The sequence below is a fragment of the Sphaerodactylus townsendi genome, linkage group LG13, assembly GCF_021028975.2.
Source record: "Sphaerodactylus townsendi isolate TG3544 linkage group LG13, MPM_Stown_v2.3, whole genome shotgun sequence".
NCBI lineage: Eukaryota > Metazoa > Chordata > Lepidosauria > Squamata > Sphaerodactylidae > Sphaerodactylus > Sphaerodactylus townsendi.
The window spans coordinates 32,839,126-32,980,182 of NC_059437.1; the positions used below are offsets into that span (position 1 = coordinate 32,839,126).

A 141,057-nucleotide genomic window follows, 5' to 3' on the forward strand; every position below is an offset into this window, starting at 1 on the left:
AATTTATTCAGGCAGTTACTAGCCAGAAAGGAAAGGTGGGTTTAAACTGGCGGACAAGGATAGGGGAGATCGGAGTTCAGATTCCCATTCAGCCAATAAGTTCCACAAGTGACCCTGGGCAACTAACGTACCTCAGGATTGTTGTCAGAATGAACCCCGGGGGCGGGGGGATAATCACATACGCCACCCTTTCTGGGAGGAAAAGCAAGATGTAGACGTAATTAATGACGGCTAGGCAACACTTCCATTCATAGAGTTCTGAAAGCAATTTATAAATCAGAAAACACACCCACCGTAAAATAGCCTAAGGGAAAATAATCAACATTTTAGGAGGTTAAAATCTGGCTTAGAGGCTCTTCAAGCATCTCCCTGGCCGCTAAGTCGGCTTAGATGCACAGAGTGTATTAGAACTATGAGGTAGAAAAGAAAGACGGCCAGGGGCCAGGCGTGGGGAGAGGGCTTGTGTGAGAAATGTTGCCTGGATGAGGCAGGGGTCAAATGTCCTGAGTGGCCTCCCTGTGAATCCCAAGCTGTGTTTGTTTAGGAGCTGTGAGGAAGAGAAGGGACCTTCTGCCCATCCATACAGCTCCTCCTCCCTGTGCATCTGAATCTGAACCTGTTTGCTCAGAATTAAGTTCCATGCAGCAGACTGAGAGGGGGCTTATCTACCACCTCCCCACCAACCCCAGACATGCTCACTCCTCCCTTGCGAGGACTCAGCACACATCCACAGCAGGTCAGGGGATGGGAGGCAGGATCAGCCATTCGGAGTGTGCCCACAGCATGGCTGCTGGAAACTTTCCAGATCCTCTTGTGCTTCATTCTAGCTCACCCAGCTCCTGCCTAGGCATGGCCTAGAATGACAAAATGGCCCTGGAGCAACCCAGGCTGAGTGGTCTCTGTAGCACTAAGCTTGGCTCTGTTCCTGGGCTGCCAGAAATTCTCTAGGAAGGTCGCTGCTTACTAGGAACTTTCCCTGTAAATTAAATGGCTAGCCTGCCCCTTCATCTGCCCCATTGAGTCTTTATGAAGTGGAAGAGCTCTAATGGGAAAATGAAGAGAGAGGGAACAATATGAGTGGAATCCCAAAGAGGAATCTGGCAAAAAGAACAACCTTAGTATCTAGTTTTTAAACCTCTGGTGCTGTTTTTCAAGCATGCTGTGAATTGTGCAAGGGACTTGGTCTTCCGCAAGGAATCAAAAAGAGCAGTTTGGGGATATTGGGCCCAGTTATTGCAGTAAATGACTACATAGGGCTGCCCAACACAGCTGGGATGAGAAACCCCACAGCTCTGCTTACACACTCAACCAGATTATGGTGAGGCGCTTCCAAACACACAGGCAGGCATTACTATAGTGCTGCCTAAAGTGCATGATTGCTCTCTGAATTGCTCCCAATGGCTTCCCCCAACCCTCCCAGCACAAAGGCCAGACAATTATTAACACGACCCTGGGAAACAATAACCATCTTTTATTACTCAGCTGGAAGGCCAGGATGGGGGGGGTGGGAGAGCGTCCCTTTTGGTCATGAGGTTTCGTTTCTGTCCTTGGTTGGCCTTTGCTAGAAGCTATTTGACTTGGCTGTGAAGGCCAGAGAAGGGGGCTGGATTTGAATTAGAGACCAGCCCTGGAGCCCGATTTTAACACCAAAAGCTCACTCAGCACTTGGAAACAAAGCTTGCACTGCTGAGTCCTGCTTACAGTGACATTCAGGTTGAAATGTGGGGCCCAGCTAGGGCACGGTAGTGTTCGGAAAGACCCTGCTTTGCAGCAGGATCCTTTGCATGTTAATCTCTGGTTACAAGCTCTGAGCCATTGCACTTTTCAATCAGAGGAAGACAAAGGCTGGACTTTATTTCAGGATGCAGCACCCCCTACTGGATGCAACTGCATGTGCGCACATAGCAATCACCACTACTATTCGTGCATCAAGTTGCCCTTGCCATGGAAAGCTCCATCTGCAATAAACAAGTTGTGGCAGGGATCCTTTGCTCAAATGCAACTCACAGCTGCACAAAGTGTTGCAGAGTATGGCACCTTTGCACGCTTACTTTGTTGAATGCTAGCAAAGCCCTCTGGGGGGCCAGTGATCAATGGTAAAGCATCTCCGTGGCATGCAGAAGGTCCTAAGTTCAATTCCCAGCATCTCCAGTTTAAAAAATCAGGTGATGGGTGATGTGAAAAACCCTCCCCGAGGCCCTGGATCCACTACCAGCCTGACTAGACAGTCATGGACACTGATGGACCAATGCTGTGATTCGGTACAAGGAAGCTTCATGTATTCACACGGACTAGAGCAACTGCAGAAAGATCGGCAAATGCAGAAGCCTGGCATTCCAGCAGTGTGTCGCTGAGCCATGACATCCTTCTAAATCCATTAACTCCCATGGGTGAAGTATGTAATTGGTATAACTGTACTATAGGTCACCTATGCATTGAAAAGTGATTCAGTGTGAACTACCATATTGCCAAGTGAGCAGCGTGTGGGCAAAAACTTCAAGGATTATACATCCATAAAAATGTACAAAGCATCATTTGTGAGTTTTCTGGGCTGTGCAGCTGTGGTCTGGTAGTTTTCACTCATAATGTTTCACCCACATCTATAAATGCCACAGAGAGAAACTGGGCAGTGGCTCGCCTGGAGGCAGGTGCCCATCTATGTTGCTCAGTTGTACTTCTTTCTACTGACAGTGTCTTTCCTTCTGCCCTTTCATAGCTCCTGGCCCAAAGGCTGTCCAGGTTCAAAACAAAACCGAGGTCTAGTAACACCTTGAGGACTAACAACATAAGCTTCTGTGAGCCAGAGCTCACTCTGTCAGAGGCAATGTTCAATTGCTAGACTACAGCTGTCAATGACTTGGAGAAAAAGTGCCCTGCCCCTTTAACAGATGGTTAACAGGACTGCTATTTACCAGGTGATGTTACTTATCTCCATGCCATTAAAAGCTTTAACTGCCCATTCCCACGGATCGTGCTGCTGTTAAAGGGAGAATATTTCTTCTCCAGGTTCTTGGCAACTCTACTTGGAAGCCTGTACGGAAAGGGAGATGGGAAATATACTCTCTGCAGTTTTCCCCAGAGTTCGGCTTGTACGCAAATGCTTAAAGGGGGTGGTGGTGGTGGTCAGAGACTAACCATCTCCTGAAATGCTTTCTAAATTACCTGCCTTTGGCCACCCAACCCTGCCCTGATTCCTGTCTTTTCCCCTCTGCCCTCAACCATTCTGCTGGGACTTGTCTCATTCAACAACTGTCTGCTCCTTGTCTCAAAGCTCACCCACCTCATTACACAACAGCCCCTGTTCTTTTGCCAAAAGCTTTTCCCAGCGCCTGAAAAAGGGAGTGTCTCAGACTGACTCCCCCTTGGATCCCTATTTATAGCTGCCAAGTGCCTCCAGGTGGGAGATGCCTGCTTGGAAATTTTGAGACTGGTGCTGCAGTGAACACAGCTGCTGGCTGGGCAAACAGAGGGAAAGACCCATTCCTGAGGCTTGATGGCAAGATCATGGGGCCGGCAAAGGAGATCTGGATTTATACCCAGGCTATGGAAGTTTTAGGGTCCTTCCCTGGCTGATGAGAGCACAGCCAAAGGAGGGGGAATTGCCACTTAGGACCCACATCAAGGAGATGTTTGTAGAGTAAGGCCAGGAACTGACAGGTAATATATTGTTCACTTCAACCTCCATCTTAATTCATAATGAAGTTGTCCATCATTCAGTGTCCAAAGCATTGACATCCTCCGTCTGAGTCAGTCATTAACATTTTCTTTTACAGTTGAGGGGCTGAGAGGAACACAGAATCACTTGGCGAGAGAGATGTAAACAAATGCCCGCTGCAGGCCGCAGCCAAACCTGTAGTCAGTGAATTTGTCTGACTTTCAAGCATATTGATCTGTTGAGGGAAATACTTGCAAAATCAATCATCCCTTGCTCGGGGGAAGCCAACAAGGAGGGGCAACACCTACATCTGCTCTCCCGCACTGCACAGGCCCTGCAGCCAGCCCCCACCCAACTGGCCAGTCCCAATTGATCCTCACTCTGGAGCCTGCAAGTCCACCCCACTCCAGCCAGAGGCAGCCCCCTTGGAGAGAGCCTCCTTTATGTTGCCCTGCTGGAGCCAACTTGACTCCCTTTTCCGTCCTCCAAAGCAGGGCAGCCTCAGCCCGCAGCCTTTAGGCACGATGAAGCAGCAGTTCTGTGCTTGTGCGCTCAGCCCCCCCCCCCCCCCCCGATCCCTGAGCCAAGGGTAGAAGCAGAGACGCACTCCTCCCCACCAGAGAATGCAGAGCGGGCGCCAACAAAAGAAGCAGGCTAGAGGTGGTTGTCATCTGCAGCAGAAAAGCCAAAGAGAAGGGTTCGAGACCTCCCTGCCGTCTGGCTCAGCCCAGCCTGCCCCTACTGGTGCAAGGAAAACAGATCAAAGGGAAACAGACCAGTCACCATGGAATAAGCCAGGCGATGTGCCTCAGTCACAGCCAGGCCTTCTCTGCAGCAGCACTGCAGGCTCAGGGCTAGATTACCACCTTGTATTGAAAATAGCACAGAGCAAGCCCAGCTAACAAGGGCTAGGCTAGAGTTGGGGCTCCTAACCCCAGGTGCCTCCCTCCCCCCAAAAGCAGAGCACAGGTGCCTGCTTACCTCAGCACACAAGAGAGACACCTAGGCATCAGCTAAAGAAGCAATTCCCCAATGTGGCACCCCTTAGTCTGTTTCTAGTGCCCACTTTTTCCTTCTAAGCAAAAAGCCAACCTAACAGCCTATCAGAGAAATTTTGTGATGGTTCCTACTATGACTGCTAGTGTGGTACAATGGCTAAGAGTGCCGGACTAGTGTCTAGAAGACCCTGGTTTAAATCTCCACTCATGCCATGGAGGCTCACTGTGTGACCATCTCTCACAACCTAGCCTACCTCACAGGGTTGTTGTGAGGGTAAAATGGAGGCGAGAAGAACGATGTAAGCCTCTTGGGATCCCCACTGGGAAGGCAGAGTATCCATGAGTTAGATAATAAAGCAAATGCCTGTTCTCAGAATTCCAGAAGTGCTCAACAAGGTTGGGAGCTGAACTAGAAGGTTTGAAAGATGAGAAACTCAAAGACACAGGAAATCAGGGGGCTTTTGGCCTGTGCTAATGAAGGTTTCCAGCTCATGTCAGGATGGCCATGTCTGTGCCTGCTTCCCCCTCTCACCCCTATTTATTCTGCCATGCAGCCCCTTTCAAGCCTGCAGGCACAAATGAAAGTGTCAGGGGCCTGTGGCCAGGCAGCAGAAACAGCCCTGTCACCACGTGGCATGATGCAGTGGTTTCTTCTCGTTTCCCCCTGGGCCCTTTGCCGGCTTGGGGGAAACCATCACAAGACCTCACAGGTTTTTTGCCAGGCTAGGAATGGCGATGGTCAGAAGTGATTCATCTTTTCTAGCCTGTCTCTCCAACCCAAATGGCCTGGAGCCAGATGAACTGTCAAACACAGCTCAACCCTACTTAACTTCATGACTTCCAGCAAGACACCCCAACTCTCAATAAGCCTGCAACTAATTTGGCTCACCTGAGAAGGGCCCAGGTTAACAGTTTGCTCAGTCTGTCCCCTCGCTAGCTCAGAAACTCCAGTTGGGACTACTTGGGACTGATTGTAGCAATTTATGGCACGTTTAGAAAAATAATTGAATAAAGAGAAAATCATTGGACGATGCACATAGTCTCCCCCGACTAAATTTAGCAACAGCTCCGGATTCACATGTCTAATGACGAAGCTGACATTTATGAGAGAGTTCCCCTTTTGCCACTTAGATCCACTCCAAATTGTGCAGAATCCTTTGCAGGGAAGGGAAAACAAAGCAAAACAGAAAGATATTGGAGGGTCACTTGAAAATCACCAGATGCAAACAACTGGATCCAATATGTTACCTGGGGATAAGAAGAGTGGGACAGGCGGGGTTAGAGAGGCTGGGGCAGGAAAGGAAAGGAAAAGGTGAGCAGGATTTGCATTAGAACTAGAACAAAAGGGACACCCGCTTTTTCCCCTGGAGAATTCAGAATCCACACGGCAGACTCTACCTTGAAGGATCGCAGAAGCACTTCATGATAATTGGCCATGCTGGTAGGGGCTGATGGAAATTGTAGTTCCTGAACATCTGGAGAGCCGCAGGTTCCCTACCCCTATACTAGCCACTCACCACCACACTATCCACTAGAGGGCATCACAAAGCTGTAAATAGTTCTGTGTGGCATTACACGCCACTATTTGTTCTCTGGCTAGTTAATTTAAACACACACACACCTATTTTCCCAATGCATTGGCTGGCATGAATTTCGAAGGAAGAAAGCTGCGCAGCGGTGTGGGTGGGGACTTTGGAATGACAGGGGGCCATATTCCGTGGGAGTACTTTCCTGTAGGAAAACGATGGGGAACGATTAAAGAGTCCCCCCCTTCTCCTGTGTCTTCCTCCTCCAGTAGCTGCATTTGGAAGACCGGGGGTGGGGGGTGGGGTGTTAGAATCTTCTGGCATGATCAGGGAACCAAATATAACCTGCAGTTTACCTTGTGGACTCCACAACAAATCCATTCACTTTCCTGATGCTGCAAGATTTCTGGTTGCTTTTGCTGCACGCCTACAGCAGACTGCTAAGGAGACCCCTCCAGAAACTATTTGGGTTTCCACAGGGTTGAGGCCAGCTCAGCAGATTAAGGAGGAGGCCTGTGGTAGATAGAATGGGGTTCCTGTGGTAGATAGAAAGGCCTGTGGTAGAGAAGGCCTGTGGTAGATAGAAAAGGGCCCTCCGGTCCCTTTAAATTCCATTTGAAGGTGTGCCTTTAAGATTGAGCAGGCAGCCCAATTCCTTTCCCACCCCTGCAGGCCTAGGGAAGCAAGGGCCTGTGGTTCAATTAGCTCGCAAGGGCTAAGGCCTGAATGTGAGTCTGTTTTGTTGGCAGTTTTGGAAGGGGTTGCTGCTTGATGTGCCTCTTGACAAGGTCATGGGGATGTAAATTGAGTTGGAGGCTCCCCCGTGTTACAGGAATCCCAGCATGGGGCCATAGTGGGAGGGTGGAAGCGGGACCCCGGCTTCCTTTAGGGAGGTGACTTGCTGTGAGGCGCCATAGTTCCTGCCCTGTGAGCATCGGCCCCTAACCGGAGTGCTATCATGGCCACCCTAGCTGCCTTATGTTCTTGTGGAACTTTATTTCTCATGATGATGCTGTTTCCGCTAGAGCATGGCTTGGAGGGGGGCCAGGATGCTGCTGCTACTGCTACTGCTGCTGCTGCTGTGGGGGCTCTCTCTGGAGCCCCCTCTCTTCCACTCATTCAGGTGCTTCTGGGCCAGGCCCCACCCAAGACCAGCCCCAGGGGCCGAAACAAGCATCTAGCCAGAGGGCAGCCCCTGCGCTACATGCTGAACTTGTATCGGAGCGTTGCCGACAGGCATGGTCGCCCGCGTAGGAACCGGCAGCTGGCCACCAATACCATTCGCCTGGTCAGGCCTTTTGCCAAGACCCGCCGGCCTGGGGCAGGTGAGTCGGGAGGGGCTGAAGTGAGGTTGCCAGCTCCAGGCTGAGAAAGACTTGGACATTTGGGGGGTGAAGTCTGAAGGGTTTGGGAAGGGGAGGAACTTCAGTGGGGTAAATTCCACAGAGTCCACCTTCCAAAATGCCATTTTCTCTAAGTGAAGTGATCTCTGTCACTTGAAGATCAGTTGTAATAAGGGGAGATCTCAGGCCATCACCTGGAGGTTGGCAATCCTAGGCTAAGGGCTCTGTAGAGGAGAGAGCTGTGAGGGAGGGGGTTTGTTCTCTAGGTTGGTGGTTTCCCGTTCCATGGGCGATCTGCAAAATTTGATCTGTTGCATTGGAAGCTCAGAGGGTTGATGAAATCTTAAAATTCAACCAGCATGGCTGCCAGCTTTGACGCAGGACAGACCTTTAAGAGCTGATAAGAAAGGGTCCCTTATTTGTTAATGTGGATAGTTGTGCCCTGCTTGTCTGTATAGTGGAGACTGAAAGTGGGCCACAGCGTTCTATTCTTCCTCCTCCCTCTCCACCTTTCCTCTCATGTAATTCGGTTTGGCCAGAGGGCCACTTGGCACTGGGAAGGTGGGGGCTCTGTTTGAAGGTTGCTATCTTTGTCCTCTGTGGAAGGGTGTTGGGCAAGAGTTGTTAGTTTTGTTCACGTCTGTGAGCTGGCTTTCTTTCTGTGCCTGGAAACCCACAGGGTTCTTTCTCTATTGCCTCTGTCTACTGTTGTCTGAAGGTTCACAGGCCACAGCTATTCAGTGTTACTTCCAGAGAGCAGGTGGCAGCTGCTATCTCATGGTCTGCAGCTTTCTGTGATAACTCAGGACAAGGGGAGGAGAGCCAGGTACAGAATAAGACACCTACATGTTACCTAGACTTTTGGGCTAGCCCTGGGCAGATCTAGATCAGAACCTCTCTTTCCATGAAACTCCTTGGCTAACCTTGGACAAGTTCTCTCCAGCCTAATCTACCTCACAAGCTTGTTGTAAAGGTAAAGTGGAAGAGTGGATTGCGTATATTGCCTTGGAAGGCCATGATAAAAATGTAACTGAATATAAGGATGTACCTTCTGCTACAGTTCCAAAGCATGACTTTGAAGTGTAGCGTTTCTAGGAAGGAAGGTGATGGGAATGTAATGGTTAATGGAGTAAATGTCTGAGAACCTTTGCACCATTAACCCCTCCCCTTAGAAGAAAAGTTTTGGGTTTTGGGTTGAACTTTGCAACTTTGCCATTTGGGTTGAACTTTGCAAGCTGAGTAACTGAATACCTTTAGGATGATGGCGTAATAACTTGGGTGGGGGGAGGTCCTTTCCCAAAAATCCCTGTGCCCAAGAGTTTGCCTTGGTCTGGCAAATGGGAAATGTCAGTTCACTGGTGGATTCCACACAGCTTAAATATAATGGCTTTAGGATGTCCTACAAAGATCCATTTTGGCATGTTGTGTTTCCACAGAACACAAGCATTGCCAGCCAAAATGGATCTTTTTTTCCCCTGCCTGCTGCATAGAGCTCTTGTCAGTTTCACAATGGCGCCCACCATTTTGTGTGCTGCAGCAGATGATGAATAGAGTTTGTCTTGCCCAGTGATCCTGTGCCCATGGCTTTGACCCACTCCTTTGATCCTGCAGGTCCCTGGTTGGTCTGGAATCTCGACTACCGCCTGGAAATCCAGCCACAAGTGGAGCACCTGGTGAGGGCCACTCTGGTCTATTCTAGGACTATGTCCTTGGCTCAAGGCCAGTTCTTGTGCACAGCTGAGCTGCTGTCTAGCAAAGATGTCCTGCTGAGGACCACCCTGAGCCTCACTTTGCCACAGGTTAGCAAGAGAAATGCTACCACCTTTTCGGGCAAAGACAGCTGGGTGGAGATGGATCTTTCTACGTACCTTCAGCCGTGGGTCTGGGCTGCCCAGAACAGCCAAGTTCTCCATGTGAGTCATGCATGTACCTTTGTGGGGCAGCCTTGGGGCTCCACCCCTGATCCTGCCTGGGAGGACACAGTGTCCCTAAATGACCCCTTCTTGTTACTTTACCTCAATGACACATTGAGTGGACTTTGGACCAGGCTAGGGGGCTCAGGCTCAGGGGAGGGGCCCTTTGAAGAGAAGCACCTCAAAGGGCCTGTTCAGATGCGCAGAGCCCGCCAGGCGGGCAATCTTGCCCTCGACCTCCCCAGCTACCTTCGAACGAACCGCGCTAAGAAGAGGGACTGTTCCCTCCACCGCTTCCGTGTCAGCTTTCAGCAGCTGGGCTGGGACCACTGGATCATCGCGCCACATTCCTACCAGCCCCAGTACTGCAAGGGCAATTGTCCCCGTGTCCTGCACTTTGGCTACCACTCCCCAAATCATGCCATCATTCAGAACTTCATTAACGAGCTGGTAGACAAGAGTGTCCCGCCTCCCTCCTGCGTCCCTTACGAGTACAGTCCAATCAGCATCCTCATGATGGAACAGAATGGAACCATCCTTTACAAAGTGTACGAGGACATGATTGCAAAATCCTGCACTTGTCGGTAAATCTCTCTGGAGGAAGCAGGTTGTGTAGGTGATGCTGGTCCCCCTTGTGTGGCATTCCTGGAGACTCTCTGCCTCCAATCTGTGTGCAAGGATGACTTGACATGGTTTCTAGCTGGATTGCACTGCATACATTTAAATATCTATTTATTGACTCTTGCATTTTCTGACAGCTGCATCAAGAGAGGGTGCTAGTTTTTAATAAATGTGGTTACTTTTTTCATCTGGATCCCAACACCCTCCTTTCCCAGTGATATGATGAGCATGCAGTTTCACTGGACTGTTTTACAAATTGATTTTTATACACATGTGGGCAAACTATTGTCTTTTTTTTCTTTTTAAAGAAAGAGCCGAGTTGTGGACTACATAAATTCCTTAATCCTGCCAGCAGTCTGAAGAAAGCATGGCCAGCTTTGCCATGGGGATGGGGAGGATGCTGCAGATAGGTGACTGTCTGCCTGGTCTCTGGAGATTTGTTTGCTGCCCCTTGAATGTCCTAAAAGCAAACTTCTCTGCCTTTTGAGTGCACTGAATGAATCATGCCTTCTTTCTTCCTGGGAAGCTGTGTATTTCTCTCCTTTGGAACTGGGGACAGGAAATCACTGCTTGCTTGTGGGTCTAGAATGTTTGGATTTGTGTTACCTCTTTTGCCCCAGGAGTGCTTTGGAAGCAGCTGGTCTGTTCGGAAGGGAAACAAAACACCACTTTTGCAAACACTGTCTGGAACGGGTTGGGTGGGTAAGGAATGAACTCTCCTTGGGGAATTCCCACGAGCTGTCCCACTATCTTCTTATGTCCTATGATGCTAGTGTCTTTAGACTAATTCTTGATGTCACTGCTGTATCACTTCCTTCATGCTTCTCCCCCTTCTTCCTCTTGGACTGACTGCCAGTCACAGCCGGTGTCCTCACTGTATGAATAAAGTCACACTAATGTCCTCTGCAAAACTTGAACAGTGTCAACCAGGGGAGTGCTGAAGGCTTTTTTTTTTTAAGTATCTCTGGGGAGAAGAGGGAAAAGGTTGTTGAGCAAATCCTTTCTCTCTGGAACTGGAAAGTTTGAAGTCTCTTCCTAGAGAATAAAAAACAGAATGTCTGAATATTTTAAGTGGAAATTGGATGTGGCCCGAGGGATGGCTGCCAAGTGGTCCATGGGCTGGCAAAAAATCTCTTTAGTTCCTAGCTAGCTCTGCCTAAGAAGAGCAGCCACTTCAGCTGTCCCTGGTAGATGTGAGTGGAAGCTGCTGTTTAGAATCTATTGTACCCCTGTTTTAAAGCACCTTGCTGACATTTGCATTTCTGTTGGCACAATGCTGGGGGATCTGGGATTCCCTCTAACACAGCCTCTGAAACACTTCTTTTTTTCCCTGTAGGCTGCCTGGGACATCTTGTTTGGCCTCAAACCCTTTAACCTTCCTCCTCCTCCTGAAAAACACTGTAGCCTGCCCTGATCTGAATCAATAGTCAATAAGCTGGGAGTATCTTTCTCTTTACTGCCTGGTCTATTTAAAATGAGATTATGTAAATAAATTTGGTTTCTTTTGCTAAAGTGGATTGTAGTGTATTCTTATTCCTTAGCCCGATTGCAGTGAGGAAAGAAACCATAGCTGGGAGTGGAGAGGAAGAAGATAGAAAAGCTGGGTTCAATCTTGTCACCTTATGAAACAGCTGAATAAATCTAACTAGCAAGACACTGGCTACTGGTGTATTACTCCTGATTGAAAGTGGGGCGGGGGTGGGGGGGGGGAAGGACTGGGGTTGGACTGTTTGGCCACTTTCTGCAGGCTGCAGTTGAAACTGTGGGGATAACTCCAGGGTTTTGTGTGTATGTATTAAGTGCTGTCAAGTCACAAGGATCAGACGAAAAGAAGAGGTGGAAGTGTGTTTGGACTATTGTGTGATCGTGTGAATATGTGCATGAATGTGCAGAAACCCGGAAGGTCTGTTTACTGAAGCATCAGATTCTAAGCTGTGGTTGTGAAGGTACAGGAAGGGTACTTCCATACACAAGGTTGCAGGCAGTTGTGCTTGTAATGATCTTAAAATGCATTGGCCAGAATGCTTACTTGCATTGCAAATGGCCCTTCAAGCTTTCTTGGTCTGAACCACCTTCTGTCTGAAATGTTTGGACTGAACCCCAAATGTTGTATAAAAGAGGGAGTTCATTCCTGGCATTAGAGGCTGGAGGACCTATTGCAGTTTGCCAGCAAAGGGCTCACAGGCATGCTACTTGGCTGGATGCAGGGCTGTCTTCCTAGAAAAGGTCCAGCATGGCCAGTGTCCTGGGCAAAGTTTTCCCAGGCCAGGATGGAATGTCAACAGGCCTCAGCCCTGACCTGGGCAGACCTCCAGCTCTGATGTACTTGCACAGCACAAGGTCTCAAGCCTGGACAGGCAGCGTCACATGAGTGTCAAACCATCGTTCCTGCTTAGCGCTCTTAGAATGCTACAGCAGCGCAAAGAGTTTGTTTATATAGGCATGCACACCGGTTGCTAGGTGAACTTCCCCTACAGAGGCTAGGTAATCTACCTGCTGCTTGTTTATGGCCTCCTTTCACGTGGAATGTTCCTCTAGACATCACATAGAGTTGGTTGGATTTAGTAGGAGGAAGTGGTGAAGTAGCTTCCTTCCTTCCTTCCCTCCCTCCCTCCCTCCCTCCCTCCCTCTGCTGTTTGTCCTGTTAACCTGTTAGGATCAATTTGCAGAACTGGGTGGGGAGAAGTGCTCAATTGTGCATTTTGTTCGTGAATGGCCTCTTGTCCTAAGATTTCTGGTCCAGAAAGGCTGTTGGAGAAATGTGAAGGGAACCATTAGAGCAGGGGTGTCCAACTCTGGCGCTTCAGATGCTCATGGACTACAATTTCCATCAGCCCCTGCTGGCATGGAATTGTAGTCCATGAACAGCTGAAGCGCCATAGTTGGACACCCCTGCATTAGAGGGATTCTGAAAGTGCTGTTCATCAGGCCCCAATATATTTTAAACTGCCTGCCACTTTCTTAATGAGCTCATTTCCTCTCCCTGCCCCACACCTCTAATGGAGTTTAATTAGCTGCTCAGATGGGCATTAAGCTTCTGTTTCACTTAGATGGGAGAAGTGACAATTACTCCACTTTTCCTGATTTCCAATATATCCCAAAGCATTCACATTAAGATTGCCAGCTAAATTCCTGGAGGTTGGGGGTAGGGGTCTCCGTGTGTTGTAATGCCCTAGAATCCACTCTCCAAAGCAGCTGTTTTCTCCAGGTGAACCGATCTCTACAGCCTAGAGATCAGTTACAATTCTTGGACATCTCTAGGCCCCACTTCGAATTTGGTAACCCTAATTCACATTGGCGGGGCAGAGGTTGCAGCGTTGGTCATAACTCAGGCCATAACTTCTGGCTCTATGTGCTTGGCATCAAGAGAATCATGCTGGGGAAAGCGCTTACCATTCCCAGAGCCTTTGATCGCTCCTCATGGGTGGTTCTGCCTGGGAATTGGGGGAAGAGTGGGAGGGATGAGTAAATAGACCAGCCTGCAGAATTAGATGGCTGGGCACATACTAGTTAATCATTCAGCCGAGTTCACTGACTCATTTAGAACAGAGATGATGCAATGCAAGACCAGCTCCAGAGGGATGGCAAAGACTCTGTTGCCCCAATAACCTCTCTTGCTGTGCTTGGGATGCTCAACAAGGCTGCAGGTGACACAAAAGAAGAGTTTTCACACCCTGAGGAGTCCTCACTTTTTGAGTTGCCTCTTTGGCAATTACCATTGAGAACCAGTGTGGGGTAGTGGCTAAGAGCAGGTGCACTCTAATCTGGAGAACCAGGTTTGATTCCCTGCTCTGTCACCTGAGCTGTGGAGGCTTATCTGGTGAACCAGATCAGCTTATGCACTCCAACACATGCCAGCTGGTTGACCTTGGGCTAGTCGCAGTTCTTCGGGCTCTCTTAGCCCCACCCACCTCACAGGTGTTTGTTGGGGGCGGGGGGAAGGGAAAGGAGATTGTAAAACCCTTTGAGTCTCCTTACAGGAGAGAAAGGGGGGATATAAATCCAAACTCTTTTTCTTACATAGCCAACACTGGATGGAAAATTCCTTGGATTTAGGGATGAAGCCTTGGGAGGGTTTTGGGAGAAGAGGAACCACAGTCAATTCTCCAAAGCAGTCATTTTTTTTCCACAGGAAGGTTGTCTTCTAGAGTCTCCTAGCTCTGGTGTTCAGGGGTTTACTGCTCCTGGATATGAAGGTTCCCTGTCATCATTATGACTAGTAGCCACTGAGAAACCTATTCTCTGTGACTCTGACTAGTCCTCTTTGGAAGCTATCTGTGCTAGTGGCCAGCACGGAGCCCACTGGCAGTGAATTCCACAATTTAATGATTAACTGAGTGAAGAAGTACCTCCTTTTGTCTGCTGTGAATATATGCAACATGTCATGACAAACTGGCTAATGATCACTTGACTAATATGTATAATTTTTACAATAGGAAAGGAGGAAGGTCTGGTGCTTGAACTTTCTTCACTGATAGCTCATCTAGCCCAAACTTCTGGACCAAGTGAGTTGCCCTAAGCCAGGGGTAGGGAACCTGCGGCTCTCCAGATGTTCAGGAACTACAATTCCCATCAGCCTCTGTCAGCATGGCCAATTGGCCATGCTGGTAGGGGCTGATGGGAATTGTAGTTCCTGAACATCTGGAGAGCCGCAGGTTCCCTACCCCTGCCCTAAGCAGTGGTTCTCAACCTTCCTAATGCCGTGACCCTTTAATACAGTTCCTCATGTTGTGGTGACCCCCAACCCTAACATTTATCCATTTTACAGATGGAGAACACTGATGCAGAGAGTCTTAGAAGACCCCTGTGAAAGGGTCATTCGACCCCCAAAGGGGTCCTGAACCCCAGGTTGAGAACCACTGCCCTAGAGACTTTTGTTGCTGTTCATTCAGCAAGTTACTTTCTGATTTCAAGCCCTTGACTCAGATCAGACTGAATGGGGTCATTGTAAAGGTATGCATTAGGCTGAAGCATGAAAAGTGATTAACTTCTGGCTTGGAAAAGACTCCAGATCATTAGCAAGGAAATGTGACTGGAACAGCCTTATATGCACGGGAGCGAGGGCTGGGGGAGGGGGATTTGTATGTGTATGTTTAGCCAGGCTGTTTCAAGTTTAGTTCACATAAGCAAAAATGAGGGTGTAAACCTGACTTTGAGCTGAACCATAGTTGGAGGCTGATAGGAAAGGATATTTATTCCTACAAAACCAAATTTCCTTCACATAGAAAAGTAGCCTGTTGAGAAAGGTTCGAGTTTATCCCTGGTAGACCTGCAGCTACAGTCTGAGATGCTGTAGGCCAGACCGGATGTCCATCTTTATCTGCCATTTTTGAAAACTGGTCACATAGACAGCTGGAAGTCCTGATCATATGAACAAGTCTCTGAGCAACAACCAAAATCTGAAGACATGCATAATATTACTTGTCACTTCCACTGTTCAAGGTACTTTACATATATCACATATGCAGTGGCCCTTTCCAAAGATTTATTCCAGCATAGCTTTCATGGGTCAGAGCTCATTTAATCAGGAGCATTCAAGTATTCAGTCATATTAGGCAGAGGTATTTATTTCAGCACAGTGGATTTCCTCTTCATATGACTACATTTCCAATGGGCAGCTATAATCCTTACAATGGCCCTGTTATTGGACCTGTATTGCAGATGGGAAACAGGCTATGAGTGACTTGCTAATTAAGGCTACCACACAAATTGGTGGAAGAGGTGTGACTGAAACCCATTACTTTTCAGATCCCAGCTTATTCCCATATTTACTATTCTACACCTGCTCCCAGATCTGCTTTTACCAATGTGGGCCTCAATAACCGCTGAGATATTCCTTTTTAACTCTGCAAACCTTTAATTCTTGAATATGACACTTGCTACCAGAATGGTTATTGCTCAACAGGAATTTATCCGTCTGTACCACAAACATGACTGCTTGCAAGAGGACCATGCAGAGCCCTACAACAAGTGTGCAGAATGACAGACTGAGAGTCTTGCCATGCTGGAGACCAGGCAGAGCATGATAGAGCAAGCTGTGTTCGCTGAGGAAAAAGAGGCAACTTGCAGGAAAGATACCCGAAGCACAGTTTCATCTTAGCGCCTCTCAGCTGTCCACTTGGAGCCTTGTGGATTTTACTGGGGGAGGAGAAGGGAGGCAAGTGGAGGTGGAGACAGCCCGAGATAAATAAAGGGCGGGCTAGAGGACTAGCAACTCAGAAAGATTTGACTGCTGTTTTGACTTTGGGGGGTTGTAGAACACAGACATCAAGGCCAGTGACTTCAGAGGCAGCGAAGAGACATGGCTTGTGTGCTTTCCTCTGGAGCTCGGACAGCCCTAATGCTTGGGGTGCTTTTGCTCCTCTTCCTCAGTTCCCAGCAGGTAAGTCATGTCATGTCAGAGGGGTGAATTGGGAGTGGGACAAGAAGGGGGCAAAGCCAGAGTAGTAGTAGCCTTTGGCAAGACAGGCTGCACTTTGGGAGCTTCCTCTGCACCCTCTGCAGCTGCAACAACCAACCTGTGCAGAAATGGAAAGAGCCTGGCTCTGACCCCGTCCCTCTTGACCTGCTGCTCAGCTCCTTCTGTGAAGCAAATAGTTTGGCCCCCATTATTGTGATTTGTATGGGAGAAGAAGGATGCTGTTCTGAGGATTCCTGTCAGATAAGGAGGATTTATTCCCAGGGCCAGATCTTAATTTGCTGATTGAGGCAGCTTCCACACGGTGAGGGGTTCCAGGACTTTGTTGCTACAAATGAAGTGGCATTTGCACTGGCAATGAAGTGTCTACATGAGAATTTTGTGCATGCTTTTCTCTGTTGGGCTTGCCATTTCCCCTGTATTTCCTCCCACTGCACCACTGGAAGTCTTTGGAAGGTTTTAAAAACTATTGCTATTAAGACATAGCACAGTGCCTTTATAAAAGTCCATTGGTGTAACCCACTAGTAACTAGTTCCTCAAAAAGGGCTAGAGATTTACCTTTAAAAGAGAGAAAGAGAGCTAAGAATTCAGCGGAGCCTTCTTGATTGTGGCAAAAGATTATAACGTTATTGTGCCCTAGTGCAAGAACAGTAACTCCCAACACCCTCTGGAGGAAGGGGAGAAAGGGTAGCCATTGGAACTGAGGCAAGGAAAATGATGCCAATATGTGTAGATCTTTCACCTTCCTGTCCAGGTGGCTTTCTTACACATTTGGACAGTGTTCTTTCTGCAAAGACTAAACCAAATGAGGTTTGAGAAGAAATATATTGAGCACAGGGAATGCCCAGAGAGGGGATGGTTAGAGAATGCCATTGTGTGGACGCTCCCCCCACCCCTTCCCCAATCCTGTGACTTAATTAAACAGTTGCTTATTTTAATTTCTAAAAAAAAGGTATAGATTCTTTCTTGGGGTCTTACTGGAGCTCAGTCCCAGGATCAATTTAAATAACAGGCCTAAGTTCAGGAGTATGGGAAATAATCACAAAGTGCTGTGGCTGTGTGTGTGTGTGTGTGTGTGTGTGTGTGTGAGAGAGAGAGAGAGAGAGAGAGAGAGAATGAATGAATGAATGAATCGGGGTGGGGGTTAATAGCAAGCTGTTGAGGCACAGTTCATACCAAGAAGTTGTCACCAAGTCCATCCCTCTCTTCTGCAGGTGCTGGCCACGCATGCCAGAGGCCAAGCCTTCACTGGGCTGAAGCTCCACATGGCATCTGCTTCCAAGATAGCTCCTTCCAGCTGGCGCCTGCTCTTGCGTCGAACCAAGCGTTCCACTCCCTTGTGGCGGACAATGGGCAGTAAACCCTTGGGCGCCTTCTGCAAGAGAGGGCTGGAGTGTAGTACCTACACATGCCAGTGAGTATGAGGTGCCCACTTGCAGGGAGGAAAAAAAAGGGCTCGACACTGTCCAGGGCCACAGGAAAAGGATGGCAACATGGCAGCATCTTGGCCTTCAAGTACTGTGGCAGAGATCAAAAGAAGACTCAGGGAGGGAGGACGAGTGGCTACTCCCCTGCTCACATCTGTGTTGTCTGCCTCTTTCCTAGGAATGGGCACTGTGCAGACCCCCAGGTCAAATCCTGAAGAGGGACGTTGCAGGTCCTGGCATCCTTTCTACAGTCTCTTGTCTCTCTCAAGCATTTCAGATGGGGTGGCTCTGAAGACTGGTATGCAAGGGGCACTGGGGGCCAGGCTTGGTACATTTGGCTCCAGGGAAGAGCTTTGAACCCCACTCCCCAAAGGCACAGAGACAGTAATCAGCTAGATGGCTTGACATACTTGCCAGCAGTCTGATGAAACAAGAGGGAGCCACTGAGCCCCTTTCTATTTCCAACTGTTCCCAGGCCTGTTGCCCAGCACCCCCTCCCAAGCAGCTCTGTCTCTTCACTGGGCCAAGGTATATTTGTAGGCATTTCTCTGGACGTTTACCCACTAGGGGCCCAGCCATAGCTTGGGAGCAGAGCACCTGCTTGCTATGTGCAATGTTTCCAGTTCGACCCCCAGCATCCTTAGGTAAAAGATGTTGGGAAGCAGGTGTAGGAAGTGACACATTTCTGTCTGACCTTTGCCAGTCAAGGGAGACAATACTTAGCTTAGAGATATCAGTGGCTTGATTTGGTAGAAGGCAACTCTGCATGTTAATAACCTTTGCTACAAGAGGCAGATCCTTTCAGTGGTAGCATACACAACTGGTACACTTGCACCTTGTAGGTTCTGAGTGCCACAGATGGGGCTAGAGAGCCAGCGTGGTTTAGAGGTTAAGAGCAGGTGGATTCTAATCTGGAGAACTGGGTTTGATTCCCCACTCCACCACCTGAGTGACAGAGGCTTATCTGGTGAACCAGATGTGTTTCCGCACTTCTACTGGGTGACCTTAGGCTAGTCACAGTTCTTTGGAACTCTCTCAGCCCCACCTGCCTCACAAGGTGCCTGTTGTGGGGAGAGGAAGGGAAAGGAGCTTGTAAACCACCTTGAGTCTCCTTACAGGAGAGAAAGGTGGGGTATAAATCCAAACTCTTCTTCAGTTGCCTGCCAGGACTTGGAAAGTGGGAAAGGGAACAACCCGCGAACAAGATAACCATTTTTTTCTGACACATGACTGAAGAGGAATCATTGCTTAGGCTTAAGACTCTGATCTCGCCATTGTATGGTGCCCCACCATTGCTAGGGTCCCAAAGTGAAACAGCGTAGGAATGGAAACCAAGAGCAGAAAGCCTTTGTTGGAAAGTTTGCTAAGGGAGATGATTCCAGAGAGTGACTCCAAAGGAAAAATGCCGCCAAGTGCAGAAAACCTCAGCCATGAATAGGTGAGTTCCCAAAATAGGAAGCCCTGTGGCCAGAGTCCCACATTTGTTCCCTGTAGAACAAATATAGCTGATTCCCAGGAGCCTGCTAGCAGAGGATCTGCTAGGTCAGTGCCCTGGAGAGATGACTCCAGTGATAGCCTCTCTGAGCCAGGGGTGAGAACACACTGTGCAACTGGGCCAAACCACTGTGTGTGTACACAACACAAGGTCTTGCTGTGCCAGAGTGGGATGGCCTTCACATGTTAGCAGGAGCCAGGCTAAGAAGGGTAATTCATTTCCCCAAACACACCTGCTAGTGTGACAAAAAACTGCTTAAGAGAGGTGATGCTCAGCTAGGCACTAAATAGTTGCGGTTCCGTGCTTGTGTCTTTGGGGTGGAGGCTGAAGCAGAGGCCATAGTGGTGCCATGTTAAACCAATATACTGTACAGGGTTGCCAACTCCAGATTGGGAAATTGCTGGCAATTTTGGGGTGGAAGGGCAAGGTTAGGGAGTGGTGGGACCTCTATAGGAGATAATGCAGGGGTGTCCACTTCTGGTGCCCCAGATGTTCATGGACTATGATTCCCATCAGCCCCTGCCAGCATGGCCAATTGGACACCCCTGGGATAATGGAAACAGCCCACCCTCCAGTGCTTCCATTTTCTCCAGGAAAACTGGCCTGTAATCTGGAGATGATTTGTAAACCCAAAAGATCTTCATGCCCCACCTGGAGTTTGGCAACAGTAAACATAAAACAGTAACCAAGTGGATTCTTCAGCATGTACAATATTTAAAATATTTTTTTAAAAAAACAGGTAACTTTAGCGAGAAATACAAACTTTTTGAAGTCTTGTTTTTGTATCCTGTGGATTTAATCTGTTTCGGCCTTGAACACAGTTTTTAAAAATGCAACTGTAAAACTTACCTTTAGACCTGTACGAGGCTGTTACTGATAGGATGTTTTGGAGGTCATTTATTCTTAAGGTTGCCATAAGTCAGAAAGGACTTGATGGCACTTAACATGCACGCAAATATGCTTGAGTTACACACACTGGCCATTTGAGGTCTCTTCTTCATGAAGTACATTCACTGATCAGTAGACTCTGAAAGGCACTTTTCAAGGTGAGACACCAAGGAGTCTGGTGGCACTTGAATGGAGATTTCAGTGCAATCCTAACCAGAGTTACTCCCTTCTAAGGCCCCTTCCACACATGCAGAATAATGCAATTTCGATCCACTTTCAATGCACTTTGCAGCTGTGTGGAATAGCAAAATCCACTTGCAAGTTGCAACCAATTGTGAAAGTGGATTGAAAGTGCATTATTCTGCATGTGCGGAAGGGGCCAATGAGCTTAGAAGCATGTCTGCTTCCATAGGCTAGCTAGACTGATCCTGTTTCCTAGATTTTGTTTCATGCACCTGAGAAAATAGGCTCCCATCCAAAAAAACTTCTGCCACAACAAGACTCCTGAACGGTTCTACTGCCACAGGCTCCCTCTGGCACTTTTTAGCCTGTGATGCCAAGCACAAGTGCAATGGCTTTTAGCGAGGCTTACTTTTGAGTGAACATGCTTAGGATTGTATTGCCTATGTGGAAACAGTTTTACAGCTCAGACTCAAAGGCTGCTTGGCTGATAAACTTGTTATTCCTTACAGTGCAAGTCACAAATGGGCACTAAGGTGCCACCTAGCGGCTACTTATATTAAGCCCTTCAGCAGATATTAGGACTCAAGTTTGCGTGTTTCTTTCTACAAGCCACCACTTTCATGGGCTAAGAAGTCCAGGCTGTGTAGATGTCTTTGGAGCTCCCAGAGCAATCTTGGCTGATCAGAGATATGCCTCGTTTTCAGAAGTGTCTTTAACAAGGACTTCATTATTTTATACTTGGTTAATCCAAATAGGAGGTATTGCATGGCTTTTGTATTGTGATTTTGCAATGGAAACTGCAACATCGAAAAGCAGCAACTGTGTTATCCCAGAGCATGACACAAACACTGCATTCCTGACTCAGTGGAGGTGCCAACAGCTTATACGTTTCATCTTTTACAGATGCTGATTTGATTCACTGTCTCATGTCATCCTGCATTAGATTTAATGTTTATTCTACTCTGTTGTTTTTTGTTGGAAGCATCTCACACCTATTTTAGGTGAACGAATGCCTCTTTTCATTGGATTTACTTTGATTGGATCTTGCTTCATAGCAGCCTTTCTTTGTAGCATCTCCTCCACCCCTTCTTTTGTGTATTTATCCCAGGCTGATGGATATCAATTTCTAACCATTCGAGGCAGTGAGCTCTGACTCACCAAAACACATGCTGAAATAAATTGTTTATGCAACCAGATTCCTGTGTAATTTTGTTATGACCAGTTTCTCTAGTTTTGAAATGGTTTAACTTTAAACAAAGACAAGGCATTTCTCGCACACCACAGCAGGAGTCCCCAGCAGTGGTAGGATTCAAATAATTTAACAACCGGTTCTGAAAGGACTCAGTGGTGGGATTACAACCATTCTCTGAACTAGACAAAAAATTAGCTACCAGTTCTACCGAATAGGTGCGAATAGGCTGAATCCCACCACTGGTCCCCAGTCTTTCTGAGCATGCTGCACAAAATTATCACACAAGGTGCTGAGGGCAACCACAAAATGGCTGCTGCAGGAGGTGGAGCCAACAAAAAATATCAGGGAGCGAGGTAGTGCATATTTCTAATAAAGTCTCTTCAACATTTCAGACAGAATTGATGCAACCATGTGGGTGAATGCTTCAGATAGGATGCTCTTCAAATGAACACATTGCTTAAAATATTTTCTTGCATACACGCAGCTTACTTTCAGTCATTTTCTGTATAATTTCATAAGAACTTTTAATAAGACAAACAAAAACAACAAGTAGAAGTATACACACAAACACTATACTATAAAGGGGGAAAAGGAGGGCTCCTGATTTCTTCTGCACTACTAGAACACGGCCCGGAAACCACACAAAACCCCAAATAAACTTCTGTTTAATCCATTTACACAACAGGGACGTCATTTTTGGAGGGTTTTGTGACAAACTAAATAAGCAGTGAAAACAAACTCGACACAGCCTTTCTAACAATTGCTTCCTCTCACTTCCCGGACCCTCTTTTTCTCCTCCCTTCGACACCACCGAGCAAAGTGCTCTTAACGCTTTGATTTCCATCTCACTCACCGGCGACTTAGAGCACCTCCGCCAGGGGGCGCGCGCGGACCCCCCAGGGCGCGTCACTCCCGGTCTTAAAAACTAACAACCCTAAAGAGTAAACTTCCGAAGAAGAACCCTTCGTGGGTCCTGGCAGATCAATAACACAGAAGGATGTAAGAATGCCGATCCGGCCCCTCACGCGTTCAGGAATCGCCTCGCTCCAAGGCGGATGTGAGTTTGTTTTGCCGGGCAAAGGAACCTTTTTTTTTCTTGCAAAAGAGTCGTTCGCTATGGAGCTGCTAGGACTGCCCAAGATACTTTGTTAACCCTTTCACGCCCGGGTTGCGGAGAAACGCGTTCCCTGTGTAAGACAAGCGGGTCGGGGGGCGGGAGTGGAGGCAATGGAGGGGTTAAAGGAGGCGGGCCCAGAGCGCGCGGGGGCGAGTTCTTCTCTTGTGTGTCCTTATTTCATCCCTGCAGGCGGAGGTATCAGAAGCCGGCTGCAGAATCCGGTTCAACCATGCGGAGCCGGAGCAACTCTGGCGTGCGGCTGGATGGCTATGCCCGGCTGGTGCAACAGACAATCCTGTGCCACCAGGTGGGCTAGTGCGCCACCGGTTGGATACCTGCCTGCCCTCGCGCGCGGGGGGTTATCTGGGGCAGCTGCCTGCTTGGGGTTTGGTCGGTACCCCCCTCTCCCGTCTGATTCTTTCCTCTTTGCAAAAGACGCGTCGGGCGGGAAAGGGCGGATCGGGACGTCCCTGGAACGGGCTCCTTCGCCTGCAAGTCCTGAGCGGCTTGGCGCTCCTTCCGCTTTGGTATCGGGGACGGCGGAGCGCAAAAGCCCGCAAGAAAAGCGCAGGGGCGGGGAGCTCCGCGAGAGCTCCAGGTTTCCCAGGGCCGTGGAGGCGACCTGCGTGGCAAATACTCGAAGGCGTCTCCGGACATGCCTCTCGGCGCGGAGCCTTGGCCTCGTAGACACTTGCAGGTGCCAGTCGCCCTCGCCAGACTCGGGCAAGATGCGGCTGTTGATGCATAACGTCGCAGGGAGATTAGTATCTTGCCCAGCTGGTGCACCAAGTTGCTATTAATATCTCGTAATAGCCCCTACAGTGGCCCTTCTCTGGCCTGGCTCGTTGAAAAAGCTGGGTTGTGTAACTCCCCCCCACTTCTGTCCCAACTGGATGCTCCGTGTGGGAAAGAGGAAGCGCGGGGTATTCTTGAAAGCTCATAAACCGAATCCCACGCGTTGCCCGAGCATGCATTCCGATTTCGTGACTGGACTCGCTGCAAGAGAAAACGAAAGGAGCACGTGTATATGGCAGAAATTTCGAGGATTGGGAGAGAAGAGAAACCCCTCTGGGATGCCCCAGCACGGACTTTGGTGCAGAGACCCCCAACTAAGGATGTTCAGGGGTGTCTAACTCTTGCGCTTCAGATGTTCATGGACTACAATTCCCATCAGCCCCTGCCGGCACAGCCAATTGGTCATGCTGGCAGGGGCTGATGGGAATTGTAGTCCATGAACATCTGAAGCGCAAGAGTTGGACACCTCTGCTATAGGGTGTTCTACAGCTGACCCTCCTTGGTCTTCTTCACAGCATTCGGTTCTTAAACTATTCAGCAGTCATGGAAGGCAACAGGCACTGGAGAGGGCTTCTTGTTAGCACCTGATATTCATGATTATTATTTCCAAAGAAAGTGCTTCCTTTGCTTCATTCGTGGCGTAGGTTGGCGGTAACATTCATACTGCACATCCTCTGCAGCTTTACTGAACTGTTTGTGGTTACTTAGCATTTCACAGTCAGAGATCACTTGAAAGTAATCAGTGAGTGCTGACCTGCGGTAGATTTGAAATTGTGCCTGTACAGCAGTTTGGCTATTTCACCAGAATTCTAAATTCCCTTCGGTATATGAACTGCATTTGACAATACTGAGCTAGGCAGACCAGTGGTCTGACTGGTATAAAGTAATTGTCTGTAAATGCTTTGCTTGAGTTCATTACCTTCCCTCCACTCTTCTACCACAGAAGTCAAATGGCATACTTTTGACAGGTTGAAGAAGTGAGCAACAAAAAACTGCTTTTGTCTCATTTTATCTTGTGCCCCCACTTCTACCATGACTCTCACTGTATGATTTTGGGCCAGTCTCACACGTTGTAGAGATCGCATGGAAACAGGAGAACTATGTATGTCAATTAGAACTCCTTGGAGCAACAGTGAGATAAAAAGATAAATGAATGAAGCAGCACACATCAGTTAACAATATAACAACCTGCAAAGTATGTGGGTCATTATTGTAATGATGAATTTTGACATTACTCCACAAGCTGCAGCAAGGCAAAGACTCCCTTTCTTGTTAAAAAAGATTCTGGTGCTTTCATCCTGCCCTCTGCAGGGGCTGTCTGTCACTTCTGGCCTCCTGTTTCCAAGTGCGGGAGGTCCCACCCTGTAGCTCTAGACTTCTGAATGGAAGCTCAAAGAAGGCTGAGTGAACAAAACAGCCCAGATTTATTGGTTTCTGGCAAGACCAAGGGAAAGGAGAGCCTGGCTTGGCCTTTGTGTAAGAAAAACCAAGGCTGCTGTTTACAGCTAAGTGGGTAGCATTCTCCCCAAGTTGGCACAGCACTCATGACTCAATGTCCTCCGCTTGCTGTCTGTTCCTCTGAGCAATGTTCGTGGGTTCCTCCTCCTGGCTGAACTCCAGGCAAAGTTCGTGATCCACCTCTGCATGGTTAAACGGTTTTACCGTTTAATTGTTTTAATTAACTTATACTGATGGCACGAAATTATTGTGTAAGTTTTAAACTGGTTGTCTTATTTTCTATTTTTGTTGATTGCTGTTTGGAAGGACAGCCGTGCTGTGAGCCGCCTCGAGCCCTTCGGGGATGAGGCGGCCTATAAGTAGAAATAAGAAAGAAAGAAAGAAAGAAAGAAAGAAAGAAAGAAAGAAAGAAAGAAAGAAAGAAAGAAAGAAAGAAAGAAAGAAAGAAAGAAAGAAAGTAGAGAGGGACTGTGGTAAAGGGTTGGTGTTTCAAAGCAGCCCACTGCTATTTGACAGGGCAGCCAAGAAGACAAATACAATGCTGGCATGATTTTAGATGTGATTTTTTTTCACCAATTTAGACGCATCTGCTGCTTGTCTAACTTTTATTGTCTGCTTGGCTTAAAATGAAAGAGATCTCTCCTTTGATAGAAATTGGTCCCCTGCTGACTGTGTAAACTCAAACTCTCAAGTATTTCTGGTACTTACAAAGCCACTAAAATCATTACAAAACCATTTATGTTGGATTAATGACTTGAAACTTGTAGGATTTTTTCCAATTGTGCAAGTTTTCAGATCCCCCCCCCCCATCTAGGATATATAACTCCCATCTCCCACCCCCATCTAGGATTATCTAGGAGATCGTCCCTGCTGCTATCAGTCTAGTGTGGACCACTGACATATCTTAAATTTGCAAAGATAGAGGGAATCCTTAGGATCTCTTATTGTTCATGAATAACTAATTTCAATTCCTAAACAATGTAAACAGCAATTTGTTTCGCTAGAAGGAACCAGAAGAGAAATCCTTGCTTTCGAACTCAGGAACTTCAAGCTAGCTTCTTTGCTTCAAAAGAGAAACCAGAAAATGGCATGAGGGGATCCCCCAGAAACTTGATGTAGAACTGTGCTGGCTGCTGTTCCTCCACTGGCTCGCCTCACTTGCCTGCTGCCTTAGCTTGACTGTGACCTGGAAGAGACTCCTCCACTGCCTTTGCTATGACATGTGACAGGCACATAACGGTATGCAGGGTAGCCCATCCATGCAGGGCACCCTGGCTCTTGTAAATGCCTCCATAGTCAAAGTGCTGCAGACAGTTTTTCTTTGTAATGCAAAATGAACATTCAGAGAAGGTGCCTGGAATATCATAGAATCATAGAGTTGACGAGACCACAAGGGCCACCAAGTCCAACCCCCTGCCATGCAGGAACAGACAGTCAAATTTTTTAAATATATTTGTGATAAAAAGATAATGTTGAAATGATACTCACCTAGTGAGTTGGAGTATGCATGGGTGTAATATTTGTGACAGTACTGTTGTACACCTGCCTTGATTATTATGGTGTAGTCTCTGGAGCAGCAGAAAACTGGGCCATCCCACTCTGGCACAGCAAGACCTTGTGTTGTGTACACACACTATCCTATCTTTTTTATTCCTTTTTCTACGGACATACCCCAAAAAGCCTTTTTTGTTATTTTTAACCTCTCTGGCGAGCCTGAGCTCATTGTGAGCTTTTGTCCTTGAGGGGGGAACAGTCCTGCTCCTGTAGTGGCAGCCCTGGTTGTAGGATGCTTTTAGAACTTCTATGACCATGTGAAAGTCTCAACTTCTTTGTTTTGCTGGCAGGCTGTGTGTGTGTGTAAGCCATTATATCTCTCATTCTCCCTCCCTGCAGAACCCAGTTACAGGATTGCTTCCAGCCAGCTGTGACCACAAGGATGCCTGGGTCCGGGATAATGTCTACAGCATCCTAGCAGTTTGGTCACTGGGTTTGGCGTATCGTAAGAATGCCGACCGTGATGAGGACAAGGCAAAGGCCTATGAACTGGAGCAGGTAGGGCCGGCATGGGTTTCTTGCCCTTCTACAAGAGATGGTAGAAATTCTGCAGAGGGAAGTGATGTTGTATTGATCGCCCTGTGTTTGTGTAGAACAGTGTCATTGTAAAGAAGTTCCTGATATTGAGAGATGTCAGCAACATTCCGGCAACTTTTTATTTTATTTTACACTTATACCCGCCTTTCCTCCTAGTGGGGACCCAAAGTGTTTTATTTCATTATCTTCACTGTTTTATCCTCACAAGAACTCTGTGAGGTAGGTCTCACATGTTTCTTTTTCCTGTGTCCTTTTTTGGGGGGTGGGGGTGGGGTTTGAGCTGGAATGTTATTGAGTCAGGAATGCTTATCTACTTAAGTTGCCCTGTGAAAATATTTTAACAGGCAGTCCTTCAGAAGAAGAAGGTATTTGCCTTAACTGCTTGATCACAGGAACTGCCAATTTGGAGTCCTTTTCTGCACACAAGTGTGTGCCCTGTCATGGTTTAAGACTGACTATGTGTGCTTAGGAGTAACTGTATGAGGCCAGCTCTGACAGGTGTCAAACTCTAGAAATTTTTTTTGTGAATAATTAGGTGAGAACCAAGCACCCCACTGGGTTAAAGAGATAGTTGGATAGTGAAATTTTGGCATTGCTGTTCCAGTGCCTCTATTGGAGTGAGGGAGGAAAAGTCCTCTCCCTTCCTCCCAGCCTGTTTTGGATTGTGGCTTTTTCTTTTAATGTTGCTGCTTGTTCCTGGGAAACAGTATATCGGGTGGAGGGCAGAGTCAGCAAGGCTTGTGTAGTTGGACGTGTATTGTGACAGGCAGGTGTGAAGCAGCATTAAAGGTGAGAACCAGCTTCTATAATGGCATTTGGAAGTCAACAGAACAGATGAAAAAGATACAAGTGCTGCTCATCCGTACCTGAGCTGTTGCATTTTTCACTAATGCAAGATTCCCAGTTGGCTTATTTATTTATTTAAAATGTGTTAATGTCATCCTTATTAGAAGGGGGGGGCAGTGATTGCTGTTAAGGTGATGAAAGACAGGTGAATCTCCCTGGAGAAGGAGTTCCAGAATTTTTTATCCAGTGTCCTCTGGTTCAGGGTAGGAAGGGGCTGCTGTGGCTGTCCTGAATGAAGGGTTGTGCAGGAGTGGCATTAATTGGTGTAATGACCTGATGTCACCCTAGTAATCTTATCTCTCCTGTTTTCAGGGACAAGAATGTACTTATGGTGTTCAGGCAGAAGGCCTTTAGCCGACTTGCAGCTGTGAGATGAAGCTAGCTTCATTTTACCCCACTGACCAGACACTCTGCCCCAGTGCAGGCCTTGAGGCCCTCAAATTGCTAGAATATCAAGCACCCTTGGGCATTACCCTTTCTTTCGCAACAGTTGCACCTGGCCTGGCCTAGGCTGTTGTAGCCCAACAAGTAAATGCCACTGAAAGGGTGAGCCTCGGCTCTGGTTACAGCCTGGGCCTTGCAAAAGGTCACCGGCAAGCTGCCTTTGCTGAGCAAGCGCTCCGGCCTTCTGGAATGTTTGTAAGAGGCTCTTCTCTCTTTCCTCTTTGCAGAGTGTGGTGAAACTGATGCGAGGTGTCTTGCAGTGTATGATGAGGCAGGTATGGTTTTGAAGCTCCACCTGTTTTCTTTTTTTAGAAATGATTTTTATTTTTCTCATTGTTGTTTTTCTGTTTGAATAGGTTTTCAAAAGGTATTCTGTAAAAGGTTTCCTATTTTCTAAAAGGGAGTCTATATTACTGTCCCTTAATAGTGACATCAGTTTTGCCATTTCTGAGTATTCTGTGTCTTTCAAAATCCAGTCTTCCTTTGTTGATAGAGCTGTACATTGGCTGATCTTCACAATGGTAACTGACACAAGAAGCAACTAATTGGGATCTGCCTCCTGATGCAGCTGTCTTGCGCCATTCTGTCCTTTCCCGCCCCCTTCTCCTACCTTGGGTCAACCTTGAAGGGAAAGTTCACAAGTATGTTTTGCAATGGGATCCTTCAGGTGGACAAAGTGGAGGCCTTCAAGTACACCCAGAGCACCAGGGACTGCTTGCATGCCAAGTACAACACCGGTACCTGTGCCACCGTGGTGGGTGATGACCAGTGGGGCCACCTGCAGCTGGATGCCACATCTCTGTACTTGCTCATGCTGGCTCAGATGACAGCCTCAGGTAAGGCTACCTTGGCAGCGAGTTCACAGTGCAGCTGAGACTAAGCTCGGTAGACCTGTTTACTTTTGGTCAGGTAGGGTTGCATCCCCCTGGGGCTAAAGAGATGCATTGCCATCATGGGTGGCTTTGTACATACTTCTGCGGGTTTTCTCTTCTTTCCTTCTCTTTCAGGGCTTCACATCATCCACAGCCTGGATGAAGTAAACTTCATACAGAACCTTGTCTTCTACATTGAAGCTGCTTATAAGACCGCTGTGAGTACCCTTTCATGCATGGCTTGGGTTGGCACAGGATTATCCACCCTTAAGACAATTAGTAACACGATGAAGGTTGTGTCTGGTGGTACTGTCCAGTTGCAAGGTGACTGTACAAATTGCATCCAGAGGACTTGAGTGTGTTGAGTTTCTGTCTGAAGGTTTGGCTGGGAAAATGCCCCAGATCTGTAAACTCCCCCAACCTCAGCTGCAAAGGGCATAGCCGCTGTGGACCAGCTCTGGGGGCAGCACCTTCTAAGGCACTGCTCCACGTGGGCTGATTCCACAGCAAATGTGGTGACAGATTAATTTAGCAGATAGGCAGTGAGGGGCCAAATGATTACTTGCAGTTGCTCACCCATTGCCTTTGCTTATTGCTATCATCAACGTGTTGTGCTGGTTCTTTAAATCTGGAACAGTTGCCTTTCCTTCTTTGCAACCAGAAAAGTAAAGAAGCGTGGCATTTTTGTGACTGCAGGCTCCAAAAAAGGCAGAAGGCATTGCTTTCATGCTGCTTTGTGCAGGCCTCCTTCAGCACTGGCCTTGCTGAGTTTGTGTGGGCCAAAATTCCTGTTGCACTGGAGGATCCATCACAGATCCTCAAAGTGGCCTTTGGGAAGCAGCCATGGAGCTTCTCTGATCAAGTGTTGGGGCTGTGGCACTGGGGAGGGAGGGGTTAACAACTCCCTGAAGAAATCCACCTCTTCTCCTCCAGCTGCTGTTGCCATTTATTTATTTATTTTGAAAATCTATATTTCACCTCTCCAGAGACCTTCTCTGTGGCTCATAGCTAAGATAATAGAACAAAGTAATTCAACTAGTGATTAAAAAAGAATATGCCATTGAGTTGCAACAGCCCCATCCACCAGACATTCCAGAAGGGAAAGTTGATTGCCGTTGACTTCCTCTGCATGGCAACCTCAGTTTTCCTGGGTGGTCTCCCATCCAAATACTGACTGTGGCTGGCCCTGCTTCTCTCCCAGGCTCTGATGAGTTCAGGCTGGACAGGCAAGCCACTTAAAGGAGAAACATGACAGGCATCTGCCTTTTTCTTAATTGCTGCCCAGAAAGAGGGGGAGCTTTTGATCTGGGGAATTTTACAGCAGGGGAAGAGTTTCCTGCTCTTCCGCTGCAGCCCATATTCAAAGGTGGTTCCTGCATCTGATTCTTTATCCCAGATTTCAAACATCATGGGGTCTGATTGCATCTGCCTTTTTCCAGTTGTGTTGTCTGACCGGTAGCCTCCCTGTCTGCTCCACTAATATCCATATATTTTTGGCAGGACTTTGGGATATGGGAGCGTGGTGACAAGACAAATCAAGGCATCACAGAACTGAATGCCAGCTCAGTAGGGATGGCAAAGGTGAGGGTGTCTTGTTGGTCTGATGTCTTTTTGTGTGTATGTGAGTGGCCGGGGGGGTGGGGGGAGGTCTGTGGTGAGTAGCAATGCTGAGGCTGCCCTGATGAGATTCATGCAGAGTTCTTCCTGATAAAAATAGTCTTTTTTTAGAGACCTGCCTAGTCTACTTTTCCACATTGGGCAACCAGATGCTTCTGGTTGCCCAATGTGGATCCTAGAGGCTCAACTGTATTATCTTGGCCAGCAGAAGTTCTGCTTTGGTACCATTGCTGATGAACACTCTTCCCTGTGCATTTGTACTAAAAAAAATTGATGGAGTTAATTGCCATCAACAGATTGGTCTTCCCTGAATGTGTCTGATTTCCGAAAAAGTTGTTTTTACTAGGACGGGGGCTAACAGTCTGCCCACTGGGGAAGGGGCTTCTTTCTCCTGCTGATCTGTGTCTCCTCTCTGACCACAGGCTGCCTTAGAAGCCTTAGATGAGCTAGATCTCTTTGGAGCCAAGGGGGGCCCCCAGTCGGTGATCCATGTGCTGTCAGATGAAGTGCAGCATTGCCAGGTAAGGGGAGGGGCTGTGCTTCAAGAGCCCGGAATCCTTCAAGTTTTCTGTCCTTTCCTGGGAGGAGCACGTTAAGTAGACCAGACAAACAGTTGGGAGACTTTGGCCGGGACAATATTTGGAGGGGGTGGGAGAGAAAATGAGGTTTGGATGAGCATTGTCTCCCCCACCACCCGAGTGATTGAGGAGGGGAGTTCCTGTAGAGTTATTGTGTCCTGTATAGGACAACTATATGATATGACCCTGTATATACTTTACACAAAATAAGTGCTTGTCTTAGTGTAGAGGTTTCTTACAACCTGATCCTTTTAACTGGAGATACCTGCTGGGGATTTAATCTAGGACTGTTTCTATACCAAGCTCATGCTCTATCACTGAGCCTCAGCCCCTCCCAAAGAATGGATAAAAACTGGCATCCCTCTCATGGCATTTTCTCCACCAGAAACAATGCTGGTTGGAACTGTTTACCCCCTTCCTTTGTGATGGACACATTCCAGAGGGAGAGGCAAAGGAATACTTGTTCTGGTGGCAAAAATGCTGTAGGAGGGAAGGCTGAAGCCCCTCCCCGGCTTTTTGAAGGTCAATCCCCTCTTGAACACAAAACCATGAGTTAGGTGGGGGATTTGTATTCTGACACATGGATTTCATACTGTGTATTTTGACCCTCAGAGTAGACAATACTGAGCTTCATGGACCAACTGTCTGACTCCATACAAAGCAGCTTCATGTGGTTTGATCTCCATATAGTCTGAGAAAGGGTTGTGAACCAGCTGAAGCCTATATTCCATTTGGCCCTGCTCTCTTTCCATCTCCCTCCACAGTCTATTCTCCATTCTATGTTGCCGCGGGCTTCAACTTCAAAGGAGATTGATGCCAGCCTCCTCTCAGTCATCTCTTACCCTGCTTTTGCTGTGGAGGACAGCCAACTGGTAGAGGTGACCAAACAGGAGATTATCTCCAAGCTACAAGTGAGTGTTCTCAAGAAGAGAAAGCCTTTGGGTTAGGATTTCAGCCTTGCACTTCCTCCTCTGTCATCTTTTGAGGAGGACGCATGTCTTAGGCTTTCTGAATCTTTCAGGAGATTCTTGCATTGTTCTTTACAAAATCCAATCAAAAAAGTCAAATGGTCTTCTTGCATATCTAATATAAAACCTTACTTCTCAGGGCCGTTATGGCTGCTGCCGGTTTCTCCGTGATGGCTACAGAACCCCCAAAGAAGTATGTACCAGAAAAGGGGCGGGGAGAGCTGGCTGACTGACTGGGTATTCCTCCTGGCATTCCAGGTTCACAGAAATTGATCTGCTATTTAGCAGGGTGCCTGTCGTGCAGGTCTGACTCCTGGACTTGGCGTGAGAGGGTGTGAACAGCCAGGCTTAAGCTCCAGCAGACTTTCTTAGAGAGCCTCCTGCTGGCTCGCTTCCTTTTCTGCCTATTGATGGAATTAATTATTCATTGAAAATCATTGTTTATTGACGGCCTCTATGCTCTCCGCAGGACCCTAACCGGCTCTATTATGAGCCTGCAGAACTGAAGCTCTTTGAGAATATTGAGTGTGAGTGGCCCCTGTTCTGGACTTACTTCATAATTGATGGTATCTTCACTGGCAGTGCGGAGCAGGTGAGTGCCTTAAGGGAGGTGGTGGGTGGTGTGAGGAGGAATGGGATTGCAGAGGCAGGTAAACTGTGCTTGAAAAGAAATTAGGTTCAGAAGTGAGGAATCTGCTTCCCTCAGGCATCTGTGCCCACTGGCCAAAACGAGCCCTCCCATGCTGGGTAGTGACTTCTTGGTTGCAGTGGTGTCATCCACCTTTGAGTCTGTATCTCCCAGAAAGCCAAAAGTCCAGGTTTCCTCCTCAAATTGTTTCTGAACCGCAGCAGAAAACAAGCTCGAAGCAAACTAGTGTCTGTCATATGATGAGCTTTTACTTATTTAGCAGCAGGTTTGCTAATCCTTCTTAATCTACTCAAAATAAGAGACGACTGTCTCCCCTCTGCTTTTGTAGATAGCTGCAGAGACAGATGGGAGTGGTTCTAGTGGTGTCTCCAAAAGCTCTTACCCAGTCCTGGCTAGAGGCAGTTGAGCAGGGATTGCAGAGGTAGTCAGACGGTGTAGTGATGGAGCCTCACCTCTTTGCCTGTGTATTGAGCTGCTGCAAAACGGTGACCGCTTGGCCTTTGACTCATGCACTCAGCCAGAGGTTCTACTGGAGACTCAAAGCTAGAAATCAGGACTTGCCTCTGGGTTCCTGAATAAGATGTCAAACTATCTGGCCGTTTCCGCACGGCCTCCCAAGTCAACCCACGCCGCCAAAGAGTTTCCCAGCGGCGAAGTAGTTCGCTTCGCGACGCTAAGCTCGGTCGCATAATGCGTCGCAGAGTATGTAAGCCGGAGGCTGCAGACGGCAGAAGCGGTTCGCGACGGGAGCTCATTCTTCCAGTTATTAAAGGTGTCTCGTCGTAAGCCTGCTGCGAGTTATACCGCTGAAATTAGCCCGCCCGCCTGCCTTAGCGGACTCGGCCCTGGAGGTCGGAGGAGGGACAGTGTGAAGCGCGGGCTGCTTTACTGCGCAGGCTTACCTACCAGACACCGCGGAGTACGTGAATGAAACTGACTGGAGACAAGCGTCTTTCCCGGTCGCGGTTCATTGCTTTTATCGGCGCCACCGGAAGATTTTCCCAACAACAACCCTTTAAAGGTTGTTGTTGTTTAGAAGCGAGCCTGACGCCGCCTCTGGGGAGGGAAGCCGAGTCAGGTCAGCGTGGCAGCAGCTGCTGCGCTTGCAGCAATATAACGCGAAGCGGCTGGGGCTGGGGCGCTTTTACCGCACCCCCAGGTCGTTTAATGGGCCGCGGCTTGGAAAGCGGCTCTCTGAGAGAACTTATTTCTTATAAGAGAAAATAAGTGGAGAGTGGGGTTGTCTATGGAATGAAGGACCCAAGATAATAAAAAAGAAGGCCAATTAAGCTAAGTTCTTACTCATGTGAAGAGTCAGGAGGCTGAGGCAGCTACAACAGGTTTGCACACCAACTCTCATGGATCTTTGACCATTTCTTTCTTTTTTTCAGGTTCAAGAGTACAGAGAGGCCTTGGAAGCGGTCCTCATCAAAGGGAAGAATGGAATTCGGCTGATTCCAGAACTGTACAGTGTCCCACTGGAAAAGGTGAGTGGTTCTGTGTATTGTTGAAGGCTTTCACGGCCAGATTCAACTGGTTGTGGTGGGTTTTCCAGGCTGTGTGGCCGTGGTCTGGTGAATCTTGTTTCACGGTCATCTGTGGCCGGCGTCTTCAGAGGTGTACACCTCTGAAGATGGCAGCCACAGAAGCAGGCGAAACATTAGGAACAAGATCCACCAGACTACAGCCACACAGCCCAGAAAACCCACCACAACCAGTGAGTGGTTCTGTTCTTCCCTGTAGCACCTTGTGATACTGAGAACCTTCTCTCCAGGATAAATATGAAGGAAAGCGATTCTCCTTAAGAGGCAGAATGGAAGGGTAGTTTTTAAAACCCTACAGATTTACAGAGCCAAAGGCTTGGCAGTTTGCTGCAAATCAATCTCCTTCAACCCAGCTCAGCCTCCTTGTTTCCTGGTCTCTTGACCCAATGCCTCAATTTGCTCCATTTCTTATGAAAGTTCAGGTAATATCTGATTGCCTTAAAACACAAGCTCCTAAAGCTTCCAAAAATAAGCCTTAGCGCTCTTAACCTTTAGAGCATTACCTTTTGTATGACATTCTGCTTTCCTATTTGAAAAGTATTTTGGATGATTTCCCATGATGGGCTTGAAAACACTGACATCTAGGGTGAAAAATTTAGATGGTTTAGCCTTTCTCCCTCTCTCTTGCTTTAAGAAGTGTTCACAGTTTTATTCCTGGTGTGGATTTGGCTGTGTTTAAGTCCATATAGCGAGTGAACTTGTAGTTTAATCCATGACACAGAATTTTGTATTGTATAGCAGTGCCCTTCAGGGAGGATTGCAGGAATTCACTGGTCGTGAGTGTCTAAAACCAGATTAAGATAAACATAACAGTTTCGTCTTCTTCTGAAGAAAAAAAGGGTGGAAATTCCTCCTGCTTTTGCTCCCCCTGATTTGCATCATGCTGCTGCTGGTAAACTGCTGCCCTTTCAGCTTCTCCTGGCCCTGACCCTCCCACTTTTCTCTCCCAGGTAGATGAAGAGTACTGCAACCCTCACACTGTTGACCGTGTCCCACTGGGCAAGCTGCCACTCATGTGGGGTCAATCCCTCTACATCGTGGGTTGCCTCATGGCTGAGGTGAGACTCTGTGGTCTGATCGTGTAGGATCCCTTTGTCCATTGGACCGCTTTCCTCGGTGGCTCACTTGCACGATTTGTTTGGGAGCTTTTTTTGTGCATCCTTTCTGTGTGATGGGATGGTCTACTGTGTGGGCTTGTTGTGTGGGATGGTCTGTGTGGGGCTTGGATCCTGTGATCAAGATGAGCTCAAGGTAGGCTTTGGTACTCCCAGGTGGTTTCTTGGTACAATCTCTCCCTGTGGCGGTCCACCTTAGTCCCTGGCTTCTGTGTCTATGATTGACAGTTTCACTGTGCTAGATCAAATCATCAGGATATTCCAAAACGTGATCTGCTTCTGCTTGCAGGGATTTCTGGCTCCTGGGGAAATTGACCCTCTGAACCGGAGGTTTTCAACTGTTGCAAAGCCAGATGTGGTGGTCCAAGGTAAGAGAAGCTGTGGATGGACTGAAGGTGTCTTATCCCCCACGCTTTCAATAAAAGTGCACAGTGAAGAGAGAGAAATTCTTTCTGCAGGGTGTATTGCTCTGTGGATATCCTTGGAAGGAGAGGTGTTCTGTTGGTGTAGCAACTTCCTTTGTCATTCACTGTGACACTAAATGCCAGCCACTATTGGCATAGCCAGGGTCTTTAGCAACCTTTCTTTAAATTCTGTGGCTGGATGGTCCTTGCAACCCTGCTCCATCCTTCTCGTTCTTCCTGGGGCAATGAGAGCTCCTGGTTTTCAATTTCTGCTGCCTGTTTACATTGGAAGGCATCTGGGAAATACATCCAGAGGTGTCCTTTTTCTTCCCTGAGTTGGTGACCAGGTTGGGATCCTAACAGTTGTACCAACTGACTAAGAACTTTGCAAGCGAGGAATGGGATGCTGGAAAACTCATGAGGAGGGGAGGTCTGGTTCCTTAGATTACCCCATCCGTCTGCTGAGCACTGTGTGTCTCTCCCTTAGTGTGCATCCTAGCTGAGACAGATGCCATTAAGGCCATCTTGCGGAAAGAGGACATTGAGGTGGAGACAGTGGCTGATGTCTACCCTATCCGAGTGCAGCCGGCAAGAATCCTCAGTCACATCTATGCTCGACTAGGTGAGCTGGGGGGAAGGGAAATTCAGGTGATGCAGGTGGGCAGTTGTCACAGTGAGGAGTCTGTCAAACTTTTGGGGGCCAGTTACTTTCTTGCATACAGACAGCCAAGCAGACCAAAGTCGCTCTACCAGGGACTGGGTTGGGGCACCTTCGGCCAGATAGATTTGTGAACTATATTGTGGGCTCTGTTGGATGAATGAGAAGATGTCGGCAGCCTGTCTGGCTCCGGGAGCTGTGAAGCTTCTCTGTTGCCTCCAGTGCTTAGCACTGTACCTCCTTTTCCCCCTCCAACATCAGCCCACTCCTCTTCATGAAATTCTGCAATTTGTGGACAGGAGACCCTGAGAAATGACTTGAAGGGGCTCTGCAATGGGAACGGGGAGTGAAAGAATTTGTAAATTTAGTGAGGGTTCATCTCCATGTCCGGCATGATCCTAGCTTGTGTGAAAGGTTTGTTCCTGTGTTCAGCCTGAATCCCACTTATCACATGTTCCTTCCTTGTTGGGGTAACCATAACTTTCCACTTCTGGTCTCTTGCAGGCCGTAACAAGCGGATGAACCTGAGTGGGCGGCCCTTCCGTCACATGGGTGTTCTTGGGACCTCCAAGTTCTATGACATCAGGAACAACATCTTTGCCTTCACTCCTCAGGTGGGAATAAGGGCTACTATTAGGCTGGAGCTCCTGGTGGTGCAAGGAGGAGCTAAGAATTGCATCCCCAAAGCTGCTGTTTATTTGGAGAAACAGCAGAAAATACTTCTGTGTTGGAAAAATTCCTATGAGCACCTGAGAGCCTCTTGGCTTGTGGGGGGAGTGTTTTTTTTTAGAGACAGGCTCCTTCTGCACATGCAGAACAATGCACTTTCAATCCACAATTGTTTGCAAGTGGATTTTGCTATTCTGCACAGCAAACTCCAGCTGCAAAGTTAATTGAAAGTGAATTGAAAGTCCATTATTCTGCATGTGCGGAAGGTTCCACAGAGTTTCTAATGAGCATGAAATATGTTAGCTAATTTGGCTTCACTGTGTTTATTTTCCTTCTTTGTACCCTGTTAAGTTCTGGGTTTCAAGGGATGCAGAACACGGACTGTATTAAGTTCACTGTGCAGAAATAATTTGCTTGGAATACAATCTTTGCCTTCTACGCCTTTCTTTTCCTCACCCCAATATATGTTTTCTCTAAGTAATCAAGGCCGTTGGTTAGAACCACCATTTAAACATGTAGAAAAATCATCTCAATAATGGGTTCAGCCTCCAGTTGCCCTGATGGTGAAGATGGAGGAGTAGTACATGGTCCAACCAATATTGAGAGACTGCCCTTTCTGGCTTCCTTACCCTCCCTCCTTCTTTCCCCCTCCATGTTGACCCACCCCCATTTTGGGGAACTCTTTCTCATTAGCTCTGTTGCTCTCCTTGTAGTTCATAGACCAGCAGCAGTTCTACCTGGCACTTGACAACAGGATGATTGTGGAGATGTTGCGGGCAGACCTTTCTTACCTGTGCAGCCGCTGGAGGATGACAGGGCGTCCAACCATCACCTTCCCTGTTTCACAGACTATGCTTGGTGGGTTTCTACCTTGCTTAACAGAGGCTTTAGGGCTTCTTTAGTTTGCATGTTTTTTCCTCACCAGCCCATTACTCAATTCTATAAGAAGTACCAACCAGTCACCACTGACTCATAGCTAGCCTACACACGGGGTGTTCAAGCAAGACCTGAGCAGAGTTTGCTTTTGCTTTCCTCCCCATAGCAACCTTGGACTCCCACGGTACTCTCCCATCTAAGTCCTAACTGGGGCCAATTCTGCTTAGCTTCTGAGCACTCAGGTTGAGCTGGGCTGTTCAGGCTGCTGCTCAATTCTGTCCACACAATAAAATGCATAAACCAGTTTCTACAAATTGCATGCTTAGTTTTTTGGGAGGCTTTCAGGAGAGAGGATTCCAGGCAGTGGTGGGATTCAAATAATTTTACAACTGGTTCCGGTGGTGGGAATTTAACAATTGGTTGTATAAAAGCAACATTTTAACAACCGGTTCTGCCGGAGTGGTGCGAACCTGCTGAATCCCACCACTGATTCCAGGCCATTAGTATAGTAGAAAATCAATAATAAGAAAGTCCTCACCTGTCTTTCTAAAGCAGGTGGTGGACTTGGATAATTACAGATCCTGCTTGAGCTTCCCCCCTTCCCCCTTTGGTTTGTATTTGTTGCCATTTCTTGTGCTGTTTTTCTCTCTCTGTGAAAGATGAAACTGGCACCAGCATCCACTCGGCTGTCCTGGCCACGTTGCGGAAGCTGCAGGATGGATATTTTGGAGGGGCAAGGTGAGGAGAGGCTTAGCCTCTTGCATGGCAAATCCTAATGCTACAATAAAGCAAGTGCATCTGCAGACCCTGGTTGTGGGGGACTGTTCATTATTGATGCAGCCCTTAAGAGAGGAAAACCTGCTTAATTAAAAAACAACAAGAGAAGAAGGGATATTCTTAAGTTTGTAGGAAGTGGGTTGGCTATAGGTCCAGATCTGCTTGAACTAAGGCCTCTTCCGCACATGCAGAATAATGCATGTTCAATCCACTTTTAAACAATTGTGAAAATGGATTGAATGTGCATTATTCTGCATGTGCCTAAGTGGAGTTAGGCTAAGTGGAGTTAGGCTAAAGAGAGATGTACTCCAGCTGCTGGATACCTGCCCTTGTCCCTTCTTGTCAGACAAACTTCCAAACAGAATCTAGCCGAGGAACAACTGACAGATCCTGTTTTTCCCAGAGTAGCCAGCCGTGCAATCTGCTTATTGGCTGGTCCTTGTGGCATTCACAAAGTCACCATTCTTAGAACTATGGTTTGAGATTTTTTTTACAAATTGCCAGTAAAGCATTTAAATGGATTATGATGCGGCCTCTGGAGCAGGACAGGGGTGTTTTTTAAATGTCTGCTGCAAAAATTTGCTGCAGTATTTGTGTTGGTAGAGAAACAAAGGAGGAAAAAGATCTTTACCCTGTAGCTGGGAAATGTGACCTGCTTCCAGAAGGAGAGACAGCTGCTTTGTTCCTGGTCTAGCGAATGTTGGTGGGCGTGCCCGCTGCCTCTTCCTTTCTTACCCTCCCCTTTCTAACTCTGACAGGATCCAGACTGGTAGGTTGTCTGAATTTCTCACAACTTCATGTCGCACACACCTGAGCTTCATGGACCCTGGTCCGGAGGGTAAGCTCTATGCTGATGACTATGGGCTCAGCCTTGACAGCTTCAGCGATTTAGACCCTGAGGACTGGCTGCATGGCTTTCAATTGTCAGAAGATGGTAAGGAGATGGGTTGGCCCCCTTCCTGCACTTAGGACCTGCTGTGGATTTCTTAATCCAGCCCATAACGACACAGCCCTCTGATCTGTACCTCACTTCCTCAATTTAACACTCCTCTGATTCCTACCCAACACTTAATTAACCCTCTCCTTCTCTAACCTTTTACTAGGCTGTTAGCAAGACAGAATTGCAGGGCTGAGAGACTCCTTGAACTAGCCATTAATAGCTCGAAGTTCTTGGACTGGGGATCCTGTTATTTATTTATATTTATTTTATTGTATTTCTAACCCGCCTGTTCTCGGCTGAGGCCAGGCTTATGGTGGGTTACATTACGATTAAAGCCATATCAATAACATATAAAATAAATCAGATCTGACATTTAAGACTAGCATTTATGATCACACCCTGTACAATAAAATCCCAGCCTAAAAACATTTCACTCCCTCATCCTGACATGAATCTATTTCTATTTATCAGAAGGGGGAAAGGGGCAGTGCACCAGGTAAAGGAAACTGGCTTATAGATTGATCATACTGACTCATGGGAGGTCTCAACCAAAGACCCGGTGGAACATCTCAGTCATGCAGTCCCTGAGAAACTGGGTAAGGTTCCACAGGGCTTTGACGTCAGCCTACAGAGTGTTCAACCATGGCCGAAAAAGCCCTGGCTCTGTTTGAGGCCAACTGAATGTCCTTGGAGCCAGGGGCCACCAGAAGATTACTGTTGGAGTGTCCTCTGAGGGCTATATGGGGAGACACGGCTTTGAAGATATGAGGGCCCCAAACCTCTCAAGGCCTTGAATATTAAAACCTTAGACAAATCCGGAATTCTATTGACAACCAGTGCAGCTGACATACTATCGGTTTAATATGGTCTCTCACCGTCACACGGGTGAGGAGCATCACCTGGCGCATGCTGGGCCAACTTTAACTTCCAGGTCAGTCTCTAGGGCAGTAATGTTGATAAGTTATAAAGATACAAAGCTTCTTTATGCAACACTGATCCTTAGACCTTCTTCTAGCTCAATAGTGCCCATTATGGCAGAGGGTCTCTGGAGTGTTCTGCCCTTTACCTGGGTGTGCCAGAGACTGAATCTGAGAACTTCTGCACAGAAAGCTGGGGCCTTATTCTGGTAAGGCTGCTCTGATTGAGAGCAACTCTCTTTGCTGCTTCCCAGTACTGGAGTTCCTGTAACTGGGGGTGCCAGGGATTGAACTGGGAACCTTCTTCATGCTAAACAAGTTCTCCATCACTGTGCCATGCCTCTCCCCTATTAATAGATCTGGCAGTATACAAAGGGCCTTGCAATTACGTACCTGTAACAATTTAGTCAAGGCAGACTTTTAGTTCCCTTCCCACTCTGCCTGATGAAGAGTTCAGTATAATTTAAAAGCTATCTTATCCTTAAGCAACGGCCAACAGATTATTTGACTACATATTGTGATACCATGCTGCAGTCAAGAAGGAAAGGGTGAGCGTGCATGTCTGCAACCTCTTGCCGCCCTCCCCCATCCCAGGATGAAAGGTGCTGCAAATAGCTGCCCAGTTCCACATCCCCCCACATATGGCAGTCCTTGAGCTCTCATGACCTGTCCCTCTGCTACTGCCAACAATCCCCTGCCTCCCCAAACAATCTACTTAACTTGCCTCTCTTCTTTTGACTCCTCCTTCAATCCCTTCATCCCATTAACAGTGCCTGTAACTGGCTTGTGGCCACACCCTCCCTACCACTTTGGCATGCTGGTATTTGTGATGTGACTTTGTAGTGGTGCTTGTGAGGTTTGCCCAGGTGGCTGGCTGGCTTGTTTACCCCCCTGCCTATTTGTTTGCTATGACTCATCTAAAGCATGGCAATGTGGAGACGTTTGAGCTGTTGGAATGTGAGGCCACACTAGCAGTGGTCAGGGAGGGGGGCTTCTGTGCTCACGCTGTTCTTTTCCCATGGAGATACTCTTCCCATCTGGGTGAGTGTCCTGCTGATTTTTGGAGGATGGGTGGCCTCTGATTTTCCTAGTCTTCTGGTAAGAACACAGCTGGAGGAGGGAGAGAAGCAGTAGAGAGTGTTCTAAGCAAAGAATGGCTTGCTGTCACCCGGTGTGTGGCTCCCTTGCATGCATCTTTCTCTGTCATGAATGCAGGGCCCATCACCTGCAGCCACTGCTGGAGCCGCTGAAAAGCTGAGATGTTCTTGTCTTTACCACTGAGATACCACCGAGATAAAAGCTGAGATGTTATTCTTGTCTCTACCACTGGGGTCATGCGCTTGGCCAGCTGCTGGAGCAGTTTGCGTACTGCACAGCTAGAGGTGGTGACAGCCTCTTTTCTCCTCTTTTTGAAGTGATTGCTTCTCTCTCATACTTGCTGGTGGGACTGTTGGTGTACAGCTGCTGGACTTTGTTGCTTCGGTGACTTAGATATACTGATCTATTGCAGTTGGATGGTGCCAGTAGGTGCAGTGGCAGCAGTGACTCTGCCCAAGTCCAAGATATTACTGGTTTTATGTGCTGATCCAAGCCCCTTGCTGCAAGTGGGGCAAAATCACATCTAGTTTATTCTAAGCCCTTGAATCCTGCCATTTGGGGAAGAGCTCTTTTCTGAGGGTAGAAGGAAGCATTCATGCATTAAATTGGGTTTCTGAAAACCCTGGATGCATCACCCAAGTTGCCTTGCTTTGACAACCTGCTTTATTTGTGTCTATAAGCGAGCCCATAGCTGTTTCTCTAGAAAAGAAGAGGGGGAATATGTAATGCTGATAAGTCATGGGTGGGGTGGGGTGGGATGGTTTACATTCACACTGCACACCTGATAGGAGCAAGAACTGTGTCAAGGTTGATGGGTAAAAATGGATCTTAATCAAGAAGGGAATGGCAGGGCCTTGCTATTCCTCTGTGCCTGCTTTACAGGGGATAAGGCCTGTGTGCCAGGTGTTCACTGGGGATCTCCAGAAGTGGAGAATTCTCCATGAGAATTCTAGACTCCAAGTAACTTATGTTCTGTCTTCCAGCTGACATCTGTGATGAAGTTGCCCAGTATTTAGACCACCTCCTGGAGCATACAATTCCCAAGGCCTCCCCCTCCGCATCAAGTCAGAAGAAGGGGCTTCATCGCTTCCGTGCAGCAGTTCACACCACTCGTGATCTCGTGTCTCTGATGACAAAGGCTAAAGAGCTGCATGTGCAGAGTAAGTTAAAATGCCACTGGTGCTGCCACTGACCGTGTGAATCCCCGCAGGCAATTTTTGGTTGCTTCTGTTTCTTCAATCATTGCACAAAAATAGCAGGTGCTGTTTTCCTTCCTGTTTGTGCCATTGTCCTGGAAAAATTTATGGCAGTTCTTCAGATACAGTTTTCTTTCTTGCTTGTGTTATTGTTGGTGGCAAAATTTATGGCAACAGCAATTCCTGTGCAATGGCAGAGAACGTTTCCCTGAGTCTAGACCTGACATCTCTACACATACATTAATCTGAGTTGTCTCTGAACTACTAGGGGAGTTCTCCAAGCTGCTGTTAGAAGGGAGAAGCCTAAGTTCCCATACCAGCTGTGTAACCATGTCAAGCTCCCTCTGCCCTCCAGAGATCTATTTCTCCATCACAGAGCGTTCATCCATCTCCTGACCTCATCTGAGTTCCATCATGATCTACCTGGCTTTGGGGCCTTTTCAGTGAAATGCAACACCCTGGGGATCCTGCACCCTCCAGCAACTCTGTGCACATTTGCCTTCTTGCAGATCTGAACATGTACATCCCTTCCAAGCTGTTCCTGGGTTCTCAGCCATCGGTTAATTTAGTGGGCTCAGCACAGAAGCAAGACGCCAAGGTGAGACTGTTGGATTTTGCTGTCTTGGTCTGAGATGCTCCTCTGTTGAGAAGGAGCAGTCTGTAGTTGTAGATCTTGTGAACTGTTGATTCCACCTAATTTTTCCTGACACATTCCGTCCCAAGTAGTCTGATTAGAATGTATTGACTTTGTAACACTTCTGCTTGTTGGCTGCATGAGGCATGCCAGACAAAGGGGCTTTTGTGGGGAAGACGTGGGCATGCATAATGTCCTCCTGAAGTCAGTGTGGCCTCTTCTTCTCCACAAGCCGTCCATCCCTGTTGAGGTGAACCTCCCTAAGGATGCAGCTGGGAATGTGGACTGCAAGGCCCTGGTGGATCAGCTTCGCGAATGCCACTCCCTCCAGGACCAGGCCAACTGCCTCTATATGCTCTACACCCTCAAGTAGGAGAATGGCGGGTCCCCCTTTGCCCTTTTTATGGTGGTTCAAGTAGCTCCTGCGCTAAAGTTGCTATTGGCCCCCCACCTAGATGAAGGAAAAGGAACATTAGTGGATAATTGGGCGGGGGACTCTTAGGCTAATTTTTCTGCAAGTATGAAATTTTAATATGTTGCCTCTCTTGGACCATACCAAAGTCCCAGGTTACCTCGCTCAGTTTGTAAAATCTGAGGCCTGTGCATCATGGCTGCCGCCATCTTGGATTGCTCTGGTTACAATTCGGACATGAGTTCTGCAGCTATCAGTGTGTGGATTCTTGATTAAGCTAACCTGGCTGTGTGGATCTGCAGAATGATAGCTGCCATCTTGGATGTGGAAAGTAGAAGAACATTATAGGCCAGAGCTGAATGTAGAACAGGAAGTTGGGTGGCTTCTGGTGGGCAGAGATTAAAGCTAGGCTTGAAGTTGAACCCATTTTTTAATTATATGGTGGTTCTCTTTTGCAGAGGACCGGATTGGGATACAGAGATCTATGGTGAATCTGGGGTCACAGTCACTGATCTCCTCATGGAGCTGTACAGCAAAGTTGGTTCCACTCGCCAGTGGGCCCTGATCCGGTACATCTCTGGGATCTTGAAGAAGAAGGTGGAAGCTCTTGATGAGGTAGTGGCTCCCAGCCTGAGAGAAGAAACTATTTTCTGATGAGGTCTATTGTTTGCAAGGACTCAGAATAACTGACTAAAGGATGTTGTATCATAGACTGGTTCGAGCACGAGGGTGGCCAACAGAGAAGGGCCAAGTACACACAAGGCATATGCTGCATAATGGGGGCAAATGTGCATTGCCTCAAGATTTCTTATACAGACGTATTTCCTCAAGCCTTGCTTTCACTTTTTGTTCTCCTCGGGGAGAGAATTTTGCTTTGCAGCCGGAGTGGGCACAGCTTTGACCTGGACCTCTTCCCTCCTCCCACAGTCAGCCCACCTAGGCTCACCCCGCCCCCCACAACCTCATGCTGCTTTGCACCTTTCCCCCTCTGCCTCTCTAAATGCTTGTATCAATATATCTATAGGAGCAACACAAGCAGGGTCTCTTTTTGGCTCCCCCCCTTCTCCCCTGCTCTGCTTCTGCCCTCTGCGATGATTGGGAGACTTTTTATAACTTTATTTCAAACAACCTTGTATTTTGAGAGAGAGAGTGAGTGAGAGAGTGTGAGTGGAAGGGAGGGGGTTCTAGCACGTGGTCCCATTCTTCAGCAGCATGTGGTCCGGGGAATGGCTTTGCCTCTTTCTTTTGGGGGGTATATTGGGGAAGGGGCTACAGTAGCAATATACCTGCTGTCACAGGTCTATAGACATCAGTGCAATTTAAAGGGCTTTAACTGAGCCCTTTACCTTGCAATTGTGGGTGTGATTAGATCTGTCCCTTTAAGAAGAGTTGATGGGCAGAGTTAAGAGATCCAAGAAAAGCTGCAGAGGCCCATTGAGACCAGTGAGCTAGCTTTGGGGCAGGCAGAGCATGGCTCCTCGCATAAAAACAGAAAAACACAAGGAAACCCCTCTGCAAGTCCACTGTGCACTGCAGAGCCCTTGTGAAACCCTGAGGTAAGCATTCTATGCTAATAGGCCAAGGTGTTTCTCTTGGCCCTTTTGTTATGATGTTGCTAAGGAATAATTATAAGGGTTTATTCTGATTTAGCTTGCGTATGAAGAAACTTGACAACTTGCCCAACAGTCTTTTCTTTTGACAGGCCTGCACCAGCTTGCTGTCACATCAGAAGCACCTGACTGTGGGGCTTCCCCCCGAGCCTCGTGAGAAGACCATCTCTGCGTGAGTCTGACTTCCTGCTCCACTGACTAGACTTCCTGCTCCACAGTTTTCATTGGACTTACTGGTTCGGTGCCGAGCACGTGGGTTTGTTTTGAGCGCATGCGGGAGGCCATGACAGCCAGAGGGCTGGTGGGCAGTGTCTTGCAAGTCCCTGTGAAACGCAGAGCACATACAGGCGAGGTGCCTGCTTCATTGCTGTGTCCCAGCATCCTTAGCTGAGAGGTATCCCCAAGTACTTGTGCCAGCGGAGGAGAGGCCATGGTGAGTCCTCTGTGTATCTCTAAGAGGCTCTGAAGGTTGTCCTTCCTCTACCTTCCCATGGTTGAAAAGCAGCATGGAGAGACCACAAGGTGGATATGTTTATGCATATTCTACTACCCATACAAACCTTATGAACAGAATGTATGTCAGATTTGCATAACTGTATACACATGTATAACATTTTATCCTTACATTAAGAGATATCTATGATGATTAGGTGGTAGAGAGCCAGGAAAGAAAGCTGCAGAGATGAGAAAAGGACATGGGTATTGGCTTTTGCATTCAAAACATGCACACCAAAGGCACATCATCCTGACTTTGGAATGGTGTGGCTGAAGAAGCAGGCATGTTTGCATCCTATTTTGTATGCAGTTCTCAGTCTGTGCACATGTAAATCTAGTAGTGCTGGAACATAGTTACTTAGGTTGGGGGTCGCCGTCATCTCCAGCATTGTCTCCTCCACAGCCCTTTGCCATATGAGGAGCTCACCCGCCTGATTGATGAAGCCAGTGAAAAAAACATGAGCGTATCCATCTTGACTCAGGTGGGAGATGAATGCACCCCGATTCCTGGCTGAGGGAGTGTTTGGGGGCTGCAGCAGTGACCAGCTGCCCCCCTTCTCTCTCCATGCAGGAGATAATGGTTTACCTGGCCATGTACATCCGGACTCAGCCGACCCTCTTTGCTGAGATGTTCCGTCTGCGCATTGGACTCATCATCCAGGTGATGGCGACGGAGCTGGCTCAGTCATTGTGTTGCTCAGGTGGGTGGACCTGTGCTGACCGGCCATGTGCTGCTGTGGCAGATGGAGGTCCTTCCTTGATTGCAGCTGCATCTAGCCTCTGAATGAGTGAACACAGGGGGTGGACTTTTCTGGCCGGTGAGGCAAGGCTTGGCATATGTAAGGCCAAGAGCAAGCTTTGGTGCTTCCCAGCAGCCTCCTGTGCCCTGGAGTGAGAGGCCTCTTTTGTTGGGAATGCCTATAACTTGCTGTTGATCCTAAGTGATAGGAACTGGATAGGGGTGGGAAGGAATTATCTACCTTGGTTCTCCCTTTCTGCAGCTGAGGAAGCCACAGAGAGCTTGATGAATCTCAGCCCTTCAGATATGAAGAATCTTCTGCATCACATTCTCAGCGGCAAGGAATTTGGAGTGGAGAGAAGTGGTGAGTGAAGCTGCCGTAAGGAGCTTTGGGTGGGAGGGAGGCTGATAAGCCTTGAGTCTGGTCAACACAAATCCCTCAGCCTTATCAGCAATGCCCACCACGGTTGATCGGCTGACCATGTGCGGATACCTGCTCTCGGCTGTCTGCTGTCCAAGCAGCAGAGCTCCAACTTCCTGGGATCAGTTCCTTCCCTGCTTTTAGTATTTCTGTTCTCTTTAATCCTCAGATTACAAAGCTTGTTTTAAAACCCTTTAATTAGGAAGAGACTAGATTGCTCTAACTCCCCCAGCCCCCACCAGAGGGTTCTTGTTCTACTGGATTACTTGCAAACGATATCCTTTGGAATGCCACCCCTACCCCCACCCCAGCCCACTTGACACCTGTTTTACTCCCCCTTGAATGGCAGGTCAAAACACTTCTTTTAACCCACACTTTAAAAGAGGGAGTTTTCCGTCTCTGTTAGTTTTTTTTAGTGGTTGGCTTCTAGCTCAAGGATTGTTTTATGAATATCATTTTAGGCTGCTTGGGGTTTATTTTCTCTTGTGCTGTGACTTGTTCTTATGTTGTTATGTTTTTTATTTACTTCATTTATAGTCTACCTTTTGCTCTGTGACTCAAGGCTGATTATAGGATATAATACAGTGTAATCAAACAGTGTAAGACAACCAATAAACACTGCAACAGCACTAGGATTAGAGAATTAGAGAACAATGTGAGCAACAAACTATCTAAGGCATGGTGTGCTGTAAACAACACAGAAAGAGGATTAAGCACAGTAAAAACAGGTGATACGTACAATAATTTCTGAGGTCTACAGCCATATTCCATTATTTTGCCTCGTTTTTGCTAGTGAACCACCTAGGTCTCTAAAGACAGTGTACACAAATTCTAAATAATGTGAAGTTCTCCTTTTTGAATCTGGATACAACTTTTACACATGCAGCCCTTTTCTGTGACTATTGTAAAAATCTGTCCTGTGTGGCAGTAGTAATTGACAGTAGAGAATTGGTGCTTGCAAAACTTGCAACTCAGATCCTGTTGTGATGGTTCTATTCTAGCCAGCGGCTGATTGGTGAAAACCTGTGTGACTACTGATTCTTGTGTAGAATGAGAATTCAGAACGCACAGATTATAAAAACCTCATAGACTACAAGGCTCTGTTCTTGGAAAACTTTCAGATTTTGACGTCTCTCCCTCATTCTGCAGTGCGCTCCATGGATTCAGCATTGACTCCAGCTGTCTCCATCCGTGAAGTTGGCCCAGTTGGAGCAACGAAAACTGAACGGGCTGGGATCGTCCGGCTCAAAAGTGAAATCAAGCAGGTCAGGCCAAGTCTGCACCCAGCTGAAGTAGTTACGATTTGGTATACTGTGGAGTTTTCTAGCCACCAAGGGGATCCTACTGGGCTTTTCTTTCTTCTTCTCTGCACACAAATATTGTTTTTTTCTGCCTCTGTTTTCCTTGAAGTTCATTCTGTAAAATTGTGAACAACATTACCATGCAGTTTTCAAATGAAAAAGCCCACAGGGTGAACACAGAAAGGTTGAATCTGCTTGGAGGGATATCAGGTATGGTTTCAGGAAGAAGTAACCTGGTCCCCTGCCCTGCTACAGACCACATTGGAACTACATGAGTGGACAATATCTTTTAATGCAGACGTATCTTAAAATTGAGACCAGTCTGCAGAAAGCTTGTGAAGAGAGATGGTGGTTTGGCATTAAAGCCTGGCTGACCCAGGCTGCTGCTGGGGGATCCTGCAAATGGGCCTTCCCATGATGCTAAAGCTGGAGCCCAGATTTCCTGTGCCAGAGGGCTCTCTCCCCTAGGGATCAGATGCCCACGGTGTCCGGTACACTCCCTGCAACTAAAACAAGAACTTAAGTTCTTCTTCCCTCCCTTCTTTTTCTCTTTCAGCAACTGGATAAACGTAGGCAGTCTGTCCCTGAGCTTAAGGTGAATCCCTTGTTCCTTTCAAACATTGGCTAATGCTGCCCCTGTTGTGCCCAGCTGCAGATGCCTCTAAGCCTGCATGAGCAAATGGGCAAGTGAGCTGGTGCTTCATCACGCTTGTAGTCCTCTCTGACAAAGTTGCTTTTGTGCCTTTTTTGAAAATAGGGGAAGGGAGAAGTTTTGTCAATGCAACTTCAGTCTAATTTCTAAGACTGCTGAAACTTTCTCCGGATTCAAGTCTAGCAAGTCTGTGGAAGAATAAGAGCTCAGTGGGACTTCAAAGCAGTGTTCTGGGTGCATGGTTAGAAGATCGTCCTGTCTGTAGACTTCCAGTGAAGCCAAGGGAAGGAAGTTCCCGGGCTAGTGCCAGCACTTTTGCGGACTTGTTGCCCTCTCTGCTTCTTGCTGACAGACAACGTGAGGTGTTCTGGTTCTGATAGAAACTGTCTCTTGCAGGGCTATATTGTGCCATCACAGTGTAGCAGCTAATTTGAACCAAGAGCTGCAAGTCCATGGATGACCATGGACCAGTCACAGGATTATTGTTGTAAGAGTAAAATGGAAGAGCAGAGAATGTTGTTGTAAACCTCTTTGGGTCCCGTTTGGGAGAAAGACAGAGTGTAAATATCTAAATAAATAAACTACCCTATTAGCATTCCCCCAGAGAAGTAAAAACTGAGGAAATTCTTGGCCTTTTTCTGTTAGGGAACATACATGTTGCACTCTTTAATAACTGCTGGGTGGAACAACAGCCAGCTTTTCACTATTCCTGGAACAGCCCAGAGATGCCCTAGCTGTTCTGTTTTGCCAGCTGCAAAGGTTTGCCTGCTGACTGATGGGGACTTTGCATCCAGGCCCAGTGCTACTGAGACTCAGCAAAGATGCTGTTTGTTCCAGGCCATCTTGGTGTCCTACTTCACCTTCCCTTGCTGGCTTTCTAATAAGAGGGCTTGTAAATCTTTCTCACATCTTCGCTTTAGCAGAAAACAAGCTGCAGCTTCATGTCATAAACTGTCTCTAATGCTACTGTCTTCAGAGACCAATCTGACCAGCTGCTGACTGTCTGTAACCAATGCAGTGTATGCCACCATGGCTGGACCCCCTTAGCAGACTATGATACATTCTCCTTTCTCACTTTCTGTTTTCTTTATGTCTAGTCTGGTGGTTTGCACTCCTTGGAGACTATCATGGAAGCTCCTCAGGTAAACAGCACTGTTGTTTATACAACTGGGCTGGGCTTGGAAGGTTTCTCTTCCCTGTTTCTGGGGAGAGCTGTGTGCCAGGCTGGGGACTCCCTGACTTTGCTGCCCTCTGGTCAGCCCAAGCATAAGCTGTCTTCTCTTCTCAGTTATCCGGACACTCCATACCACAAAGTGGCAAAGCAGAAGACCGTCCCTCCAAGGATGGGCGCCAAGGCCAGTGGCTGAGACGCCGGCGGCTGGACGGGGCCCTCAACAGGGTCCCAGTGGGATTCTACCAAAAGGTCTGGAAGATCCTGCAGAAGGTGAGAACCTGAGCTTTATAGAAGGGGCAGGGTATACAAGTTTACGATAGTACATTTTAAAGGCCCTGAGGAGGCTATTCAGGTGCGGAAGCAGCCAACCTATCAGGGTGAAGTACCCTCTGTCTCTCCCTGCCATTTCCCCCCTGTTCCTTGTCTAAGGCTTTTATCCTTACTTTGGAGCTGGGATCACAGTACCTGTCATCCAAGCAGGACAAATGTTAGCTAAGACTTCCAGAATGCTTAATCACTTTAAGGAGCAATATTTTGGGGGGAGGGGGGATGAGAAGGAGGAATTTAGATTTATATCCTGCTTTTCTCAACCACAAGGAGTCTCAAAGCAGCTTTCCCTTCCTCTCCGCACAACAGATACCTTGTGAGGTCGGAGAGAATTGTGACTAGCCCATAGTCAACCAGCAGGCTTCACCTGTAGGAGTGGGAAAACAAATCCAGTTCACTGCTCTTAACCTCTACACCACAGCGGCTCATTGAGCAATTTTTTCTGTGACCGCTAGTGGAAAAATGCTCTCTGGCTCCATGTTTGGGCAGGGAAGTGCATCCAAGTGGAAGATATAAAGTCCTTGTTTGTGTGGAAGCCTTAGAGATAGACCAGATAAACCTTTGTGCACGTGAGAGAGAAACCACCGCAGATGATACCCCCTGTGGAAGTGGTCCCTGTTGATGCAGGAATACCCATGCTTCTGAACCAGGCAAAACTATGTGTGAGCTACAAGAGTTAAAAATGGTGTACTATATAAAAATAATATTAAAATATACTTTCCTATAACTGAAATGCATTTAGCACAGAGCGGTGAACCCAACACAATGTTATGTTATTTAACTTCTCTTGTCTTGGTCTATAGTGCCATGGATTATCTGTGGAAGGCTTTGTTCTTCCATCTTCAACAACCAGAGAGGTAAAAGTTCAGTCTCCTCCTTTCCCCTCTCCTTTCTCTGCAGGGTGTTCTATTGTTCACCAGTCATTGCTGTCTTCTTCTTTTCCTGTGTGTTCTTGTTTGCATTCCCCACTTCCCAACAGATGACTCCAGGAGAGATCAAGTTTGCAGTCCATGTCGAGTCTGTCCTAAACAGAGTCCCCCAGCCAGAATACCGGCAGCTCTTTGTAGAGGCCATTCTGGTCCTGACGATGTTGGCGGAGGTGGAGGTGCCCTGCCTTGGCAGCATCATTGCGGTGGAGAAGATAGTGCACCTTGCAAATGACTTATTCTACGAGGAACAGGTAGAGGCCTCTTTTGGTCTGGCTGGGGGTTCGAAGCTAACACAGCCTTGTTCTGAGTGGAAACGTTGGGGTACGTTGCCATTAAATGCTGGGCTGCAGCGTTCAGTCTGCACAGCCCTCCCCTGTTTAAATCCTCCAGCTGTTCTCAGGAAATGTCAACTGAATGGGGTGGATCCTACCCCAGTGCTACCACCCCGCAGGTTGAGCCAAGTCTGAAGCCCTCCTCCAGCCTAAAGAGCTTTCTTCCAACTTAAGTAGCTTTTCTATTGGATGAAAAGCCACTTAAGTTAGAGAAGGGCTCTTAGGAGAATGTTTGGATCCACTCCAATACATGGCTGAAGCATAAATACCCAAACTCTGCAAAAGTAATCTGTGCAAGCTCCAAGCAGTGTGGAAAATGGATAAACATGTACTTGTTTGGATTTTTTTTTGCAGAACAACAGAGTTATAAAAATGTGGTTATAGGGGAGGGAGAGTGTCGACTCTGAATGCTGAACTCCAGCATTAACGCATCTTCCTTCTCCTTCCCTTCTGAAATAGAAAGTCCTGGGTGCTGATGACAACATGCTGGAAAAGGACCCAGCCACAGGGATCTGCGCCTTGCTCTATGACAGTGCCCCTAGTGGCAGGTTTGGCACCATGACCTACCTCTCCAAAGCTGTGGTCACCTACCTGCAGGAGTTCCTCCCTAGCAGCGGCTGCTCCATGCAATAGGCCAGTTTGGGTTTCTCTGCATGAACTGGAAGAACAACCCATGGATTTACATTTTGCTGTCTGATTGACAATTGGATCATGTCATCTCAGCAAAGCCATCCAGTTCTGGTGATGGAAATTGCCTTGATGCAGTACCATTGAAAAGTAACTTTGTGCTGCAATATCTGCCTTGGGTTGAGAAGGGGACTCTTCTGAGCATTGCAAGAGGGCAAGTGATGTGCAATAAACTGCATCTGCGCACAAAGAATACTGTCTATACAAAAACCCCTTTGCTTCAAGGAGGTTCTGTGCTTCTCAGGCAGAGGTTTCTGGGATGGGATCTCATTGGGCGGGTGGCTGCCACTCGCCCAGCCTTACTGCTTGAGTTTGAATGTAGAGATCAAGAAGGCTTCTCATGCACTGGGCATTTGCTTTTATGGGGATCCTACTTGCATGCAGCTGCGGACTTTGTTACCAGCTAAGATTTTTTGCCTGCACTCTGTGAAACTTCAATCAACCAGATGTGCTGCTGCTTCTGACCTAGGGTACTAGTCTTCCCTTGTTTGTTGTCTCTCCAGTATAAATGCCTTGAGTGCCTTTAATGTAATCCATTGTACTCCAGCATCACCAGCCTCAGGGTGCTTCTCTTCACTCACTGATACCCTGACATAGGATGGAACTTCGGCTGCTTCATGTCAGTCCTGGCACTATCATGGACTACAAACCATCTCCTACAGAAACCACTTGTCTGGGCAGCGACTTACCAAATGGAAGTCATTTCAAGTGCATGCCAGAGTCAGTGAGTGCATCTGCAGGAAGATGAGGGTTCGGCATTTTCTTCTCCTCGGTGGGGGCTTTTGGTCTATCATCTTCCTGCCTCCACTGAGAGGATTGCTTGATAGGCTTGCAACAGACCTCTGACTCGCCTGAAGCTGAGCTGGTGACAGTGGATGTGCCACTACAATGATTAAGGCTCCATCTGCCCTGCTCCAAGAAAAATGATTGACAGTGGGCCATGTGGGAGAGAGGGTTGTTTGATTCTCAGCAAATGAACAGAAGCCTTGAAGGGCTTGGAAAATGGTTTTTATAGTGAGGTACAAGATTTCCAGGGCTGAAAGTTACCACTGTGTGTTTGAAATGAATGTCTTTGTAAAGTATTTAAAATGTCAGTATGACTTTCTGGGAAGGAGAGCCCGCTATAGCCCATTAAAGGACTGAAATCCCTGGTAAGTACATGTTGTCACTTCAGAAATATGTGACTCCAGGCTTCTCATCCAAGGAAAGGAGGTAAACATTGGGGCAGAGCTAGATTCCTGGAAGGCAACAGGGCAGGATGGGCTCCAGAAAAGGGCTGTACTCGAAGCCCAGCGCCTGGCTGGCTACACAGCCCACTTTAGTATGAAGCAATAAGTGTGATAGTTGTGCTTGCGTGGTTGGTTTTAAGTGCCAAATCTTTTGTGAAGGAGACGGGATGATTAACCTGTCCTATCCCCATCTCAATCTGGGATGCAAAAATGTATCTCATAAATGTGTTTACTGGGTTTATATGTTTGGACAGGTTATTGCAATGGCACTTTGTGATAGTTTACCGAATTATCCAGTTGCACTTTCTATTCAACCACAGCTGTATGACATCTGGAAACTCCACTCCATACCTTGCTGTTTGGGAGGATTTTGTGTGTGGCTTTGTTTTGTAAACCCCCACCCCAAATTGTAAAATTTCAGTAAAGATTAAAAGCCTAGAATAAAATACCTCTATTTAATCATTGTTTCGTTTTGTGTTTTTTTCATGCACTAACTGGTTATGGCAAAATTAGAACTAAACCTATGAGTGGGCTGAAATGTAGCACTGAATTATTAATAAAGAATTATTAATGACAAGTACTTTACTGAAGTGGAAACATGGCTGGTAAATCTCCAGAGTAGCCTTGGGGAGAGTTTTTTCCAGTTTAAGTATATGAAACTGTTTTAAATAGAGTCAAACCACTGATCCTTCTAACTTAGTCTTCAGGTAGTGGTTTTTGTGGGAGAGCGATCTTTTGGAACTTTTGCTATTAGAAATCTTTTTGCTAGAGATCAAGTATGATCCTTCTGCAGGTGTTTGCCACACAGCCACAGCCCCTTCATAAATTTGATCTATACTTGAGTCAGCAGTTACACCCAGGGCCCAATTTGTCTGTGACCATCTTGGTAATCCCAAGCGTAATGAATAGACCCTCTTCAAGACTAGCTACAAAGTTTTGGGACTGTTTTGGGGAAACTGCTGACAGAAGTGGAAACCCCTATAATTATGCTCTTATTTATGTATTAAATTTGACTTATACCTTACCCTTTCCCTGTAAGACTGGGATCAAGGTGGCTTCCAGTATGATAGATTATGATGCATTACAACATAAATATAGAATTAAAACATATAATTTAAAACCAAAAAGCTCCCTGGTCCTGGTTGAGGGCAACCAGATGATTTTAGGCCCAGGGACCATCAATAAGTCATTCCCAGAAGAGTGTAATGCTCTTTGGGGGGGTATACCAAGAGGGGCAGTCCAACAGATACGATGGTCTCAGGCTGTTGAGGGCTTTAGATGTACCAAAACATTGAATTTGATCCAGTATTCAATCTGGAGCCAGTGCAACTGGCAGAGCACAGGTTGCATATGTGCTCTTCATAGGGTTCACATAAGGACCCACACTGTTACCCTGGATGCAGTCTCAATATTGGGAAAATTAGCTCAGAGCAGACTGCTTATTAATAATGCAAGAGGCTGGGTAGGGAATCTTTAATACCAATGTATATAAAGATACCTGTGAATAAGCACTCTGTGAATAAGCACTCTATGCCAGGGCCGTATGGTAACAACAACACCGCATTCTGGACCAGTTGCAGTTTCTGAAACAACTTCAAGGGCTGTCCTGCACAGAGTGTCTAACCTAGAAGTGACAGTTGCATAGATCCCTGGCCAGATTGGCATGAGGCACCTAGGGGAACAGCTGCTAGGCTTGGAGGAGGTGGGAAAAATGCCCTCCTAGCTGTGTGATCTGGGCCTCCAGTGAAAGGGTGGCATCCAAGATTATACCTAACTCTTGATCAAGGGAGCTGAAGAGTGAGTTCGAAACACTCTGCCTGTCCTCAGAGGCATTCTGTCTCCCACGATTATGTGATATGAAGCCACAGACGTGGGGTGGCATTTAAAAAACAACAACCCAGCACTCGCCACTCAACTGTAGTGAAAGCCTCGGAGGTGATTAACAGCCATAAAAACATGGTTCAGTGGCCTCCATTCGAAAAAGAAGTTTCTTCCTTTCCTATTGAAACTACATTTCCCAGAATGCCGCGCTAGAGGAAGTCTTTACCTCTCTAGCGCCCGTCTAGGACTTAGACTTGCGTCGCTAGCCCGGAAACAGCCGACCGGCGGGCTACGGGGGCTCAAATGGCGGAGTCGTCTACCCCACCACCGGTCTATGTGTACAGTCCCGAGTACATCGCGCGGTGTGACATTCTCTGCAAAGTCCCACAGCGGGTGCGTGGCCGGAAGTGGGTCGAGAGGCCGGGGGATAAGCCATGTTTACCTTTGGTCGCGGGGCAAATACTTCGTAGAGTGGAAGGGGTTGGTGCATCAGCCGTAGTTGTTGCTCTGCAGGGAGGGTTCGCGTTGTCCTTACCGAGTCTCAGTCTCTGTAAGTTATTAAGGGCTGACTGTTAGCCAAATTTAAGTGGATTCCGCGCAGGGAAAACGAGTTCATTTATAACGATTGCAACTCGTTATAAATATGCTGTGCGGAATCACTCTTAGGCCCCTTCCGCACAAGCAGAATAATGCACGTTCAATCCACTTTCAATGCACTTTGAAGCTGGATTTTAATGTGCGGAATAGCAAAATCCATTTTCAAACAATTGTGAAAGTGGATTGAATGTGTGGAAGGAGCCTAAGTCTTACACACGCCCCAGTAATGGTTGTATTGTTTATGTTTTCATCTTTCCTTTTAAAAAGCGGTATGCATGGTTTTCTGTTCCTCCCTGATCCTAACAAATAGTAGGCTGAGAGAGAATGGCTGGCTTGAGGTGAGCCACTCACGGGTGCAGGGAGGATTTGAATCTGGTTCTTTCAAAAACTCTAGCCATTGCACCGGCCTCTCTTTCTCCATGCCAGTGAATAGCACTTATAGAGAAGCATAACAAGGGTGTGACAGGACACCCCCACCTACTTTGAAGATGTTCCAGTGTGTGTAGAGTTCCAAATACATCAGAAACTATGTTAAAACATAGACCCTGTCCTGCAAAGCAGGTGCTGTCTCATCTGCTTTGGTGGTTGCGTGGTGTGAGAGGTGACATTCTACTGGTTCAGGTTTTCCTACTGCTGAACTCGTAGCAAGTTGATGGGATGATGGAAACTGTACCAACTGATTATCTATTGTGAAACTGATAAAGATGTCTTGGAAGGGACCTGGTTTGGGTACTTATGCTCCTTGTGAAAAGAAATACTACATGGGCAGAAGAATGTGTATAAAAGGTGCTTTTAATTCAGATTTCAGTACAGATTGAAAGAAGTGTCAAATAGTTTTTGTTGTTTACTATGATTCCTCCCAAAATTACTGGCTAAATGAAGAAACTAATTTCCAGTTGAGCCTGCAAAATATAGATTGGGGGGTCTGTGCTGTAGTGTTTAAAGCAGGAACAACTTTTCTTTACACTGTGTAGGTCATAGATGGCTTATGTAGCGCCTTGCCCTGCATGTATGGTCTAAAATCTTTTTGATAGCCAGCAGAGGGGGATGACATTGGCACAGTAGTGCTTGGTGTTATGCATGCACTGAAAGGAGAGTGTGCTGGGCTTAAGATACTATAAGGCCAATTTAATTATGTTCAGAATCATTAAGGACTTGGACTGTCTTAGCAAAGCTTAGTCTTACACACAATGTGGTTAGATTGTCAGAGTAGGATCTGGGAGGCCCACATTCAAATCCTTGCTCTGTCATGGATGCTTGGGGTGGTTATACACTCTCAGCTCAAATTTCTTTGCTAGGTTGTTGTGAAGACAAAATGGAGAAGGTGACCATATTGTAAGTCATTTTGTGTCCCCACTTGGAAGAAAAGTGGGGTATAAATGAAATGAACATTTCAAAAAGTTTTTAAAAGATACGTTACTCTCTTTGTACATCTCTTCCCTACAGGCCAGCATGGTGCATTCCTTGATCAAAGCATACTCCCTGCTTGATCACATGAGGTAGGTAAAAACAGCAAAGTTTACTAGGGGATCTGCTGGATCTGTTTGAAGATTATGAACATTTCTGCCAGTTGCTGTGGGATTTTGGTCTTTCGAGTTTTTTATTTTCTGAATGCTGACATTATGGACAGCTCATATAATTTGTGTAATTCATAGTATTCAGTAATATATGGCAAGATTTCCTTTGCTCAGAATTGAATGTTATGTCACCTTAGAGCCAAAAAGCTTGCCTAGACAGGAGGATGCAAGTAAGCATCCTCTGATCAAATGCTGAGGGGATCCTAATGTCCAACTGGGCATGTGCCCTGTTCTTATGGCCCAGAACCTTGTTCTAGCCTGCTTTTTTCCATGCTGATCATGATGCAAAGAATAAGCTTTGCCTCCTCTTGGTTTTCCTAGGATAGTCCGGCCCAAGGTGGCTTCCATGGAAGAGATGGCGAGCTTCCATACGGATGCCTACCTGCAACATTTACAGAAAGTCAGCGAGGAGGGTGATGATGACCATCCAGAATCTGTGGAGTATGGCCTAGGTGAGGAGCTCATGGCCTAGGTGAGTCCCATGCCAGAAGGCAGGGGAGTGCAACCAAATGGAAAATTTCTGGACAGTCAGTATGCTGGGGACCCACTAACATCAGGGGCCCCTTCATGCCTTACTACAGCCCTTCACCCATGATCTCTGCAGGTTATGACTGCCCTACCATGGAAGGGATCTTTGATTACGCAGCTGCCGTGGGAGGAGCCACCATTACAGCAGCCCAGTGTCTGTTGGATGGCAAGTACAAGGTAGCAATCAACTGGCCTGGAGGGTGGCATCACGCCAAGAAGTAAGGAAGCATCTTTTTGTCTCATCTTTTCTAGCTGAATTATGCCTGGCAGTAGGAGGAGAAATACAGCATTGTGAAATGGAGAGTTGCATTGTTTGTTTGTTTGTTTATGTGATTTTTTAATTCTGCTCAGAGTGGCTTGCAACAGTGTAAAAACAATACAGTGATAATAATAAAATTATAATAATACACTAAAACATATAGAGATGGTTCTTAGTCCAACCAAGGATGGAACGGCTCAGAAAGTTCCCAACCCTGTATCCTAAACAAATTCAACACAACAAAACAAGAGAAGGGAAGGGAAAAAAAGGGAAGCTATGATGGAAACATTCTCATTGCTGTCCTCCTGTAGGCCTAACAGAACAGAGAGGAGTTCAGTAGGGCTCTAGTCTCCTTTGACAGAGTGTTTCACCAGGCCGGGGCCAGAGCCAAAAAAGCCCTGACTCTACTTGAGGTCAGCTGGACATTCTTTGGGCTGGGGGCCACCAGCAGAGCATAACATTCTCTGTTGTATGTTTCGGAGTGGGAGAGGAGGTTGGTTGAATGGCACAATGAGCATACAGAGCTCTGAAGAATTGGAGGCTGAAGCCCAGCTTGCTACCGATGTGCCTAAGTCTCCAGGTTATCTGCTTTAAAAACTGAGAATGTCCCATCTTGTCTGGCAGAATGGCAATAATAATAATGCAATAATATAGTTTTCCTGTATTGCCTCCTTTTTCATAAAGGTTAATCTTTCTTTAAGAAGAGCTGCCTTCTCTCTTCCCACAAATGGATCAGGAGTTCAGTTCATCAGCAGCGCAGAAATAATTTGGAAGCTGCTAATAGGTCCACCTCTCAGCAGTGATGTTTTGCTTGCAGGGATGAAGCTTCTGGCTTCTGCTACTTGAACGATGCTGTTCTGGGCATCCTGCAGCTGCGGCGGAAATTTGACCGGGTCCTCTATGTGGACCTGGATTTGCATCATGGGGATGGTAAGTAGCCTCCTGACACTAGTCTCATTGTTGCCTTCGTCAGCTCCCATCCCTTTTTGCACTGAAATGAGCTAAATCGGGGTTCTCTTGGCCCAACAGTGGACTTGACGGCTGCCTCCCCTCCACCCCATCCTCCCAGTTCACTAAGGCGATTTTGGTTCATGTCTGGTTCATGATTTTACTGTTGTCAATGAGTGAAGGGCTCTCCTCTCTTAGCTAGTGGTACGTAAGTGCAGCAAAGTCAGCGTGCCTATCCAGAACATGCTGTTGGAGTGGGGTGTCTATTGTCCCCCTCTCGATTTAGGTGGCAGTCGAGTTGCAGCTCCAAGGAACTTTGTCTCAACTTTGAACAAAGTAAGTTGTTGCCTGGCTGGAACGAGGCCTCATTTATACCCAGTTTCATACTTGCCACTCCTCAAAGTTCTATGGCATATTTCTTTTTGAATACATTTCTCCCCTTGTGATCCCACATTTTTTATTTGGTTTGTGCTGCGGTTGTCTGAGAAGCTCCCCTGTACCTTCCACATTTCAACATGTCTTGAAGTTATCTTAATTTGTGTTACTATGGGAATGAACTTTCCCATTCTGGGGGCCGCAGCTGTACAAGGTAGGACCTTCTGATGCCACTCCCTGCTTTTCAAAGTCAGGACCCATTCAGGCCATGTTTGAGCTGGGCTTCAGATGGGTATGGAGTTGGGTCAACTTCTGCCCCCCATGAATCTCTTTTCCGTTCTACCTGTACCTCTGAGAATGCCTCTTCTTGGATTGGCCCCTTATATGGTGAGTCCATGCGTAACTGATGCCCATGTTGTATGCAGAATGGTTAGCATCTCCTTCTGTGTCTGACTTTCTCTTGCCCACTCAGGTGTTGAAGATGCTTTCAGTTTCACTTCCAAAGTCATGACAGTCTCTCTGCACAAATTTTCACCAGGCTTTTTCCCAGGCAAGTGATCCTTTGTTACACTGAGAACTTCTTCCCTTCATTTCATCCATGATTATCCCTCCATAACCTCCTGTCTCCAAACTCCACTGCTTTTGGTGAGGGAAATGGGATTTAGAAACTGCAATGTGGTTTGTTGTTTCCATCTTGCAACTTGTAGGTACATATGAAGCTTTTTGATACATGGGAATCAACAACATGCAAGAGGCAGGCCATTTCTTTAACTGTGTTTTCCTTGGGATTTGCATCAGTCACTTTGGTTTTCTTGGGTAATGTTCCCAGAGTTGAATGTGTGGCTGCTGGTCCTTGGATTTACGTGCAACAACTTTTGCTCTGCCAAAGCCTCTTCTTGTTTTGCCAAATTAGCTTTATTGTGAAATACAAAGCTGCCTTAAGCCACTGGCTCACCTGTTCATGTAGGTGAATGCTAGATGTGTTGCACCCACAGTTAGAATGATGCAGCACTGCAAAGAATGACATGGTGTTGGTCTTGCAGAGCTCTGGAGACTGCATTGCAAGTACTATGGACCAGGGCAGGACACAGGGCACATCATCCCTTGTCCTCCGCTGGCTGGCTCCTCTTGCCCTTGGCAACCCCTAAGTTTTTTCAGAATGTTTAGATAGAATTTGCGTGAGCCTGATAAATAGGGACCATAAGGCTCTATCAGCCCCTACCAGCATGGCCAATTGGCCATGCTGACAGAGGCTGATGGGAATTGTAGTTCCTGAACATCTGGAGAGCCGCAGGTTCCCTACCCCTGGCCTAGAGAGACTGTCCCAGGTTCTGGAGGGTGGTAGGGAGTGAGCTCCAGTCCCAGCCTTTCCTTGCCACTGCGCTTTTGGTGACAGGCAGTGCCCTCAGTTGAGTTAACTCGCCAACTCATTTTGTTCAAGGCACCTGCAGAGCAAAGGGTGGTGACCGTTTGTATATCTGACATTGCAGAAAGTACCCTACATGCCCTTTCTCTCCCTCACTCCATCTGTCTTGTCTGAGTCTTTGACATTCTCTTTTTTGTCTTGCACAGGAACAGGAGACGTGACTGATGTGGGCCTGGGGAAAGGGCGCTATTACAGCGTCAACGTGCCCATCCAGGATGGCGTCCAAGATGAGAGATACTATCAGATCTGTGAAGCGTAAGAGTCAGAGAACCCTACAGCTGGAAGTGACCGTATAGGCTGTCTAGCCCAACGTCCTTCCCTGCTCATTTCAAGGAATGCAAAATTTGAATGTATTGGAGAGATGCTGTCCACTCTCTGCCTGAAGACTTCCAATAAAGAAGACCCCCCACCGCTCCGATAATTTGTTCCATTTGTCAAACTATTCTTAGTATTAGGATAGGGGTGTCAAACATGCAGCCCAGGAACAAGCTGGGCTCACCAGGGCAGATTGGCGGGGGTGGGGGAACAGGTTGCCTCAGCTGGCTTGTGGGCCTGATTAGCCCTCTCAAGGCAGCCATCTACCCTCCTGCAGACTCACCAGTCCAGGCGACGCACCAGTGCTGTTCTGGAGCCAGCCAAGGCAGCCACTTCCCCTCTCAGAGCCCGGCCCGACCAAGTAACATCTATGTCATATCCGGCCCTCGTAATAAATGAGTTTGACATCCCTGCATTAGGAAGTTTCTCCTCTTCTATTCAGCTCTCCTCAGAGGCCATCAACGCAGGGCTTCTCTTCCCTCAAAGTCTTCCCTGGATCGCCAGTTTTTCCTCTTCAGCATTTAATGTATCAACCGCAAACCCCCTATCTTCCCCACCTAATCTTTTGCCTACCTGCCTAACTTGGGGGAATTAGCATCTTCTGCATTGCCCAGCATGCTGCTGGTGCTCAGGCTGTGTTCCGCTGCAAGCAGTATCTAGTCGGGAAGTTGAGTGGTTGTCCTTCTAGCCTCACTGTACACAAGCAAGATACTTATTGATTATTCAAGTTAAGTCTCTAGGATTGGCCTTGAACACTCCTAGAGTCTTTGTGTATGAGATTTTAAAAGGTTTGCAGCTTTTATTGCTCCCTAGGGGGCATCTCCTTTGGCTTTCACAGGAGAAATGTAAGGGTTTGTCTTTTCCCAGCTTCCCTCTCACTTGACCTTTTTCTTCTAAATTCTTGGCAACAAAAATGCACTTTAGGCTACTTGTTCCTGGGGGAACAACGTTGACCTGAGTTTGTCAGTTTTCAGGGAGAGACAGAGGCCTACATGAGGCAAATACTTGTGTGCCAGATACTCTAGCATGCAGTAAACCTAGAGTTCCACAACATACTTAAAATGGCGAAAGAACCCAGGGTGCCTGTTTGTTTGTATTTCAGTGACACACTCTCTTCGTGCCACTTCCAAAGAAGCATGCGAGGTGTTAGCCTGTCTTGTTCCTTGCAGGGTGCTGAAGGAGGTCTATGTGGCATTCAACCCTGAAGCTGTGGTCCTGCAATTGGGAGCTGATACGATTGCTGGTGACCCCATGTGCTCATTTAACATGACCCCCGTGGGTGTTGGCCAGTGCTTGAAATACGTGCTGCAATGGAAGCTGCCGACCCTCATCCTGGGAGGAGGTGAGTGGGGACAGAGTCTTCCAGGGCATTGTGAGTGATGAAGACACTGGGCACAGTGCAGTAGCATGTTCTCTGCAGCTGTGTTGTACAGCTCCCAGTCCTTTCAGTGGGACCTGCAGGAGAGAACTTCCTTTTGGATCGTGCCTCTTGTGGTCACTTGCCTGGTTTCTGAGTGGGGGTGGTTTCAGGCAATTCTGCCTGAACAGGAGGCTGTCTTCAGAGATCAGCCCCAGGATATGCATGGCAGAGTGCCTTTCCTACTGTACAGCTAGCTGCTAGGCAGAAAGAAGGACTTTCAGATAAGAGATAAGTTTTTGGAGAGACCTGAGCCCTAAAAATAATTCATGTAGGTTTTTTTGCCATTAAACCATTAGCTAATGTTGTTTAAATGTCAGAACCAAGTTCTTGGGATCCCTGAGAACTACTAAATTACAGACCTTATTCTCTATTTGGTAGCTGTATGGCAGTCTCAGCCATTCTTTTTTGGTTGCCAAAGTGCTATCAAGTTCATTGCAATCATTGTGACTTCTTGGTACCTTTAGCGAACTTGCAAAATCCAGGTGATACAAGTACAGTTGCTAGGCCTGCGTTTCTGGAACTGAAAATGAAAAACCTTATTTCCGTGGAGCGCAAATGCAAAGGAATGTTTCTGCTTACCACGCATTCCCATCATGACTGCCTGTCTTTTCTTCTTCCTGAACTGACATTCCATTCTGGATACAGGAGGATACCATCTGGCTAACACAGCTCGCTGCTGGACATATTTGACTGCGGTCATTCTTGGGAGAACGTTATCCTCCGAGATCCCAGATCATGAGGTGAGGCTCTGATGTGCCTTCTCTTCCTCTGTTCACAACAGCAGAGTCATTTCAGGTCCTGACCATTTAAGGCAGTCTTGTTGAAAAGCAATCTGATAACAATGGCACACTGTCTCAGCAGAAGCCGGCTGGCTGGTTCTTAAAAAAACAACAATCTTAGATAATCTGCGTCTTTTCCCACGAGTTCTCAAAAGCCAGTCAGGTTCCCTGGGCTTCCCTGTTTTCATTAAAAACTTTTTAGTATTAAAGACAAAAAACCAAATAAAAAACCCTGCCTTGATTTAGATCTGGGTCTTTGGGGGTAACTTAGAGATTGAGGGCATAAGTAGATATGACATTGGGAGAGCTGTGAATAGATGTTGTGCAAGTTTTCAAATACTAAATAGTAGCAGGATCTGGACCCTAAATATGAACAGGAGAGAGGCTAATATCTAGTTTTCCTGCTATCAGTTGGCTCTCCAGAAGTGCTCTTCCCCTGAGTCAAATTTACAGGTTCTACACAGCTTGCCCACTGTCCCATTTACATCCTGCTTACTAGGATATTGGTATGCACTGAACATTGAACTGTCTGAGATAAATATGCTCAGGATACAATTCTGCATTTTCAGCTCAAACCTTTGCTCAGCTCAAACCTTTAGGGTAGGAAGGTGCAAAATATATTGTCAAGTCAAATTCTGTGAAATGCGAAAGCACCTAGAAGACCTAAATAAACTTTCAATCTTGCACCTTGCTCTCCTTTGTCTTTTCCTGCACATTGGTCTGGTTTTATTTTCTCATATTCAGATTCTGCTGAAATTCTGGGATGGTGTTCATATATTCATGGCACAGTGTTCCCTATCGAGTTCTGACAGCAGCTTGACTTCTGCACCCATTTTCAAAGAGGGTGGGGGGTGGAAAGCTGTAAATAAAAAGTACTCATATACAATGCCCACAGGTGTCTCAGTTGTGCTTACCTAGCTGAGAAGTCTGAATTGGCAAACTTTTACTGAAAACACCCATTCAGGGGTCTGCAACCTGCGGCTCTCCAGATGTTCATGGACTACAATTCCCATCAATTCCCATTGGCCATGGTGGCAGGGGCTGATGGGAATTGTAGTCCATGAACATCTGGAGAGCCGCAGGTTGCAGACCCTCAGTCAACCAGAGGTGCAAACAGGCTTACCCATGAGAAGGAGGCCAAGGGATCAAGGGCAGGGAGAAGAATACAGGGAGCATAAGGATTGGCTGCCCTCCCCCCACATGGGGAGGTAAGCGGCCTTTTTGCCTTGACCAGCAGGGATGCAGCTGGGTTGGGGGAGGCAGGCAGACTGCTCAATTTCATTTGCTTTCCCCCAAGATCTTCACATGAATCTTGCCCCACTATACCCTTTACAACAAAAACAATAAGTGAAATTGAAACTTCATCCATCATGTGTTGGACCCTCTTTGTTTCCGAGTGCTTTGTGTCAGCACGAGGACCCAAGCGAAGAATTTTAAAACAAAGATGGTCCAGCATGTGGCAGATGGAGTTAACAATTCTACTTAGTTCTTTTTGTTGAAAAGGGTATTCTACCTGCCAATAAAGGCTTGTGACTGACTACCTGCCAGAGATAGTGCAGCATTTCTGACCGTTATCCTTTCTCCCCCTCCCCCTTCCCCCCCACCCCCCGGTCCATTTTCAGTTCTTCACAGAATATGGCCCTGATTATGTGTTGGAAATCACACCAAGCTGCAGGCCAGACCGCAATGATCCTCAGAGAATCCAGGACATGCTCAGCTGTATAAAAGGTGAGGGCTCTAGCAGAGCAGGCCTGGCCCCTCCTCTCCGGGGGCAAAGGGGGTGCGGGAGATTGAGAAGCCTCTTGGGGTAGACATCGAGCTTGCACTTCATTCACGGGAGAAGTCCATTGGGGTTGGAGTTCACATTGCGCTCACTGTGGATACTGTTCAAAGTGCTTTTTATCCTACGCCCAACAGCTTTCCTGCCTTCAGCAGTTTTAGGTTGCAGAATGCATGATTCCATGTCAACCTGCCCCCCTTTCCAGAGGCTAGATCTGCTGTGAATGGGACATATTTCTAAATGGGCTGCTGGGAATTGGGGGAGGGGTTCTGGCACCAGAATAACAGGATGTGGATCAGCCCACAAATCCTTGTCATTGTAAAGTACTATATTTCAAATACAGAAGCCTTTAAAACTTCTAATTTATCCTGAAAGCCACTTTCCTACCCCCTTCCATACCTCCAATCAAAGGAGTCCTTTTGTCTCCAATCAAATCCTCCCTCCTAGCTGCTTTAAGCTTCTGTTGGAAAGGACAGGCAAAATACAGATAGCTGACTTCCTTCCCTGCTGGGGCATAAAACAATTTGGAAGTTATAACCCCTCTTCCCTAACGCCCAGGTTCATTCCCCCTCTTCTCTCCCAGTGGCTGTGCTTTGTGAGGAAAATACCTATCTGAAGATTGAAGAATGGCTGTCTAGTGCCATCAGTAACTTGTCCCTCCATGCTCCCTCCCTGTGTCCCGCCCCCTTTTTATGGCTGACTCAGCCTTCACCTCCAGGCTGAAGAAGGGCTTTGTGAATGTTGCTCTGTTTGCAGGGAATTTGAAGCATGTGGTGTAGGCGGGGAAGGACAGCTCTTACCATTCCTCATGGGCCGGTCAGATTGAGAATGCTGCAGTTTTCTGCTGCTGGTGAACTTCAGAAGAAGATACTGCTACTCCATTGCTACTCCACTGCTATGACCATCGATGCTGTTATCAACTTTTTAAAAGTAGTAGTAAATTCTTGTGAGGGGACTTGCTATGATGGTTTTTAAGGAAGGGAGGTAGCATTTCTGTGTGAGGCTTCGGTGGTCAGTTTTGTATCTTTTTATCTACTTTGTAGGGACCCCAGGTACAGCTTGCCTGTCAAATGGCAGGGGTCTGCTGTACCACTGGGGATGAGAGGGTGGGCCTTGGGCCTTCTGCCTCTTGGATTGGCTGCCTCCTCACCAGAGGGAGAGAAGTGTCTTTTAAAAACTGTTTGAATTTTAAAATAAAGTATTTGATATATTTGCTGCCTGGGTTTTTTTTGCATGGTCCTCCAGAGGTTCTTCTGATTGTCTGATTCCCCATACCACATTGGGCTGGGCACTATCCCCTTTTGCTTTTTTTCAGTGTACAGTTTCTCAGTGTCCATAGCAACCCATGCATCACTACTAAATAATCTTTTTTATTGTATAGTATTGTGGGGAAATGGAGGGCACAAAGTTCTCACAGCAAGGATAGAGACACCCTGGGAACTTTGATTGAAGCTACCAGCCCCAGTTCCCTCCAGTCCATTTGAGACGTGATACCTTTTAAAGCTCTCAATGGCAGGAGCCCACATTCTCGAAGGGACCGTCTCTCACAATATGAATCTTTGCAGTGGCTTCAATCTTCCAGTAAACTCTCTTGTCTGTTTCCTTTGCTCAAGCAAGCAAAATCTGTTGCAGTTGAAGGTCTTTTGAACAGCTTGTATCAGGCCATTAGGAATGTTCCCATCCTTGTAGCCTTTAGGGAACTATGCAGGATGTCTTGAGAGGAGGACATTTGAAGATGAGGGGTGTGTGTGTGTGGGGGGTGTGTGTGTGGAGTGAAAATCCTCCTTCCTTGTTTCATCTCACATTTACTTTCACTTCTGCTAGTTTGTCCCTCCTTCTGCTGCCCGTTCTTTCATTTCAGCAGTCCTTTCCAACCAGACTGAGCCCCTAGAGGAGCCGTTATCATACAAAAGGATAATAAAAATCTGCCTCTTGCAGAGAAACATTCATTTCAGTATATTAATTATCAGTGATTGCTTCCACTGTGGTCTCCTTCTCGTTATGGTATTCTGGGGATTGAATTTGTTCCAAGTGAGCTGTACCCAACACTCTCTAAGACATTGTAAACTGAAACACATCCTGTGAAACACCCATATTCATTTTAACTAAAATCCAGCTTGATGAACTGTTCAGGGGATTTAAAAGCTTGCTCGGTGTTCTGGGGTTGGTTGTAATAAAAACGTATCACACAATTGTAATTTTTTTTTTACTATTGACTAAGCTACAATTGTTTGAATGGAAAGGGCTCTGGTATCAGTTGTCAGCCATATCAAACCCCATAAACGAGCAATGGGGTCATTACAACTGAAACCAGAGTCCTTTCCATTCAAACAATTGTAGGTTAGCTCAGACTAGCCCAGACATGCAGACCAAAAAAACCAAAGATCTTGCAGAACATCCACTGTACGAAGTTACCTATCAGTTACCAATGATCGTGAGAGGGTGCCGCGGATTGTCCCCAGGCGCTACCCGTACGCCGAAAAAGTTGCCATCCTGGAGTGGGCCGCTAGGTGACGCCGCTCACTGTCCCTCAGCCTTGGTCTTCGTGGTTCTTTCACGACCGCCGTAGGCCGGCTCTCGGGTCGGATATCCGCTCCGGAACGGAAGTGGCGGCCCTTTTCTCGGCAGAGCGCGGCCATGGTAAGTATGTGGCCCATGGTTCTCTTCTGTTGGGATCGGTCGCCATCCACGGAGTTGCCTCGAGTGAGGCGCCCCGGGATGCTCCCATAGCTGAGGGCGATTCTTCCCCACTTGGGGTCGCCGCTATGGGGAGGGGGCATCCTCTGTCTCCGGCCCTGTGAGGGGCTCTGGCTGTGGGGCCGATCACTGGCCTCCGAGTCAATACAGGGACGCCCCTACACACACACACACCCATGGGGCCTTGAGGGTGCGCTGGAGCATAGGTGAGCCCTGTGGGCATCTGCATCGTGAGAGGAGCCTCTTTGAGCTGCTTGAGTTATTTCTGGCGGTCTGACGTAGAGCGGAATGAGGCAGAATCTGTGTTTTTTCAGAGGCAGTGGGCAGTTCTTTTTTCCTTTTCCTTTGTCCCAACGTGAATGTTGAGGGGCGATCCCATTCGCTTTCCTCACAACAGCCCTATGAGGTGGAGTGGGTAGAGAGCCTAGCCTTTGTATTTTACAAAGCGTGGTTTACTGGGTGTCTGGACTAGGCTGGGAGACCTGGGTTCAGACCCCGTCTTTGATATGAACCCCACGGTGATAATCTAGTCACTCCTTCACTGTGATACCACTCAGCTGTTCAGAGAAGCACAGGCTAAATAAAACAAATTGTCTCCAAATGGTGAGGAGGGTTTTGGGTGAGGTTCACAAAAGCTTATGCTGAAAACTGTTTTACATTGCAGAGTACTGTAAGGGTATTTGTTACTTCAACTGCTATTCAGGAATTAAGACGGACTTTCTGATGTAATTAGGGCTGTGGGAACATTTTATTTTATCAGAGTAAGGATGTAACTTGTTTCTTTTGATTTTCTCAGGCTCGTGGACCCAAGAAGCACCTGAAGCGTGTGGCAGCTCCAAAACACTGGATGCTGGATAAACTGACGGGAGTCTTTGTAAGGGCATTGCATGTGTCACTTCGCCTTTCTTTGCAAAGGGAGGGTCACCACTTTGGGTTGAGTTTTGCTGTTTGGAAACAATTGCTGTTTGCAAGGACAGGGGCACTTACCTGCTTCCTGAGTTTGTTGCTTCCTTTGCTGCTGTGTCTTGGCCTTGCTTTCTTATTGTTGTTGTTTGCAAACTGTCCAGTTGGCACAGTTTCACTAAGCTATTCTAGTCTTTTAAAATCTTCATTTGGGGGTTTGTTAGGAAACATTGTTTGGAAAAAATGTCATTGGGACCCAGTGTAATTGAGAAGCAAACTTTGATCAAGTTCCAGGCAGTAATTTTGAGGGGCTTATGTAGTAATAAAAAATATTCATACTTTGCCTCTTCTCTGGGTTGAAGATGTCTTGGGCAACTGCAGCTGTGATTAAGGTTTTGTCTTTGGGCATGATGTTGATGTCTGGAGCTTCACTCTGGTTTGAAAGATGCTGTGCTGGATCTGAATCGTTCGTTCTGCACTTTTGTGGGTTTAAGTGCTTTTAAAGGCAAAAGTGTCATATGAGCTATACCTTGAGAGAGGGAGAAACACTGAAAGGCTATTTTGTGGTTTTGTTATAAAACTGGCTCAGTGTGTTGTTCATTCACACAAGGAGGCAATTGTATAAACTGTCTGGAAGATTTCTGTCTTCAAAAATATTTGTATAAAGTTGGTAGGATATATGTATGCGCAATGTATAAATATTTTGAAAGGCTAAGAGCTGTTTTGTTACCCTTGTATACCTAGTTTGGGACTACCCAGTGTAGCACATTTAGTCTTATCTTTGTTTTCCTTTAAGGAAAGTTGTAACTTATGTGTTTTCTGCAATTTTCTGCAATCTGTGTTTTCTGCAATTACTGCCCTCCCTTTGCAGTCATACTTGTAGAAGAAGTAAGAGGGCTTTTTGGTGGTGTTAAGTGCATTTTGCTGATGCAGACCTGGGGTGTGTAGTAGGATGCAGTGTATTGTCCATTTAGGAAGCTAGTGCAGGTTGACCCCGGAAAGAAGACTGCATTTGATCCCTTTGAAGACACAATCACCAGTGCTTTAGAAATTAAGAACCCTTTGGCATGTGCTTACATGAAGAGCCTTGGCTGAGTTCTAGATTCTTGACCTAGAATGTTTAGTAGAAGAGCTGTGATGGAGTTCAGTAGAGGATTATTTTTAGATACTTCCTTTGGAGAGAGGATCCTTATTAAGGTCTTGTCCCTTATGAAGGTCTTGTCCCAGGCCAACTTTTTGGATCCCTTGCTTTTGGGAGGGAGCTTTGCTGGAATATGGTAGCTTGCTCATGACCATCCATGACCTTTGTGTTTCTAGGCACCTCGTCCATCAACAGGTCCCCACAAACTAAGGGAGTGCCTCCCACTCATCATCTTCCTCAGGAACAGGCTTAAATATGCCCTGACAGGTGATGAGGTCAAGAAGATCTGCATGCAGAGATTTATCAAGATTGATGGCAAAGTCCGCACAGATATCACCTACCCTGCCGGCTTCATGGGTGAGCAGAGACTGAACACTGGATCAATAAAGGGGTAGAGAAATTGAGGCGGGGAGGGAGCCTGCCTTTCCCCTGGACTGTTATCAGAGATGCTGATTTTGGGTTTGGGTGTCTGTTCACGATTGCCAGTTCACACTCTTGACTAAAGAAGGAACACATCCAGCTTAATTTGGAAACCATCAACCACTTCATTTTGTGTTGCGGGTCTGATTGTGAATAAGGCATTTGGATTAATTGCAGTTAGTCAGGGAAAGTTTCTGAAACTGCTGTGTAACACACCTGGCATGGTTCTGTGCATCCACCAGTAATTTATACTCTGTCCCACTGAAAGAGCTAAGCAGAATTGTAAATTTACCTCACGCTTCTTCCCAGGCCTTCTTTGTAGTAGAATGGCCCACGAGGGTCCTACTGCCTTGTTCAGTTGTGCCTGCCACTTTGTGCCAGCTTCAGGAGCCTTTTTAAAAGGAATGTTCCCTGGATTTTCTGTGCTTATAGCTCATCTGATGGCCCTTTCAGTGTAAAAAATACCTGAATAAAGTTTCTTTTTTCCTGGCGATCCTGTGCATGTGCTGTTTTTTCCTGTTTTTTTGTCCACCCAATGTTTCATAATGGGAGATAGACCAGCCCTCTGAGCAGCTGTGATTCTTAATGTGACTTCTTGGCTACAAAGATATCTCATTCAAAAAAGGGGGAAAAAGAGACACGTGCGCAGGATCGCCGGAAAAACAAACTTTATTCAGGTATATTTTACATTGAAATGGCCAACAGATGAGCTGCAAGCAGGGAAACTCCTGGGAACATTCATAAAATGGCAACGGTGGCATGGAGACTCCTGACGCTGACGCAAAGTGACGGGCACAGCCTTGGGTGGGGAGAGGCAAGTTTTGCCAATAGTCGTTCGAGGGAACATAAATGCACTTTTATCAAACTAGCTTGTTTAATAGTGCCCAGAATGATGGTTTTGACGAAGACTGTGCTTAAACATGATTTTTTTAATGCTCACAGACATTCAGCACTATTTTCACCTGCTACTTTTACTTCTACCGAACCACAATTGTCCATGTATTTTTAAAAATACGTGGTACCTGAGTATGAAAGCTAGCTGCTCTCTCTCAAACCGTATTTCATTTTTGGTCTTGTTGTGGCAGGTGTATTTCTCAGGCTGTTCTGAGACAGCTTCTGCCTTTCTGCAGTTTAGTCTGGCTGATGAATTGGTTGTAGTTTCTTTCTTCTGGAGATGTGCTGTGTGGGTTTTCTGAATGCATGCTATGTCAAAGCGGTAACAACAATCAATGTTCTGGTGGGGGCAAAACCCAGCAGGATATGATTTCCTGACTGTTTCTGACTTGAATGTTCTTCTTGTCAGATGTAATCAGCATTGAGAAGACAGCTGAGCACTTCCGCCTGGTTTATGACACAAAAGGCCGCTTCGCTGTTCACCGAATCACCCCAGAAGAGGCAAAGGTAGGTCCTGGGCCTCATTGGTGCTTGGAATGATTTGGGATGCAGTGGTTGGGTGTGTCTACCCATTTTGCCATCTCTAAAGGTGATGAGAATACAGAAAAGAGTTTGGCTTACCTGAAGAGTGTTGGTAGTTTTCTGAATTGACAATTTGTGGAGTTACAGTTCTTTGTGCAAAAATCTATACCAGTCTCATTGCCAAATGTGTGGGTCACAAATGCTGTCTGCAAAGAGGGACAGCCCTGTCATTGGCTGGAAATTGTCTTCCTAGACTGATAAAAAGTGTAGAGCCAGAGTATCCTGTCTGGTGATGGAGTCTTCCTGTACAAGACTCAGCTTGTTGCAATTATTATTCTGGTTTGTCTTTGCAGTACAAACTATGCAAGGTAAGGAAGATCTTTGTAGGTACGAAAGGGATCCCACACCTTGTGACTCATGATGCCAGGACAATCCGCTACCCAGACCCCCTCATCAAGGTGAATGACACCATCCAGATTGAGCTGGAGACTGGCAAGATCACGGACTTCATTAAGTTTGACACAGGTTTGTTTTGCAGACTTGCTGAGGATGATTCTGGTTGGGGTTGATTGGCCAAGATCCAAATCATTGGTCTGTGAGCCACAGTAATAGGGTGGGGGTTTGGGTGTTGCTTCCTGGCTGCAATCTGAGTCTTGTGGCAGGTGTACCTGCCTGATTAACAAGCAGCAGGTAGTGAGAGGCTGGCATCGTGCTGTGACTGCTGACCAGGTTTAATATTTTCTTAAGAAAACGGCTGTGTGCACAAGAGGTCCTGATTATTTGCTCGCTTTTCCACCACAGGTAACTTGTGCATGGTGACCGGTGGGGCTAACTTGGGTCGTATTGGTGTGATCACCAACCGGGAGAGACATCCTGGTTCATTTGATGTGGTTCACGTGAAGGATGCAAATGGCAACAGCTTTGCTACCAGGTTGTCCAACATCTTTGTCATTGGCAAGGTAAGAGAGTTTTCAGAAAGGGGTGGGTGGGCTTGGGCTGGTACTTCTTGGTTCCACAGGCATGGTTGCCACATAACTTTAGGGAGTTTATTGGCAAAAAAAGCTCCTTTTGATTGTTCCCTTCTTTTGACTAGCATTATGACCCATTGGTTTTTGGGATGCCAAGAAATGTAATGGAATGAGTTGATGTTTTGTGATTTTATTGCTTAGCTGTGAGCTGCTCTGAGTCTGCCTTGGTGGGGGAAGGCAGGATACAAATCTTAACAAATGAAACTGGTCCACTGTGGGGCTGCATTGAGGGCAGGGCTCCCTCTGAGCTCAGTGGGGGTGCTTCCAGCCTCTACATAGCCAGCAAGGAATAGGAAGGGGAATCCACAGGAGCTTTATTATGTTGTGAGAGAGTGGTTGCTGATATTCTGTATCTTGGATCTTACTGGTGGGGGCTAATCCTGCTCTTCTCTGAGAAAGGGAAAACAGGGTCAATGGTTCCAGATCGTGACTTCTCACCTTGTTGCTTTAGGGTAATAAGCCTTGGATCTCTCTTCCACGCGGAAAGGGAATCCGTCTCACCATTGCTGAAGAGAGAGACAAGAGGTTGGCGGCCAAACAGAGCAGTGGCTGAGTCCCTGGAATGCTGGCACAAAGATCTACCCAAAGTCCCTTTGACAAATAAAACCTTTTCCAAACATTGCTTGGGATCTGTATTCTCTCTCCCACGACACTCTGGTCTTGATTTGAGGCAGAAACCCTCTCAAATGGTAAACTGCTTGATTTTTTGCTTGATTTTCAGTTAGAAAAGAATGGTGTTTTGGTTGCTTAGAAAAACTGAATCCTCACTGCTATGGTAAGGCCAATCAAAGGCAGCTTCTTATGCTACTGAAAATAATGTAGAAGTCAGTGTCATCAGCTGTATCTAAGATAGTGCCTACAAGTTTATATTTTGCAGATGATTGTATGTTCCTGGTTATGCTAAGACTAGGCCATCAGTAGTATAACAGACCATTTTGCTTGGCAAATATAGCAGTGAAGGCAAGCTCCTTAAGCACTGGCAAATGCCCTTGGGCTTAGTGCTTCAAGGCAAGGTGGTGGGTGTGGTTTATTTTGTACCCCTGCCTTTCTCCCCACTGGAGCACAAAATCAGTTTACATTGTTCTCCCCTTCTCCATTTCATCCTCACAGTGTGGGATTTAAACTGGGTCTCTCAGATCATAGTCTGACATCTTAACTCCTTCAACTCACTGCCTATCATTACCTTTGTCCAGTTGTCACCTGGATCCAAGACTGTCTTCTTAGAAGCCTGTAACCCCAAAGAAGAGAGGGCTGCTATTTGAGAATGGCTGGAGGCGGGGTCAGTGTGGGCAGCCCCAGCAAGCCGGCTCATTAGAGATGGTCCTGCTGGTTCTCACTTCCCTTAGCAAGTGCTTTTGCTGTGGTTGTCAGAAAACTCTGAACAGCTGCATATTTTGAACAGATATTTATCTCTACCTACACCTCATCCTTAACTTCATTGCTGGGAGGCTTTCACAGATGCAACCAGTTACCCAGCGATTAAAGCGTCCCTCTTTGTTTTATTAATGAAAGGACTGAGACAGATTATGTGAAAAAGTTTCGCTTTGAGGCTTCACTCCTTTAGAAAAAGGCAGTGATCTAGGGGCATATAAGGTGCCAAAGGTATGCAAGTTAGGCAGAGGAATCAAGTTGATGGCTGGGAATCACCAGTTGGAATGCAGCAGTGTAACTGTTGGCTGCTCCCGACAGTCGCCTTGAGTAAATGATATACTGTAGAAATGGGAGACATGGGGTGGGTACTGGGGGGGGGGGTTTCCAAGAGGTCAACACCACTAAATTCTAGGCAACATATCTTGACAAACCACAATCTTTTCAGAGTAGGCTTTCAATACTTCTGTGATGTCATTGGGGGGGGCATCCTGTTTAGGGTCCAGTGTCTGTCATGTCTTTGGAGGGGGAGTGAGGTGATCCTATCTCTACCTGAGAGTCATTGAGGGGATGAGGTTTGCTCCTGAAACAGTGGGCTGTGCAACTCTGGCCACAGCAGCAACCGGTGTTACCCCTTGTAACCAGCTGCAGCTTCTGACACATGATAGATTACCCATGTTGTGTGTGTGTGGAGGGGGGGGGGTCCAAACTGGTCTTCCTTCAGGTGCTTTCCAGAGTTGGAGCAGGTAACAAGTCTCCAGGTATGCAGAGGCCCATCAGTGCTCAGTAGCAGGTTGCAAGGCCTTTTAAGGCAAGCTGTTTTCCTTGTTTTAAAGCTGCTGTCCTCACCTGTAAAGAAAAACAGTTGAATTGAAGCAGTGTTCTTAATGGGACCCTGACTGCTTAGCGGGTGTGCTACAGGTGGAATAAGGGATGTTTTCAGAAAAGGCTAGGGAAGATGGACATGCAACTACTAGCTGCTCCTGGGGAGAAGAATAATAGAATGATTTGGGGTCTGAGTTGCTAGCTGTCTGATTGATCAGTGGCTGGAGTGGAAGAGTAATGGAGAATCCTCAAACAAAGGTTTTTTATTGTATTATTTTTTGTAGAGAGGAGTAGAGGTGATAGCAGTAGAGCCACTGATACGGAGTAAGGATTTTCTTTAAAATAAAGATAACCCCCTCTTTGCCCAGTCCAGATCTAGAGTTCCTTACCCACCTTACCTGTGCACGCCTTCAGCTTGCCCAGAGGGAAGGAGGACTTGGCCTTCTACAGATTACACTGGGGGTGATTCTCAGCTTCTGAGTCTTCCTCAAAGTCCTCAGGATAACTGCTCAGCCCCCATTCATCCTCAGAGTCTGCAGGAACAATGAAACAGTTTGGCACCAATGAGAGCAGGGGAAGGAAGGGAGTTTTGTTAGATAGCTAGTAAGCTATCTTCTTCTCTGTGTAGGGGAAAGGAAATCAATTTTGCCAGATCGCAGTGTGGATCAATTTGCAGTGGGTATACCTATGCTATTACACCTGCCCTGCAAATAAATACCTGGAAGTGAAATTTCTCTGAGGTGTGGGGGGTGGGGTGGGGCTGCCTCTACTGAGTATTAAAGGGAGGGGAATCCTTCAGCCTGTTTACCTGTTTTAACAGCTGTCAACAAGAACCAAAACAGGGGACTTGAAATGACAGTGTTGTGACTGAGGAAGCATGGCTTCTGTCCCCCAGTTGCCTGGCCTGATCACATTGTCATTGGGAATGCCCAAAGGAGATGGGCAGGAGCCATATAGGTGGATCCAGAAGTGAAGTCCTAGGGAATTACAGTACTGGCGGGGACTTGCCACAACAGAATGAAAGCATGATTTAGCTTAGAAATTGTAGAACTGCAACTACATGACAGGCATTTTTATATGACATCAGGATTAGAGTGAAACAATCTTGAGGTTTTTGTTTTAAGATGCCAGTTGGCATTCGAAGGTAGAGTGGAATAATGATTAGAGCAGGGATGTCCAACTATGGTGCTTTAGATGTCCATGGACTACAATTCCCATCAGCTGCTGGCACGGCCAATTGGGACTGATGGCAATTGTAGTCCATGAACATCTGAAGAGCTGGATTAGATTATCATGCTAGGATAATAAAGAGGCCCAGATCTGAATCCCACACTTGCCATAACAGCTTATCAATGAGTGGCTAGTCACTCTGAGCCTAACCTGCCTTGCAGGATCGACTTATTGACAGAATAAAAGGGAGAAGGATATTGTACGCCACTTCGGGTCCCCATGGACAAGGAAAGGAGCAGGGGAATGTCTCGGCAGGAATCACTAATATTTGCAAGAAAGCATTTTGATTCTTGGTTATTTTGGTTCATCATGGAAGGCTTCAGGCCACGTTGGCTGCCCTGTACTTCTTTCAGTGTCCCCTGGTGCATTCCTTTGCTAAGCCTTGACCCACTTACCAGTTTCAGAGGGTGTCTCTGTGGTCTCTGTAGCATCCTCATCAGAACTGCTGCTAAGTGAGGATGTGCTGGTGGTTTCAAAGTCTTCTGAGTAATCAGAACTGCTAGGGATGCTAGAGACCTCATCTGGGTCCGTGTGTTTAGTGTGCTGCTGATAAGCACAACGTGGGATAGGTATTACCATTCGGTCCGTGTCGCCTTCGTAGCCCAGTGGGCCTGTCTGGTGCAGTCCAGGTGGGCTGAGCCCATGACCATCTCCATCATGTGATGCTTCCAGACGTGACTTGTTCAGGACGTGGATTTCTTGATGGAGAAGGAAGAGTCTGAGGTGGTCCTGAACATACTGGATGTTGAGGATGGCACCAGCACTGGGCCTGTCCTCTGGATCCTTTTGTAGGATAACTTGGACCAAACTATGCAGAGCTTCCGAGTAACACTCTGGAACAGGAGCATAATCCTCTTTCACGATTTTGTTAAACAAGCTGCCCAAACTGAGGCCACGAAAAGGGGGCTTCAGAGCACACAGCTCAAAGAGAACACAGCCCATTGCCCAAATGTCTGACTTGGAGCTGTAGGGCACATCCTCGCAGAGCTCAGGGCTCAAGTAATAAGGGGTGCCCACAAAGGTGCTTGCCAAGTCAATGGTGCTATCCATGACCTTCGAGATGCCAAAGTCCCCCAGTTTCAGCATCCCTGTCTTTGTGAGGAACACGTTTGATGCCTTGATGTCTCGATGCAGGATCTTCAAGGAGTGGATGTACTGGACAGCCATAACCAGCTGCACAAACCACTCCAAGATGGTGGGCTCAGGGAAGTAGCCCTCTGTCTTCATCTTGATGTGCTCGTCCAGGGAGCCATTGTCACAGTAATCTTGGACGATGAAGACATGATCCTGCTCCGCATCAAAGAAGTGGTCATGGCATGCCACCACATGGGGATGCCAGAGCGTGCTCAAGATGGCCACCTCTTGCAACACAGCTTCCTTGTTCTGCAGTCTCTTACTTGGGTGAATCTTGACCTTCTTCACAGCAAACAGTTGCTTTGTCCATGTGCTCCTCATGAGAAAAACCTCTGCACTTGCACCTTGGCCGATCTTGAGGATTTTCTCGTAGTTCTCCATTCTCCCTAGGAGAAACATCACACCAGGTGACCATGGTTAGGAGGCACCTCCACTGCCCCACTGCCTGTCTTTGTGTCATTGGCCTGGAGGAGGGGTGGAAGGAAGGAAGACAGGCAGGTCAGGAGGAGGGGCCTCCTGGAGGAAGAGCTTTTTTATGCCATCATTTTGACTTTGGCTTGGACCAGAGTGGGAGTAGCAAGGTTGGTGTCATTGGCTGAGGACAGAGGTCCTGGGTGAGAGCTTGCAGCTGAGCAACCAGGGTCAAGTACTACATCATAGAAAAGACTATGACTCTGGGACCTTATGGGCCCTGGGCTGCTGTGCCAAGGTTGCTGCTATTGGGGTAGGAAAGTGATACAAGAGGCCTGCTTTGCACCTCTGTTCTTTAGAGATGTGGTGTGACCCTTTCCAGCACATAAGATTACATGAACATGTGCTTGAGGCATCAGGGCAGCCATAATGATAAACAAGGGGACTTTGGTTTGCTGCAGAAACACAATTTCAGGATCATCTTAGAATGTCACAAAGGACAGGCACGTTGTCCCACGGAGCCAAATTAAAGGGTTTCAGACACTACTACTTAGTTGAAGGTGATTCTATACTGCATTCTCAGTTTCAAAAGGAAACTTACCGTGTTTTTTTTAACGAAGCAATAAAAATGACAGGACAAAAGCAGCTGCATATCTTGCACAAAAAGCTACAATCACAGATGGAAATCTGCAAGGCCACAGAACAAAATGAAGCTGTGATCAAAAGACTCCCATTTGCAGTCTCAAAACCTTGGGGTGGGAGCTGGGAAAGGAATGTGCTTCCCTGATACCTGATGCTCATCCACTGTCAAATCAACCTCATTTCCAACACTGAAATCACCCAAAAGACCTTTTGGAGATCTCCATGCACTTCTTTGGTTCTCACCATCCTGAATAATCCACATCTTCACTACTAACTCCATCTCACTCCCAGCAAAATAGGACTCGTCCTGATACTAATTTCTGGCTGAGCAGCCTCCATGGGTTACTCTGTTCAGGTGTGGCTCACTCTGGGGCAACGGGTATGCCAGCTTCCACCACTGGCATTGCTGGCCATGTATGAGCAAAATGCGCCCGGCAGTACAGGACTTGTCCTCCGTGGCACTCCCCCTCATCAGACTTATTTTTATTCATTCAATGAGATAAAAACAACATAAAAAGCTAACAAATATAAAAATATTAACATTGCAATATGAAACTAATATGTAGCTTGCACCCCTAAAGGCCTGCCTATCCACCCCAGAGTAGGACGTCCTTCCTTCTATTTCCAGAGCTTTCCTTTTACTCTTGGCTTCTGTGCAGGAAGAAAGATGGGGTGCTAATGGTAAGGATCAGCATTCATTCTGTTTCCCAAGTAGTGAAAAGCTTCACCAGCCAAGCTGCTACCAAAGACGCAAGAGCAGGTCCAGCCAGTTAGTCTGATCAGTTGGCAACCCTGTCCTGCAAGCCGGAGTCACCCTGGGTTTCCATACCGTGCCTCCTGAACTGCAAAACCCAGCCTGGAGGAAGCTGACGCAGCAATTCCTTGGGCTCCGGAGCTGTTCATAAAGCGATGATGTGCGACCAAGCGGCGCGAGCAAAGGGGGCTGAGGAGCCAAGTCTGGCCGGGACCCCGGCAGGAAGCAGCTGCAGATGCCAGGAAGGCCTCTCTTTGGCCTTCACCTGCCTGCGCCTGCAGAAAAGCTGCAAAGCTTGGCTGGCCTTGGATGATATGTCATAGCGTCTCTATGGCAACACAGCCCAGCTCCCCGGCGTCACTTACTCCAAGGCTCTGCTGCGGCCAGGTAGAACGACGAGAGGTAGGAGGCGGGGGTGGTAGTGGAGCAGCCTCGGAGTGCTTCACTTTGCCGTTTGCACCACCCACGATTACGCTGTGTTTTTATTTTGCCCCTTCAGGGCTGGGCCTCCCCAACGGCCAGAGAAACACAGTGGGCCGCGGGACTCGTCTGCATTTGAATAGAAACCAGTTAATCTGCAGTGCGCGCCTCCACCCCGGAGCAGCGGGCTGGGCGGAAAAGCAGCCGAATGCGCCCTCTCCGACTGCCACAAGGCGGCGCTGTTTCCCCACCGATGCGGGCCGGGACCAGAGAGGGCGGGGCTGCAGATGTTCCCCTGTGTTTTTTTCTATAGGCAGTAAAGGGTACATTGTGTTCGCCTGCGGTCCTGGGAAAGCAGCTGTGTTTCTGGGATCGCTCCCATCTGGCATGGGGAGCCCTGAAGGATGTCCCTCCAAGACGGAAGCGCCGTTTCCTGCTTCGATCGGCATCTTCCTAAAAAATCTCCAGCCCAGGGTTGGAACAGATAACAGGGTGCAAAGAAAGGCACTAAGGAAGACTCTCACCTCACAGGTCTCCTTATTTTTCACAGCTGAGTGACAGGCAGAAAGTTACCAGGAACAGAATTCTGCACTGTTAAGCAAATTTTTGCATTTCTGCCTGCAGTGGCAGCCCTGGAAGCAAGAATAGGCCTGTTGGCTGTGGGAATACTTGGCAGGTGATGCCCATGTGTGTTGGGACTAGGTAGTAATCCAAACAGCGGGCATCATTGCTCTCATAGTCTTGCTTCTTCCAAGGAAGTGAAATTTGACCCCAGCTGCTCCTCAGGCAGGGCCTTGAAGATAACAGGTTTCTTCGGAACTAGACAGGGAGAAAGTTCACTCACCCCAAAGGAAAACAAATCACGGAAAATCTGTGTTGTCCCTGCCAAAGAAATGGTACAAGCTGTGGTGCTGTAGATCTTGCGAAAGATACCTGGTGAGACTGTTTGATGTGTGTGCCATGAGATGAGGCATGCCATTTCTAGTGCATGCTTGAGCTAGGCAGCCTCCCACCAGCTGACCCCCAAAGATCTAGCTGTTAAACAAGTTAAATGTGAGAAGCAAAAGGCTATGGCAGGGGGAATGGAAGCACTATCCTGGGGACATTCTACTTGCCCTAAAAGTCTTTTGCTACCAGCATACAGAAAGCCAAAACTTAAAAACAGAGGTGTAGCTGGGCCAGAGTGTGCCCGGTGTGCACTCTGTTTTCTGCCCCTTTCTGCGGCGCCCCCCTCCCGCCACCCCCTCTCTTACCTTTGCTAAACAGTGCAGGCTGGAGAAGCAGCCTGTTCCCTTCAGGCTGAAAATGGCCTGGTGGGAACTATACTTCCCATGAGACCTTGCGAGCCCCAAGGTCTCATGGGAAATGTATTTCCCACCTGGCCATTTTCAGCCTGAAGGGAACAGGCTGCTTCTCCAGCCTGCACTGTTTAGCAAAGGTAAGTGGGGGAGGGACGCTGCAGGGGGGCACCATGGGGGGAGGGGCATGGAGGGGGGCCGTGAGGGCAATTTCCCACCCTTCCAGGTACGTGCCCGATGCAACGTGCACCCCCCGGTTCCCCTGGTAGCTACACGTCTGCTCAAAACCCAAACAAACCTCAGGATTCTGAATTTGAATGGGACCCTGTCTACTTTGCCCGGCTGAGGTGAGATCCCGGGGGCAACCACTGCAGGGATCAGGCTACCAAATTTGAGATCTGTGGTCCAATATCTCTAAGGATATAATACTGAAGGATCTGGTCTACTTGTGTCTTCGTTGTGGACAGTTCTTTAAGAATTTATCCTGTGGGCTCCATGAGGCACAAGAAGTGGGGAACTTGATGATTGTGTACTTCTGCACATTCTGGTGTTTCTGGTACTTGGCCTGCTTCCCTCCTAAGTTCCAGGGCCACTCTTGAACCTGGCAGGAAGGAGAGCAGGGTGTTTTCATGCACCAGTTGCCCTTTCACAAGACTTTGCACTTTTCAAAACAAGCTGGAGGAGGAGGAGGGGAACTCTGCTTTGGTGTTCTGCTTCTGTTGGCTCAGGAAATCTGCATTTCAGTGTCACAGGCCACACAAACAGGAGTCCCAGCCAAGACAGGAGCTTTCATTCTTGATTACCTGTTTCCCACCTACTCACATGCCTAGGAAAGGTCCTCAAGAATCAAGTTGCAGCTTTCCTAGATTTACTCAAATCATCCTAACTGTGAGGGCTTGACCCTGAAGGAGAATTCCTCATGCACAGCTCTTTCCCTCCTTGAGAGCCAGGGTTGGATTCCCCACTCTGCCACTTGAGCTGTGGAAGCTTATCTGGTGAACTAGATGAGCTTGTGCACTCCCAACACATACCAGCTGGGTGACCTTGGGCTAGTCACAGTTCTTTAGAGCTCTCTCAGCCCCACCTACCTCACAGGGGGTTTGTTGTGAGGGGGAGAAGGGAAAGGAGTTTGTAAGTCCCTTTGAGTGTCCTTGCAGGAGAGAAAGGGGATGATATGAATCCAACTCTTACTTCTTCTCATGAACAATTGTAGGTGTGGATAATGTTTGTGTGCCCCAGACGACTCAGAAGAAGGCAATCCCATCTCCAGCTTGTCAGAGCCTATAGTTCAGGGCAAAGGGTCTTGCTCTAGATGGCAACGTTTAGCTCAGTTGAACATTGCCAGGTGAGTGGTGAACCTGAGCAAAACACTAACTGCTACTCTGCATGAACCAAAGTCACAATTCCTGGGGGATGTGGAATGGCAGAGTATAGCCCAATTTTGTCAGAACTCGGAAGCTAAGTCAGGTCAGCCTTGAAAGGGAGACTTCCCAGGAAGACTCTACAGAGGAAGGCAGTGCCAAACCACCTTTGCTTAATCACTTGCCTTGAAAGCCATTTGCTGGGGTCGCCATAAGTCTCTCTCACACACACGGAGGAGGGGAGAATGATGTTGTAAGCTGCTTTGTGTTGGAAGTGAAGGACTGTACACTATTTCCTGCCTCAACCACAGAGGGAGTTTTACCAGTAAGCCAGATGCTTGATACGGACATAGGGATTGATACCTTTGCTCTACCATGCTGGCACTATCCCTTTGAAGTTAGACTGATAGGGACTTCCTTCCTTCAGGCTCACTCCTCCTTGCTCCTCTCTTCCCTCACGTCTCCTGCACCAGGTGTGTAGAGAGGATGGATGCTGACTGACTGCATCCATCCCCATCCAGCTAGCTAGATCAGATTAGTGAACCTCGCTCTCTACCTTTCTATTTAGAATGGAGTTCACTAATAAATACTCTTTTTAGTAGATTAGAAATTACAAATGACTCTGACTTTTCTTTGTGCCAATGCATGCACACACATGTTTGGGGATGCTTCGCTGTGCTTATGCCTCCATGCAATCTGCTTGTAATGCTAAAGTATAATCTCTCCAGGGAGATTATCCAACCCTTTAGATCCACATTTGGGAGACAAATAGGATATAAATATTTGAACAAGTGAAAATTATTTCCTGCAGAAACACCACCGGCAGTGAAATAAGTCCCTGCCATGCTTGTGTGTGGTGTGGTGCCCAAATGTTAGTTGTTGGATGTTCTGGGGAGCCTCGAGTGCAGCCAGGTTGCATTTCTCAAACCATGACACAGCCAGGCTGAATGCATCCCAGCAATCCCTGCAATGCTGTCCTTGTGACTCTCAGAGATTTCTCCTGGATCAGCAGGAATCTCTGGGAGTTGCAAGGATCTGCCCATGTGAACCGGCTCTAAGGAAATGCAATATGGTGCCTGAGTTAACTTCAGCTGAAGCAAACGAAAGAGAAGATAGAGCGCAAAACAATATGACAGCAACGGAGAAAAATGTTCTCAATTTTGCATTGTTATGTAAGCAGACCCCAGAGGCGGGGGAGATCGGAACACCCTGAAAATGTTGAGGCTTGTGGGCTCGGAGGCTGGAGCCAAAAGCCTTTGCGGCAGAAAGTTGGCTGCGCCTCATCACCGTGTTCCCTTTTCAACTTGCCCGGCTTTACATTACATAACAGGATCATATTATCCCACAAGATCACTGTCTTATTTCAGCAACAGCAGCAAACAGAGTCTCCAACACAAGTTTGGCACAAGTCCTCTTTGTTATTTGTTTTGCCCTGTCTGAAGCGTTCTCCGCACAAGAGTGGGCTTGACTGGAAGGAATTTGGATTGATGGGGCAAAGTTTTTTCCACTTTGCCCTGTTTCTGTAATAGGCAGTCATGAAAATCCACAGACCCCATTTGCGTGCAAGTGCAGCGGACCATCAGAACCGAGAGGAGAGAGATGGGCTGGGCTATGGCAGCTCGCTCAGAGATGCTTTTGGACAAAGTTGGGTCTCTGCTTTTTCACCTATGCATGTTTGAAGACCAGGAGTTAATATCAGGTTGTATTCAACAAGGCTGCCCTGGAACCATTTTGCTAATGCCCAGCCCCCAACCCTGCCATTTTAATTACGAAAGAACCCATTTGAAAATGCACACAAGGCAAACAGGGGGTACATCTCCCCCAGTATCCCTCTTCCTTTCTACATCTCATATTAGAGGCAGTGGCTTGCAGGCAAAGGAGAACGAAAAATTGGCTTCTAACTTCAAAAAATGACAACGGATACGATTCTGTATTGAAAATCCCGTCAATCATTTCCTCCTGGAATCTCTAATCAGCAAATGAGCAGGTTCGTTCTCTCCAGAGTAGTAATATTGAGCTAGTGGTGGGAGAGGCTGAGGAGGCTGGCAGCCTCCATCTGTTTGCACACTGATGGTGTGCTGGGTGGTGCCCTGAAAAGCCTGGTTGTTTGGCAAGTTACAGTACTCCCCACCCCCATTGGCAGGGGACATGTGGAAATGTACTAGTCTAGGTTCTGCTCTGATAACAACAAGGAGGCATGGGAACGTCTGCCCCACCCCTTGGCACCCTCCAGAGGCTGCCATTCCAGCTGGGAACGCCCTCCAGAGCCCCTCCTTGCACAATCTGGAAGTTTAGCCGTGTCAAGGACTTCTTGTTCTCCCCGCCGAGTGTTTTGTTTGGTGTCACTCTGCTTTGCCTACTCACCCTATGTGCAAGGAAGGTGCTGTGGAAGGTGGCACAGTCCCACCCTGGGAAATGTGCTGGGGCGCTTTGGGAAGGAGGTTCTTTGCAGAGGTGCTGAATAGGCACATTCAGCAACAACAAAAACAAAAGACTCTTGTCCCTCTTTGTAAGCAACGTCTTGCTGACCTTTCCAGTCCTCCGTGTGGGTGTCTCACAGTCAACCCGGGAAGAAATAGTTGTGTCCGGAGTCCTGGCAGCAGCACAGTTACTGGAAGAAAACAGATCTGTGTGGGATTTGTCTCCCAAATTTGCAAACGCTCAAATTTGGGGAACATTTTTGTGGTGCTAGGGCTTCTATCCCTTGCTGTAAACTTTGTCAGGGTCTTGACAAAATCCTGTGTCTGTTTGATGACATTTCCTTCCAAGTCTCTTTTTGTATTCTCAGCACGATGCAGGACGTCCACAGCAGAATATACACACGTGGGGTGATCTGTGGGGTCTTAAGATGGGAGATCCCATGAGGCACTGCAGAAAAGAGATGATGCACAAAAACATCTGACTAAAGCAAGTGATTAACAACATTTTTCATATCACTTTTTCCAGCCCTGAGGCACTTAATGTGTGACCCATATCATCACCAAGACAGTGAACACCATATCAATAAAACCACAAAACAACAATATTTTTAACAAGATAACAGCACAGTATAGGAACCATCCTTATTATTCAAATGCCAATTTAACTAAAAATATGTTTTCACTTGACAATTGACACACTTGAAGGGTAGCACAAAGGATACTGGGATGGCTACTGAACCAAATAAGATCTGAAGCCTTGCTTTGTAGTTTGGAGTAGAGATAGAAATGGAATCTTTTCTGTTTGTGACTGACCTCACTGTACTCTCATCTGTTATGCTGGGATCATGGGTTATACAATACAAAATTGATCTTGGCTTTTCAAGCAGCTTGAATGTTGGTACTGATGCCTAAGGTTGTCAACTTCAGATTGGGAATTTCCTGGAGATTTGGGAGTGGAGTCTGAGGATGGTGGTATTTGGAGAGGGGGAAGGGATCTCCACTGGCTATAATGCTATAGCTTCCACCCTCCAAAGCGGCTATTTTCTCCAGGGGAACTGATGCCTGTATTCTGGAGTTCAGTTGTAGTTCCAGAAGACCTCCAGGCCCCATCTGGAACTCTAGCATGATGTAGTGGTTAAGAGCAGGTGGATTCTAATCTGGAGAACTGGGTTTGATTCTGCACTCCTCCACTTGAGTGGCGGAGGCTTATCTTGTGAACCAGATGTGTTTCCGCACACCTGCATTCCTGCTGGGTGACCTTGGGCCAGGCACAATTCTCTCAGAACTCTCTCAGCCTCACCTACCTCACAAGGTGTCTGTTGTGGGGAGAGGAAGGGGAAGGAGCTTGTAAGCCACCTTGAGTCTCCTTACAAAAGACAAAGGTGAGGTATAAGTCCAAATTCTCCTCCTCCTCCTCCTCCTCCTCCTCCTCCTCCTCCTCCTCCTCCTCCTCCTCCCCTCTGCAGCGAAACCTGATGCCAGCAGGGAGGGTCTCTGATGGGAGAGGAGTTGCTGGTGTTGGACCTTCCTTGGTTGGGGATTCTCTGGAGAGTCTGGGTGGCTGACCTGACCAAGGACATACAGGCAGTCCTCAGGAATAGGTTCCCAACTCTGGTTTGGGAAATTCCTGGAGATTTCGGGGAGGGGTCTGAGGAAGTAAGAGTTTGGGGAATGGAGGGGACCTCAGCAGGATATAATGCTATAGAGTCCACCCTCCCCAGCAACCATTTTCCTCCCAGGGGAACTGATCTCGATCATCTGGAGATCAGTTATGATTCCAGATCTCTAGGTGCCATCTACAGGTTGGCAACCCTACTCAGAAGTGAGGACAGGCTGTCCTTTCTCAACCCAGATAACCAAGGTAAACAGATGAAGCCAGGGGCTCATGAGCTTCGCTGGCTGACGGGGGTGAGGATATGAACCAATAACATTCCAATCAGGTGTTCTGGGTAGCTTTGGTGTCCTCAGCAGTTTTGTCCCCGATAATCCCTGGTTAAACATTGACCCCGAGTGCTGCCACTTGGAACAGCAGCGAGCACAGAGCACACTGTGTGCCGATCCTATGCTCCTTGCAGCTTGCTAGTTCTACGCCCCACCCCCAATCTTTGTGCCCTTCCTGCCTGCTTGGCCTACACAGGCTACTTGCCAAAAACTCCAAGTTGTTTAATAGTCTGGACCTTGAAAGTGGCAGGGCAGGCAGGCTTGGTGCATTCAGTGCCACAATTAAAAGGGGGGGGGGAGATGGGGAAGAGGAGGCAGAGGACTGAGAAAAAAGCTGAATGTAGCATTTGGTATAAATTATAATTTGTGCATGCAAGGAATGTGCTTACTGAGGACTGGCTCTATGGGACCGGCTTTACAACTTAAGTGCTGCACAACAGTTTTTTTTGTAAAAGAAGACCAAAACAGCTGAGGCTATCAGGGTGCTGAATTCTGTGTCAGACCGTCATTGATGTGCATGCACAATTGAATGAAGTCACACACCTCGAATAAGACTTGCAGAATAAGCAAATGGGTGTAAAATTGGCATCACATACTCTGGGCCTTCTTGGACACAGAATTTAGGAGAAACAAAGATTGTGCTGCAGAGGCTGAGGAGAATCAGGAAGATTCATGCCTTGGATCTCCTGCCTTTATCGGCTGTGTGTCTCCCTCAGGCACCTCCTCCAAGCGCTGGAATTCATAGCCTCAGCTCCTATTAGTAATGTGGACATTGCATGCATGGGTGTGCTGGTCACAAATACTAAACAAGGGAGAAGCCCCAGGAAAGCCACATTGTCCCCATGCAAAAACCCTCCCTGCCTCTAACTCTGTAATAGCCACATAAATTCAGGTCTGGGTATACACCCAGCGTTCTGAGGCCAAGGATGATTGCAGGGACAGCAAAGTATACATAAACTCTCTGATGGCTAGGGTGGCTAACACCAACCTGGATAAGAAATTAGAAGCTGAATCCAGCTACTGGTGGGTACAAATTCAGATGTGCAAGTCAGTCAGAGTTGGTTTGCACCCACGACCCTCCACAGAAATTCCAATCCTGAACTAAAATTCAGACATTTAGTTAGCTGGAGAGAAACTAAGGCTGATTATACACTGGTGCTTTGCCATGCGGTGAGGGAATGTGTTATTCGGGGCAGAGTTTCAGATGTGCTCACACTTATGGGACTGCATATTCTAAAACCCCCAGGGTTAGTGAGAGCAGGGAAACCCTGATGCCCCGATGTTCTCCCTCGCTTTGGGATTTCTGCTCCTTCTGGTCTATGCCCCCCATCTGTCCTCACAGGCATTTCTGGGGGATTGACGGCCAGCTTTTTCAGAAACCACAATAAGACCCAGTTCACTCTCTAGAGCCAACAAACATCAGGGGACAGCCACCCCACGCTCCACCAACTCAAGGTACACAACCACAGCACGGCACTGGACCTTCAGGTATACACTTTCAGGTATGTACTGAAAAGTTGAAGGAGTTGGACAAACAAATGTTCCCTGACAGCAAACAGGATTCTGATAGGAGACACTACAAGCATGCCTGTCTGCCGTTCTACAGGTGGTGTGCCCATGATAAAAATTTCATAGAGGCAGAAAACAATCAAACACCCTTGTGACTGAGAAATATTCATATATAACAAGTCATGTTCTGAAATCTACTGTACAAATATGAGGGAATTTACAAGGCAGAATGTTCTCCTCTAAATGAGATAATTTAGGGGCATGAAAAAAGGGAGAGTGGTCTCATCAGGCCCTAGGAAGCCACTCCTAGGGTGAGTCATTTGGCCCAAAAGTGTTGGTCCCTTCATTGCTTTCTTTCCGCTCCCTGCGTATATGCAGCCATCTGTGGACTTCACAGAGTGGGTCTTGCCTCCTTCCCTTTTGAACAGCAGACCACTCAACTCCCTGAAATTTTGTTTATTTTTTTGGGGGGGGGGGAATCATCAGACCCTCAAGAACAGCATAGGGGACAAAGTGTGGGTCTGCAGTGAAAAACAGAAATGTGTGAAAATGCACAAGCAGAAATGCTGTTTCTGTGTATGTGTCCATTAACTCTTGTGGGGTCCATCAGCTGGTTTCTGGCCCTGAATCTCCCCACCCCACCCCACCCCAAAATCCTCAGGATCTCTATTTTGGAACTTCACACTTCTGTGCCTCAGTTCCGCACCTGTATAACATGGATTGCACTTGGAAGCATCTTTCAAGCTATGACTCACTAAGGGCCAGACCTTCAAATACCGCTGGTTTTTCTTGATTATCTTTAGTCGAATCCAACCAGCAATTTTTAAGATTCTGACATTGAAAGGAGATGGTCTATTCCAGTGATGGCGAACCTTTTCGAGATGGAGTGCCCAAATTGCAACCCAAAACCCACTTATTTATCGCAAAGTGCCAACACGGCAATTTAACCCGAATACTGAGGTTTTAGTTTAGAAAAACGGTGGGCTCCGAGGCATGCATTACTCAGGAGTAGGCTTGGTGGTAGTCGGTGGCTTTGCTTTGAAGCAACCGTGCAACTCTTCCAATGGGTGAATCACGACCCTTTCAAGGTTTTCTCAGAAGCAAGCCCCATTGCCAGCAACCGAGCTTACTCCCAGGTAAAGGATCGTGCTTTAGTTCTTTGCATGAAAATCAGTAGGGTTTAACAGCACTTAACAGGGTTACCTACACTGCTTCCCCAAAACTGGGTCTTAGGTTTAATGATAATAATCGAGCCCAGGCCAGCCTAGATGTGTGTGTGGGGGGGGGACTCTGTTTGCACGTGCCCACAGAGAGGGCTCTGAGTGCCACCTCTGGCACCCGTGTCATAGGTTCACCACCACTGGTCTATTCAAATGGCAGCCAGCTTCCTTCTCCCTCTCACAAAGAGGAGAAGAAAAAGAAGAAGACATCCCAGTCTGAGTTTCAGGTTCTCTAGGAAGTGAACAGGCCAGCTGGCCAACATCTCCATAAAAGAAGCTTAAAATAGTTCTGCACGGAAATCTCTCCCTCTCCCCCACTGGTGATGTTAGTTTCCAGCTTCTCACGGGCTGCCAGAGGAAGCCAGTGAACCCCCCTCTCGCGAAGACAGCCTCCCAGCTAAGGCTGCAGCCTCCAGTCCTGGACAAGAGGCCCCTGGAAGGCTCTGCTCCCTCAGCCTGGACGGCTGCTGTTCCACTCAGGACTGGGGCCCTGGATGATCTACGCAGCCTGTCAGATATTTGCTTCCCTTCCATGTACGTAGCTGTGTTTCAGTTGTGTCTAGAACTGATTGTGCTTCCCATTACAACTACTCTGGGGGGTGGGTCATGATTTTTGCATGCAGTGGAGGCTGGGGAGATGCCCCTACTGGCTTTTGCCCATCTACCTGCAGGGATTTCTCACAAGCCCCAGCTGCCTCTCCTGCCCCCCTTCCCCCACAGCTTTTCTTTTCTAATGCTGATGTTGCACAATTGCACATTCATGGTGGACATTTGGCTCATTTTGCCTTGGAAGAGTTGCCACCTTTCTTGTCTAGCAGGGCTCCTGTGTCTCTGATTGTAGCTCTGCAGGCAGAAATCCAGCAAGGTCCTCTTTCCCCATTGCCCCATCCCTGCTACACCAGCTGCATTTCTGCCTTTTGTCTAGCTGTCAGAGGCACAGGATCCTGCGGTGGGGGGGGGGTGTTGGTTGGTTGGTAGGAGAAGCTCTCACCTCTCTCTCTGTATTACAGAGACCTGGAAAGCAAAACTGGGTTGCGGCACAACTAGAGCCAAGTTTATGAACTACAGATGCTTATCATTGCTGCCCTGCAATCCACCATGTGTGCTCAAAGAGGAGCCCCCTCCCTGCCACATCCTAGAAGATTAAGGTCAGTAGGGAAAGGAGCTCCAGAGAAAATCCTGTTACAGGACTGCGATGCTGCTGACTTAGGCTGTTGATCTGGAATACAGCTGTGTGGACCAACCTACCCTGCTTCATGTGTCAATCAGCATTACCCAATCACTGTTGAAAGGACCTGACTACTTTCTTTCTTTTGGAATGGCACGTCAAATTTGTTTCCCTTTGCATCTCAGTTTAAGATTAGTACCCAGGTCGATGCACCCAGGTATGTCTATATATATATTGCTGAATCTTACCGCCATATTTGATGAGTGCAAGCAACTCTGCTCTTGAGCTGAGCAGCAAACACAAGATGTACCACCGGGAGATTCAGCATATATATAGCATATATATATGCGCTCGCTCTCTCTCTCTCTCTCTCTCTCTCTCTCTCTCTCTCTCTCTCTCTCTCTCTCTCTCACACACACACACACACACACACACACACACACACACTCTTCCAGGCCTTGATGTCTGCGCTGCCACATGAGATGGCTTTTTCCGTGGTAGTTTTGTAATGCACCCTTTTAAGGATATGGCCTTAGGCTGTTTAATGTTGTTTTTATGACTTGTTTTAATATTGATCATTTTATGGGTTTAAAAATTATTTGATTGTGCTTCTTGTCAGCCATCTTGAACAGGGTCTCTGGAAAAGTGAGCTATACGTTTTCTAAATAAATATTTTGGATGGGAGGAGATGTGACCTCAGCTTGGTGCTGGAAGGCTTCCACTTCCTTAACAAAAGACTTCTCCCTAGTTATTCTGGGACTCCAGCCACACATCAGACTGCCCTGGGTGTTAATTTTCTTTCTTTTCTTTTGCTTTGAGCCAGAATCTGATCCATTCTGAGAGAATCTTTGCCAAATCCAAATGGGAGGGGCTGAATTTTACATTCAGATTTTAAGAATGCAGCCAGGCACCTTGAGATTGCTGAATCTGACCGCCATATTTGATGAGTGCAAGCAACTCTGCCCTTGAGCTGAGCAGCAAACACAAGATGTACCACCGGGAGATTCAGACCTGGATCTTTCCTTCTTTGCTCTGTGATTAAGAACATGCTAAGCCATCGACACTGCTTGGGAGGGGGGGGGGTGGCACCGTTCCTGCAGTGTACAAAAAGAGTCCTCTTTGGGGACCAGTTTTTCAATTTGAAAGGTCTCCTCAGTAGCAGGACTCAAAGAGGAAGTCTTCCTGCTAACTTTCAGGTGCAAGGAGAGAGCATGCTGGTTGGGCTCGAGCTGAGGCTGGCCTTTGTGCTAATCGTTCCTCACCCCTCCCTGGCAATGAATTTGGGGGGGGGGGCACTAAAATCCATACACTGAAAATCCTCTTGCCAAGAACAGCCTTCCAACTGGCATCCAGTTCTGCTCCTGTTACTGTGTCTGCCAAGTCAAGGTAGGGAGTATTTCACAGTCAGATTATCAATTTAACACTTCTTGTGTCACACCTGTCCTCCCCTCCATTTGCTTCATTAGGTTAGACCTTCCATTTTATAAATGGATTTTTGCCATTTATGTCTTTTTTGACACGGGTTGTTAACCACGTCAGCATCCTTTTAGACTTAGTAGTACATCTCCTAACCTTTGGAATTCATTCCACCTGGGCTTCAGTTAGTGTGGTTTTAAATAGTTTCCAAGCATTCTCTTGTGATTTGAGTCTCTTTCAGATTCTTTCTAACTAGTCATGTCACTTTTGTAATGTTTTCTCTTTTGAAATTGAATGGTGTTGTTTTCGGACTTCAGGAGTAACTTTCCTTTGACATGACTGTTGATCTTAAGAGCATTGTTGTAATTGCTTCCAGCTGGTGCAACAGCCTCTGCATCTTGCACCTGGTCTCAAGCCCTGCTCAGAACCAAGTCCAAGCCCTGGTGGGCTCCGTGACCAACTGCTCCATTGCACAATCACCTGTGATATCTAGGAATGTCATATCAACAGACCACAAACAAAGCACAGCTTTCAAAAAACCTGCATATATATTATATAATGCTGCCAATTACCAAACAAATAAAATATGATAAATCCAGCTTTGTGTTACCTGTTAACTTACAAGCTCCGTCCCCTTTCCCATTGGCTGAGCTGCAGTGACTATGGAATGTTTGCAAACTTTCATAAGCAAACTTTATTATTATTTCCAAAAGGCTAACTAGCTGTCAGCTCAGAGATCTAAGGACAGAAAATGCTTGGTAGTATTTGTGGTGGTGGGTGCAGAGAGCCTTCCCTCATTATCTCCTTTGTTACAGCCACTGAGTGATTGATGGATATGCAAAGTAATTTTTCTTTGGGAAGGCTTGCAGCCTTTCACTCATTATTTTTGATGCAGGGAGAGATCCAAAGGATGGCATTTGGGGTTTTGTATAGACTTCTTGGGATTTTTTACTTTTTTTCTTTGAACAGCAACAGGCTTGGGTCTGAAATCATTGAACAAGTACCACATCAAAGCAAAGCCACTCTCTGGGGTTACTCAAAAATTGGATATGATCTCCCAGAAACTGAGCAGTGGGAAACCACATAGTAACGCCAATGGCAGAATGGAGGGACTCAAGTACATAGCTCCCCTTACTCCATGTAGAGGAAAGTCTGACTCTCTGGAGCAAATGCTGGGCCGTCAAGCAGTGCATTTAGTGCAAACCAATATAACAGTTTCTGTTCAGTTCTATAAAGGGCTTATCACTCAAGCAGTCTGTGTAACATGCTCTGTTCTCTACTGCATTCAACGGAGACTGAGAATAAGAAGTCTTGAATGCTGGATTCTGGAAGCAGAGGTGGGCAGCAGAATGAAGTGTTTGGAATGCAGCCAGTCCAGGGGTCCCAGATGGAGCCTTCTGTGGCCTTGTGGGACAAAAAGTCCCTGCCCTGCCCTCCACCTCACGTGAAACCATTTTATAGCTTTGCAATTTAAAAGCCATAAAAACCCAAAGCACGAACACACAGCACTGGAGGGAAAATTCTCCAGTCATTTCTACACATTCTAAAGAGTTATTCTGGGGAATGAGCTGAATGGAGGCCTAGCCTTGGAGCCTTCTTTTAGTTCAGCCCTGGGATACTAGAATGACAGGCCACTTGCACAGCAATTGTCATGCTAATTCCTACATGGACTTTTAAGCCTCAGGGCAAAAGTAACAAGGAGTGTTTTCTGTAGGCACAAGGTGTTCTCTGTCCCTTGTTTCATGTATGGCCCAGACTGAGCAGAGTGTGGTCAGGGGCTCAGTACCTCTCCAAACAGCTACATCTGGCAGGATGTTCTAAGCAGTTCAAAGGCTCAGAGGAATCAGTATTTCCCTAGAATAGGCCATGGTAGAGTAACCCCCGTGCCAGGAAAGCTCAATCTAGTCCTACGGTGCAGTTAAAGCAATCGCTTATGGAGCTGTGAGTGTGCGCTTGGAGCGTTGGGGACGGAAGTGGCTTTTTTCTGTGTCACGCAAGGCAGCCCAGACATTATATACAGGTTGTGTCCTGCTGGGGTATATGGCCAGCAGATGGCGCTCTTATCTCAACCTCCAGGAAAGAGTTTCTCAGCTGGGATTGATCTGGTGGATATGCTGAATGGCATGCCTACCTGAGCCCGAGAGAGTGCCTTGGATTCACAGAATGCACAAGAGACACAGGCACTTACGGGCGTTCTCTCACACCTCTGAAAGGATCCACTTTTTTGCTTTCTGAAATTTGCAACTGCCTCTTTGCAGAGTGTTGCAGCAGCCACGTAGGGAGAAGACTTCAGGGTCTGCTCTCAGGCATGCAAGATGTGGCTTTGTGCTTGGGCTTTTGGCAGGGGTGGGAGCTGCAGGCTACCCTCAGTTTTGGTGTAATGCTGGCCATGTACTTAGTCTCCTCTGGCTCAGATTGCCTGCAGAAAACGGATTTCCTGCATAGTTCACATAAGATGCAGTACAAATAAAAATGATCTGCATGGCTGACCAGGGCTAAGAGGAGGGATTAAATCAGCTTGGTGAAAGTCTGCCCACGCTGTGTGTGAGTGAAGGGAGCAGGGGATCACATTCCTTTGGCATAGCCCTTCTGCGTAGTTCCAGCAATGCCACAACTGCGGGCCTCGTTCTATCCCCAGCCACTGCCCTGGGTCTGCTCTTTGGATGCTAACAGCCCCGTTTGGGAACATACTGGCCCATCTGGGCAACAGGAAGCAGCCTGGGCATGGCTGCTCATTTTTACTGCCATTGCGTCCTGTGCAGAGGGCTGTGGTAGTAACAAAGCTCTTGCAAGCCTCCCCTTCCTGCTCCCCCTTCATTGCTTCTCATCGGGGTGCATCGATTCTTATGGGCACAGCTCTTTCTCCCCACCCCTCCCTCAGCCAGCCAGCCAGCCAGCCAGAACCGGTGCCCTTTTCTGCCTCAGTGCCCCTAATAATTGCTAGCTCTTTCCTTTCATGGTCTCCTGCGGTTTGCAGATAAGGCCCTTTTGCTGAACACCGTGTTTGGGAGGACGACACGTCATCAGCAAGTTACATAACTGCTGAAGATGCTGTTTATCCCCTTCCCTCCCTGTCAGAGCAGCTTAAGCCTCCGTTCCCACACAGAGGGGGCGTTCTGCTGCACCCTCTGCAAAAAGCACAGGCATGTCTTCAGCTCACTGGTGAAAAACTGGAATCCTGTCCAGAGCCACCATTTGTCAGGATGGTGTAAACAGTACCCAGAAAAGGCACCCAAACAGTTAGCAGGTAACCCCTGTGGTAATGTCAGCTGCCTGCTGTGTGGGGTAGCCTGGGCACTTGACTTTCAAATGGCTGCAGAGCCTGCCACTGCTTTGCACCCATGCACAGAGCATTTTTAGCAGGGCTGCATGTGTTGGCTGCTGTACAATTTGATCAGTGACTAACACCCACAAAGTACAAGGATGCCGTTGTGATTCAGATTTAGCACCCAGTCTGGTTTATGCAAATTAAGAAAAGCATCTGCATATTTGTAAAACTTTTGCGGTTTTAATACGCCTTCCAGGATCCAATGAAGTTTGGTTTTAATTTTTTTTACAAAGCCATGGGTAACAGAGAGAGGAAAGGAGGGGACAGAAGGATGTTAGAGAAGTCGTAACGTGGAGGAAGAGACATCGAGTCCCTGATTTCAATCTCACTGGACATCCTGCTTAGCCCTCTTGTCTCTTGAATGTTTGCCTAGCATTAATCACATCTTTCCAACACATTTTCTTCTGTTACAAACATTAGAAACATGCTTTTTATTTGAAAAATGGACACTGAGGATTGCTAATTTTGATAATACATATTCAATCTCTAATTGAGCTCAAAGCATCTTACCAAGAAGGAGGAGGAGGAGGAGGAGAATGCTAAGAGTCATGTAGTACCATCATATAGCACAGAAGGACATGACAGCAACATCCAAACTCCAAGAATAGCAAGTCTGGATCATGGGACCCTGTCTGTGCTTGGAGGGATCCATACCACTTCAGAAGCAGTTCTTCCTGATTCTGGGCCCATGGGCAAAACTCAAAGATGGAGCCCTAGAATCACTGGGTTTGGTGGGTGGGGCAGCTTTAGGGCAGCAGCCAGTAATCAGCTATAGGTCAGACCCCCATCTTACAGCTGATTGCCAGCCAAAACCCGAGTGTCATTTCTTGTTGTCCTCACTTCTGGAGTCAGAATGGTGGTAGAAAAGGCAGCAGCAGCTAGCCAGCAGGGTACCTTTGTGCTCAGGTGCCTCACAGCATGGGCCCTCCAAGCTCAGGGCCTTGGGGCAGCTGCCCTGCCTGTCTGATAGCTACAACTGCCAACGTACAGCTTTATTTGCCACCCAGATGCATGTACAACATTACTGCTGGTCTATATCCTCCTGGCATTGTTGGATCACATTGTTTTCACCAACCATAGAGCAGAGACTGTTAATGGTGACTCAAGCCTTCCTTTTTATAACCTGGGGACCACTGAGGAATAAGAGGGCTGGGAGCTGCAGCAAGCAGAGCTGAAGAACACATGCTGGGGACAGAGGCACAGTCCTTCTCTGCAACAACACGTGGTCCCGTGCCAGCACCCACAAACCCTCTGTGGTTAAAGTCACCCAAAACACGGAAGCTGGAAAGAACACTGTGAACTAACAGCAGAGCTTCTGCTTTCAAGGGTATTTGTGACCAACAGGAGCAAAACAAGAGCCTTCCTAGCTCTTGCAGACAAGATAAGCGACATCAGACTAAGGGGAGGAAAAGATAGGAGGAAACTCCTGTCTCCCTTGCTTTTGTTAAGCTGCAGGAGTAGTAAAGTATCGTTGAAAAGCAGATAAGCCACAGAGAGCACTACTCTGGTCTGGCTCCTGTTCAGTGCAACCCCAATTCCAGTGCAACATGACTTGATGTCTGAGATCTGCCCACTCCCACAGGGCACAGTAAGGAGACCTCTGTCAATCCTCCCCCTCCCCGCCCCCCCACAGTTATACCCAGGCCAGGGCAGCATTCTTGTGACTGACAAGCACTCTGATGTTCCTTGACTACCAGTTCCTGCAGTGAACTTGGGTGTCTTTGCATCAGGTGCTCCCCCCCCCTCCCCCATTAGAATTGCCTGTCTTCATAACCATCTCTCCCCTTCTCTTGCCCACTGATAGAAGTTATGAGATCAGGGGAGCAGCTTTCAGAGGCAAGGCCATTTCCATGATCAAGCTTATATTGTCTGTCATCTTATTCCAAAGATGGGAACAAACTGGGAAATTGTGCTCAATTATATTGACACTGTCAGCATTTCTCAGTGGGCTCTGAGACCAGGGTGGGTCATCTAATTTGGGTCCAGAGCAACATTTTCTGCTAGGTCTGTCTTAAGAGGTGATACCTCACAGCCAAAGCATGGTACTATTTCACATTGTCCCCCCCCCCCCCACGTACTGACATTAGCATCTCAGTACTTTGCAGTGAAGAGATCAGCTGGTTGGGGGGGGATGTTGCAACTCTGTGTGTGTGTGAAGGAGATGAGAAGAGGGCTACGTCAGGATATATCAAGAGGAACTCCTAGGCTGAGGTGAGCTCAAATTCAGGGCTCCAAGGTTTCATTCATTCATTTATTTGCTTCCTTTATATCCTGTCATTCTCCTAAAGTTGAATCCCAAAGACGAGACCAATAATGGGAGAGTACGGATTCGAACCTGGGCCTCCCAAATCCTAGTATGACACTATTATACCACACTGGCTCTCTCCAGATGGACACAAAGACTACTACCCCGTGGTGGGATTCAAATAATTTAACAACTGGTTGTTTACAAGCAACATTTTAACAACCAGTTCTACCGAAGTGGTGCGAACCTGCTGAATCCCACCACTGCTGCTACCCAATAACATCACCATCTTGTCTCTTCATGGAAACCTGAGATTATTGCAGGCACATGAGAGGATTCTTAGCTTTAGAATGACCAACTCTGGCTTGGGAAAGTCATGGAGATTTAGGAATGGTGCCTGGCACTGGCAGAGTCTTGTTGCACCTCCCCCATCACAGATATGGTAGACAAACTGGGGGTTGCCAGCTCTTGTTCTGACTCTTCCTAGATCAGGAACTCCATGGAAAGTGCCTTGCCCAAGAGCACCCCAGATCCACCAGATCAAGGGGTGAGCGCTAAGATCTGCAGCCCAAGGGGGAATGGCTGGCCTCTCCTGGAAAGGTTGCCTCCCCACCCCCAAGCTAGCTGCTGCTGCTGGGCAACAGCAGGACTGCAAAAGAGAAGCTGCGGTTTAGCCTCACACAAACAAGGTGACTGTCTCATGGCTCATCATATGAGACCGGTTCACACACAGCAGGGGGTGGGGTGGGAGAGAAAGGCCTCTGTTACGTAAGGCCGGAGTGTTGCAGGCTTCCTTCCTGTTCCAGCCTAGCGAGAAGGATATAAAAGGGGCTGAGCTATAATTACCCAGGCAGTGGGCTTCCCACTCACCGGCTGAGCTCAGCACGCAAAGTTTGTAAAGCGAGGCCTCCACCTGCCTTATTCCAGAGGAAACCCGCCCCCAAGCTTTGCTTTCTTCCTCTCCCCCATCTTCTGTGTGCAAAAAGCCCTAACCTTGTTGCTACTATCAGAGATGAAAATGAAAGAGAGGCTGGATCTAGATCACTGACTGTGAAGCTCCCCTTATATATCCAGAGGAAAGGCTCACTGGTCCAGCCGTGCAGCTGCTGATGCAACAGGACACCAGCTGATCAGAGAAATAGTACGACTTCTCAGTAGCATTATGGGTGTAATGCAGGGCCAGTTCCAGGTTTTGAAAGCCCTTGGGCAGGCAGGGTTCAAAGGTTCCCCTCCTCTGCTGTGCCTCTCAGGCTGCCAGATCTCCTTGGCCGCTGGCGGGGGATGGGGTGGGGTAGGGTTGCCAGATCCTGGTTGGAAAACTCCTGGAGATTTGGGGATGGAACCCAAAGAGGACAGGGACTCCAGTGGGGTACCATGCCATAGAGCCCACCTTCCAAGCCATAAATTTTCTCCAGGGGGGCTGACCTCTGTAGTCTGGAGATGGCCTGTAATCCCTAGGTCCCACCTGGAGGCTGGGTGATGGCACCTCTAATCGTCTATCACCAGGACCCGCCGCTCAAACCTCACTTCCTGCCCCCACCATGTACCCTGCATCTGCCTGTGCATCCTTCCCTTGCTTGTTCATAACCCCTCCTACTACCTACCTGCGCATCCACCAGCCCGCCCTTTCTGCGACATCACTGGGTAGAGAGTGCAACTGGGAGGCCCTTTGCTGTGACCCTCAAGATCTGGGTGTTGCTGGGTGGCCCAGGCATCCAGGACCCCAGGAGGGGGGAGGGGTTGTTTGCAAGTGAACAGGCAGAGTAAGGGTGCACAGGTAGGTAGCAGAGGAGGTGCGTGGGTACAGGACAGGGGCAGTTGGTCCTGCAAGAGGTTCTGGCCATTGCGCTACCTCAGGGTATGGGGTTGCCAGCCCTGGTGTAATAGCACCAATTTCAATTGTTACCAAATGTATCCCAATTTGGGTGATGAGAACCAGAACTATGCGTTCATACATAATCCTGAGACTATGGCAAAATTGTAGGAGCCCAGACTGCACTACAAAGTGCCAAGACTACGCTACTACACACCACAGAAATTATTGAAATTTTTGTTAAATTTATTCTCCGCCCCATTTCTGGCCAAGGTCAGGCTCAGGCGGCTTACAACCAAATTTGAAATCACAATGTTCTTCCATTCTTCAAGAAAAGCCCCCAATATTGCAAACGTCAGCCAGGAGGACAAATATGTTGGGACGAGCCTGTGCTGCCTCCTGCTGCCATTCAGCCCCCCACCCCCACCCCCCAACCTGGGAAAGGACAATCTTCAGGCCTTGTGGTTGGGAAGGGTGAGTCGTCTAGAAAAGGTTAGGGACAATTTAGATGTGATGCCATGGGGACACCACCAGTGTTGTAAAGTGATTTAAACATGTTGCAAGGGGATTGAAGGGGAGGGGATTCCCAAGGCTGCTATGAGGCCACATCATGTCTAGTTCTGCCTATAGCAACACACACTAAACCTGTATTATCACAGAGGAGAAACTCCTGGTGTAGTGATTTCTGCCCTCTGCCCCCAAGTAGGTAAGCATGTAAACTCAAGTCCTTGCAACTGAGAGCAGATCTGGGTAGACTAGAGGGATGACATTCAGGGGAGAGCTGGTCACCATGGAAGCCCATGAAGTCATGAGTCATGTGATTTGTTTTCCACATGATGTTTGGTTTGGGTTAAGGTCATGTGAGGGAAGGCCCAGATGGAATCATGATGGGAGGGCGGTCCGTTGTGACTCTTGGCAGGCAACTGTCCCTGCAGGAAATCAGATCTTTTTGTGGTCAGGGCCCTCCCCTGCCTTGCATTTCCTGGTTCATGTCAGGACAGGACCAGCTGTTGCTGAAACTGGAGGCTAAATCTTCATTGGCTAAAAAACCGTGAACTGGCAGAAGAGGAAGTCTAGAATCATTGGTTACAGTTAGTATTACAGCAGGACTAAGGAAGAGTTAGCCAGGAGAGCTTCATTTAAGTAGTGCTTTTGGAGACACAAGTGAAAGAGAAAGAGGCTCTGGAGAGCCTAACATACTTCACAAGGGTTGTTGTGAGCATAAAACTGAAGTGGGAGGACAATGTTGTCAGCCGCATTGGGAAGAAATTAAGGATGCCACCATCTTGGGCAAGTCTTGGATGTTGGGGGGCACTGGCAATGCCTGGAAGAGTTTGGGGAGGGGAGGAAGCTCAGCAGGGATGTCTTGTCACTCTAGGCCAGTGATGGCGAACCTTTTCGAGACCGAGTGGCCAGACCGCAATCCAAAACCCACTTATTTATTGCAAAGTGCCAACACGGCAATTTAACCTGAATGCTGAGGTTTTAGTTTAGAAAAAAACGGTGGGCTCTGAGGTGTGCGTTACTCAGGAGTAGGCTTGGTGGTAGTCGGTGGCTTTGCTCTGAAGCAACCGTGCAACTCTTCCAATGGGTGAATCACGACCCTAGGAGGGTTTACTCAGAAGCAAGCCCCATTGCCAGCAACCGAGCTTACTCCCAGGTAAAGGATCACGCTTTAGTTCTTCGCATGAAAATCAGTGGGGGTTAACAGGGCTAAACAGGGTTACCTAGACTGCTTCCCCAAAACTAGATCTTAGGTTTAATGCTAATAATCGAGCCCAGCAGCCCAGGCTAGCCTAGATTGGGGGGGGGGCGCACTCTGTTTGCGCGTGCCCATAGAGAGGGCTCTGAGTGCCACCTCTGGCACCCGTGCCATAGGTTCGCCACCACTGCTCTAGGCCTTCAGTTTCTATGGTATTATAGTCAGCCCTCCAAAGCTGCCATTTCCTCCAGACAAACTGATCTCTGACTGGAGATCAGTTGTCATTCTGGGAGAACTTCAGGTCCTGCCTGAGTGTTGGCAACCATCAAATATATAAGTGTAACATGTTCAGTTTCAAAACTAATGGTCTTTTACTGCTTCTAGAAAAAGCTCTGTACTAATATGGTGTGGGCTACAACTTCTGTAACTGAACCTGTGACCAGCTATATCCCAAAAATAGGAGAATTCCTTAGAGGTGCATTTGGCCCCCTTCTTTGCTTTTGGTTTTATTAGCAATGGAATCTGATCTTAGTGGAAATTAATTTCCCTCACCAGTGGTAGCCAGACAGAAATTGTCCATTTGATTATATGCTGATGACCTGCTGCTGCTGACTTGTGCACAAGACCTAGGTAATTATTATTATGAGAGCTACTTAATAACAGTAGTGAGAAAACCAAAGCCATTTGTGTTTGACCTTCAATCTGTTCAGCATGCAGGGTGATTTGATTTGCGCAGCATGGGACAAAGCAAATTGGCCTGCTTTTGCAGGATACTATTTAGCTGTACTGGCAGGTGGAAACAATATTGCGCATAGATCAGGCTGAAGGTGGAATAATCCAGCCAACATGTCCTAAAGCTCTGGAACACGCAAATCAGACCCATTTTTTAAACAAAAAAAGTTGAATCTAAATGACATCAGCAAGCTTTGTTTGGTACTGAGCTATGAGAACACTAAGGTCCAATGGATATGAACCTTGTTTGAAAATAAACCCTGGAAAGCAATTTTAAATATCCAAAGAGGTACACTGTACAGTGGGAATGAGAAATGAGAATTATGCTGCCTGAAATGAGAAATCATCAAAATACATTGTCTGTCTTTTGGAATAAGCAAAAATTCTTCTTTGAGTCCTGATTAGGGATGCTCAAAGACCTGACTTTTCAGCTCATGTCCTGCTCCCCAGTTGTAAACGGGGAGCCAGATTTTTTTAATGGACTGTTGATCAATTCATCAGCCTGACTGTGGCTTTTCAGCAAGCGGCTTCACTTTATTCTTCCCTAACAGTGCCATTCAGCGCAATTGGCTTTTCACACATGCTCAGCCCAGTTGAGTTCTTCTAACCCCCTCCTTGCCATGCCGCTGCTCAGCAGGCAATTGTTTAAATAGACAGTTAAATCAGTCACACAGTATATAAATCAACCATAAATAAATACTGGTTTTTTAAAAAAATCACTCAGTCTTCATTTAAGTAGTCCTCAATGACGTTAATGGCTGCCAATCTGTTTGAACTGGCAGTATTTTCATGCGTGCACAGTTTGAAGAAAAACTAGTGCAAATCTGTTCGGCAGACATCCAATTTGTTCCATGCCAAACTGAACAGACCCAGGGATCAGCTTATGCCTTATCATCACAGTTGAACACAGTAAGTTCAATTGTTGACCGTGTTCGATACAAAATTTGTGGCACCCCTTGTGCTGATATCCCAAGCTCTGTTTGGATTGAGCAGGCACCCCAGAGTCCTGCTGTACAGACTTCTTGGCTTCCAAGAACTGTTCATGTGTCTCAATGGAATGGTTGTTCAGTTCATTGCTTCCTGGATCACTGATTGCCAGCAATGAATTTAAGAAGGGGTTGTGTGACATATTTGTATCAAGGAGTTTGTCTGCATTATCAAATCTTTAGAACTTCTCGTTATGCAATGCTAGCATAACTGTTCAAAACAGTGTTGATGATCTGAGTCACTTCTCTGAGCACTTACACTTCTCAAGTTTCAGCAGATGCCATCAGCAATGCTGGATGAAACACAAACATTGCTTTTCAGTCTGCATGGGAGGTGAGGATCCCTTCTCTTAAAGTGAGTCCCATCATGAGTCCCATCAATTTCACACCCTACCTCCAGCTGCTTAGGGGATGCGTAATACTGGTCAGATGTAGGGACTTTTCCTTGCCAGTCATGATGGACAAAATAGCACAAAGACAACGCATGGCCATAGTCAAAACAAATTTACTTGGATGCTCATGTAATGGACCTCTAGTTGGGTAACTGACCTTGTGCCTTGTATTACACACTCTCTTTGAAAGTTAGAATTCTCACACTCTGCTATTATTTATTTGGCATTACCACTTTATTACAGTCTGATTACAACACATTTAGTAGATACAGTCAGCAAACGATGTTGGTGTCCATTTTTATGAAACGCCAACTGATCCAGCCAGCTGTGCTCCAGTGGCAGTTGACAAACATTTCGTGAGACTATGATTTTATGGGCTTCCTGGAAATCCTGTCTTCTTATACCAGCAGTGAATTCTCTAGTCTGGCTTCTTATTTGGTTATGTAGATTCCCAAGGCTTCCTTCTGATGCAAGCCATGAATGAAATTGCCAAGGGAGGGTGGGAGCAACATTTCACTTAGTTTTTGTTGCATCATGAAGTTGACCACAGACCAGGAACTTGCAAGATGAGATGCAAAGCAATCTCTGAAGCCCTGTGAAAGTGCCTTGGGCCACTTCTGCACAGCAAGGATTCTCCATACTGGTTTTATCACTGCTGCTAATGCAAAGGCATGCACATTGGCAATGAGGCTTCCACAAGTGGGAGTTTTCTTTCCTGTCTTTTCCTCAACTTTTCCCTTCTGCACATGCTCCATTTCGACTCTGCATGGGCTCTCAGGGCCACGACTACTGTGGCAACTCTTTGACGCCCCCTTTTATTTGTTCTTTTCTTAACAAATGTGTTACAGCACTATACATTTTGAACAGATGAGTGGAAATAGATTGTAATAGTGCTAAAACACAATATTAACATACATTGAAAGCATTCAGAACATCCATATTTCCCCTTAAATTTCTGCAAAAAAAGGGCTAGAGAATTAAAAAATAAAAATTGGTAATTCAGAGGAACTAAATATTTGCTGATAGATTACAACAGCACAGTCCCAATCACTTTTTGAAAAGTAATCAGGAGATATGGCAGGAGCAAATGATGGGAAAATGGCATCTGCAAAGGACTGATGGGAGTGAAATGCCATCAACATGTATGAAATCTTTGCAATAGGAAAAGGCGCACCATTCCTTCCAGACAATGTGTTAACGTTCCTGGACTATGAAGCAAACTATGGCTCATTCCGCACATGCAGAATAATGCACTTTCAAACTGCTTTCAGTGCTCTTTGAAGCTGTGTGGAATAGCAAAATCCACTTGCAAACAGTTGTGAAAGTGGTTTGAAAACACATTATTTTGCGTGTGCGGAAGGGGCCTATATGTTTGCTTTTCCTAAGTGTTAGGTCCAGGTTCCCTTTAGCTGCCTAGTGGTTGAAGGTTTGTTTGTTTAACTTATTTCCCTGAATTTGCAGTTCTACAGAATACTCCACATGGAGCAGCAAAAATGACGAAATAGCACCCCCCCCCCCTCCGGCATTGTTTTTACATGGAAAAGTAGCTTAGGGGGCGGCAGGAGTCCTTCCTGTGGTGGCATTCTGAGCCCAAATGAGCTCTGCTTTATTTTTCAGTAGCCATGCCCACGGCTGCTTTGTGGCTATGGGGAACCAGAGTTTGGTATAGGAAACCTGAACCCATCTCTTTAAAAAAGTGAACCTCTAGGTTGGTCCTCTTTCCAAAAAGACCAAAGTAAAGCAAGTTTGGGAAAGAGCATATTGAGGATGAGGAACACTGGGAAAAGGATAATTAAGAGTACAACATCATCATATGGATGTTGTAAAAAAGTTATCCAGTTTTGAAGTCAAGGTGGAGAGCATTCTCTGCAAACCTGCCTTGGTTTGGAGCTGAGGAATAGCCTTGCAGTATTAATGGCATCCATGGACGTAGGTAAGGGGGGAGGGGTTTCTTGGGTTTGAACCCCCCCATTCATGTCCAAAGCTCCGCCCCTCCGTTTGTGGGTTTTAAAAACATTTTAGTGCTTTTTTGATTTTTGGCCTGCAGGGGGCACATTGTTTGGGCTAGCACAGGGGTAGGGAACCTTTAACACTCAAAGAGCCATTTGGACCCATTTTCCACGGGAAAAGAAAACACTTGGAGCCGCAAATAATTTTTGACATTTAAAATAAAGATAACACTATATATATAGGGTTTTTTTTAACCTTTTACTCCTCTCATTCTGAGAAGCGCATGGATGTGCCCGCCCTGCTGCCTGCAGGGCGGGCAAGGATGAAGCCAGTGGCTCGGCCTTGCCGGCTGCCGGGAAAGCGCCCACCCCACTCTAACGGGGTGGGCGAGAAGGGAAGCCCAGCCGACCGTGGGCAGTTGGTGCGCCCGCCCTGCTGCCTGCAGGGCAGGCAAGGATGGGGCCGTCGGCTCGGCTCATGGAGCCACAGTGCAAGGGCAGAAGAGCTGCATGCGGCTCTCGAGCCGCAGGTTTCCTACCCCTGGGCTAGCAGCACCAAACTTTCAGGGATTGTTTGGGGGACTCTCCTGATGATACCACCCAGGTTTGGTGGGTTTGGTTCAGGGGGTCCAAAGTTATGGACTCCCAAAGGGGGTGCCCCCATCCTCCATTGTTTCCAATGGGAGCTAATAGAAGATGGGGGCTACACCTTTGAGGGTCCATAACTTTGGACCCCCTAAACCAAACTTCACCAAAACTGGCAGGTATCATCAGGAGAGCCTCTTATTGATACCACCGAGGTTTTTGTGAAGTTTGGTCCAGGGGGTCCAAAGCTATGGACTCCCAAAGGGGGTGCCCCCATCCTCCATTGTTTCCAATGGGAGCTAATAGAAGATGAAGGCTACACCTTTGAGGGTCCATAACTTTGGACCCCTGAACCAAAATTCACCAAACCTGGGTGGTATCATTAGGAGAGACTCCTACAGATACCCTGAAAGTTTAGTGCTTCTAGCTTAATAATTGCACCCCTGACAGCAGGCACCCCCCCCAAATTTCCCCAGTTTCTCCTTTTAAATCCACCCCCTTCGGCATGGATTTAAAGGGAGAATCTGAGATCCCTCAGTTTAGAAGAAGAAGAGTTTGGATTTATATCCCCCTTTCTCTCCTGTAGGAGACTCAAAGTGGCTTACAATCTCCTTGCTCTTGCTCCCTCACAACAAACACCCTGTGAGGTGGGTGGGGCTGAGAGAGCTCCAAAAAGCTGTGACTAGCCCAAAGTCACCCAGCTGGCATGTGTGGGAGTACACAGGCTAATCTGAATTCCCCAGATAAGCCTCCACAGCTCAAGTGGCAGAGCAGGGAATCAAACCCGGTTCCTCCAGATTAGAATGCACCTGCTCTTAACCACTACGCCACATTGAAAGTGATGCTGTTTCAGGGTGGGGGATAATCCACCCCAAAACAGCATCACTTTCAATGTTGTTTAATTAGGGACCCCAGATTCTCCCTTTAAGGTAGATTTAAAAGGAGAATTTGGGCTCTCTAGTTTAAACACCATTGAAAGTGATGCTGTTTGGGGGTGGATTCCAGCATCAGCGCTAGGCCAGGGGCGGGACTTGGTGAGGCGTGGCCATGCCCTAGGGGCGGGTGTGGGTGTGGCCCCCCCGAGCCCCCCCCCCATAAAAATCTATACCTACGTCCATGATGGCAGCACTCTGTTGTGGGCAAGTGCAGTGGAGTAGGGCTATGTGCTTTTGGCACAGTCTGAAGTCTATATTTGGTTTTAAGGACACAAAGCTTCTGCACTGAGGGACCCCACATTCCATGTAAAAGGGATGCTCTCGATGAAGTGCATTTCAATATATTTGCTTGTCTGGGATAGTTTCTTTTGTTCCCGGCCTCCATCAAATCAAGTCACAGGTCTCTCGTGCAGCAGACACTATGGGGAGTCACAACTGCTCATCTGGCATGTGCCCAATTAAGAGACATCTTTCAACACTTTCACACATGGCAGCCCTGAATCAGCTGCAAGAAGGTGTGTCACGAGTCTCAAGTATTTCTTTGTGCCTGGTTAAGATGACCAGGAAAGCTCAGCGCTGTCGTTCCAAAGCAACAATTATGCATGCTCTCATGGGCAGGGAAGCCCTGGAGCTCACTCCCAGATACCTGTGGGCTTGCCCAGTGTTGCAAGACTGAGGGTTATAAAGACATTCTGACCCCTAACCATTGCTGCATTCTTTCCAATGTGGCCATGCTATGCTGCCGACAAGAGGTTTGCAGAGCCTATTATTTTCAAAGTTTGAAAGCCATAGTACTGTCTGAGGTAAAAATCCATGGCAGTTGCTCTTGGTCTCAGCAGGGGCCTCCCCAAAATCTGCTATATTTTCATAGCTTAAGCATACATTATCATCTAAAGAAATGCGGGGAGGACTAATAAGTCCAGACTTTGAAATCAGTGAACAGCAGCATCATTTGAAAGTCCAGGTTCTTCCTCTTTGGCCTTGAACGTCCACCTTTTCCACACAATATCCTGAACATTCAGGAAATGGTCCGACAGTATATGAAGCAGGTCATGTTGTTGAAGCTAAGTTGGCTTGAGTCTGGCCAGTGCTTGGTTGACAGACCTCCAGGGAACCTGCCATGTACAGGATGAAAGGTGTGATGTGGAAATGAAATGAAACAAATGAACAAATTCAACAATATGCAAACATGTGGGGTTTTGCCATGCTGAACATCACCATCCAGGCCTGAACAGAATCTAGGCTGGTTCTGGTGAGTTTTCTGGGCTGTGTGGCCGTGGTCTGGTGGATTTCATTTGTAATGTTTTGCCTGCATCTGTGGCTGGCATCTTCAGAGGTGTATCACAGAGAAAGTCTGTTTCACACTGTCTAAGTGAGAAGCGAAAGTTTAGTGGGGTATATTGTCCATGTCCCAGAGTGGGGAACCAATCATTAAGTGTTTGGATGGAACTTGCTATGCAACTGCACAGGGAGGCCATTGAAATTCACAAACACCAGGACAACTTCAATAAGAAAGAAGAGATGTTAAAAATTAGCAAAGTGTGGCTCCCAGTACTTAAAAAATGGACTGATAACCAGAGGTGGGATCCAGCAGGTTCTCACCAGTTCCCGAGAGTGGGTTACTAATCATTTGTGTGTGCCGAGAGGGGGTTACTAATTGGGTCTGCTTTTCCGTTAGAAATCCCATTAGGTCCAAAAATCATAAAGTCCTGTTGTTTCCTATGTGGCTGGTTAGCGAAGGTAGAAAACGGGATAATTCTCCCTGTTGGGCTGTTTTAAAAACATGTTTTAGAAATATGGTAAAGTTCCTTGTTTAAGGAAAGTATCCTTTTGATTTCTAGAAACAAAATGAAGTATTTGAAAGTCTTAAGTATTTGACAGGCAGTCAATTAGAAGAGAAGTAGGTGTTTCTGTTGGCAGTAGACTATAGGACTTGCTATAATAAGTTTAAATTATGGACAGAAAGATACCAGCTGGAAATTAGGAACTTTTTTTACAGTATGAGTTTTTTACAGTAACAGAGAAATTATTAATGCCCCGCCCCAGGAATGCCTGGCCACGCCCCTGTCATGCCCCGCCCAGTCCCATTGGCGCTACGCCACTGTTTGAATCCCACCACCATGGGAACCTGTTACTAAAATTTTTGGATCCCACCACTGCTGATAACCCCACCCGCAATACAATGCACTCAATGACACCTTTGCATAGCAAGTTCCACCCAAACACTTAATGATTGGTTCCCCACCCTGGGACATGGACAATATACCACACTAAACTTTCCCGTCTCACTTAGACATAGTGTGAAACAGACTTTTCTCTGTGATGCACCTCTGAAGATGCCAGCCACAGATGCAGGCAAAACGTTAGCAACAAAATCCACCAGACCACGGCCACACAGCCCGGAAAACCCACCAGAACCAGTTGAATCTGGCCGAGAAAACCTTCGAGAATCTAGGCTGTTTGCCTGAATGCACCTTGCAGACATTTGTCTAGCCCCAAGAGAACCAAAGCCCTTTTGAAAAGGGGTTGGCATCCAAGGTGGGACCCAGGCTGGGTAGTATGTCCACACTATGCAAATAATTATAGGAAAAAGAGCTACTTTCTTTCTCACACTTGTGTCTTTTCTTAATGCCAGATGAAAGGGCAGGAGGTTCATGTTGCATTTCCCTGCAGAGAGCAGCAAAAAGGGCGCCAGAGAAACTCCAGAACAAACGCACACAGGCACACACCCATCCAGTCTGATTGTTTTCGTTGCGTCTACTTCTCACTTTTGCAGGGTTGGGAGTTCAATCGTGTGAACAGCTGGTTGTGAAAATTACTTCCATGATGGAAGGACAAGCAGCTTGGTAGTCAGAGAGCATTTCACCTGAGAAGCAACCAGCCCAGTTCCATTTGAGAAATTAGAAGGACCCCATCATGGTGGCATCCAGCCAGCTATCCTCAGTGGGACCAGATTGTCAAATGCTGGGTCTACAAGGGCAGGACCACACAACTCTCAGCCACTTCTTTCATTTAAGGGAGTGAAGGGTAAATATGATGCAGTGGAATCACAGCAGTGGGGAAAACTGAACAGAGTTTCAGTTCCGTTTTCTGCCTTCAGTTGAACATGACAGTTCCCTGTTGAGATTGAAAAGTTTGGTCTCCTTAAAAAAACCCTTCTTCGATTGCAGACTTTCCCCCTGACATTTTACTGGAATCTTGGAGCTTAAACCCATTTCCATGGAAAGGATGAGTCAGCTTTCACCTGAGTTTAATTGTCTTGCATGCTCAGCTCAGGTACAAGCCCTGATTCCAAGAGCACCAAAGATTGTACCAACGTTCTGCTCTTATAGATCCAAAGCAACGGGGGGTGGGGGGTGGGGGGTGGGGGGTGGGGTGGGGTGGGGTGGGGACAGCGGGGAGTCCAAGTCACATGTTTGGTAAGGATGGCAAATCGAGCTTGACCTGGGCTCAGCCTGACCTGGGGGTGGGGGTGGGGAGTCTGCTCAACATTGTGAAAGGTTGGTGGCAACAGGGAGGAAGAAATGCAAGTGCCAGCCTTTACTTGAGCTTGAGGTGGGCCTGGGTTCTAGGGGGAAGTGGGCAGCTGCTGGGAATCGAATGCCTACTTTCCAATTGCCACAGCTGTGCTGTGTTTTAAGAGTTTAATATTGTTTTAGGATTTTGAAATTTATTATGTATTGTTTTTGTTGTTTCTTGTTGTACACCGCCCAGAGCCCTTTGGGGTGGGCGGTCTAATAATAATAATGATAATGATAATGATAATGATAATGATAATGATAATGATAATGATAATGATAATGATAATGATAATAATAATAATAATAATAATAATAATAATAATAATAATAATAATAATAATAATAATAATAATAATAATAATAATAATAATAATAATAGTTACCCACCAAGGGGTTCCCTTTCAGTGGTGATCGGCACACTGGGTGCAGTGCCTAAAGATCTTGAACGGCACTTAAAAACAATTGGCGCTGACAAAATCACCATATGTCAGCTGCAAAAGACCACCCTACTCGGGCTCTACACGCATTGATGTCTGCCGATACATCACACGGTCCTAGATGCTTGGGAAGTGTCCAACGTGTGATGTAATACAAAATCCAGCATATTGATCTTGTTTGCTGTGTATAACTGTTTTGTAATAATAATAATAATAATAATAATAATAATAATAATAATAATAATCCTTGAGAATCCTTGAGAATTGCAAAAGAAGGAAAACCAACTTGCATGTAGCTTGGATTGATTACAGGAAAGCATTCGATTCACTGCCACAAACTTAGATACTTCATTGACTGGAGATAATTGGAGTCAGTGAAAACATCAAGAAATTGGTCAAGAATGCAATGCCTGCACACTTGGAAAACATGAATTAATAGTCAATGGAGCAGGAATAGGGGAAATCAACATCCGAAGGGGAATATTCCCAAAGGGAGACTCCCCTGTCCCCACTACTCTTCATCATTGCTATGATTCCGCTTCCTCTATAATTCTGAAGAAAACAGGTCAAGGATATCAGACAGCAAGAAACTCACCAAAAAATTTTCCACACCTTCTATACATGGATGACCCTAAAGAAAGCTCTATGGAAAATCAAAAGCAGAGATTGAGTCACTACTATGAACACAGTGAGAGTCTTTAAGCACCTGACATTTGCAATGGATTTTGGACTTGAAGCAAGTGTGCAACTTTGGAACTCCAGTAAAGAGTAGAAGCTTGCAACATGCTTTTGAGAAGGTGTGGAGATATGCCAAATGAGCATAGAAATAAAAAGGAAGCTTCTACCAGTGAATGAAAGCTACAAATACTTGCAGAGGGATACTGCAAGAAGCAGAAGAACCATCAAGCATGCAGAAGTCAAAGGCGCAATTAGGGAAGGAATATCTTAGAAGGGTAAAAAAGAAAATTTTTGAAATCAAAGAAGTTAAATGGAGGAGGAAATACAATAAAGGCAATGAGAATTAATACTTGGGCGGTGCCTGTAGTAACGCAGCTACACTGCTGCTGGCATAATTAACTGGACACAAGCCGAATTGGACATCCCTGGACAGAAAAAAACAAGGGAAAATTATGACCATCAATCGAAGCACTGCATCCAAGAAGTGATGTAAGACAGACTCTACCCTAGCAAAGGTCAGAAGGGGAGGAAAGAGGACTGCTCCACATCAAGCAATCAGTAGAGGGGAAGAGAGAAAAGAAGGCCTGGAAAGAATAACATCCAAGAAAGTCAAGAGCCAGCAGCATTGAAAGAAGTCCACAAGGCTGAGATGCTGAAAGCAAAAAAGAATCCAAAAGAGTATAGAGAGTCCAACAGTTTAAAACCATCGAAAGGAGCAGTGGCTAAACAAGCCACTCCATGAGGCGAGTACTTTAAAAGAGTACATTGAAGGGAAGGTTGACAGCAAAGAAAACATGGGGAGTGGCTCAGAAGGGGAACTCTAAAGAAGGAAACTTCAAGAAGGCCTGTTGATTTTTGCTGCCCGAGGAGCAAGCAGCATTACAGGACAAATGCAATAAAGACACGAATCGAGAAAAAGATGCTTCACAATGACCCAAAAGTGCCGCTCTGCAAAGAGGGAGATGAAACTGTGGAGCACATCATCTGCTGGTTGTAAGAAAAAATAGCCCAAACTGACTATCTTGAGCGTCTACAGCCATAGGCTAGCAGCAATGGTGCACTGGAACCTTTGCAAAAGAGTAACGGGCCTGCCCTGTAGCAAGACCTGTGAATACGAAACTGCAACAAAGCCAGAGAGAGACCACAGAGAAAATGAAGAAGCAAAAATACTCTGGGGACTTTAGAATACAAACAGACAGCGGAATTCCTGGCACACAAACTTACCCCAGACATAAGCAGTGATAGAAAGAAAAAAACATGTTTGGGATCATAGATGTTGCTGTGCCAGTTGACTAGCAGGAGTAAGAAGGACAAAGAGCTGGAAAAGATCACCAAAATACAAAGGACCTACAAAATTGAAGTTGAACGATTGTGGCAGAAAAAGAACAACAAGTAAAATCCCACTAGTAGTCGGTGCTCTAGGAGGAATCCCCAAGAAATCTTGAAAAAACATCTGGAAAGCCTAAACTTGGACCAGAACATCCCAGTCCACATGCTGCAGAAAGCAGCACTTCTAGGAACTGCACACATTCTCTAATGCTAAATACCTCCTAATATCCTAGGTCCTTTGGGAAGGACCTCGACATTCAGAGGAATGGAATTCCAGACACCTTGTGCTGGGTTGTTATGCGTATAATAATAATAATAATAATAATAATAATAATAATAATAATAATAATAATAATAATGGCAGCACTTAAAACATCTTCGAATTGACAAAATTAACATCTATCTAATTCAGAAGGCAGTCTCCTGCTGAATCCAGCATGAATACTATGTCGATCACATTACAACTTCCCTAGGCCTCTGTGGGTGAAACTGGGAATTGTAAATGAAGGCCAACAACCAGCTAAAGATCTGGCAGCTGTGAAATCTACAACAACAACAACAACAACAACAACAACAACAATAATAATAATAATAATTTTTAAATGGTGATTTCAAACCATCTTTGTACGCATCTGAGAAAAATAAAAGAAGTCAGTCCGGATCATACTGGTTGCCAACTGACCAGAAAGAAAACTGACTGACCAGGGTTTGTGGGGTGGTAATTGCCAGAAAATCCAGAGGTCCAGCTGCTTCCCTTGCTTCCTTCCATCCCCTTTGAAAAGCCACATAGCTTTTGCACTGGTCTCTTGTCTGGACCATGAGAAGTTGGGTTCTGCACCAAGAGTGCTCCAGTTCCGTGCCCCTTTTGGTTAGGATTGCCAACCTCCTGGTGGCGGCTGGAGATTTCCTGCTGTTACAACTGATTTCCAGGTAACAGAGATTAGTTCACTTGGAGAAAACGGCCACTTTGGAAGGTGGACTCTATGGCATTATTATACCCCACTGATGTCCATCTGCTCCCCAAACCCTCTTCAGGCTGCATCTCTAAAATCTTCAAGTATTTTCCAACCCAGAGCTGGCATCCCTACTTTTTGTGTCAGATGTTTAAAATGTTGAGACTTCTGGTTTCAAAGCAGGGAGGGGGTGGCAGGGAGAAGAGTCCAGGCCATTTTTTGAACAATCCCATTTCACAGTTATTTGGAATTGGGATGTTTGCTCCACCCTTCCCTGGCATAACAGTTGCCCAGGGAGAAGACATCAGAAGCATCCATTTCCCTTTCTTTGGCTCTTGGAGCTTCTGCAGAAATACTGCAGGGCCATCTTGATTGCCTGAGTTACCCACCAAGGGGTTGTTTGGGCTGGCAATATTTTTTGGGGCACGAAGCAGGTGGTGTGTGATCCAAGAGGCAAAACATCTTGAGCCATCCTTGAATGCCACACTTTTCACTACTGCGACCCATCACACTAAGCACTTAGCATCTTTCCTTCCTTTGGATTCTTCTCCCAAAGACCTGTAGAGACTGCCTCTCAGTCTGTGTATGTAAAATGTCAACAAGTCACAGTTGACTTATGGCAACCAAGTAAGGTTTTCAAGGCAAGAGCCTAACAGAGGTGGTTCGCTATTACCTTCCTCTGCACAACCACCTTGATATTCTTTGGTGGTCTCCCATCCAAGTACTAACCAGGTTGACCCTGCTTAGCGCTTAACTACAAGAGATCTGATGAGAGCTCGGGCTTACGACGCACTGGACAAGCCAGGTAGGGGTCCTGCTAGAACAATTTGCTTTTAAAAAGCAGAGGTAGAATTCTCAACTCCTGCTGAATAGTTGTCATTTTATTTGGGCCATGTTATTTACATGTATGCACAAGGAGCAGCCAAGGATCCTGACGAGGGTGGAGGGGAGCTGGCCCATTATCGTGGGAAATCAGGTAGCACAGCCATTTTGAGGGCACCTGTATGGACATCACTTGGTGTCCTGAAAGTGTCGGCATTTATATTACCTATCCCACCAACAAGCCTACCCCTCTGATGCTACTTTGCAACCATAACCCTCAAGAATGTCAGAGCCTAGAGTGGGTTTGCTCGCCTGAGAAATGTTCCTTCCCTGTGGGTTGGACATGCGGGGAACTGCCAGGATCATGTGCTGCTTGCATTTTATGTAAGAGGTGTGGAAAGACATAAATCTGGCAAGGTCAATCCTTTATGCAATGATGGCACAGTGAGGATTCCTTCATCGCTTCTAAAGAAATGGGCTCTAGTACACAAAATCTTAAGCTGCAGTAAAAATGTTTTATAGATGGCTGGGGCAGGAGGGGGAAATTGCTGGGAGCTGGAGCAGGAAGATCATAATATGGCAAATTATCATCTAAATGATGTGGTAAATCATATCTAAATGATGGTGTGGTAAATGTTCCCTCTGCATGTTTATTGCCAAGGATTCTAATCTGGAGAACAGGGGTTGATTCCCCACTCCTCCAGCTAAGTGGTGGATTCTAATCTGGTGAACCAGGTTTGTTTCCCCACTCCGACAGATAAAGCCTGTGGAATGACCTTGGGTTAGTCACAGTTCTCTTCAAACTTTCCAGCCCCACCTACCTCACAAGGTGTCTGCTGTGGGGAAGGAAGGTGATTGAAAGCTGTTTTGAAACTTTTTAAAGGTAGAGGAGAAAACAGGGTATAAAAACCAACTCTTCTTCTACCTTGTCTTTGTTTAGAGTCATCCATAAGTGACCAAGAGGTAAACATTCCATGTCCTCTAAATGGGAATAAGGCGATATTGGCAATGCCAGTCTCTTAAGGAAACCAAAGGACTGTAGAGGAAAATACGCATATAAAGGACTTGGGGAGAAGGTCACAAGATGTAAGTGGCAATGTGGAGTGCCTCGTGCTAAACAACATATTGTGAGAATGTCAAATGCCGCTTGGTACATAGAGTATCTCCATAAGAAGAGTGTGTTGCTTTGCATGTTTGAGTTCCTTCACAAGCATCTGCATCAGTTCTTTGGAGAATCTTTTTAAGTTCTCATTATAACAATCCACAGAATCACTGTAAGTAGAGATGTCAGGTCTGAAAAGTAACGTGGTAACCTCCCGCCCCCCTCCAATCAGAACTCTGATGGTGACATTGTGGAGGAAGAAATCAGACAGGCAGTGAAAGGAGAAAGTGTTTGTAATGACAGGGTGACATCCCTCACATTGACTGCTTAAATTCTGGTTGTGATGGTGAGAAAATATTTCTAGATACCATAAATGACTCCCTTGGAGCTTCTCCTCAAAAACTGGTGACCAGGGCCTAGTTCAAGATGAACATGTTGCTGAACCTATTCAGCACAGTGACCGCAGAGCAATCAAATGCAACATCTAGGTAAGTGGAAAGTTGTCCAGAAAGTTTAATTCAATAACATGGGATTTAAAAACGGGAAACATCTAAAAGTAAAGGGATTCATTAGAATTAAAATTTAGAAAGTGCATCAAGAGACTCAATGCTCTGCGTAGACGTTAGGGAAGCCAAGAAAAGGGCTGCTGCTTGCACAGCGTGGCAAAGATTTAGGAAATTCACCAGACTGTAAGGCTGGTGAAAAAGGAAACCATAAAAGGCAAGTAGGTATCCTTAAGTGACAGAAGTCTGCTTTGAAGAAAAAAGGAAACCACCTCTGGTAAAAGAAATCTCAGTTACCTATAAGAAGAGAAGACTTGAAGAAAAGTTTGGATTTACATCCCACCTTTCTCTCCTATAAGGAGACTCAAGGCAGCTTACAAACTCCTTTTCCTTCCTCTCCCCACAACAGACACCTTGTGAGGTAGGTCAGGCTGAGAGAATTTTGAAGAACTATGAGTGGCCCAAGGTCACCCAGCAGGCTTCAGGTGAAATAATGCGGAAAGAAATCCAGTTCACCAGATAAAGAGACAGCTGCTCCAGTGGAAGAGTGGAAAATCAAACCCAACTCTCCAGATTAGAGTCCAAACTATCTACATAGTTCTGTTTTACTGTCTGACCAGGTCCTGGATGGTTCTAGACCTTCCCTGCAGTTTCTCAGCAGGCAACTAGGCTGAGGACTGAGGGAGCTTTTCCAATTGGAAGTGACAGAATTTTGCAAAAACAACAGCAACTACCCCAACAACCTTCTGGTAAATAATTTTAGGACATGAAACTGAAAAGTGCCAGAGAAGTAAGAGTCAAGTAACAGGACTCTTCAGCCACACAATGTACAGCCACACAGTGTACAGAGTACATGTGAATGACAACAAAAATAACTGTGTGTAAGTGTACATCAGCAAGACCAATGCAAGTGAATCCATGCCTTGCTAGGCTCAGTGTACAGACAGGATGGCTTGTAAAAACAGCAGTTTAGGGACCAAGCTGTAGCTACAGTTAAATTAATGTTGAAATAATTTTGTGCACTGCTGTATTAGTGCAAGTTGTATTGCTGTTAGACAGGATAGATAAATAGAACCCCCATATTCAAAGGTCGTACAACTCTGAATACCAGTTGCTTAAGATTCTTAACAGGATAAAGCAACTGTATTCATACATGATTCCAGGAACCACCTGGCTAGTCACCCTTGGAACCTGAAACCTGGACTGGATAACTTTCCTTAGGTACTGATGGGGAAGCTGTTCCTTGAACATTGGCCACTGGGGAGACTAAACATTCAAATCTAGGAGATCTGGGAAATTTGGTCATTTCATTGCTGTTTATCACAGCCTAAGGCCTTGGCTTCATGCTCAGTACCAAGACATTGAGGATAGATGCACACCTCTGTACCAAATGAGCATCACCCTCACAACTGCTGTAGCTATGGGTCTCATTAGGTGAAATTACCTGTGGTGTAGGTAGGGTGGAGCATCCTCTAGAAAGACCTCCTGATGGCTATGTCAGAATTTCTGCCTGAATGCATTTGGTAAAGCTTTAGCAAGCAAAGTTGGCATTTTGCAAAGTGATACAGTTTGAATCCTGCATGAGTGCCCACCCCCCACAGTACCTATTCCAATTTCCAGAATTTTCACCTGATGAGATTTCTGTAGCTTTAAGAAATGTGAAATGGTTGAGGAGGAGTTCAGTCTTTCTGGAAGCTAATTTGCACCTGTGATGTATATAGACACAATATTCTGTTTGTTTTTGTAGGGGACCATTGAGGGCCTTTCCCCCTCCCAGCTTTGTTGCTGCAGTTTCCGATGCATTTGTACCTTTTAAGTCCTTTATACGTACATGAATAATGTATGCACAATTTAAAACGTTAAAAATGCAAAACATTTTATGGGTAAATGTTTGCAGAAAATGGTGTGGAAATAGACACAGGTCATATTTGCACAAGGAAGAAGCAAACAACAATGGGATTCTTAAATATAATCAGCAGGGATGCAAAGTTCAATATGACCCAGAGTTGCACTCAGGTTGGAGTGAGTGAGCTTCATTAAAGGCACAGGTTACCTCTTCCCTTCTGGTTGCTTATTAACACTGTTCATTATGTACTGGAATAGCCTGGAGGAAATATTTACATATTCTCTTAATCAAATCCCACTGCAACAGCTTTTGGAGATCCCAACGTTGACCACTTCAGTGTATAAGGAGTTAGGGTTAAGCTGTACATCAGCAAACTCTAAGCAGTCTGAAAAAGAACCCCTCAAAGAGGTGCAGAAGCAAGGTGATGTTGAGAACTTCTCTAAAGGGCCTTTCCAAGCATCTGGAGGTTTCCTATGAGGCTCGGGGCAGTCTTGTAGGCAGCATTCACTCAGGACTGGCTGCAGAACTGGAGGCAACTCTTGGCAGCAGGCAGACAGGCGCCCTTGAGATGAGATACGCTTTGCCCTTTGAACCACTCACTTCCCCACCCAGAAATATCAACAGTATCATTGATTCCTTCAGGGTGAATGAACCTCCTTATGTAAAAGGAGCAGCTCCGCCTTTTATGCCCCAGCACAGAGGCCTCCCCTTTCCTGGGTTTCAAGAGCTGGCAAGTATTTTCCATAACAAGATAGGACTGGCCAGGGACCAGGGTGGGGATGTTACAGCTGAGGCTTAAGCTGCCATCACTGACCTACATTCATTCTCCTGCTGTGCTGTGCTGAGGTGAAGGTGTGTGTAGGCTGGTGTGGGTGAGGCTCTTGCCTTCGTGCCTTCATCTCTATGACTTCATGCCTATGCACTGAGAGTTTTCTGCGGAAAGAATCCATCACAGATCAAAGCCAGGACTTCCCTAAGAACCACCATGAAAGATGAGACCAAACATTTCTCTAATTGAACCCAACGTGCTGTTTCCAACAGTGGTCAGCTAGACACACATATAGCCTATATTGCAACCACTATGTGGACTCAGGTGGACCAGACTGTGCAAATGGAGATTCACAGGACCGAAGCAGAATTATACCCTTTTAAAGCCAGTGAGAAGCTGCAGTACTGCAGTCAAACCTCTGGTCATGACCTGAGTTTGATCCCAACACTCAAGGTTGACTCAGCCTTCCATCCTTCTGAGGTCAGTACCTGCCACATAAATGACGTGACGGGACTACTTTTACCTTTAAAGCTGCTGAAGTCAATGGGATAAGAAGAATATAATTCTGCTTTGTTGCCAATTAATTAGTCTTTTGAGTGCCACAGGAGTCTTGGCCAATTTGCATATAAAGACACTTACCTGATACACAAGTGTCTCCCTCAGCTTCTGTGTAGGGCAAGGGTGGCCAACCAATTGGCCATGCTGGCAGATGCTGATGGGAATTGTAGTCCATGAACATCTGGACCTTGAACATCTGGACCACCATAGGTTGGCCACCCCTAGTGTAGGGGATGCAGATGTCCAGTTTATCTTTAGCTTTCCCTGGTTAATTTTCTATGTGCTGCAATGATGCTTGTTTGGGAAAGCAAATTGGGACTCTGCCTGCTTGGCTGCCATCCAGAGCACTTGGAGAGAGCCCTTCCTGTCCTCCATTGCTCTGTCCTCACTGCACACAGATTCCCATCACTCTTCAGCTGTGGCTGCAGCTGCTCTGACTTCAAAGGTTTTGCATTCCAGGGCAGGAGCAGCCAGGGTCCTGTGGGTGGGCTCTGCAAATGGAAAGTACCCCAGTAACGTGCTGATGGAGGTCAGGGGCCTTTGGAAACTTGGACTCACTTTTGCCACTGAGGAGTATGTCTGCTTTGCTGATCTGCAGATTTCTAGGAACCCCCAATCCTGCTCCCGTAGAAGGCAAAGGAATACAAATGCAAGAATGAAATGAGGTAGTATATGGACCACTGCTACTCTCGAAGAAGAAGAAGAAGAGGAAGAAGAGGAGAAGTAGTAGTAGTAGTAGTTTGGATTTATATGCCGGCTTTCTCTCAAAGACTCAAAGGGGCTTACAATCTCCTTTCCTTCTTCTCCCTACCTCCCCTGTGAGGTAGGTGGAGCTGAGAGAGCTCCAAAGAACTGTGACTAGCCCAAAATCACCCAGCTGGTGTGTGTTGGAGTGCACAGGCTAATCTAGTTCCCCAGATAAGCCTCCACAGCTCAACTGCAGAGCGGGGAATCAAACCTGGTTCTCCAGATTAGAGTGCACCTTCTCTGAAACACTATGCCACTGCTGCTCCAAAGAGATTCCTGGATAGAAAACCAAACTTTAGCATGTTGTATCCCCCTTCCCCCCTTCCCCAGTGGTGGAAAATTTGAGGCAGGTCTTCCAAGGTCTCTTGGAAGAACAGAGCACTGGGGATCTCTGTGCAAAACCCTGTTTTGCTAAAAAAAGTTTACTTCTACAGGCACTATAATGGTGCAGATACAAGCATTAAGGCAAGTAATATCAGTCCAGCACTCTGAAGCCTAAACTGGTACACCAACCAATTCCAGAAGCTCCAACTTTTCAGCTCTCACAGCATATACTGTCCACTTCCAGACTGGGTGTATGAGCAATGGATGCAAGGTTATTATCCAGATTCCAGGATGGCAATGGCAGCCCCATTCCTCCAAATGGAGGAGAATGTAACAGGCCACCTTCCTCTATTCCCTGTGTTCAGAATATGAGCAAGAGTCAGGAAAAGAGCCAGGAAACAGCACTGACCACCTAACTGTATGTAGCCAAGCTTTCACAGTGGTTCACACTATAAATCATATGGAATAAAAATGTCATAGTTAAAATCACAGCGGCACAAAATAAACCATAATTAGACAAGCTGGATCCTTCAAACTCCTGTCAGGAATGCTCAGTGGAAAGGCTCCATCTTCTCACCTCAAACAAAGAGGTGAGAGTGGGGATGATGGGGAGGCATCGTGGGTAAGCGAGCTCCACAGCATGAGGGGACTACAGAGAAGGCCTGGCTGCTTGTAGGTAATAATTTGCTTCCACCTCGGTTGGGGTGGCCTTCAAGATCTGATTGGCAGAGCTTCAGAACCAAGGAGTTTCTGGGAAAAAGAGACATTCCCTCAGGCATCTTGGACCCAGGCCTTTCAGGACTTTAAAGGTCAAAGGCAGCACTTTAAATTGTGTCTGGAGACATATCAACAGCCAGCATAATTAATCAACCAAACGTGTAATATACTCCTTCCTGCTAATATCCAGCAACAGTTTGGCCTGCTGAAATGTCTAAGCTGTGTTCAGGGGCAGCCGTAGGTTGATTACATAATTGTAATAGTGTAGTTTAGCCAGTAAGGCATGAACGATGATGGTATTCCAGTTCTTGTAGTGGGTACAACTGTTGTATCAACCTCAGCTGGCAAAATGCTGCTCTAACCACTAGAGTTTCCACAAGCAGAGCTAGATCTTGGAGATCCACCTAATTATGACCCTGAGGATGTAAATTCCCATTTTAAGCTGGCTTTTCTCCAGCTAATCACTCCTGCCAGCATCACCTCTGTATTGTGTGGGGTGAGCTCCATTTAATTTACTCTCATCCAACCATTACTGCCTTCAGATGACTTCTCGGAACAGCAAACAATTTCAACTGGTCCTGATGAAAAAGATAGGCAATGCTGCATATCATCTGCATACTGGTGATAGTCCATTCCAAACCTCCAGGTGACCTTTCTCAGCAACTCCACATACCTGTCAAATAGCATGGGAGACAATATAGAATTCTAAGGAACCCCATAAGTCCCTGGAAGAAGAACTGTAATCCCCAGCACCCTGCAGGAAGTGCTGCAACCACGGCTGAACAGTATACTCTAGAGTAGACCCAACCTTCAAGGAGCTTCAGTGGCATAGTGAATAAGAGCAGGTGTACTCTAATCTGGAGGAACTGGGTTTGATTCCCCGCTCTGCTGCTTGAACTGTGGAGGCTTATCTGGGGAATTCAGATTAGCCTGTGCACTCCAACACACGCCAACTGAGTGACCTTGGGCTAGGTTTTTTTTTGCTTTTTTTAATTGACAAACAAATATATATACAACACATCAGTAACCACAAAAATACATAAATGTCCACATAACAAACAGAGACAACTACATTAAAAAACTAACAATCACAACATCAACATATAACAAAAAACGTATAGTGGTAGGCTTCCAACTGTGTGCTTTGTTGTTCATATTACAATTTTCATTCAAAAAACTCATATTGGGCTAGTCACAGTTCTTCAGAGCTCTCTCAGCCCAACCTACCTCACAGAGTATTTGTTGTGAGGGGGGAAGGGAAAGGAGCTTGTAAACCCGTTTGAGTCTCCTTACAGGAGAGAAAGGGGGGGATACCAACCAACACTCCTCCTCCCCCTCCTCCTCCCCCCCTCTTCCTCTTCTTCTTCTTCCTCTTCTTCTTCCTCTTCCTCTTCCTCTTCCTCCTCCTCCTCCTCCCCCCTCCCCAGCAGAAACTACAGCTGCTGGTATCAAAAGCCACTGAGCAAACACTTATAGCCAATAGAATCACATTTCCCAATCTCTCCCAGCGAATGTCACTAATCAGAGCAACCATTATTGCTGTCACACTTTTAGATTTTAGGCTTGCCACTTGTCTAACGTTTCATTGTTGTAAAGTGATTTTTTAAAACTCCTGTTGTATATTTGGTAAGCTACCTTCGGTATTTTACATGAAAAAAGAAAAGATGCCTCTGTTCCAAACCCACGCTAGAAACCTGATTGAAAAGGATTGAGCAAAATGACATCATACATGGCAGATGGAGCCTGCCTCTAGTCTCTGGAGAAACTTGCTCAAAATAGCAAATCCTTCTGCTCCATCAGCTAAAAATAGACTATTGGTGTGCCAAACACATCTTTGGGACACAGAGTGGCATTACTTCCTCAGTCTGCAGTGCCCTTTCTTGTGAAGTTACCGAGGACCACACCACACACATCTTCTAGGAGAAACTTTTGCTTAGGAATCTTTCCCTATTCCATTGTGTGAAGCATAATGCGACAAGATTGGGAGTTCTGTTTAAGTTGTGCTTATGTTTCAGTATTATTAGATTGCATATTTGCCTGTTACAATCTCAGGAATTGGGCTGCAGTCACAATAATTAGGCTGAAATAAGCCCATCAATAAATTTACCAATTGTTTCCCCTTCTGACTGCAATTGTTTTCTCCTATTAAGACTGTGGACTGGGCAGGTTTCCAGTCCTGTTGCAGAACATTAGGAAATGCCTGACGCCTGGTATTTCCATGGTCTGGGTCGTAAAGGAGAGGCTCCTCCTGGCTTTTGAGTGGAGTGGGCAGCCCCTTTGTTTCCTTTTGCCTCCCAGGGCTCATGTACACAGGACACCCACCTCTCTATCCAGAGGCAGCCCAGCTGTATTTGATCACCCCTCACTTCCTGCCGGAGGCCTTGCCCTCTTGACTCACCCCCTGACGAAAGTCTGTCTCCATGACGTCGGCAGCCTTTGACTCTAGCGAGGGCTCACTACTGTGCAGGTCACACTGGCATGTGCCAGAAAGCTCGACCTGTGCTTGGTGACGTGGATCAAATGGCAGCTCCTCTCCTGGTGAAGCCAGCAAGAGCTTGCAAAGTGTCGCACATCAGAACATGCCACACTGGCATTGTATGAGAAAGGATGGGCATTGGGCACAGGATGAAGTAAAGGGCAGGTTATGAGGTCTCTCACACAGCGCTCTTATATGGCTTATAATATGACTTTGCCAGGCCAGTATTTATTTATTTACTTCATATCCCGCTCTAAGAACATAAGAACATAAGAACAAGCCAGCTGGATCAGACCAGAGTCCATCTAGTCCAGCTCTCTGCTACTCGCAGTGGCCCACCAGGAATCTCACATGCAGGATGTGAAAGCAATGGCCTTCTGCGGCTGTTGCTCCTGAGCACCTGGTCTGCTAAGGCATTTGCAATCTCAGATCAAGGAGGATCAAGATTGGTAGCCATAGATCGACTTCTCCTCCATAAATCTGTCCAAGCCCTTTTTAAAGCTATCCAGGTTAGTGGCCATCACCACTTCCTGTGGCAGCATATTCCAAACACCAATCACACGTTGTGTGAAGAAGTGTTTCCTTTTATTAGTCCTTATTCTTCCCCCCAACATTTTCAATGGATGCCCCCTGGTTCTAGTGTTGTGAGAAAGAGAGAAAAATTTATCTCTGTCAACATTTTCTACCCCAAGCTCTCTCCCTTGGATCAGGCTCATGTTGCCAGCAACGTATCAGGGATGAAAGCCATGAGAACCCCATGATGACAATGAAGAGACTGAGCTAGCACTGGCCAAGTTGGATGGGGAATCCCTGTTGGACCTGGACCACACGTGCATTCACACTAGGTGCTACCAGGGGTGCATGCCACATGTTATGCATGTTGACATGTGCTGCTTGTTTTTCTCCCTGTCACAGGAAATCATTTTGGAACAAATATGAGACATTCTAATTCCTTCTCTCCAAATTTCTCCAGTTTTACTTCCATGTAGGAATTAACACACAAGCCACGCATGACAATTTTAGAAGAGTGTAAATTGTTCATGTAAATGCAGTGGACACATTTATATAGCGAGTCAGGAACCAAGAATAACTTCCTGGTCCTGGTAAGGCAGCGACGTGCATCCATGTCAGGTGGGGATTGTCGCAACGACACTGATCACCATTCCAGCCCCTCAGTTCAGCCCTCTCTGTTGAGCCAACCGGTCTGAACCTTCCTTCTTCTCTTCCATTATTTCTGGTCCTCGTTCAGATGTGGCAGGTGCATTCTGGTTTTTATGCTCCCATGTTGGGTTGTTTTTACTCCATCTGTAGATCTTTTTTTTAAATTCATGTATTTATGCTCTTTTAAATGTTTATATTTATAGTATTTTTGAATTTATTGATTGTTTTATTGTTAGCCGCCTTAAGTTGTAGAGATATGGCGGGGTAGGAATAAACAAACAAACAAACAAACAAATAAATAATGTTCTGCCATTGTACTGGAGCCTGGCTGTTCTTGCACATGCAGGAAGTTCCCAGGGTTTGGAGCCGGCCTCAACCAGCGCCAGCCAGACTCCAGAAGGAACCGGAAAGGCTGCAACAGAGGCAGTGTTTATACCTGCCCTGTGCCCGACGCCCAGTTCCCTACTTGGCATTAGGAAGATGTGGGAGGGAAGGGGCGAGGGAAATGTGAAATGCTGCTCGTGCGGAGAGGCACTTATGATGCTGCCACACAGATTAGTCACCTGCCGGCTTTATCCTCCTCCACACTATTCCCGTTCCTCTCCTTCCCGTGGTCCCCTTACTGACTGCAGCTGTCATTCCCTCCAGGTTTTAGCAAACTTACGGACTCCTTGTGAGCAGAGGTTCCTAGGAATGGTTTTGCATACGTGTAGGAGGGCAACAGTGGCATCAGATGATGCTATAATGTTGTTGTCCTCAAAGGGCTGAGCAGAATAGTGGTTGGGAAATTCCCCAAGCGCTAAAGCCCAAGGCAGAAAGTTAGAGCAGAAACAACAAGAAGCCTGAAAGACACAAGTGATTCAACGGCTCCACTAATCGGATTTATAAGATCCCGTCCTAAACACACACCGTGTGTCACACTCTTTCCCAATCCTAACAGCAGCTGAAGGCATCAGTTCAGAAGCCACAAAAACATCTTACGTGAGCAACCTAAAATAAACAGTTCGGGTCAGCTGGCAGGAGACCCTAAGAAAGTGGTCATTGGGTGCAGGTGGCTTCTCTGTCTTCAGGAGACCTCGGTTTCTGTCCCACATAGGGTTGCTGAAGGATTTGGTACCATAGAGCACATGGGAATCAACCGCTGCAATCCTTGACCAATCATCTCACCTGGTCCTGCTAACCCTTTTTGGAATCTCCTTGTTTCTGATAATTTATTTGCTGGAACTGGTTCCTCTGCCTCACCTCCCAATTATAGTTAACAATCTCAAGGTGGGGCCTGCAGTTTTCCAAGAATTATGACTGATCTCGATTACAAAGATCAGTTTCCCTGGAGGAAATGGCATCTTCAGATTTTATGGTAACTGTACCAGATTGGTGATGAGCAGGAGAATGAAGAGAGGCCTAAAAGGCAAGGAGAGGGGTAGAAACAGATGTCCTAGCGTGATAATACATCCCAGCTGAGCTTGCTCTCCAACCTCTGACCACCATCACCACCACCACCCTGCCCAAACCTCCAGCAATTTCTCAAGCAAGAGTTGGCAACATTATACTCAGTTGTCTTGGTCAGTGGACTGGCAACTGCTGTCATCACACAGGCTTTCGACAGGTACACTCCTTGGCCAGACCCACCTGTCAATGGCCTCTGGACCTGCCTCTTCTGCATTAAACAGTCTTCATATTTCCATCCCAGTCTGGCAGTTGCCAGACTCAGATATTCTGACTGTTAATGACAAGCCTGCCTCACTAGCCAGAGGATGTAGGGTTGCCAAATCCATGTTGAGGAATTCCTGGAGATTTGTGAGGTGGAGGCTGGAGATGGTAGGGTTTGGGAAGGGATATTAGCAGGGTATAATGCCATTTTTCCAGTGATCTCTGTAGTTTAGAGATCAATTGTAATTTGGGAAGTTCTCCAGGCTGCACCTGGAGATTGGCAGCCCTACTTGGGAGACAGACTATCTGACAGTACCTCCCACTTTGTGCTTCTACAGCTACGTGGTATAGTGGTTAAGAGCAGGTGGATTCTAATCTGGAGAACCAGGTTTGATTCCCCACTCCTCCACCTGAGTGAAAGAGGCTTAGCTGGTGAACTAGATGTGTTTCCACACTCCTACATTCCTGCTGGGTGACCTTGGGCTAGTCACAGTTCTTTGGATCTCTCTCAGCCCCACCTACCTCACAAGGGGTCTTGTTGTGGGGAAAGGAAGGGAAAGGAGCTTGTAAGCCACCTTGAGTCTCCTTACAGGAGAGAAAGGTGGGGTATAAATCCAATTCTTCTTGATAACTGGGCATCTGAGCTCTCTTCCAACTGCATTATGTTCCGGCATGCTTTCTTCTGTGGCTCTTCCCCTCTCCTTGCTTTTTAGCCCTCTCTTCATTCTCCTGCTCATCACCAATCTGGTCTATATCTGTCGGCTATAAACAGCAGCTTGGAGTTGCTGCCTCAGCAAAAGAGTGTTCTAGACAATGATTGAAGGCCAGGGCCTTCCGCCGCATCAGTTTCCAAGAAATGTGTGCCTGGGAACTGGCCCAGTGGAAAGTTGGGATGGACTTAGCACATCCCATAGATGAGGAAACATTGAAAACAAGTTTCGGAAAAACAGGCGAACTTTGGCTCCTCTCACTGGGTTGTTGTTGTTTTCAACCTTTGATCTATAAATAGCCCTTCCTGCCCCCTCTGCAACTTAGCAGCTTGATTCCTTCCAGATGTGCCGTGCCTTGGAGTTTGTGACCAATGTGCGTCAGAGCTAACAGGACAAGAAAAGTTGCTCTGTAGCGGCAGAGAGCAGGGAAGTTGCTCTTGAAAGGAGGCACTGTTGTTGTAACCCACAGCAGTAGCTGTTTTCTACTGACTGGAGAGGTTTGGGTTCAAATGAGATCACATACCTGCATTTAGACACATTTGTATGTTTACAGACCATCTCAGAATGGCTTACAGTCCTGGGGCACATATGATATTTGCTCTGAAACTGCCTCCTTACTTGACTCAGTCAATGTGGCCACAATGATCTCTGCAATTGTAGCTTCAAGATTAGACTACTGTAACATACTGAACATGAGGCTGCCCTTGATGATAATTTGGAAATGTCAGATTGTGTAGAATGAAACAGTCTGTCCTCAGGATTCTACTGCAACAAACATATGACTAATTGCCACATATATTTTTCTAGTTGCCAGCTAGTTTCTAGGTTTGGTTCAAGGCAGAGACCCACATATCTATAGGACCACCGGCCTGATATACTCTAGAGAGGTTGCGCTGCTCAGTCAAGAAATTGTTCAAAATTCCATCATGCCTAGAATTTAGATACGAGTCAGCTAGAAACAGCTTTTTCTGTGGTGGCCTCCTCCAAGTAGAAAAAACCATCTTAGGACTACCAGAAAGGCCCCTGCCTTTTATTTATTCAAAACATTATTAACCACTTTTCTTCCTTATGGAGTTCAAGGCAGCTTACAATATAAATAAAATACATAAATCCAAAATGTAAAACCACAGTTTAAGAATGCTTTAATCAACTGCCGTTATAAATAAAAACCACCTTTAGCTACCACCTAAAGATTGCAAATGAGGGTCCCAGGCTCACTTCCTTGGGGAAGTTGCTTCATAATTATGAGGATGCCTTGCTTATTTTGGAGGAAACGTAAGGCTGAATTATTTCAGAAAATGTATTGTCAAAGGCTTTCACAGCCGGATTCGACTGGGTGTTGAGGGTTTTCTGAGCTGTGTGGCTGTGGTCTGGTAGATCTTGTTTTGCGTGCATCTGTGGCCAGCATCTTCAGCATATCACAGAAAGAACTATGCTACACACTGTGTCAGTGAGAAGAATTCTTCTAAACATTCCCTTCTCACTGGACACAGTCTGTAACACACTTCTCTCTGTGATACACTTCTGAAAATGCCAGCCACAGATGCAGGCAAAACATTAGGAACAAGATCTACCAGGCCACGGTCACATAGCCTGAAAACCCAGAACAACCAGTATTTCAGAAAACATTTTACTGATGTAGGAGGTAGGGCCCAAAGGGCTTATAAGAATTCGGTGTTTGATGGTGATATTTGAGTTCTGCTGTTTTATTCTGTTTGTCCTTATTTTACTTCTATCAGGATGTGATATGTTTGGTAGAGAAGCGCAGGTTTGAAAAGGTTGCAAATAAATAAACACATTATTGTGTATCATTAATAATATCATGCTTCTTGTCGTATGTCACCCAAAAATTGCTTCACAGCATTGAGATTTGGCTGGGATGCTGGATTAGGTATTTGGGGCAGGAGGAGATTGAATGTTGTATATTAGTACTATCTGCCTAGTGCTTGTTTCTAGCTTCCACACCTGCTCAACCTGCATACCTAAACAGATTGTTACACAACATCCCAGAGAGACTCCCACACTCTCTTTTTCAAAGGACTGGCCTGCCCTGAACTTCCCACCGCTTAGGAAAGGAAGAATGCAAAACACCATCTATTTTTCTTTGACAGCTTTTGGAAGGTGTGTTTGGACTTCATACTGCATAACTAGTTCAAGAGTGTTTGTCTTTTGTCCTCAAAAGGCCCTTAAGTCACTTGCTGGAGTCGGGACTAAGAAGGTCTGGAGCCCTAGCTGGGCAGGATCCTGTTGTTGTTTGATTGAGGGATAAATCCCCACCCTAGCCCTCAGGGATATTCTGAAGCTCGCTGGCACTGGGCCCAGGCACAGCCATTGGGACTGGGCCAGCTCCTCTTAGTCTGGCTATTGCAGAGCCTTCTAGACTCTATCACAATAGCAGCCTCTTGGGATGGAGAGAAAGGGGAACATGATAAACAAGCACAAGCAGCACTACTAGGGAGTCTTTCCCACGGTGTAAGAAGAATATAGTTGACCTTTTAGAATGTATTAAGGAAAGCAGGTCCTAACAGACTCCCTAACCAGACCTCAGTGACTGAACAAATTCAGTGAGACTTTGCCTCCGCAAAGGTTTTCTGGGATGCTAACTATCTGTGCATGCAATTTGGTTCCCAGGTAGCTGAACTGCCACAGGGGCAGGAATTTCCACTGCAAAGGAAGCAGCAGTGGGGCATCTAGCTATTAGCTGGTTGGGTGATCCAGCAAGGCCAACTTCTTGGGCAAATATCCCATTGAGTAGAGAGATGGAGTGACTTTGACAGTGACTTCCTGTCAGTTCTATTGGACTTGACCATGGAGACTTGGGTACAAATCCCGACGCAGGTAAATGCTTGCAATACCACAGGTACTGTTGCTCAGCCTAATCTTCCCCAGTGTGCAGTTGCAATGCTAAACCAAAGGAAAGATCACATATGTCAGCCCAAACTCCTTGGAGGAAGGCTGAGATTTTTAAAAATGTAAGACAATGAATTAACTACTTTCTTGACTTTATTTATTGCCTGCTTTTCTCACTGAGACTCAAGGTGGATTGCATGGTATAAAACAATGCAATAAGCATTATAGACAGCACAACTAAATAGCAGACATGAAATGTCAGTCAAACAATGTGGAAAGTGGAATTACAAAAGTAGAAACAACACAGTAACAGCAGGATTATACATAAATTACTCAGACAATACATGCAACATACACAGTGACGTAGACCATGACCCTATTCCCTTTATAAAAATACCCTCCTGAACCATTCTGTTTTATGTGGTTTGCAAAATGTGGGAGTGTGGGAGCCCTCCTGAATTCTGCAGGCAGGCCATTCCACAAGGCGAGGGTCACAACAGAGAACAACAACCTCTGAGAGCAAACTAAGGCTTCATCCAGATATTACAGAGTATCATGCTGTTGTTACAATCATTACAAACTGGATTACCCTGTGCAGGCTGGACAATCCAGTCACAAATGAATGTTATAGCACAACCACAGTGCAATGTATAATGCAACCCACAGCAACTCAGCTTTTAGCTTGTTTAGATTAGTGACTAAGTTATGCAAAGTGTCCCTCCCTTTAAGAACAACAAAGCAACTTGTAGCATCTTGAAGTTGGGCTGGAAATTCCTGGAGATTTGGGGGCAATATCTGGGCAGGATGGAGTCTGGGGAAAGGAGGAAGATCAGTGGGGTTATGATGCCATAGAGTTCATCCTCTGAAATTGCCATTTTCCCCAGGGGAGCTGATTTCTGCAGATCATCCATCCATCCATCCATCCATCCATCCATCCATCCATCCATCCATCCATCCATCCATCCATCCATCCATCCATCCATCCATCCATCCATCCATCCATCCATCCATCCATCCATCCATCCATCCATCCATCCATCCATCCATCCATCCATCCATCCATCCATCCATCCATCCATCCATCCATCCATCCATCCATCCATCCATCCATCCATCCATCCATCCATCCATCCATCCATCCATCCATCCATTCATTCATTCATTCTGGATTTAAATCCCATCCTATCCTTAATGGACTTATAACAGGCAGTTATAATTCTGACCCACCTGGCGGGTTAGCAACCTGACCTTGTATCTTTGTTTTTTTCCCCCTTTGGATATTCACATTTTATTAGTTCTTAATAAATGTTATTATTTTATTAGTACTTTGTAAGCAGCCTGACTTTGAAGACTAACATCTTAAGTGTGGCAGAAGCTTTTGTCACACAGGGCTCCCTTCTTCAGATTCGTGGAATTCTTACCTACAGTGGAGGATATGTTTGTTCTGGTGAAGCCCGTGCTCCATGCAATCCAAGAAGCAGGTGTGTTATTTTAGGATGCAGCAACACCTACACATGAGATCTAGGCCATTTATGCACTTGTGATCACGTTTGTACATTCCTTTTGGGTTTGATTCTCAGTTATGCACACATTTTCCCCTTTTTGGAACTCATCACCCTCTCAGATCAGAAAATCCTTGTGGTTTCCAAAATCTGTTACAGTGTGACTTTTTCTCTCCCTTTATAGGGAAAGCAAAGGAGATAACTGTATTTTAAACCTTTTTTGGGGTTTTCTCCAGTGATAGACCCTTCAAATTGACATAAAATTGACACTTGACCAAAGAGGGCAGGGGAAAAAAAGTTGGCAGGTAACCTCCCTAAATGGAGGTTGCATAGAAAGATCAAGGAAGCAGTGGGCAGGCAAAATGATGGATTGGTTCAGCTAGGGACACTTCGCAGGAGGAGAATCCCTGTGTAAACAAAAACAAAAAACCTGAAGCAAACAACCATGAAGTAAGTAGTGCATACATAAATGGCCCTAGTCAGAAGAATAAATGATGTGGTCAGAGTAGCTGCAGGCTGTTTCTATCCATAGGACCAAAGCAGATGTTTGGATGCTTGGCTTGTACACTTGTACATAATGGCTTGTGCAGCATATGGGGTGTTTAGGTGGTAGCTGGAAGCAAAGAGGTTTCCAGTAGAAAATAATGTTTATATGTCCATTGCATAGTTGCAGAAGGGTGTCCAGAAAGTCACTCTACTGCATGGGCTTAATTGTGGGCTGAAATACTTTCAGCGTCCCCCCCTGGAGTTTTCCAAAGGGTATCAAAATGATGATATCATCAATGCGTCTCAAGTAAGAGGAGAGGCTGTTGGGTATGGAAACATGGCTCTAAGCCAGCTATATTGGGGTGCCATGTGAGTACAATGCCCTTGGCTTGAAGACAGAAGCTGACCTCTGATTTGAAACAGAAGCTTGTAAACATGGAGTGAGCCATAAAGCTCAACAGCCAAGCATGCTGGGGCATTACCCCTTTAAGATAAGAAAGGACATGGTCATTGATGGAGAACAATGTCACAGAGATGTGAAAATAAGAGTCGCCTGAAACATGAATCCCAAGCAGGTCAGAGCAGAGCTGGTGAAAGGAGGAGCTGGAAGAAGCCATTTGGGTCCATTTTAAGCAGATATTCCTACAAGGATACAATGCCAATGCAATGTTCTTTCCCCCAAAGCAGGAGCAGACAGTTTCTGTCAAGGAAAAAGGAGCACAAAATGTCTTCTTTGCTAAGGTGTGGGCCTGTCTTATTCGTTGGTCTTTCCTTGAAAAGGGGCAGTGAGTACAAATGGAAAACAAGGCCCTCCCCCCCCCCCGTTCCTTGCAACTGTACCACTGAATTAGCATCCCTGGGAAGAGAGAGAGACTCTTTCTCGCCTGCCCAGTTAGCCTCAGCGGCCAGCTGCTGTCTCTGCCCTTCCTGGACGGGACACTTGCCCATCCCATCTGAAGTTCAGCAAGTTCAGGAAAACCAGGAGGGAAGATGCTACAACAATCTCAGAGTGGCCATAAACAGCCTGAGGAAATTGGAGCAACTCTGTGTCAGGGTGCACAGTCCCCGTGTGGGTACAATTTATACTGCCGCTGCTAGTTACCTTCCGTGAGGCAGGCTGGCTTGGGCCCAACAGTGGACCACTCAGCCTCACAGACAAATGGGACTGCCACAGCTGTCCCGCTGCTGTGCATTGTGGAGCAGACTGGGTCCCATCCCTGAGTCCGAGAGGCAGCGGCCTTCATGCTCAGGAACTTTCTTGCCTTGGCAGCCTTTGAGAGGTCTGGCAGTTTCCCAAAGCTGGCTCTGCATGGAGAGGAATCTTGCATGTTTGAGCAAATCGGAGTCAGCTGTGTTTACACAGAAGGAGAACACAGAATGTGATCCTTAAGCTCTGCTTACATAACCATACCATTTTGATAGCTAGAGCCACAGGCAGTGTCTGGGGAGGAGTATGTAGGTCAGTGACATTCAATTGAAGCTTTTGCCAACAGCCTTCTCTCCTGAAGTGAACCTGAATGAGAAAGTGTTTGAATTAGGAGAACTGCGCAGGAAACCAGGTACTCCCGGCAAGCCGTTTCCCAGAATTATGTCACCTTCCTGTAGCCTTTCAGGTGCAGGGTCTCGATTCCTCAAGACATGGAAGTCCAGAACGTCTTTTGCACAGTTTCCAACATCTCTCATCAAATTAGGAAAGACCCAAAACTGCTAAATGTAGCTGAAAGCACATTAAGGGTGCCTGTTCTCGATCTTGGGGACAGGCAGTTTTGGTTCACAATGTATTTATTTAATGCACTGATCTTGAAAGCAATTTGATGCTACTAATGATAACACGCTAAAGTACAAAAATAAAGTTACCTAAGAGCAAGACCAGATTATAGCAAGGTGCAGGCTTCCTTTGTGGGCATGGAAAGAGGAGGGTGGATTCCCATTTGCTTTAGGGCAGAGTTCATATAATGATACAGTGCTTTGACTGTGCCTTGCAGGGTTGGAGACAACAAATCACTGCAACACACAAGTCTTCGGGCAAATAAACAGTCATTATGCCCATTCCATTGATGGAGGAGGGAATGAATAGGGCGACTGCATCAAAGGGCTTCAGAGTCAGCCCTGTGGTGTTTTTGCACGAGGCTCCCAATAATATCATAATTGACAACCTCCTGCTGTTTGTGCGACTTTCTATATGTTCTGAGCATGGTGATGCAAGAACAAGAGGAAGCCATATCCTGTCAGGAGCATAGATGCCATTGGCCCCAGCTGTGTCCTCTGCACACAGGTGGCTCACTTGGAGCTCAGGTGGCACTGCAGAGGCTTGAAGGTAAATGGCACTGTGCTGTTGCACCCGGGCCAATGCTTAGTTGATGCTATGCTGCTGCCTCCTCCTGTGGTGCACCTTGTGGAAATGTGCATCAGTTGTCTTCTGTAAAAGGTATCCCCCCCTTCTTCATTGCATCTCTCTGCTTCTGGCACTTTGACTGGCTCAGGATGGTCTAGGCTGGGCTGTCTGGCAGGCAGTCAGTGGTCTTGGCTCACAGTTGGAGGGTGGGACTAAATGGCTTGTCACCTCCAGCTCTGTAACTGCGGTAAAGGGGAAGAGAGATGCTTAGGAAGTCACTATATGTTCTCTTTATTTATATCTGTAAAATGGTAAAAGAATTATGAGAAAAAAGAAAGGCAGGCAGGGGAAGGGCTGAGGGATTCAAGAGCAGGAGATACGTGGAACCAAACATTACCAAATATCTTCTGGGTCACAACCATGGATGGAGTTGGATGTGAAAATGTTGTATCAGTATAACTTGACAACTGCTAGTGAGAGACGAATGATTGGCTTCCAGTCTCATGTGCCAAAACAGTCTCCAATATACTGAACTCTAAAGAGTCAGTAAACACATCACACAAATGCCCACTACCTCATGCTCTCACTCCAGAAGAGATTCCACCATCTCTCTGACCCAGCACCGTTTCATAACGACTGCAATTAGTGTGACCCAGGGGAACTTAATCCCTCCCTCTGCCTGTGGGCCCTAACACTGCATTCTCTACTAAAGCCTTGGTCTGTGCCAAAGCCAGTTAAAGTTATCCAAGAACAACATGTTCTTGCTCTGCTTTTTAGCTTCTTGGGAATGGGATGGAGGCAAGGGAATATCCACTGGCAACAGGTCACAATTTGGGCAGGACTGGAGAGCCCGCTTGAAAATCCTTTAGCTTCTCATAGAACTCAGGTCTTGACAACAAACCAGGGGTAGTCTTTCTGGGTGCTGGGCAAAAGTTCAGGATGGGACTCAAGAATCACTGTTAACTCCTGCCAGACTGCCTGCTGAGACCAAGCAGGGGCAGCTACTGCTGGAAGCCAACTGCCAAACAAAATGGGCACAAGTGGCTATCATAGTGAGAAGATGGTCTGACCTTTAAACTGGCCAAGGCCAAGTAGTGGGGGCAGAAGCCAACTGTTTTTCTTCTTTTCTTTTCTTCATTGGAGGGCTGGGCTATAAGTGATTTCCCTTCCTCCCCTGCAGCAGGCCCCCCCGGAAAGTGGCTCTGGCTGCCCATTGGCTAAAACCATTCCTGAACAAAATGTCCCAAGACAACCAGGTATCAAAACCAGACTGGATGCTTTGCTACTCAGAGCAGCCCTACACAGTCTGGAATCCTGGGGCACATCGTGGGTCACATGCTATTTCAGCTATTTAAGCAAACACTGCTTCTCCGAGCAGCTTCTGAGCTTTGCCAATATTGTCGCCCTTCCACTTGAACACTGTTGTTGTCATTCCATGCAAAGCTTCTCTTTTTCACTCAGTCTTCAAGAGGCCTGTTTAATTCGTGACCCCTCACTGCCAGTCAAATAATCAACCATCACCAAGTTTTTGCAGTTTTAAGCAGGTGACAAAAATTGGAGTTCATTTGGTGGGGTGCAGCTGTGATGGTGGGTGACAAGTTGGGCACAGAGAGCTGCCAAGGGCACTGATGAGCTGCAGAAAGGCACTCAAAAGAGGACATCTACTGAGTTGTCAAGAAATAGAAACTGCCTTTGCTAAGTGAGCACATCATTTCTAGGGGCTAGAAGGTATGTTTCCCGAACCAATGTGACCTGTCCTCTTGCAAGCAGGCCACAACCATCTCTGCCAGAGCAAAAACCTCCGAAAACAAGTGAAGAGGATGCTACTTATGTGCCTTTGCTTCACTAATTGCAGCCCATCCCTAGTTCGTGCACCTGTAATTAGCAAGCAGGGATTCTGGATGGCAGGACAGGGTGTCTTCCAAGAAGGTCTCAGTCCCAGTACCTTCCTTGCAAGACTATCACTACTGGCTCTCCCCTTGTGCTGGCTTATTTTCACTCCTGTACCACAGTCCTGTTATTTCCATGGCACACTTCTCCAAGATGTTTTTGAACTGCCCCTTACACATGTGTTGGAGTACTGCATTCATTCCCAGAGTCGTTTGAAGTCTCCATGCTCGAACCTCCTTTTCTCTGCTGCAAGCCCTTATTGTGCACAGCCTGAAGTGTGAGCTGGCTCTCTGGGCGTTTGTCTTGAGGCAGAGCAAATGGAAGAGGCAACGCAGTGCCAGGCCCTGTCACATTCCATCTACAGTCCAGAGCCTCCACGAAGAAGTCAAGCATTTGTATTGTTGAAGGCTTTCACGGCCGGAATCACACAGCACCCAAGTCAAGCATTTATTCCTCAGAACTGGTATTTGAAGAAGTGTACGTGCACACAATAGCTGACACCAAGTGTAAAACTTTGCTGGTCTTAAAGATGTTGCTTTTTTTGGCTGTTGCCCCAAGTTATTCAGTCAGTGCTTTGGATGCTCTCAATCAATGGTCTTGAGTCCATGTGTTGAGTCCCTCAGGTAGGTCACAAGTGCCCATAGAACAGCCATTTTGGTACTGGTTTTGTATGTACCTTCCTGTTAATGTGCATGTGTGGAAAAGCAAGGATACAACCTGCTTGAGCAAATATTGAGAGCAGTATGATTGGTGAGGTGAGTCATTCAAGTTGCAGGAGATTCCTTTTTAGCACAGTCAGGGTGAGATACTTTCCACCACCACCGTTGCTGCAAAAGTTCCTCCCTGCCTTGTTTCTCTTTCTTTTGCCCACCCATCCAATGCTCTGCGTGTACTTGCACTGGAGAGGTCTTAGCTCTGGTTCCTCTTCTTCCCGTCACATGAGTGCAGCTCAGTGACTCTTAGAACGTTGGAAGATGAGTCTTAGGTCTGGAAAGGTTGGAAGGATTCGACCGGTCTTTCTTTTTGGCAGCAGTCCTAAGCTGTGGTTTAAATTATGGTCCTTTTTAATGGTTGCTGTTCTGTTTACCAGTAAGCCATTTTGAGTTCCATAAGGCAGAAACACTGCTAACAAATGTTTAAAATAAATAAAATAATAAATAAGACCACTGCTCTAAACCCTAAATGCTGTGGTCTACAACTAGCCGTCTTCTCTCATGACATGCACTGGCACTGGCCGTCTTATGGTTCAGTGGGATCCTGGATAGACCAGGAATGTCAAACTAATGTGTTACAAAGGTTGGGTATGAATTAAATGTCACTTGATCAGGCTGGGGCTCTGTGTGTGTGTGTGTGCACGTGTCCTAGTTGGTCATCACCCAGCAGCCTTGCCAGCAGAGACGTAGCAAGGGGAAATGCTCCCGGGGCACCGGGGCATCCTCCACCTCCACCCCATCCTGGAACGCCCCTGCCCACCCCGGAACAGCCACGCCATGCCCTCGCCACATCCCCACAGGGGCGCGCATCCAGTGTGTTGCACCCCCTGCCTCTGCTTGCCAGCTCAGATTGGCGGGGCGGGTCTAGGGGAGCAGCTCACTAGTCTGATAAGGAGCTAGATTTGGCCCCCCGGCTGCATGTTTGACACCCCTGAGATAGACCTTTGTTAGTGTAGGAAAGTGCAGGCTTTGAAATGGCACAGAAAAGGAAAGGGATCCCCCTCTCAACTGGAGTTACTGTTATCAGGCCAATTGACTCACAGTGACTCCTTCCTTGCAGGGTGACCACGTGCTGCTGCTTTGCATTTCCCATACAGAAACAAACAGCCTCTTGGACCTCCCCATATATGGCCAGCACAGGCCTCAGGGAGGGAATCCCCCAACTATCTGATAGGACTGGGCCCGGCAAGCTGAGTCATTGTTTGTCCCCTTTGCAGCTTTCTGTTGCCGTGGCAACTTTCCACAAGAAACATCTGCCAACTCCCCACATTGACATGTGATTATGCATGCACTGCCTTCCCCTGCAGAAATATCTGCATCTGTCCCTATGACAGCCTCTTCTGTTTTCCTGGACATGGGCAGTCGATTAATTCCCCCTGGATCTGGTGGTAAAACACAGAGAGTTTGATTGACGCCAAGAGCGCTATCGATGTATTTGGTCAAAATGCTGACACACAGAAGAGGAAGCACTGCAGAGGTTGCAGAATGACTCTTGTGAAGAAGTTCTTGGCAGGTTCTTTGGAGCCTCTGGTGTCTCGCTGCTGAACAGATGAGACTAAATAGTTGATATGAGTTGTTGAAGGCTTTCATGGCCGGATTCAACTGGTTGTTGTGGGCTTTCCGGGCTGCGTGGCCGTGGTCTAGTAGATCTTGTTCCTAACGTTTTGCCTGCACCTGTGGCTGGCAAGATGCCAGCCACGTGTGCACGCAAAACATTTAGTTTAGTTTAGTTTAGTTTATTCAATTTATATCCCGCCCTCCCCCAAAGGGCTCAGGGCGGCGCACAACAATAGTATAAGTAACAATATTATTATCAGCAATATCAATACTAGCAAACATCAATAAGCATCACAACATACAAAAAAAATTCATAGACATGGGGAATAAAGTCAGCAAAATAACAAATCACAATATTGTACATTACAAAGTATATCATCACACAAAATTTATCAATAACATGACACATTAGCATATAATGTAACCATATCAGCAAAATAACAACAATCATGACATAGACATAACTAAATACCAATTGATATCAATAACTAGTACACAATAACATGCCAGTATCATTAACAAATAGATGAATTATTATAAACCTATTTTTTTCACAGACAGCTAGACAAGTTCTGCATTTTTAGAATGTAACTCCTGATTTTGGAGCTGATTCTTCTGGGTTAGAAGTGTGTGTATATTAAAAACCTGTACATAACAGTAACTTCTGCCAACTGGACAGGTTTGCTAATTCCAAATGTGTCAGGAGCATTGGAAATTCTATGTTGTGGTGGAGGATGGGAATTTCTCTGAGTTTTCTGAGAGACTGTGCAGGTTCAGTGCACACACCCCGCCCCACACACATACAAACTCTTTTCCTCTCCAGGCAGGAAAATCTGTTGTCCTGGAATTTGGGAAGCCACGGAGAAGTGCTGTGGCTTCAGGGGTTCTCTGATATACTGTGCAGCATCAGTGACCCCCCACAAAAAACCCTTTTCTCTCCAAACAGGAAAACCTGATGTACAGGAATTTCCCAAGCAGCAGTTGGGAAGCCATGAAGAAATCCTGTGGCTGGTCAGCTGCTTTGAGATCATGCAGGGACATTTCACATCTATTGAAGAGGATACGTGGTAGAACAATGCTCCTTTCCCAGAGCAAGATCTACCAGACCACAGCCACACAGCCGGGAAAGCCCACAACAACCAGTTCATATGAGACTGGTGACAGGAATAAAAGAAAGTGGGGGGGGATTGAAAAGGATGAAGGATGGATCTCTTGTGTGTGTGTGGGGGGGGGATGTAGAAATGTTCTAGAAATGGCATCAGTTGCTCCCCCTCAGTTAAAAAAAAATATAGTGAGAAAATGTCCACATCTGCAAAATAGTTCCAGATTTTGCCATTTAGCCATAGAGGTGTAGAGGGAAAGCCTTCTATGCAATTCTCTCAACAAAACCTGTAGCAGTATGGTTATGGTGGAATTGTCCAAGGTTTGCAAGTAGCTGCATGGATCTGAAGCAAAATCCCCAAACAAAAGCCATGTCATACCTTTCATTAGACCTGACCAAAATTACACAAAACAGTGTGCCAGTTTTCCATGTCTCCAGAAATATTCATCAGACTGGATGTTTTAAAAAGGGAGGGAGGGGATGGGAGAGAAAACAAGATGTGAACACACACACACACACACACACACACACACACACACACACACACACACACACACACACACTTTATTTTTAAACATCCAACCTGATGAAGTGTTCTCGAGAAAGGGACACAATTTGTGTCATTTTGCTTGGTGCTAATAAAAGATATTGCGTGGATTGAGTTTTGGGATTACGGTGTGTGTGTTGGGTATGCACACATACACAGAACAGATGCGATGCAACAGGGAATAGCTAAGCTGAAAATACCTTTTCCTGTAATAGCCAAGCCAGGCAATGCGTGGGTAGAGTCCCCCCTCCCTCCCTCTTCCTGGAACAGTTCAAGGTCTACACGTATGTGAGACTGTGCAGCTCCTGTCGCTACCAGCAATTTCCC

The 141,057-nt window shown here is 46.8% G+C and overlaps 5 protein-coding genes and 1 long non-coding RNA gene across 10 annotated transcripts; 5 read left to right on the forward strand and 1 right to left on the reverse strand.

The window, feature by feature from the left end:
- The first annotated feature begins 7,137 nt into the window (after window positions 1–7,137).
- BMP15 (bone morphogenetic protein 15) lies at window positions 7,138–10,023 on the forward strand. The gene is made up of 2 exons (XM_048514603.1): window positions 7,138–7,504; window positions 9,134–10,023. Exons 1-2 carry the CDS (start codon window positions 7,138–7,140, stop codon window positions 10,021–10,023), a joined length of 1,257 nt encoding a protein of 418 aa, XP_048370560.1.
- A 12,599-nt stretch (window positions 10,024–22,622) lies between these two features.
- On the forward strand, window positions 22,623–54,690 carry PHKA1 (phosphorylase kinase regulatory subunit alpha 1). Of its 3 annotated transcripts, none has more exons than XM_048514505.1 (34): window positions 22,623–22,717; window positions 22,967–23,084; window positions 26,924–27,082; window positions 28,639–28,686; window positions 29,079–29,247; window positions 29,419–29,501; window positions 30,784–30,864; window positions 31,323–31,421; window positions 32,243–32,389; window positions 32,586–32,639; window positions 32,916–33,038; window positions 34,487–34,582; window positions 35,590–35,697; window positions 36,044–36,122; window positions 36,646–36,780; window positions 37,321–37,430; window positions 38,199–38,343; window positions 39,021–39,099; window positions 39,897–40,072; window positions 43,077–43,253; window positions 43,799–43,887; window positions 44,156–44,292; window positions 44,794–44,950; window positions 46,038–46,117; window positions 46,844–46,922; window positions 47,012–47,141; window positions 47,442–47,543; window positions 48,750–48,865; window positions 49,458–49,496; window positions 50,651–50,695; window positions 50,842–50,997; window positions 51,858–51,911; window positions 52,034–52,234; window positions 52,775–54,690. In XM_048514505.1, coding segments are annotated over exons 1-34 (3,747 nt in total). In that variant the 5' UTR covers window positions 22,623–22,715; the 3' UTR covers window positions 52,949–54,690. The 3 variants fall into 3 exon arrangements, with proteins under 3 accessions (XP_048370462.1, XP_048370464.1, XP_048370463.1); XM_048514507.1 differs by having other exon boundaries at window positions 39,897–39,976; XM_048514506.1 differs by lacking the exon at window positions 49,458–49,496 and having other exon boundaries at window positions 22,624–22,717.
- Window positions 54,691–56,291: 1,601 nt separating this feature from the next.
- On the forward strand, window positions 56,292–67,266 carry HDAC8 (histone deacetylase 8). Of its 2 annotated transcripts, XM_048514661.1 has the most exons (11): window positions 56,292–56,445; window positions 58,096–58,148; window positions 58,548–58,678; window positions 58,831–58,972; window positions 59,831–59,943; window positions 60,809–60,886; window positions 61,909–62,017; window positions 63,247–63,419; window positions 64,143–64,237; window positions 65,899–66,004; window positions 66,813–67,266. In XM_048514661.1, the coding sequence occupies exons 1-11, from the start codon at window positions 56,356–56,358 to the stop codon at window positions 66,833–66,835; spliced, it is 1,113 nt and encodes a 370-aa protein (XP_048370618.1). In that variant the 5' UTR covers window positions 56,292–56,355; the 3' UTR covers window positions 66,836–67,266. The 2 variants fall into 2 exon arrangements, with proteins under 2 accessions (XP_048370618.1, XP_048370619.1); XM_048514662.1 differs by lacking the exon at window positions 60,809–60,886.
- A 1,349-nt stretch (window positions 67,267–68,615) lies between these two features.
- RPS4X (ribosomal protein S4 X-linked) lies at window positions 68,616–74,282 on the forward strand. Its single transcript, XM_048514417.1, has 7 exons — window positions 68,616–68,696; window positions 69,550–69,627; window positions 70,974–71,154; window positions 72,521–72,618; window positions 72,987–73,158; window positions 73,435–73,592; window positions 74,113–74,282. The coding sequence occupies exons 1-7, from the start codon at window positions 68,694–68,696 to the stop codon at window positions 74,212–74,214; spliced, it is 792 nt and encodes a 263-aa protein (XP_048370374.1). The 5' UTR covers window positions 68,616–68,693; the 3' UTR covers window positions 74,215–74,282.
- On the reverse strand, window positions 74,279–80,289 carry LOC125442761 (serine/threonine-protein kinase Nek5-like). 2 transcript variants are annotated; one of them, XM_048514416.1, is made up of 4 exons: window positions 80,101–80,289; window positions 77,480–78,604; window positions 76,253–76,387; window positions 74,279–75,878 (listed from the first exon to the last, which is right to left on the reverse strand). In XM_048514416.1, the coding sequence occupies exons 2-3, from the start codon at window positions 78,597–78,599 to the stop codon at window positions 76,299–76,301; spliced, it is 1,209 nt and encodes a 402-aa protein (XP_048370373.1). In that variant the 5' UTR covers window positions 78,600–78,604; window positions 80,101–80,289; the 3' UTR covers window positions 74,279–75,878; window positions 76,253–76,298. The 2 variants fall into 2 exon arrangements, with proteins under 2 accessions (XP_048370373.1, XP_048370372.1); XM_048514415.1 differs by lacking the exon at window positions 80,101–80,289 and having other exon boundaries at window positions 77,480–78,676.
- A 10,038-nt stretch (window positions 80,290–90,327) lies between these two features.
- On the forward strand, window positions 90,328–93,376 carry LOC125442856. The gene is made up of 2 exons (XR_007246041.1): window positions 90,328–91,342; window positions 93,155–93,376. It is a non-coding gene; the product is annotated as an uncharacterized LOC125442856 (long non-coding RNA).
- The last annotated feature ends 47,681 nt before the right edge of the window (window positions 93,377–141,057 follow it).

Excerpts from the sequence above, each read along its gene's own strand:
- BMP15 (XM_048514603.1), top strand. The coding sequence starts at position 7,138 with ATGGCCACCCTAGCTGCCTTATGTTCTTGTGGAACTTTATTTCTCATG. Across the intron at positions 7,505-9,133 it reads GACCCGCCGGCCTGGGGCAG|GTCCCTGGTTGGTCTGGAAT; the intron begins GTGAGTCGGGAG and ends TTGATCCTGCAG.
- PHKA1 (XM_048514505.1), top strand. Across the intron at positions 32,390-32,585 it reads AGATTATCTCCAAGCTACAA|GGCCGTTATGGCTGCTGCCG; the intron begins GTGAGTGTTCTC and ends CTTACTTCTCAG. Across the intron at positions 40,073-43,076 it reads CTTTCAATTGTCAGAAGATG|CTGACATCTGTGATGAAGTT; the intron begins GTAAGGAGATGG and ends TCTGTCTTCCAG.
- HDAC8 (XM_048514661.1), top strand. The coding sequence starts at position 56,356 with ATGGCGGAGTCGTCTACCCCACCACCGGTCTATGTGTACAGTCCCGAG. Across the intron at positions 59,944-60,808 it reads GGATTTGCATCATGGGGATG|GTGTTGAAGATGCTTTCAGT; the intron begins GTAAGTAGCCTC and ends TTGCCCACTCAG. Across the intron at positions 63,420-64,142 it reads GACCCTCATCCTGGGAGGAG|GAGGATACCATCTGGCTAAC; the intron begins GTGAGTGGGGAC and ends TTCTGGATACAG.
- RPS4X (XM_048514417.1), top strand. Across the intron at positions 69,628-70,973 it reads ATAAACTGACGGGAGTCTTT|GCACCTCGTCCATCAACAGG; the intron begins GTAAGGGCATTG and ends TTGTGTTTCTAG. Across the intron at positions 71,155-72,520 it reads CTACCCTGCCGGCTTCATGG|ATGTAATCAGCATTGAGAAG; the intron begins GTGAGCAGAGAC and ends TCTTCTTGTCAG.
- LOC125442761 (XM_048514415.1), bottom strand. The coding sequence starts at position 78,617 with ATGTTTCTCCTAGGGAGAATGGAGAACTACGAGAAAATCCTCAAGATC. Across the intron at positions 76,388-77,479 it reads AGAGACACCCTCTGAAACTG|ACTCTGAGGATGAATGGGGG; the intron begins GTAAGTGGGTCA and ends TTGTTCCTGCAG.